The sequence below is a fragment of the Leucoraja erinacea genome, chromosome 33 (genome assembly GCF_028641065.1).
Source record: "Leucoraja erinacea ecotype New England chromosome 33, Leri_hhj_1, whole genome shotgun sequence".
In the NCBI taxonomy this organism is placed as follows: Eukaryota; Metazoa; Chordata; class Chondrichthyes; order Rajiformes; family Rajidae; genus Leucoraja; species Leucoraja erinaceus.
The window spans coordinates 4,588,134-4,710,029 of record NC_073409.1 but is presented as its reverse complement, the minus strand read 5'-3'; the positions used below and the strand labels follow the sequence as shown (position 1 = coordinate 4,710,029).

Below are 121,896 nucleotides of genomic sequence, written 5' to 3'. Positions count from 1 at the left end.
CCCCACTCCAATGTTGCAAATGTGCTTTGGTAATGCTGTGCCAACATTTTTTTAATTCAACATATTCTGCAACTAGTCAGTTTTAACATGTTGCTTTACATTAAAAAAAAAAGTACACATTGTAATGCAACTATAATTTTGCATTAGAGCAGTCCACATGAGATCCAAGTCTGGTTACTGAAAATCACATTTCGTTTTGAATCTTAAGGATTTTAACTTGGTCATGTTGCTTGACATTTTGTGCCAAGGTATATCACAAATGTCTTTGTTAATCATTTTTAACTATACTATTGTATTCAGTATAACTCCTTGGTTTTATAATCACTCAGCAAAGGAATTTAAAATTCCCAAGTAGTTTAAGTTTTGGTACAGCAATATTAAATTTTTGAATGAAATTCTGGAGAGTTGCAAAATGCTTTAAAGTTCTTCTGAAACAAATGTATTATTTGGCAAGGTTTTTTTCTTATGCTGAGGTTGCCACCGATCTGATTCAAGACAAGCTGAATATGGAGCATTGATCACGAGAGGAGTCCAAATCAATGCCTCCCAGCTTTCCCCAAGCACAGTTGACATTAAAGTTTACCTGAAACTATGTATCGAATGATTTCTTGCAAGGATGTAATGATTTGAGCTGGGCATCAGAAATAGATGTGAAGGCTGAGCTACATCTCACTTTGTAACCAGCCAATTTCATATTCATCCCTTTAGTCATCTGGAAAATGTTTAATTAGCCCAACATTTTGCAGTCAAATGCCCACAACTGTACTTGATTCCCATCTGAAATAATCCAGTATTGTTAGGCCCTGTCAGTTAGTAGCTTTATCTGCTCTGCATCCAGACTGGCAATTGGATAATGGTAGGTTAACATCAGAGACCTAACTCAATCATCTAAACTCAAATCTGACTTCCACAGAATATTCAGGTGAATCCTTAAATTGTGCCTCCACCCCCTCCTACTCTGTTCCAGAATTACAGGTTATTTGTGCCAGTTATCTTGAGACGGTCTACTCCTCCCAAAGCCAAGTCCTGCTCTAACTATACACACAAATCTCCCCCAACCCATTTGATTAGAGATGGGTGGAGACTAAGGATCAACCTTAGAGGGAATCTTTGAATTAATCTTTTTAGTTTCACACAGAAATAACGTTTTCTTGCTAGGGCCAAATAAGTGATCCATGAAAGATCAACGTTGTAGTTAAATGCGTCAGCTGCTGAGATTGAGGGCCGTGTTCTCTTATTCATGGCTAAACTCAAGGATCATCAGTGGGTAGCAATCAGACTGAATGGGGCAAAGCCAACTAATTCCTCATGTTCTGACTGCTGTCTTCAGGACAAATGTCAGCCTTGTGAAGGTAAAAATGATTCATTCGGTCAAATTTGCAACAATGACTGACTGGCACAAACAGTCTACAAGAACCAATTCTACCCCAATTCAGAAGATGAACAGTCAAAGGCCGAGACGTTATTAAAATGTAAAGGGATGTGTTCCGGTCATGCTATGGCTACAATTCCAACCCCCTCCCTGCACAGTCATGAGTAACCACTACTACCCGGTCGGGACAATGTGCTTGTTTATTTATAGATCATCCACAAAATAAACCAGAAGAGAAAAATGGAAAATCTGAAATTAGGACTGTTTTCTGCAGCCATCGGTACATTCAATTATTCAACCATTCGACAATTTAGGCAAGGAGGAGAAATTAGAACATAGGGTGTCTGTGACTTTCAGGAATGCTGTTACTCAAGATTGTTTGACCTCTAACATCAGACAGTTTAAGTCAGCTCCTGGTAATGGCAAATACCAGCTCAAATTAATTATTTGAAGCATGAAGGGCTGTACTTGCACTAGTTCACCAGAAAAGTTCAACATACTGCATTTGAAATTAAAACCCCATCTGATGAGATGAAACAAAATGTGTAACCTGCTACAACGTTACTCTGCAATATAGGGCATGGCCAGCAGTTTGGTTTAAAGGGGTTTATTGTTCAAAATGTACAAAAACATTCACCAGTACAAAATAAGACCAAAACAAAACCTGAATTTCTGCCCCCTTTTGATTCAGTAACTCATTGATAGTGCATCGTAAAATTGATACAGAAATGGTATGGCAGACTGTTAATCTTCTTAAAAAGTGACTATACCACCACCAAATCTCTAACCCAACCCCTGGTTCCAATTACTCCTTGCATAACAACGCCAACATCTGAGCTGCTTCCAATCATTTACAGGTCTTCCCGGTCCTTCTTCTTGGCTTTCTTTTCTTCTTCAACTGCAGTCAGAGGATGCGTGCATTCCTTCTTCAAGTACCTCATGAAGTCATTAACTTCACGGCCTCCCTGTATGGAGAACACATTTGTTGATGCGTCATAGATTCGCGTTTTAAACCAGTCTTTTGCATTGCTTAAAATTCCTTCAACGGTCTAGAGTTTAAAGCAGACACCTGCTCTTTCCAAATCTCACTTTGTCCTTAAAATGAACTAAGTATCTCAGCCATGCAAGGAAAATATGAATGCTGAAGTCTTGTAAACAAAAGTTAACAATGAAAATACTGTTGCCACAGATAAATGATCTCATTAACATCTTTCTTTTGCACTAGTATCACTGTTACTAATTCATCCATTCTTAAAATAAATTATATTGCATTAACAGACTTGTTAAGTTGCAAGCAAGAATTTCATGGTTCCATTGTCGATACATGTGACAAGTAAATACTCTTAACTAAAAATCAGGATACACAATAGAATGGATTTTCTAACTGAAGAAATCTCCTCGATGGAAGAAACATGCAGAAAAGAGATGATCAAGAAAAGTAGCCAAACATACCTCGTATTTCTTTGGACTCTTCTTTTTACCCATTGGTGCAAAATAAAGTGTGGGGAACCTAAATATTAAAAATATTTAATATTTTTAAAAAGTTAATTTAATAGAAGTAGCTCCAAAAAGAAACTGTCAATCAAATGTCAAGACACTACTATTTTGTACACACTGAACAAAAATGGTCTCAATATAACACAATGCAGTAAAATATTGACCAAACATTAATTCTACCCAGTTCCAATAAAATAAAATCTGCCATGAACACAGGAACATACCCTTGAACTTGATACGGTGAAGGCACATCATTGGTTGTAGCATCCATTTTGGCGATGACAATATTGGAATCACTGCTCACCTGATTAAATAGAGAATATAATAAGACATTGAAAAAATACCATAAGGACCACCTTCACAATTAGACAGGACAAAAGAACAGATTCTAACCTTATCTGCAAGTTCCTTATATTTGGGTTCAAGGCTCTTGCAATGACCACACCAGGGTGCATAAAACTCAATCAAGACATCCTTTGTTTCATCATTTACAATGTCGTCAAAGTTCTCAGCTACCACAATCTGTTAAAAGAGGAACATTAACAGATTTATTTTGAGCATCTGCAGGAATGAACAATAAAACAACGTTAAACTGAGCTAAGTAAATAAAAAGCTAGCATGGATGAATGGTGCTCGGATCTTAAAAGTCCTCTTTATTCATTAACGTTCCGAGAAGCAAGCCTGATACAGATATATCTTATCGGGCTTTCAGGGCTCCAGATCAACTACCATGTGGCTCTCTTTACCTGCTGCAGGAGGCTAAGGGGTGATCTTATAGAAGTATATAAAATCACACGGGGAAGTAAAAAGGGTGAATGTAGTCTTTTACCCAGAGTTGGGGAAACAAGAACCCGAGGACAGAGGTTTAAGGGAAAAGGGGAAAGATTTAATAGGAAGCAGAGGCGTGACCTTTACACTTAGAAGGCGTGTGGGACTGTGGAATGAGCTGCCAGAGGAGTAAGTTGAGGCAAGTACAACATTTAAAAGACACTTGGATGGGTTCATGGATAGGAAAGGTTTAGAAGGATATGGGACTTGCTCAGGTAGGGCATCTTGGTCAGCAGACATGCAGCATGGAAACAGGTTCTATGACTAAGAGATGAATACACCAGCTCCAGAGAAAGTAGGTTGGATTTATACATACTGGCTTCACTTGCCACACCCACATTCTTTAAATGAATTGCAAACTAGACTGCCTGTCTTCTATAATCATTCAACAACTATATTCTTCTTGCTTCACCCAGCCACCAGATTGCAATTGGCTATATCTGTGGAAACAAAAGCCACCAATTCTATTCTCTCAGGAACCGTCTTTGTATCTAAAGAAACAAAGCAACTTAAACGTATTCCAGCAGCTAGTTCGCCTAGAAGGTTTAAAGATATGAAAAACAATATTCAGACATTTGTGTAATCTGCAGTAATGGATAATATAATTTTAGTGCTTAGAATTTTTGTATAATTTTAGATTTCCAATGCCTACTACACACGGTACAAATTAGTCTTCATGTAAATAATGAGTATGAATAGTTCAAGAAACCAACCTTCACAGGACCATCATTGGTCTCTGGTATTGGCTCTGACTTTAGGTAACGCTTCAGTTTACCATCAAAGTAATCCTCCAGAAAACGCTCCAACACTTTACCGTCACGCCTGGGGAATAAAAAACACTTCTCTAAAGATGATCTACTTACAAAATTACAGCTTTACTAATTTAAGGATGTCCACAGTGAAGCACTGCATAAACTAGTCAAGAGCCATGATTATAATTTGGGTCTCAGATACTTGACAAGCAATAAATCAGCAATCACAAAAACACGAGCGATTAATTTACCTGGAATGTACCAGCAATGTACTTTCAAAAAAGTTCCAATGCAGTTTAAAACACTATTACCGTAATTCATATTACAGAAAATTACATTATATCCATTTGTTCTCAGGTTGGAAGACAAGAATAGTAGCTGCAAATGTTGGCAACACTTTCAGTTACAGTACATGCAGTAACATCATGTAAACTGACTAGAATTGTGTGCAGATCTACAAGTCACATGAGAACCAAGAAGCAAATCTCATCCAGAGGGTAGAGTCCTACTGTGTTAAAGGTTAACACACAAACAGAGCACTTGCCAGCCAGAGGCATGCTTCTCTTCCCAGAGAAGAGCCATCTTAAACCTGTACATCAATAATAGTTTGCACCCACACTAACATTGCCAGAGTCCAATATCATCTGGTCCCTCTCCTTTAATTATCTGAGCAAACCTAATCTATCTCATTAATTTCCCAGCACCATTCGGTCCCTCCCTCCACAATTCACCCTCTTTATCACCACAATGCATCAGGCATGATACAACAATCCCGCAGGAATGCTCTCGTTCAGACTACCAGGCAGGCCTCCTGCATCCTGGTGGTGAACGGCCTAGGTTTCTACTGATGTTCCTTCAGCGCGATTACATGGGCAGCTCAAGTACTTTATTTGAACAATTCATCGCTTACATTTTTGATAAAGCCTAACTTTGGATTAACTTCATAAATTTGTATACTAAACCTATATAATAAGTTTCACAGAGCTGATAAAGAAAACCAAACTTGATTCCAAAATACACTTAAAACTGGTGACATTTCATGACCAAGGCAAATGGCAAAAGCTAAAACGGCTAACATTCACATCCAATTTACGATACTTACGAGAACTCCTCTTGCATCACATATTTTTCATCTTTAGCTGTTTTGACAGCAACAACAGGAATTTCACCATTGATAGAATCCAAACCAAATTCTGAAAGCTCATGGCCAAAGGTTTTATGACTGGCAACAGCAAAATGCAGCTTCTCACCAGCATCCAGGAACTTCTTAGCAACTTTCATCACTCTGTACAATTAGAATAGACAGAAGCATGAATTTAAATAGCAGAAATCAGGTGAAGAGTTAGAATAACATTGTACAAGACCATTTAAAACAAAAACAAAAAAACTGGAACTTGTATTTTTGAATGTTACTTCTCCCAAGAGGACATAGTTTTAGGGCAAGGTGAGAAAAATAAACTTTTTCACCCCAGAGGGTGATTGGAATCTGGAATGCACTGCCTGACTAGGCAGCAGAGTTGGGTACTCTCATAAGTATCATAAAGGTAGTTAATCTGTGGAACTCATGGCTATGGAGGATAAGTCAGTGGATATCTTTAGATTATTTTATGATCAGAACAGGTGTCCCTGGTTATGGGGAGAAGGCAGGAAAATGGGATTAGAAGGCAGAGATCAGCCATGATAGATTAGGACATTCGGCCCATCAAGTCTACTCCGCCATTCACTCATGGTTAATCTATCTGTTCCTCTCAATCCCTTTCTCCTGCCTTCTCTCCATAAAGGGGCTGTCCCACTGTGGCGACCTAATCCGCGAGTTCAGAAGAGTGTCTTCGACCTTCAAGCTCGAGGGCACTCGTCTGGAAAACCTCGAGCTGGATCGACCATCAGCGATGAAACCGCAAGTTGGAGCGACCGACCATACACAAACACATCGCAAAGGCGGGGACAGGGAAAGTGGGGGAGCGCTGTCTGAAATTCACACCCTCGATGAAGAGGAAGGTAAAAGAAGCTGTGGCGGCGCGCGGCTGCGACCCGACTTCGGAGCTTCGGAGGCTCCGGTTGCAGGCCCGGTGGACAGTGACATCGGGAGCTCGCGAGTCCCTGGTAGCAAACCGCTTTTCGGAGCACCCGCAACGGCAACTTCTCCCGCCCGAATCGCGGGGTGGAAAACAACCCAGAGTGGGGCCTTACCTCGTCCAGCACGGCTTTAACGGCCACGGGACTTGCCATCGCCCGCCGGTGGCTTTAACATCGGGAGAAAAATGGAAAACAGGGGAGAGAAAATGACTTTGCCTTCCATCATAGTGAGGAGGAGATTCACTGTGATGGATGTTTGTGTAAATTGTATTAATTGTGTGTCTTGGTTTTTTTCGTGTTGTAGGACTGCAGAAACCAAATTTCGTTTGAACTTGATTTGAGGTTCAAATGACAATAAACGGTATTGAATTGTATTGTATTGTAAGGGCACAAACCCTGATTGGATAGTACAATAAAATGTCTAAAACTAGATATTGTAATTATTAAACATGCTACAGTTCAAATACAAAGACAGAGAACAGTTAAATGTTTGAAGCAGTCAACAAGTACCTATTTCTCCAGTAGTTGGAACCCTTTGGATTCTTTTCATAATCCACATCATAGTATGCTACCAGCAGGTCCTTTCCCTTAAATTGGTCCTTATTATCTTCAGTCATATAGGGACAGAAACCAAAGCTGCAATTAAAAATTAAAGTATGGAATATGAATGCAATACCCATCAAAAAATGAATTAGGTAATCCAAAGCGGAAGTTATAATAGAACACTGCCGGTGTTCTAAATCAACAGTCCAACAGTGTAAATCCCCGCGGTGCCTCAGAACAGGATCTTTTTCAGTATAATACCCAGGATCAAATGGCAATTTCATTTCTTCCTTAATTATTTCTACAACCATGCCAGGATACATCAACAAAGAAAGAGCACCTGCATTCATATTACCAGTGTTAAAATCATTTACGTCGTGTCAAAATATTGGATTTAGTACAGATTTATTACCAAGTGTGCAAACAAGGAAAACAAGAGCCGTAGAATGGGTGATAAGAATGTCTGTTTGAAAGGGGTGGGTATAAGGCAAATAACTGCGGATCAGTTTGTCACTGAAATAAATAACAGCATATTCAGAGGCTATTTAAATGAAGTAGTAATAAGTTTACAAAAGAAAGGTACACTTGAAAAAGGTTCTGGGTTTCTCATATTTTTACATCTATGTGGCACAACAGATTTGAGAATCAAAAGCTTGGACTAAAATATAAAAAAGTGGCCGCATGCAAAAAAAAAAAAGGATACCTCAAAACATTAGGAATCCATGGGACCATTTCTGATTATTGCTGGCATCAACAGGTGAAACCAAAATAGAAAATGCCCATTTTTTTATACAATACATTGCCATGAAAATACAGAGATAATAATCACAAGCTCCTGCTGCTAATTTCCCCCTTTCAACAGCAGTTCTGAAGCCCCTTAGTGTAACCATAAACATCCCATTTTACTATTTACAACATTTACCTTTTTCTTCAGCAATAACACTAAAACTACCATAAAATCTGTAGAAATGTGTAGAACTTACATGTTGTCTTGAACAAATGTTTTAATTTTTGTATTTGAGAACTTTGCTTCTGTATATTGCACATTGCTGCTCTCAAACTTATTTGCTAGTCGCTGAGGTCGGAACAAGATAATGCCTCTGTTAAATAATGAAAGCAGGTAGTTAGATTCAATTCAGTGATTCCCATTTTAAAACATTTCATCCTTACAACCATTAACAAATCACTGACAATTAAACAACTTGTGTTTCGGATCCCTGCTCTTTGTGAAACACTTGCTCAATTTAATTAAAACATATTGGGATTTTAAATTATTTAGAATTCTATGCTGCTAATTGTGGCTTTAATCCAATTACAAAACATAGCAAACAGTTTCCTTTCCCCGATCACGATTTACTGCATATATTATCCAAGGCTTTGAAGAATACTTGACAAGGGTTCAAAAGTCATAGTGACCTCTAGGTTACTTTTCAGCCAAAGCTGGCGAGCACACCCATACTGCAGTTTACCGTTTCCCATTTCCAGTCGTGGCATGAACACGTGGGCCGGATTGCTGTCCCAATAGATACTCTTCGAATACAGGACATGGCCAATGAACCCAAATTAATCATGAGGAATTAAGATGTTCCAGCCGGTATGACATGATGACCCTTTCCTCTTCAAAGGAGCTTTGTATACAGATGTCTGAAGAAGGGTCTCGCCCCAATTCCTTCTCTCCAGAAATGCTGCCTTTCCCACTGAGTTACTCCAGCATTTTGTGACTACCTTTGCATACAGATTCTGTGTAATGTCTATCTAAAACTCCAGACATGATATTCTAGTAGTCAGTGATGCACGGAGCACCAGGAAATTACTTAAGAGTAAAAAAAGTTAAAAATAAAAAATAGAAGTGAGGAAAAATGTTCACAACATAATTTAAAAGAGTTCCAACTTTGTTAATGTTTAGAAATTCAACAAAGTAATAGCAAGTGCTCAAATGTTAATACATCAGAATTTAACTCAGGAAAATCAAACAATTTACACGGGGCTCAACACTCCTTCAAGTGGTAAAACTGTTGCATGTATTGCATCTTTTTGGATGCAAGACTTAACATTTTTCTTCAGTCATAATTTTTTTTTTGCATGCAAGGCAGTTAAGCATTATGAAAAAAAAGGCTCCACTGCCTTTTGGGTTAAAATTGGATGATTCCAAATATATGTCAGTACATACTCATTTTTAATTTCATATTTCTTAATTAGCTCTTCATTATTGGTGTGAGCAAAACGGTAGTTCTCCCTCATTGCACTTGCGGCTTTAAGGAAATCTGCCTGGGGTGTACTGGCAGGGTCCTCGAAGAAACCTGCAAAATAAGCATGTACACATTAACACCAATCACACCTAATCGGCCATGAGAAAGCTGCATTAGTAGAGTAGCAGATTGCACGTAACGCATGCTTACAGCCATTCTTTCCACTTCATTCATCCACCAACATACCAAGTTTTAAATTAAGGACTAAGGATTTATGAAAAATACCACCGGGGGACACCACACGATGGCTGCCTCGCCAACGGTCTGTCTTTGTCTTTTCCTTCTCTGTGTTTTTAGCTTGTTGCAAAATGTATGTTTTAGTTTATCTTTAGTTTTGTATTATGTGGGGGGGGGGGGGGGAATGTTTTTTCTTATCTCTTTCCTCGACGGAGATGCGACTTTTTCCGTGTTGTATCTCCGTCTGCACTGCTGCTTAACATTGTGGAGTTGGCGACCTCTTGTTTGGGACTTCTAGAGCTCCAAAACCGCGGAGCCTGCTGACTTTAACACCTCGGAGCGGGCGATTCCTTTGCAAAGGGGTCGGCCTTTGGCGCTGCTACCTGCGGGAGCTACGGACTTTAACGTTGTGACGCTCGCAGGCTGGGGGGGGGGGGGGGGGCAATTTCGGGAACTTCAAGTCGCAGTGGTTCGACTGCCCCAATGCAGCTCGATCGCCGGTTGCAGATGGTTCGACTCCCCCGACCGTGGGAGGGAAGATGATAAGACTTTATTGTCTTCCATCACAGTGGTGAATGTGGAGGAGCCGCTGTGGTGGATGTTTGTGTCAATTTTTATGTAGTTGTGTGTCTTGTTCCTTTTTTTCCCATCATGACTATGGCAAACCAAATTCCTCGTAAGTTGCAAAACATGCTTGGCTAACAAATTATGATTATGATAATTTACAATCAGCTATGGTCGAACATACAAGGCATGCTACATACCAGTTACAGCACAGAATAATAAAAGAAATTCCCGTGTCTCAGTGTACTACTGCTATACACTTTTATTGTATCCGAGTTGCTTATCTAAGATGTATCTGTGCTTATGTATACAAAAGGGAATTTCACTGTACCCCAGTACATGTGACATTGACCATTATTTTTCCAATGGGACTAAAGCTACATATGCCCAATTCCCTTGCTTCTTCTAAATTCTAGCATTTCAAGTCCAAATACCAAAATCCAAACATGAGTGCCCGTTTTATTCAAACAGTTGACACCAAACTCGTAGGGTAATCCCGTAAAACATGTGCCATTTATCACAAGCATTTTGAAACATAACTCTTAAAATTAAAATTGAATTTCACTGGCGACTACTTACCAATAACTGAAGCATCTACATCGTTAATGAAGCTCCCCAGTTCTTCCGGTGTTTTAACTTCTATAGAGCTGGGTCCTGCCTGTTTCTTCAGATGGCTGACAATTCCATCTGTGCAAATGTATCAGATAGATAAGTCACTAGAGATAAGGTAGCCTTATAACCAAGTCAGCAAGTGTGATAATCCCAAAGAACCACCCAAACAAAAACTGCTAACATGATGCACAGACCCACTGTTGATCATTCACTGAATTAATGATATTTCCATGAAGAGCCATAGCAACAAAGAGCCAAAGGAATGTAAAACATTACATTGGACTGTCTGTTGTTGCAGTGGAGGAAAAAAATAGTTTTAAATGGTGACATTGGGAGACCAGGGGCTGACAACAAGGATGGGAGTGGTGAGTGCCGATCAGGATCCGTGTTTGGATGATCTTGCTTCAGACTCAGGGCAAGGATGGAGAAGGGTAAAAAAATGGCAGAGATATTGGCCCGAGGCACCGACTGGAATTGGCAGCAACTTATATGGTAAGATAAGGTACGAGTCTGATCCAAGATTTAGCGGACAAATAGGTAATGGAAGATTTGCACTGGATGTAGTCAAATGTGTGTGGAATTTGATTGCATGACTCTCCATGATGGCTGGAAGGATTGCACAAGGTGGCCCAAGAACCATCTTCTGAACAACAGGCAAGCTTAGCAAACAAAATTGAGAAGCATTAATTAGAATTGGTTGAACCACAATAACACAGCAAGGGTGGTTCCGCTCTCCTGGAGTGGAACTCTGCCTCAGAGTTGAGGGAAACAAATGCGGTGCGTTGTGGTAATGGAATCAACGCAACAGAAAGAGGATTGCGCAGGTAAAATAACATTAGGGATCAGATGTGAGAAGAATGCGAGAACAGGCACCTGCCCTTGAAACTGATTAGAATTTAAATAGCAACCTGTAGCTCAGGATTTTAACCAGAGTATTGATAGTGGTCAAAACTACCTATTCAGCAGCATCGCACAGGCATCACAGAATGTTACCTGCTGTTCTGGGACCATCGTAAGACCCTGAATCTTCACCATCACGGAATATCTTCAAAGTTGGATACCCACTAACTCCATACTTGGTACATGTGTTTGAATTTGCAGTGCAGTCAACCTTGTTAGAATCAAAATAATGGACACAAGAATCCCAATTATATGAGCTGCTTGAAAATAAACATTTGACTGTGCAAGTAAATACAATTTAAGTGACAGTTATCTGCATTAAAACTATATAGAAACATAGAAATTAGGTGCAGGAGTAGGCCATTCGGCCCTTCGAGCCTGCACCGCCATTCAATATGATCATGGCTGATCATCCAAATCTGTATATCTGTATCTGTACCTGATATCTGTATTAGTATGAACAAGAGCTTTAAAATTTAATGACTACGCTCCACATTACATCAGTATTGACAGTTCAATAAATATACAAATATGTAAGAAATATATTTTAAGGAGCTGTGAAAAAAATGTAGATTGTTTGAACATTTTCTTAATTATGACGCTGCCACATATATTTTGCTAACTGCATTATCCTTCCTCTCAAAACCCAGTTGTCTGTATTGTACTTTCACTTTAGTGAAAAACAGAATATTACAAAAATCGAAACTCAGCCACCCACATTGTACATATGCTGTCAGACATAAGTCTCACCGTGCGAACATCCAAAGACAGAGATCATTGGTACTCAAAATGTTCCTTTATAAACTCGCCACCCTACCAGACAAAACACTTAATTCTTCAATTAATGTTATTCACAAGGAACCTTCACGTCCCGGTCAGAACTTAAATTAGAGCACTTATGTTTTTGTCACCTCACACCCAAATGTAAGCTCTATTTTGCCAGAGAAAAACAGTTCTCCAGCAGGTTGAGCCATGATCCCAAACCCTAATGAGCCATGAAATAACACCATGGCTTGAAGCGAGACTCTGTTGGACATGCCAGGCAGAGAATCTCACCTCCTAGATCCCCAATCTGCATTTTTGTGAATTAATTTTAACTTTAACATACTGTTAGAATAAAATTTAAGGGAATTAAGGGAAGTTAAAATGTAACATACAAACTGTAAAATCAAGTTAACACCCATAAATGTGTGCAGGTTTCAGGTATTACTGTATCGACATATTACATTTATTGGACATATTTTTCTAGAACATGGCATAATTCTTTAATGTTTCAGGACATGTTACATTGTTTAATGCAGTATCTTTACACAAGTGTGAATAGATGCAATCGCTTATTCATTTCATTGACCACATACAGTGAAACTGACAAGACTCTTCCTAACAGATAATGGTGTCTGATCAATGTAGGGATGTAACAGAAAACAGACACCACCCTACTCCCTCCCATATTGGTTAAATTAAAGAGTCTTTTCTGCTTCGCAATTTCTAAAGTAAATTCCAAGAGGTTCGTCAGTTCCCGATGTAAATCATGTTATAACCAATTTGGCCCGTGTAACGCAAATAGCGTTTCCCAATTCACCACTCACCTCATATCCAAATCATGGTGTGGAAATAATGCTATAGCAGAGCTACTTGTACAGTTAGCAACACCAATACTACAGTAATCAGTTCATGCATAAATCTTCAATAACTCACTTTAATTAGAGGAACTTTTCCTTTTAACTTTGTGGCGGCAGTTTCATATTCTGGGGCCAACTGTTTGCAATGGCCACACCTGCAAAGAATGAAGACAAATCGCCATTAAATACGTTATAACAAGAGATGTATCATTTAAAATGCTAGGTTGAATTCTTGCCTGGGATAAGGAAATAGTTATGAAGCACAAACTGAAAAACTAGAATGTTTTGTTGAAAAAACATAGACCTGAAATGTTACTTCAGATACTGCGTGGCGCGAGAAATTCATATTTCAAAGAAATGACAAAGAAAGCCATTCGACCCATCACTTGGCAATACCATTTCTCCACTAATTTTCTGTATGACTCATGGGCCCCCCACATTTCCATCACTTTCACTATTCACCTACACTAACTGCAGTATCTAACTGATGTACCAATATCACAATAAAGGATCAGCTGCTCAAAATAATATAAAAATTAATAGGGAGAATATTAAACATTGACAACACATGGCGAGGAAATTAGCAGGACACACTTGATCTGCTAGTTTTGCACCAAGGTACCCATGCAGAACACAGAAACCCACTACTGTGAATCGGCCAGTCGCTTTACCACAATTTCTCGCTGGGGAAACTGCATAAGAAAAGGGATAACCCTATTATTCACGGGTCAGCAGAATGCAAGTAGCTCGGCAAGAACAAATCATGGTCTGTTAATTATTTTAAAACGTCTACACCACACAAACCACATGTATACCTATATTGGAGAACAAACTCTGAACAAGTAAATCAATAGAGAAGCAGGGATCAAGGAAAGAGCGTTCACATCGCGGCCCTTTTTCCACCACCACACACAAGCGCTAGACACCATTGTATGCAGATGCCGAGAAGTATGTTCAGCTCTGGCTGAACAACAATTTCTAATCTTGTGATGTGGACTCGATAAGAAGGACAGAGAAGCACATGGGATGGTACTGGAAGCTTTGGAACCCTGCGTAATCAAATGGAAGGATATGGATCACATGCAAGCAGAGAAGTTTAGTTAACTTGGCATCATGCTCGACACATGCATTGTGGACCAAAGGGCCAGTTGCTGTTCCTTACTGTTTTGCTCTATGTATTGTCACATTGTGCTGTTTCACAATAGTCACCCTTTCCAATTACACGACACAATCACAGAATAAAGCAATCGCATCCCGCCTGCTGCGGGAGTGCGAACAAGATGAAAAAGTAAATACATTAGCCTAATCTTTATATTATTTAACATTTACTGCAATATGTAATAGATCATGAATTTTCCAATTAATGGGGGGAGGGGAAGAAGAGTACCACCAGTTGCCAGAAAGAATTGGTGGTAACTCTGTATTTGAAAGCACAATATAAATTTACATCCACTAGCTACCCAATATCCATAATATATCCTGGGTTATGCCTCAGATTAACATTTACAATATGAAGTCTCTTACTAACTAGTATAAAATGGATATGATACCAGCACTCCTCTATCCTTTTTTGTTTTTGTTTTGTTACTTGACAGTATACGCCATCAGCTTCTCATTTATAGTTATTCATTCCAACGTTACAATAAGATGTATAGCTTAAACATGGTTTAGAGCGATATGGGGGCAGGCATGGGAAAATGGGACCCGTTTGGATTTGATTAAATCAATTCTTTCTTCATACACTATTTTACTGCGGAGTCATCTTGTTCGCCATCGATGCGTTGGGCTGAATGGGCCCGTTTCAGTGCTGCATGATTGTGACTCTAAGCCTCTCTTTGTATTGGAATAGGTCGCTTATTTGTAAATTATCCCATTATTATTTTAAATTGAAGACTAATTCACATCATAATCAAAAGTCATACTTTAGTAATTCAAAATTCCAGCCATACAGGGAAACTCGGTAATTTAACTCAACAGAACGTGGTTTCACTTTTATAAATTATTATTCAGCAATTTAATATATAATTGCATTATATCAAATTCTCACCCTACTCTACGTCTCAAACACAAATCGAGTCCAATATTCAGTGACATGTACTTTGATCAAAATACTATCTCAAATGAAATCAAGACATCTCATTACAATGTTGTTGAACGGGTCTTGTCATTTACATTTCACAGTATATCATTTGCATATATTTTGCATTGGTCAAATTATAAAATACTGCCTGTATTTGTAAGCCATCAGTTGTCCTGGTTATCTACTCCTACATCAGCCGATGGTGCAGACATTTGCACCAATTACATTTAAAAGACTATTGGGACAGGTAAATTGATAGGAAAGATTTAGAGGAATAATAGGCCAAACACAGGCAAATGGGACTAGTTTAGATGGGACATCTTGACTGGCATATACAGGCCGAGGAGCCCGTTTCCATGCTGGATGACTAATCATATAATAATTCCTACAACATCACAGGAGTGTGGTGTATAGTTAATGGCATACAATTATTTCATATAACTAGTTGCCCTGGTGCATTATGATTAACAGGCTGCTGCCATTAATTCAGGGTCAGGTCAAAGCCCCTATAGTTGCACTCAGTGATGAACAGTATATTTACTGTATATTTACTGACTGATTGCACTACAGCCTGGTTCAACAGCTCGAACGTCCAGGAACAAAGTGTGTAATTCTACCCAGTCTATCATGTCTACTGACCTCCCCACCTTCAAAGTGATCTACAGGAGGCACTCCTACCATCAGGGACAGATACAGCAGCCTAAAAACCATGACCAGCAGGTTCAACAGCTGTGGCAATGAATTCCACTCTCTTGAATCTCTCATTCTTGCTAACATTTTAAAGATCACGACCCAGAAATTGCTCTGCCACTTTTTTTGTGCTGGAAACAGGCCCTTCAAGCCCAATTTGCCCATACAGGCCAAAATGCCCCATCTACACTGGTCCCAACCAACCTGCATTTTGCCCATATCCCTCTAAACCTGTCCTATCCATGTACTTGTCTAAATGTCTCTTAAACATTGCGATAATACCTGCCTCACCTACCTCCTCTGGCAGCTCGTTCGTTACACACACCACCCTTTGTGCAAAAAAGTTACCCCTCGCGGGTTTCGATTAAATACCCCTTTGCCTTAAGGGTCCTCTGGTCCTTTCACATTATTACTTTATATGAAGATGATAAAACCTTCTATACAGAATCACATTTGCACAGAAGTTCCTAGGGCACCTCAAATACAATTTGTGCACTATTTAAAACCTTCCAACATATACTTCGAAAAAGCACACACAAAGTTCTGGAGTAACTCACAATGTTGCAGCCTCCCTGGAGATCATCTAAAGGGTCACGACCCAAAACATCGCCTGTCCATGTCCTCCAACGATTTAGGCTGACCCACTGAGTTTCTCCTGCACTGATTTACCGATTACATGGAAACAGGCTCCTCAGACCGTATATGCCAGTCAAGATGTCCCATCTCAGCTAGGTCCATTTGCCCGACCAGAGGGTCTGAGCTATAGGGAGAGGTTGAGTAGGCTGGGACTCTACTCCTTGGAACGCAGGAGGATGAGGGATGATCTTATGGAAATGCATAAAATCATGAGAGGAATAGATTGGGTAGATGCACAGAGTCTCTTGCCCAGAGTAGGTGAATCGAGGACATAGGTTCATGGTGAAGTGGCAAAGATTTAATAGGTATCTGTGGGATCACTTTTTCACACAGAGGGTGGTGGATGTACAGAACAAGCTGCCAGTGGAGGTGGTTGGGGCAGGGACAATCCCAATGTTTAAGAAACAATTAGACAGGCATTTAAGAAGGAACTGCAGATGCTGGAATGTCGAAGATACACAAAAATGTGGGAGAAACTCAGCGGGTGCAGCAGCATCTATGGAGCGAAGGAGATAGGCAACGTTTCCGGCCGAAACCCTACTTCAGGCGGGTATGTGGATAGAACAGGTTTGGAGGGATATGGACCAAACGCAGGCAGATGGGACTAGTGTAGCTGGGACATATGCAGATGGTGGGCCAAAGGGCCCCATTTCCACACTGTATCACCCTATCTGAAGTTTCTTGTGATCCCTAAATATAACTCACTAACCCACCATGCTTTGTCCTACCCCTCCACTCTTCTAACCTTCTTTTCCCTCACCCCTGCAATCAGTCTGAAGAAGGGCTCCGACCTGAAATGTCAGGTACCTGTCTAAATGTCTCTTAAAAAGTTCATTGTTCTGAAAAAGAGCAAAACATTTTTTTTTTACCAACTTTGACCATTGAACCACTTTGACCATGGCGTCTCTGCATCCAATTCAAGCCACGAGCCAATGAGAGTTGGCCACCGACTCCCCGGCAACCAATCCGGAGCAGCCACGAGCAGCGATGGTGTCACTTCCGCCGTCTCTGCGGCGGCAGGTGACGCGCGGGGCAGGCTGGGAGTTGTAGTCCGAGAGCCGCGGGTCAGCGAGGAGGAGGCGGGGCAAGGGACTACAGCTCCCGGGGTGCGCCGCGCGGCCGCAGCCCTCCATCACACCCGGGCTCTCGCCCGCACAGGAACGTGTGGGGAAGCAACGGCCGTTTCTTGTGATCCCATAATAAACTAATTTTTAAAAAAACACACATCTTCTAACTCTCTTCCCACCACCCCTGTTGCAAAACATACTTGGCTTATAGTTGCCTATTTCCTTCGCTCCATAGATGCTGCTGCACCCGCTGAGTTTCTCCAGCATTTTTGTGTACCTTCGATTTTCCAGCATCTGCAGTTCCTTCCATGAACATGAACATACATGGCTAATAGATGACTATTATGATAATAGTCTGAAGAAGGGTTCTGATCTGAAGTGTTTAGACACAGCACGGAAACAGACCCTTCGGTCCCCGCACATTGACATTAATTAACTGATTAACACACACACACACCACAATTTTACAGATTTAAAAAAAACACAATTAACCTACAAACCTGCATGTCTTTGGAGTGTGGGAGGAAACCGAAACTAACTCCGGGAGAACCCCCCATTACTGGGGTGGTAAAGGTGAGGCCCGGCACAAATTGGAGAATGAATACCTCATACTTCGTTTGGGCAGCTTACACCCCGGCGGTGTGAATATTGACTCCTCTCACTTCAACCCTTGCTTCCATCCAACCCCCTCTCTCTCCTCCCTCCTCCCCCCTCCTCCCCCCTCTCTCTTCCCTCCATCTCTCTCTCTCTGTCTTACCTCCTCCTACCTCCCTCTTCCCTCCATCTCCCCTCTCTCCCTGTCTTACATCTCCTACCTCTCTCTTCCCTCCATCTCCCCCCTCTCTCTTCCCTCCATCTCCCCCCTCTCTCTTCCCTCCATCTCCCCCCTCTCTCTTCCCTCCCCCCCCCCCCCCCTAAACTTAGTCGTTGTACTAGGATCGAAATTCACTCTCTTTATATCACAATGGGGCTTCATTAGTGTTGAGCTTCTTCCCAGATTCCTATGTAGACATTATTTTCTCTCAGGCTAGGTTAGTACTTTGTGCTAAATAAACTGTAGGAGATGGGCAGCTTACGACCCAGCTGTATGAATATTGATTTCTGTAACTTCAACTTTTGTTTTCCCTTTCTCTCTGTCCCTCCCCCACCCTAGATCCCCAACCAGTTTCACTTTCCTCTTGATTCGATATTACTGATTTTATGCCTCCTTGTCACCCTCCCCTCAACTAACAATTCTACATTTCCTTGTGCAACGTTTGTTTGGATCTGTCCTTTTCACACATTGCCCTTCCACATCTCTAGTCTCTCTCTCTCTCCCCTGACCCTCAGTCTAAAGAAGGGTCTCGACCCGAAATGTCGCCCATTCGTTCTCTCCAGAGACGCTGCGTGTCTCGCTGAGTTACTACAGCAATTTGTGTCTATCTTGCCTACAAGAGGCCGGCCTCACCCATCTTTTATTCCTCTCAGAATCAGTCATTGGGGATATGGCGAGGGGGTCTCAGGGCCACCTCATCATACCCCCCCCCCCCCCCCATCCCCATCATCATTTCCCCTCCAAAAGACTCACCAGGGAGCGAAGAATTCGACCAGCGCCAGGTCGTGGTCGTCGATCTGATCCTCGAAGTCGTCGTCCGTCAGTTCGACCACGTCGCTGGCCAGCGCGGCGCCAGCGATGGAGCAGACTAGGAGCAGGAGGCGGATCATGGCGGCTGAGCCCGGCCGGGGAGGTGGCGGTGATAGTGGTGGTGGCGACGACAGCGGCAGCGCTCTCTTCTCCCTCCTCACGGCCGCCCGCCTCCGGCCCAAGTGACGGCGCCGGGCGCCGGGCCCGCCCCGCCAGCCAGCCCAGCCCAGCCCCGCAGTGTGGCGCCTCGCCATTGGCCCGCCAACGCCCACGTGGACCCCCGGCAACCAATCGTCGGTGCCGTACCATTTCCTCATATCCGCTGATCTGGACCAATGGTAGCGGAGGCTGTGATTCTGCGCACTTGGATCTGCTCTGTCATTTCCCCCTTCATGTTCAACTGCCCCATTAACTAACATTACTAACAACACTGATGTTCTGCTGCAAACTGCCCCATTAACTAATATTAATATAACCAGCGTAACTAATTTTCGGCTGTAAACTGCTCCGTTAACTAACATTAACATAGCTAACTAACATAACTGATGTTCTGCTGCAAACTACCCATTAGATTAACTAATATTAATATAACCAGCGTAACTAATTTTCGGCTGTAAACTGCTGCCGTTAACTATGTTAGCTTTCATTGCAAAAGGATAGCTAAGGAGCAGAGAGGTTCTACTGATGTTGTGCTGCAAACTACCCACCTAGAGTATTGCTAACATTTTGGTAACTAACTGAGGAAGGACATATTGCCATAATGTTGCTGACTGCACCAAACTGCCTCAGGACTGTCTTATGAACAAAACTAACTAGACTTGGTTTATACTCTCTAGGATTTAGGAGATTGAGAGGGGATCTTATAGAAACTTACAAAATTCTTAAGGGGTTGGACAGACTAGATGCAGGAAGATTGTTCCCGATGTTGGGGAAGTCCAGGACAAGGGGTCACAGCTTAAGGATAAGGGGGAAATCCTTTAACACCGAGATGAGAAGAACTTTTTTCACGCAGAGAGTGGTGAATCTCTGGAACTCTCTGCCAGAGGGTAGTTGAGGCCACTTCATTGGCTATATTTAAGAGGGAGTTAGATGTGGCCCTTGTGGCTAAGGGGATCAGGGGATATGGAGAGAAGGCAGGTACGGGATACTGAGTCGGATGATCAGCCATGATCATATTGAATGGCGGTGCAGGCTCGAAGGGCCGAATGGCCTACTCCTGCACCTAATTTCTATGTTTCTATGTTTCTAAACTGCCTCAGGATTAACACAACTAACTAACAACTAAACGCAAGGCCTAACATTAACACGACTGACTCGCATAACTAAACTGACATTAACACTAACATTAACATAGCTAACTAACATACCTAATGTTTTGCTGCAAACTACCCATTAGATTAGCTAACATTAATATAACTAACTAATATAACTAATGTTCTGCTGCAAACTGCCTCAGGATTAACACAACTAACTAACATAACTAAACTCAGGACTAATATTAACATAAATAACATGAATCCTGCAAATTCAACAACCTCTGACTAAAGAAATTCTTCCTCATCTCCTTAAAGGTATGTCCTTTTATTCTATGGCCTCTGGTCCTAGACTCCCACCAATGGAAACATCCTCTCCACATCCACTCTATCCATGCCTCAGGACTAACATTAACATAACTAACTAACATAACTAAACTCAGGACTAACATTGCATCAGGAAAAATATTGAATTTGTTTCTTAAATAGCAGCAGAAAACAATCCATCTGCCTTTCAAAAAAATACATCAGATCCCTTTAAATGGGATCATATCATATGAATTCCATGTGTAGGAAGGAAATGCAGATGCTGGTTTCCACCGAAGATAGACAAAATGCTGGAGTAACTCTGCGAGACAGGCAGGAAAGGGTGACGATTCGGGTCAAGACCCTTCTTCAAACAGAGTCGGGGGAGAGGGAAACTTGAGGTATGGAAAGGTAAGGTGTGAAAATGACAGATCAAAGCAGACAACAGTCAAGGAAATGGTTCATTGTTGCCTGATGGAAAATAATTTTGTATCTCATTACTAATTTCTAGCACTATCCCCACATCCCTTAATTCTCCAAAAGTCTGGAAATATATCACTGCTTTGAACAAACATGACAGGTTCCACAGGGAACAAAATTCCATCTAAATGGTGAAACCACCTTGCTCACATCTAGTCTGTCAACCCCTATGAGTCTTCAAATAACCCCTGCATTCCCTCTCTCTCCATCCCTCCTTCACCCAAGTCATACCAGCTTTTTGTTCTCACCTAGCAAACAGCTAACCATGGCCCGTTTCCTTTGTCATTATTACTTTTTTGCATATCTTTCATCCATTTGTTCTATATTTCCCTACATCATCGTCCATATCTCTCGTTTCCCTCTCCCGTGACTTTCAGTCTGAAGAAGGGTCTCGACCCCAAACGTCACCCATTCCTTCTATCCAGAGCTGTTGCCTGCCCCGCTGAGTTACTCCAGCATTTTGTATCAACCCCTATGACCCTATGAGAGGTTTGTATATTTTGGTGCAATCTCCTATCATTCTACTTTTGAGAATACAATTCCTATCTGCTCAATCTCTCCTCCCTACCATTTCTGCAACCAGTCCGGTGAATATTTCTACATAATAGCAATGTCAATTATATATTTTCTTAGGTAAGGGCACCAATCCCAGTGATGCCCCACTTGTCAAAGCAAAACAACCTGAGAATGATCCATTTATCCCCACTCTTTGCTTTATTTCTGATAACCAGTTCTCAATCCACATCAGTAGTTTATCTCTTAATTCTATGCGCTCAAACATTGTTGACCGATCTCCTATCTTGGACTACATTGAACTTGTGTAAATCCGAATCAGGCAACAGTATTTGCATTGGAGAAAACTTTTTTTGCAGATTCAGGTGGACACCCATGTTATAGTTTTTGTTTTAATGGGCACGTCTCCTATTCAAAGCTGCTGGAAACTGAGATTCTCAAACATAATCGCACACAGGCCATAAACCCAAAGTTAAAACAGAAACAAAAGAAACTTATCAATTCATAACACTATTCCTTGTATCTACAATTAACGTGTTTCTTCAGGTGTCCGGATTATTACGCTAATCCGTAATATTTTCACTTCACGGATGGTTTCCTGTGCACCATGCACTCTCCTAACTGTTGGTGTAAGCATAAAAAGAAGCCAGGCAGCCAAAAGTGATAACCCCTTGACTGAGTACGACAAACTGGAATGCTTAGATTCCACTGTCACTCTTTACCTCCATTCTATCTCCTTTATCTAACATCAAGATTGGATGAGTAAAAACAAAAATGAGCGAACTAACTTCTAGGAAATTTAAGGGCAATGGTCTTGGACCCAGGCACAAACTCAGTCACTCTTGGCAACTGCCAGAGGCTGGCAACTTTGCCATTGTATTTAACCCTGAGACCTGCTTCTGATCACATATCCGTGCTTTCACTACTTTCACTTTAAGTTGTGATGCTTCCTCCTTGCTTACTTCCTGGTGCTGAAACCCTCATTTATTTCATTGTTAATCAAGAATTGACTGTTCAAATACTCCCTAAGGGTATTTTTCACTTTCCACCTAACATAAATCCAATTTTATCTTCATTTGTACCATGCCATTCACCCATTACATCTGGGTTCACTGATATACATTTTTTTTCCAACTAAGGATACCCCCATTTGAAGTTTCTTATCCTTATTCCCAGAGCTATAGCGGCTCTGAACCGGCCCTGCTGAGTGCTCCCATCCCCCCTGGACTGTCTCCCTCAGATGGTCACGTCACACCGTTTATTTATTTATTTATTTTTTTGACATCGGTTGGAAGCTGCATACTAAATCTCGTTGCACTGATGTGCAATGACTATAAAATATATTATTATTATTATTTTTATTATTGTTTAATTATATTTCTCTTTCTTTATCACATACTCCAGCCCGACAAGCCTTGAGTTATCTTTCTATTTCCAATTAGAGTCATCGAGCCATACAGCAGAGAAACAGGCCCTTCAGCCTAACTTGTCCGTGCCGATATCCCATCAACACTATCGAGACTAATCCCCCTAGCCCTCATTTGGCCCATATACCACAAAACCATTCCTATCCATGTACCTGTCCAAATGTCTCTTTAGATTCTTTTAATTCTGATCTCTTCTATTCCCACTCCATGGGTAAGGCAACATCTATGGAGAGCATGGACTGAGGACAATTTGGGTCAGGGCTCTTCTTCAGTCCCGACCCAAAACGTCACTTGTCAATTCCCTCCCCAGATGCTTCCTGATCTGCTGAGTTCCTTGAACACTTTGTGTCTCAATCATTTGCATGGTTGACTAAGGTCTGGAAGCCGACCAAGATATGCTATGCAAACTTCAATAGGCAAATCTGCAAGTCAGTCACAAAACATAGGCAGTTGTGTTATTGGCTGCAATGGCACAGCTTATTAAACTTTAATTCCAAGAAACCGTAGCAGATTTACATCAAATTTCATCTTAATGCACCATTGTATCACGTGGGTCACTGCTGTGTCATTTGCTAGATTCAGTAATTTCATCAATTCCTCTTCAAACAGAAATGTTCGTCATGTTGTGGGTTCATTCTGAGTGCAGTGCACAACTGACCAAATGTAGGAACAAACCCTTTGACTGAAGAAACCCTTAGACCCAACCTGAAATATTGTCTAAGCATTCCCTCCACAGATGCTGCCTGACCCATTGAGCTCCTCCAACAAATAGTTTTATGCCCAAAATTCCAACATCTGTAGTCTCTTGTGTCTCCATACTTAATGGATCTTATTTATACCTGTTTTGATGTTGAAAATAAGAGGTCACTCATGTCTTCGATGTTGTGGATGATCAGCCATGATCCAAATGAATGGCGATGCTGGCTCAAAGGGCCGAATGGCCTACTCCTGCACTTATTGTCTATTGTCTTAAAATTCAACATCAGCAAATTATTAATTTAACTGCTATCTCCAAAAGATAGAAATGTCCAAACCAGTCATCAACATGATGTTGCTTTGGTACGGACAAAGTGGCTTTTGGGCTGTAGTGCAGGAGTTCAGGAAGAGTGGAGCCCATAATGGCCCATTGTTAGCAGGGGAAGGGGTGATAAGTATAACGAGTATTACACAAACTAAAAAAAACAGCACCTCATGTTCCACCTGGGTAGCCTACAACCCGATGGCATGAGTATTGAGTTCTCCAATTTCAAGTCACATTCTTCCCCACTATCTCTCTCTCGGTCTCTCTCCTTCTGATCGGCCCTAGTCCTCTCACACACACATACTTCTTCCCAAACCCTCTGCCACAGCCCCCTATCATCTAGTTTATTTTCCTTGTCCCACCCTCTCTGTCTGCCCATCATCCACAAAATCCAGAAATAGATCCCCTCCCCTAAAGATTCCCATCTGATCACCCTCTCTTCCTTATTTATTTCCATGCTGGGCGGCACGGTGGAGCAGCAGTAGAATTGCTGCCTTACGGCGAATACAGCACCGGAGACCTGGGCTCGATCACGACTATGGGTGCTGTCTGTACGGAGTTTGTACGTTCTCCCTGTGACCTGCGTGGGTTTTCTCTGAGATCTCTGGTTTCCTCCCATGCTTCAAAGACGTACAGGTATGTAGGTTAATTGGCTTGGTAAATGTAAAAATTGTCCTTAGTGGGTGTAGGATAGTGTTAGTGTGCGCGGATCGCTGGTCAGCGTGGATCTGGTGGGCTGAAAGGGCCTGTTTCTGCGCTGTATCTCTAAACTAAACTAAAACCTTCCTTTCCATTATCTGCAGCCCTTTGTTGCTGCACATATCAACTCCCACTGTCACCATCCCATTTACACCAATCCCTCTCCCATCTGATCCATTTGCTAATCAATCCTTCCTCAACTGGACTCACCTAATGCTTGCCAGCTCTTACCCCTCTCCCTCACTTCTTTCTGTCCAGTTGGAGTGTCCTGACCTGAACGTCGACTGTCTAGTTCCCTCCACAGATGCTGCCTGATCATTGACCTCCTCCAGACAATTTGTTCTCTGCTCTGTATACTGGTTAGTAGATTTGTATACATGCTGTTGCATAACGTAGCCAAGATCAACGAGATTACCGCTTCCTGCTTGCATCCTGTACAGTTTGTTTTTGAGATAACCAGAGAAAAGAGAAAGATGGTAAAAAAGAAATGTTCACAAAATGATTAAATAAATGTCTCAGGTGGTGTAAGTGAGGACAGAAGCCCAAACATTAAATTAAATACATTGCATTTCCAAAACAAATATGTTATAAGATACAACATGGAAATAGGTGCTTCAACCCACTGAATCCAAGCCAACCATCAATCACACATTCACACTAGTTCCATGTTATCCCACTTTCCCAGTCACTGCTTACACATTAGAGGCAATTAACAGAGGCCAATTCACTTACAAATTCACACGTTTTTGGGATGTGGGAGGAAATTGGAGCACCCAGAAGAAACCCCCACGTGGTCACGGAGAACATGCAACCTCCACTCAGAAAGCACCCGTGGCCAGGGTCCCTGGCGTTGTGAGGCAGCTGCTCTACCAGCTGCCCCACAGTACTGCCCCGATGCTACAGGGGTTATTTCCACAAACGCCTTAAACCCTTGGCACATGAGTCCTTGATTCTATTGCGTCCTCATCAAATATATCTGCATCATTTCTTCCCATACAATAGGCTAGTTTGGAGCTTAAATTAATATAAATCATATTGAGCAGTGCAACATAAGGAACAAGTATACACAGTGTCTTCTACCCTGATCGAAGAGGATTCTCCTACAGGTGCACGGTAGAGAACATTCTGACTGGTTGCATCAATAGACAATAGGTGCAGGAGTAGGCCATTCGGCCCTTCGAGCCAGCACCGCCATTCAATTTGATCATGGCTGATCATCCCCAATCAGTACCTCGTTCCTGCCTTCTCCCCATATCCCCTGACTCCACTATCTTTAAGAGCCCTGTCTATCTCGCTCTCTCTTGAAAGCATCCAGAGAACCTGCCTCCACCGCCCTCTGAGGCAGAGAATTCCACATCGTGGCCTGATTCGACAACTTGAACTTCCAGGAGTGAAAAAGATTACAAAAAGTTGTGACCTCTGCCCAGTCCATCACCAGCTTTGACCTCCCCATTGTCGAAGGGATCTATCGTAGTCGCTGCCTCAAAAAGGCAGCCAAAATCATCAAAGACCCATATCATCCTGGCCACACACTCATTTCACTATTGCCATCAGGAAGAAGCTAGAGGAGCCTGAAAACTGCAACATCTAGGTTCAGGAACAGCTTCTTCCTATAGCCATCAGGCTATTAAACACAACAATGAATAAGCTCTGAGCTCTGAACTGCACAAGACTATTTTATTATTGCACTATATTTGTTATTTATTGAACTTTTTCTTTTTTTTTCTCTTCCCCCGTTATGTACAATGTTTACATATTCACATATTCTGTTGTGCTGCGGCAAGTACGAATTTCATTGTCCCATCCGGGACATATGACAATAAAACACTTTTGACTTGACTCTTGACACAACTCTGAAAGTTGAAAAGCAAAATAGAACAGATGCTGGAAACCTGACATTAAAAATGAAAGTGCAATGGATGCGCAGAAGGTCCGGCAACATCTGTGTGGGAAGAATCAATCAACAATTTAGGTTGATGAAATATCATTAATCTGAAGCATTATCCCTTACTTCTCTGGTTCCCGCCACACATGATGAGTACAGAATTTCTTGCTTCTATTTCCCCTGAAGCTTAGTGCCTTTTGAAATGTGATCTTACACCCGCAAGTGTTTGACTAGTGGGTGGAGGATTTGTGCAGGATGTCAGTGAGCGTTTGTAAGGATGGTGTTTGTTCAGTGTGTCAAAAAAGATCAGAAAATGATTTAAAGTTACACTGACTCACAGGGTTTTCTTGTTGAGATTACATCTACAATGATTTGAATCACGACGCCTGGTAGCTTGATTTTCCTGGGGGAAAATCCGATTCCTCTTGTGCCAAATATCTGTTGCTGAAATTAATTCCTGTGTAATTGCGGGCACAACGTGCATATGCAGGTTTGGCCACGTAAGCTTCAATAGATTGCATGTGATGGATGATAGGCCCCAGCTATTGCATTTATCAAAGCAGAATGACCCTCGGGCCGTGGCTATCCCCCACACAACCGAACCTGAAGGGGAAAGCCGCCGAGTCCGGCCCCTGCTCGTGCACCAGGACTGGAGAGTGGAGGGAGTTGTCGACGGCAGACCCAAGGACAAAGGGCTGGGAAATGGATCCGGGGTCTTACCTTACGTGCCCTTAAGCTAGGCCGCGGGAAGCGCCCCCAGGGTACAAAGGCAGAAGGTGGACTGGGGGGGGGGGGGGGGGGGGGGGGGGGGGGGGGGGGGAGAAGAAGGTTCGCAGGACGATCCAGATTGAGGTGCAGGCCGGAGGCCCTGCAGACAGGTCTGCGGCCCTTTATGGCCAACTTCAGTTTGGACTTTGAAAATGGCAGCAAAACCTGGCGACTCCTATACATGGTCTCAGTGGGCTATTTCTGTAAACTTTGTACTTAAACTGGAATTGTTCTTATGTATGGTAATAATTTACTGAATTTGCAGAAAACAGAATGACACTGTACCTTGGTACATGCGATAATAAAGAACCATTGAAATGACTAGTGGGAAGTTTGTAGGAACAACTCCTGGAATGAGCATGGTTTCCATTTTGTCTCCAACTCAACTAAGATTGTTTCCAATGAAGGTAAAGAGCCCAGTCGAGACTCTTCTTCAGACTGAGAGTCAGGGGAGTCTCGACCCGGAACATCACCTATTCCTTGTCTCCAGAATATCGCTATCTTTGGTTTAAACCAGCATCTGCAGTTCCTTCCTACACAAGTGGCAGGTGGATACGGTTATGATTGGTAGACGAGTGGATAAAGGCCAAAGATGGGAAGAAGACGAAAGTTTGGTTATATATGTAAATGCTGCATAATCTACCTTGGATAAAGAGAGGGGAGAAAATGAAAAGCAAGTATACCTGAAGCAGTGAAGGCTTCTGCTTTCAATGTTTCTGCAATCATTTCTTTGCCTCCATATTCATAACCTTTTGTGCTCTCTTCTCATTACAGGTCTACAATGGTAACATTGAGGACCACACCTTACCTGCCCTGTTATGTGAAGACTTTGGAAAATAATTAAGGAAGAATTTCATGCTGAAAATGAGAGGAGAGATATGCACTCAAGAGTGCAGGATGCTATCCAACTTCTGTGACTGTACAGATATGAAGCTATATCTTTATCCAGATGATGTGTTTGCCAAATGTAATGGAAGATGCACTCAGCAGCTTGATATGGTTAAATTACATGGTTGAACAAGTTCTGAATTTAGAAAGGTGAGCAGTTATTTGATATCAATGCATTCTTTGGTGGCAATGCAATTTGTTTCATTGTATTATATCATCACGTCAGCCTTTTTATTCTGTAAATATATCGTTATAACTTACTCAAAAACTGATAGGCAAATCAATGTGTTCAGCAATCAGAACAGTGATAAAACAAATCTAGTAACAAGGTGGGAGGATCAACTTTTTCTCTCAGAGAGTATCCATATCTCAAATGAGCTGCCACAGGATACAACTATGACTTTCAAAATACATTTGAACAATTATTTGGATAGCATCTATGGAGCGAAGGAATAGGTGACGTTTCAGGTCGAGACCCGAAATGTCACCTATTCCTTCGCTCCATAGATACTGCCTAACCCGCTGAGTTTCTTCAGCATTTTTGTCTACCTCCGATTTTTCCAGCATCTGCAGTTCTTTCTTAAATAAATGGATAGGATGAGTTGAGAGGCCTGTGGGCCAAATGCAGGCAAATATGCCAATTTGGTCAGCATGGACAAGAAGGGTCTGTTTCTATGTACAGCTGTTATCACTCTATGAGTCCATAACTCAGCTAATTGATGAACACAATGTGAATATGTGTGGGAAGGAACTGCAGATGTTGGTTTAAACCAAAGATAGACACAAAAAGCTGGAGTAACTCTGGATCTCTGGAGAGAAGGAATGGGTGACGTTTCGGGTTGATCCGGAATGTCACCTATTCCTTTTCTCCACAATATGAATCTGGTCAGAAGATAAATATGTATGCCCGTGAAGAGACTGGAATGGTGTTGGGGTGGTGGCTAAATAAGGTTGAATACCCTGGTAAGTGAAATACATTTCAACTGGGCGTAATGAATGGCTTGTGAAACAGCTAATAGTCTTCAATGTTCTAGAGTTCTAAATACGATTCTAAATACTGTTCTCCTTCTTGTTCGTGTGTGATATCATAATATAGTGAAGTCACTATGGGAAGGACAGTATTTTTTGATATGAATTATTCGAAAACATATTCACCCAACATGGATAACATTTGCTGAAGGTGTGATATTTTAGAGGTACAATAACTCCTCTGCTTTTCTTGTCAGGATCTTAACTATCAAGGTAAGACCGAAAAATAAATGAGCTAAGATCCCAAAATCAAAAAAAATCTAACATCTTGAAAAGTATATGATTAATCAGTAACAATAGATTGTAATAGTCATGGAATGATACAGCATGGAAACAGAAGAGCCCCGAGTACCGACGAGTGGCCATTACCGTAAATCTCCGAGTTTGAATCAGGGCAAACTCGGGAGAGCTCTTGGAATGAACTCATACCGTGGGACAGGGCTATAACTATATTTACATATTACAAGCAGGATCTTACTGGCATTTAGTTATTATTTATACTTTATAAACAAGTTTAACAGGAAAGGAAATAGTCTGCAGGGTTGGATTATAAGACATTTGGTTTATATTTAGGTTGTGAGAATGACTAATTAATTATTATTATAATGCAGCTTCTGAATAGTTCCAATCAGTGCTTTTTTGTGATGGTATGCCCCAATAGGAGGTACTGGCACCTTCAAGATGATAAATGTAATTATTTTGTTTATTAATTGTGCATACACGAACTGTTTTGTCTAAAAACAACACTGGTTACATGTTTGTTAATGCCACGTATTATCATGATCAATTGTATATTGCAAATTCTGAGAAATAATGTTCCACCTCGTACAGACTAAGATTTATTAATAATTAATAGTCTCAGCAACCGATGGTTGATCGTCTACAAGTGGTCAGGGTTGGAAAATGAAGGTAGAAACAAGGAATTGCAAATGCTGGCTTACACAAAAGGAAAAAGTGCTGGAGTCACTTAGTGGGTCAGGCAGCATCTATGGAGGAACATGGACAGGTGGCGTTTCGGGTCGGGACCTTCCTTCGGAATGATCAGTGCTGAAGAAGGGTCCCGGCCCAAAACATCACCTACTCATGTTATTCCAGAGATGCTGACTGATCTGTTAAGTTACTCCAGCACTTTGTGTCCTTTTTGGAAAACGAATGGATCTTTATAGTTTGTAGATGTGGAGAAGGCTGACAGTTGGACATTTGTATAAAGGGTGCATTTATACGCTTTTTTCTCCGTTGAATAGATTCTGAAAAATGGACTCATCGAAATACCTCTTGGAACCTAAAGGAGTTTCTCAGATACATTCAAAGGAGAATCCTCTGGCACAAGTTATCCGATCAAAGCTCATTCAGGACTTCAATTTGTTGGATCATTTACAAGGATTAATCATCAATGATCCAAAATATAATATGAATGATATTAAAGGTATGTTTTGAACCATTACATTGACAAAATTGATCTTGGTTGTTCACACAATAATGAAAGAAAAAAAAGTATCGGAAAGGTATGCTGTGGGCAAAACACAGTAAAATGGGAAATTGTATTTAAAAGTGTCTCTTCGCCACAACCAAAGTCCATGTGGACAAAGTGCAAGACCAAATGTTTACATATGCAGTGGAAACATTATATTACACAATAATGGTAAATACTGCTGAAAAAGACATTACCTTTATGCTATCTTTCTAATCTTTAATATTCTGAACTTAGAAATTATACTGTATGCACCTTAATTTTTCCAGCAAACATTTTTTTGAAAGCATATTTACATACTTCCTTACAATGCTAGAGATCCTGACTACGGGTGCAGTATGTACGGAGTTTGTACGTTCTACCCATGACCAGTCGGTTTTCTCCAGGTGCTCCATTTCCCTCCACAGATGCCGCTTTAATTCAATTCAAATTATTACATAGACTATATTATTCAAAAACGAGGTTGAATAAATTTTATCCAAACGTCTCTCCCAGATGCGATAAATGTTTGTTTCAAAACGCTAATATAACACACTCATTTGTAGGATGTACAAAGTTGAATAAATTTTGGAGTGATATATTTGATATATTCACAAAGATTTTCAAGTCAAGAATAGAACCCAAAACGGAATGGATTATATTTGGAATAATAGGAGAAGATACCAATTTAAATAAAGATCAAAATGTTTTTTTAAATTATGGGTTAATAATTGGAAAGAAATTGATACTTAAATTTTGGAAAAATACAACCACACCAACTGTTAAAATGTGGATTAGGAATATGATGGACATAGCACGCCTTGAAGAAATGAGACTCCGACTAGTAGATAAATATGACCAATTCTTAAGGAGTTGGTCTCCTTTCATCGACTTTTTGGAATCATGTGATGCAGCGGTACCGTAAGGATTGCTGATTTCAGTTCATGACGCGGATAGATCTACATCTCCGAATACAGATTTGAAAAATTCTCTTTTAAGGGGCCTTCTCTTCTATTTCTACTTTCCACTTTCTCTCTTTCTTTTTTATTTTTTATATACACACTTCACGTTTTTCTACTCTCTACCATCTATTTTTCCACTTTTTCCCCTTTCTATTGTTTTCTTTTTCTTGTCCTGCTTACTTCCTTCTTATAACATAAAACTAGAGGTTGTACATAGAATGGATTATGGTATTACATAGTTGGCACCTAAAATTAGGTGCCACTGTACTGTTTTGTGCTGTATTAACTTCTAATAAAATAAACAAAAAAAAAAAAAAAAAAAGAAATTATACAGTATGCACCTTAATTTTTCCAGCAAACAGTTTTTTGAAAGCATATTTACATACTTCCTTACAATGCTAGAGATCCTGACTACGGGTGCAGTATGTACGGAGTTTGTACGTTCTACCCATGACCAGTCGCTTTTCTCCAGGTGCTCCATTTCCCTCCACAGATGCCGCCTGATTGAAGAGTTCCTTACGCATTTTGTTAATACTGGAAATACCCAGCTGTTTGGCCACATGTTTTCTAAAAAATCTTAATCAAGAATATTTATCTTATTCAAAACACTAAGTGCTAGAGGAACCCAGTGGGTCAGGCAGCATCTATGGAGGCAATGGTCAGCCAGCGATTCAGGTTGGAACCGTTCTTCAGTCCCGATCTGAATAACTGAAATGTTGCCTGTCAAATTCTTTCCACAGATCCTACATGACCAGTTGAACTCCTCCGGCACTTTGTGTTTTGCTCAAGATTCCAGCATCTGGAGTTCCTTTTATCTCCATATTTATAGTAGGAAAGAACTGCAGATGCTGGTGTACACCGAAGATAGACACAAAATGGTGGAGTAGCTCAACAAGTCAGGCAGCATCTCTGGAGAGAAGGCATGGGTGACGTTGCGGGTCGAGACCCTTCTTCAGACCGAGAGTCAGGGGAGAGGAAGATGAGATAAGGAGGGATAAGGTGTGAAAATGACAGATAAAAGCAGATGATGATAAGGAAATGTATCTCTATCATTGTTCATTCCGCTCTATCTATTGCTAGGCGGCGCGACTCTCGACAGCAGCGGCCTCTGCAGCCCGTCTGCGTTTTTATTATTTTTTGTCTATGTTTCTATGTAGTTTTTGTTATTTTTTGTTGGGGGGTGTGGTGTGTGTGTGGGAGGGAGGGGGTAACTTTTAAATCTCTCCCTGCATGGTAGACCCGACCTTTTCTTGTCGGGTCTCCGTTGTCGTTGGGGCTGCAACGAGGAGCGGCCTCCAACAGGAGAAGACCGGGGACTCTGGTGCCGACGACTCACCTCACCGTCGTGGAGCTGGCCGAGTCCAGAGTGGGTGGGGCGGTGGTGGAGCGTTGCTGCTGCTGCGGCCCGACCTCCGGAGATTCGGAGGCTGCAACTGCTAGTCTGGCGGACGGCGGCACCGGGAGCCCGCGGGTCCCTGGAGGGAGACCTCTTATCAGGGCTCTCGCAACGGCGACTTCTCCCGCCCGAGTTGCGGGGTCGAAGAGCTCCTGGAGCGGGGCCTCACATCACCGCCCCGCGCAGCTTGGAATGGCTGCAGGACTCTGCGAGCGCACGCCGGGGGCTCTAACACCAAGACCCGGTGTGCGACCTCGCACCACCCGGCGTGGCTTTAATGGCCGCGGGACAATCGCCATCGCCAGCCGGGGCTTTGACTTTGACTCTGACATCGGGGGGGGGGAGAGTGCAGTGGAGAGATAAGTTTTTTTGGCCTTCCATCACAGCAATGTGATGGATGTTTATGTAAATTATGTTGTGTCTTGGGTCTATTTGGTTGTAATGTATGTATGGCTGCAGAAACGGCATTTCGTTTGGACCTCAAGGGGTCCAAATGACAATTAAATTGAATCTTGAATCTTGTTAGCTGTGGGGAAGATGACAAGGATGCGTATAATCAGTAAAATTAATCAGAAGGACAGTGAAACTAGTCGGAGAACTAGGGTCTTGTCCCGAAACGTCACCCATTCCTTCTCTCCATAGATGCTGCCTGTTCCACTCAGTTACTCCAGCATTTTGTCCATATCTCCATATTCATCTTATTTCCTTCCTGCCTGCCCTTTTCCCCTACTGAAATGACTGGGAAGTTGCCTTTGAGCCATGTTCAACCTGGCATAGATGTTAAAGTGTGATTCACAGATTTATGATTTTCATAACTTTATGCTGCTTCACTGGATTCCTTGAACAGTCCAGCATTGGAGCCTATTTGTGAAAACCATCACCAATAATTGATCACGACTTTGAGACTTACACATTTGACCAAATTCCCAAAGTTCAGACAATTGTATTAGAAAATAATGGGTAGATACTGCGAAACTTGGCCTTTTTGTAAGTAGCTTGGAAAATAAACTACTGATTTTAAATTTGAGTCTTTTATAACAATTGTAGAAATTAAAATTGCGTAAAAGGCATTTGTCGTAAAATATGCAAGCATTATAGAAAGTAACGGTTTGGATCTAAAAAAAGAAGGTTTGTAACAATAGGTCCCTATTTTTTCACAGACCCAAAAAAGTTGACTAGGTTGATGATTGAAGATCCACTGCAGCTGGTGCGTTTTGATTTCAATCCAGTCCGGAATATAAATGTTTCCTCAAATGACCGAGAGAGAAATTGTCTAAAAAATCGCTATGTCAAATACCCACCACTCAACATGTGGGCACAGTGGATTTTAGAGAGTATCCTTTATTAAATCTGTGACACTTTGAATTTAACATTCATTTAGAAAATAGTTTTGTTTACTGTAGTGTGCATCAAGGTACAGTGAAAAGCTTTTGTTGCGTGCTGTCCAGTCAGCGGAAAGACAATACGTGATTACAATCGAGCCATTTACAATGTGTATAGATACATATTAAGTCCGAGGGTCACCAAAGTGATAGATAGTAGTTCAGCACTGCTCTCGGATTGTGGTAAGATGATTCACTTGCCTTATAACAGTTGAGAACTATCCCTGAATCTGGAGGTGTGCATATTCACACTCCTATACCTTTTGCCTGTTCAATGCTCAATAAGTAGTCATAGGTTCTCTGCACAGCCAAGTTTGAAAAGTAATTGAGGGAATTTTCCCGGGGTAGGGTAATCAAGAACAAGAGGGCATGGGTTTAAGGTGAGAGAGGAAAGATTTATATTAATAGTAACCTGAGGGGCAACCTTTCTCATTCAGAGGTTGGTAGGTATATGAAACGGCAGAAGTAGTGGTTAAGGTAGCTGCAATAATATAATTTACAAGAAATTTGGACAGGTGCATGGATGGGAAGCAATTAGAGAGATAAGGGCCAAACATGGGCAAATAGGACTAGATTAGTTGGGGCATCTTGGCCACCATGGACAAGTTGGGATGAAGGGCCCGTTGCCGTGCTATATAACTCTATGTGGTTTAAATGGAACGCCTAGCTCCTTATCTGACCTCATCACAGAGGTGAATGAAAAGAGCTTGAAATAATGTTTTATTTCAGAGAATATCTCAGACAGTGCAGCCTCAAAATGCATTGTTAGTTAGTTACTTTAGTTTATTGTCATGTGTAACAAAGTACAGTGAAAAGTTTTTTGTTGTTTGCTATCCAGTCAACAGAAAGACTGTACATGATTACAATCAAGCTGCCGACAGTGTACATAGAATATAAAGGGAATAATGTTTAGTGCAAGATAAAGTCCAGTAAAATCTGATTGATGATAGTCCGAGGGTCTCCAATGAGGTAGATGGGAGCTCAGGACCGCTCTGTAGTTGGTGATAGGGTTATTCAGTGGCATGATAACAGCTGGGAGGAAAGTGTCCCTGAATCTGGATTGTCGTATCCCCCTGGTGTTCTTGTTCATGGTGTCGGGCTTGGACTTACCGTCTTTGGAGATTAGCCCTCTGCCAGTCACAGAGTTTGGCTGGACATTATGAAATACCAAATCTTGCCATGGCTACTTAGCACAGCCAATATCACCCGGTACTCATATAGCGATCGAGAAGTGAAGCATGGCTTAAAATATTGTCATCTTGCTAAATCCAGGAACGCAACATGCGGCGTGATGAAACACGTGGTTCTGCTTCTTAGTTCAAGCTCTGCTGCCAGTCAGTGAACAGTTATAAGAATTCAGTTCATGTTTCCTCTTTGATAATATATCAAGCTTACGTTTGATATGCTATCACAGTTTACATGGTGAAGTGAGATTGTGAAAAGCAAACTCATTGATGAGTATTGCGATTGTGGTAAGCTTTTAAAAACAGGCAGCGTACTTCCCCAGTCTATTTACTCCCTCTGACAGCCCTGTTCACGCTTGGGACAGGTAAGAAGACTCCCTCCAATGCACCATGTTCACCCATCTTCCCATTTCGCCGGGCAAAATAGTGGCTCAGCTGGTAAAGCTACTGCTGCACAGTGTCAGAGACCTGGTCGTTTCGATCTTGATCTTGGGTGCTATCGGTATAGAGTGACCATGCAGGTTACCTCCATGTGCTCAAGTTTGATCCCAAAGACGGGGTTGTAGCTCAACTGGCCTCAGTAAATTGCCCCTATTGTGTAGGAGTGGATGCGAAAGTGGGATAATATATAAGGTGATCAATGGTATGAACTCGATGTGCCAAAGAGCTGTTGTATCTTTCAGTCATTCATTAATTCAATCAATCAATCAATCGATATCAATCCATCAAATGAACGAATAAATAGACAAATAAATAAATAAGACCACTTTTCTATGAAGCATATTTTGTATCATGAGATTTGAAAATGCAATTCCAAAAATGAATAACACCTTTCTGGAGCTGGTAGATCCATTTCAAACCCTGGCCAATCCACTCTGCTCCGCTACTCTTTTAGTCTCTGTCTGGTCTGATCTCTCACTCTGCCCCACTTTGTCGTGCTCCGTAGCCACACTGATTTCATTCACTTGCATCATGACTGTATACATGGAGTGTGCAAAGTCTGTTTTATCTACTTGAGCTTTTTTTTTTCAACACCAAATAATATTTATGCAGGGAGTCTTGGACATAATTGTTGCAGGCTCCCCACACAGGAGGTCCATGTTAATGTTTTCCTTCAGGCTAGCCTGGTACCTTTGCTGCCCTAGTACCTAATTCCACCATGCTGTGCACCCATTTTCCCACCATCTCCCACCTCCCCAGTCAACCTACTCCTCTACCTCCTCCCACATACTCATCTCCCATTCCTGAATCCCATATCTTCTCATTCCTGTCTCCTCCCACCCATATCTCACTCCTCCTCTTCTTTCCTTATATGACACCATTTTATTTCCATTTCACCTATAGCCATCGTTAGAATCTCCACCCATCTGCCAATCACCACCCCTCCCCTCCCCCACCTGTATCCACCTATCACTTGCTAAGCTTTGTCCCGTTGCCACCTCTCTTGTCCAGAGGGAGTTAGATGTGGCCCTTGTGGCTAAGGGGATCAGGGGGTATGGAGAGAAGGCAGGTACGGGATACTGAGTTGGATGATCAGCCATGATCATATTGAATGGCGGTGCAGGCTCGAAGGGCCGAATGGCCTACTCCTGCACCTAATTTCTATGTTTCTATGTTTCTATATCCCCCCCCCCCCCCCCCCCAACAGCATCAGTCTGTGTCCGAATTGTCATCCGTCCATTCCATCCATAGATGCTGCTTGACTCGCTGAATTCCCCCTGCATTTTGTTTGTAGCTCAATATTCCAGCATCTGTTGTCTCTTGTGTTTCCATATCACCTTTGAATATTTGCTTGATAAGCACTTTAATAAATGCTAATACTGAAAAATATAATTCTCCGGGGCCAAAGGTAAAATGCTGGCTAATATTAATTCAACTACTAAATGATAAGATAGTAATATATATTATTTAGTCAACACCATTATTTAAACATGTCCTTGAATATGATATTGATACCTTGAATAATTCATTGATTGAGAAAAATATAGTGTACATTTTCCTGATCAGATTCATGCAGGTTTATTTTACAAAAATCTGATTCTGTATCTCATTATCATCAATATAATTGTGTTCGGCGTGTTAGCAGGTACAAAATTGCAATGTTTTTCACTATCTTAAAAATGTGAATAATTTAACAGCTCTGTTTATAGCTACAATTACTGTATTTTCCAAATGGTGATATACACAAAAAATAAAGCCAATCTTCCTAATTTAAAAAACATTCCATATGCATAGAAGCCACTGCTTACACCTGTATACAAAATTAAGGTATTAATTCAGAAATTCACGCCAACAGTTTTCAGGTCAAGTACATTTTCTATCATTTGGCTACATTTATTCTTTATGGTATGAAAATGAAAAAAAGTGCATCCCCCTCACAAACCATTAGAAACGTTTCACTCGACTAAAATTCTATTTCTCCTCAAGCTATCTTGAGGGATATTTGTTGGTTACTTTTATGCAACTTCAGGACACGGATGATACAGGTCGTTCTGTTATAATGAGATAGCTACGTTCCTAAGAGAACACATGTTATAGACATTTGTGTTATAAAAAACAATTGTGTCAATGGGAAACCATTGGGATGAGGAGTTTCAGATTTTTAATAATAAAGTTACTTTTCATGCAAGATTTTCAAACATAACTTTGTTTTCATTGCTGCAAGTTTAAAAATATTGAAAAGTGTATTTTTACATTGTTTTATGATACATATGTCAATTGCTCATCAATTTCTAATGGTCTCCCACTGGGAAAGTAGCAGCAGTGTTCTGACGAGATAATGGTGTCTGATTACTGCAGTGTGGTTACATGAAAACAGTTTTTCTCCTAGAATTTGTGTTCCCCACTGCAGCATTTTTTCAGCTTGTCAATTTCCAAAGTAACTTCCAAGTTCTTCTCCAGTCACATTATAACTAATTCGTGTCACGTATATAGTGTTCCCCAATGCATCAATCATGTTATGTCCAATTGGGAAACATGGTCTCAATGGCGGTTAAATAGTTTTTAATTGTCACATGTGCAAATCCACAGTAGAGGGTTTCTCTGCTTTAGAAACATAGAAAATAGGTGCCTGAGTAGGCCATTCGGCCCTTCGAGCCAGCACCACCAATCAATATGATCATAGCTGAATCAGTTCCCCGTTCCTGCTTTCTCCCCATATCCCTTGATTCCGTTAGCCCTAAGAGCTATATCTAACTCTCTCTTGAATACTTTATCTGTTCATCAGTCACAAATGCATCAAGAGCTGTTAAGGTTTAAAAACACCAGCTTTCAAAAACATAACCCTTGACTTGCGGCAAAGAAACAAACCTTGAAACATTTTACAGATGCACTGAGTACAGAGAAGTAAATGAAATATGTTGATGGTAACTTATTTTTTGTGTCAAATATACATTGTTTGCATTCATTAAATTACAATGTGTGATTCTGATACATCCTTAGATGTGTCTTCCCAGCCTGGAATTAAATACACTATTTTAACGATCATGTTAGTCATCATCGACTGGTCCATCCTTTCAGTTTTAGTGTGCGAAATCATCCTCCGGTGGCTTCAAGACTTTGTCAAATTTTGGAGCAGCGGCTGGAATGTCTTTGACTTGATAATACTAATCATTGTAAGAAATCCATTATGTTTAGAAGTAGAAGTGACTCCTTGCACTAAACACAAAGTGCTGGAGTAATATCGGGTCAGGCAGAGGGAGGGGGGGGGGGGGGGGGGGGGGCAGGTGGTGATTGAATTAGTCTGAAGACGGGTCCCAACGCAAAATGTCGCCTATTCATTCATTTAGAGATGCTGCCTGACTCTCTGAATTACTTCAGCAATTTGTGCCTTTTTTAAATATACAGAAGACTGTTTTAATTATTGTTGTTGTCTTCCTCTTTCATTTAAATAGATATTACGTTTACTTAAAAACGTTTGCTAGCTTCTTGGAGTGAGTATCGTTTGAGTGCCAGAGTCTTGCAGTGCATAGATTAGAATCTACTGGTGTGGTGATACCTTAGACTGTGTTAGTGCCTCCCCCCGTAACTGCAATTTCAGCATTAATGCCAGTTCATGTCCAGCGAAATTGATATAAACAAAGAGAGAAAAGTAAAAGTAATTATTGGACACACCAGGAACTGGTTAAACACATCGCGTTCAGTTTTGGTCACCCTGCCATGGGAACGATGGCTACTGTGAATATCAGCAGAATCAATCAGTGGATCATGTGTTGGAAGGAACTGCAGATGCTGATTCAAACCGAAGGGAGACTCAAAAAGCTGGAGTAACTCGGCTCGACCCGACATGTCACCTATTCCATTTCTCCGAAGATGCTGTCTGACCCGCAGAGTTACTCCAGCTTTTTGTGTCAAACTATGGATCATATGCTCTGAGGACCGGCAGCACCATAATTCAGCACATGAGCAGATGCCTGTGCAGTATTGGGAGCAAACTTTCTAGAAAGGTTGGGCTGGAATAAAATAATGAAGAATGGCACTCTGGACAATATTATCCTTTCTTACGTACTGACTATCCCCTTATCTACTGCCTCTAGAATTCAGTTGTCTCCTTTTGGGTCCTGACAACTCCCCCCCCTCCAATTAATTTAGTAAGCTTATCAAAACTAATGGCTTCAATAGACCAATCTGAAGACTATAGTTTTTACTCTTTTAATTGTCATATCTACTTCAATGGCAACCCTCCCATTGAAACAGAAGGATCTCCAGGGATACTTGCAAGTAAAAAAAACATTAGGATTGGAAATGGGATGAGGGAAATAGGATACTAGAACCAGAAAGCTGAATCATTGAACAGTCTGAAGAAAGGTCTCGAGCCGAAACATCACCCATCCCTTTTCTCCAGAGGTGCTGCCTGTCCCGCTGAGTTACACCAACATATTGTGTCTCTCTAAGCTCAATCATTGGGTGGGTTTGGTGAAAGGAGAGCAAAGGCTGTAAAAAGATGGGAATTTTCGACTTGGAAATAGAAACATTCTATCGTGCAAAAAATTTGTATAGGCTTTGTCATGCGCAGAAATCGTGTTAATAGAAGTTTGCTCATCTAAAGCTAAATTACGGAAAAAAATTTGTGACATTCTTCATGTTCATATTTTTTTATTCTCCGATATAATCAGTCTATTATTCCGGAGATCATCAATCAAACTCATCTCAAAATCAGCATCGAACTCCACTTTTTAAAAGTTTTTCGAATCCTCAGGGTTTTACGTTCTTTGAAGAGAATGAGAAAATTCCATCAAGTGCGACTGCTTATATTGGCAATGACAAAAGCATTAAAGGTAAAATTACATCAATTGCCTCCATTTTGCCAGCATCTATCTGAACTACTTTACAGAAATAAATTGAATGAGTACATAAAATACGCTCCACAAAGGAATTCAAAGTAATTACGGTATGTGACTGAACGCAATGATGATTTACTTTAGTTTAGTTTACTTTATTGTCATGCGTACCGAGGTACAGGGAAAAGCTTTTGTTGCGTGCTAACCAGTCAGCAGAAAGACAATACATAATTATAATCGATTGATAAGAAACGATACGATACAAGAGAATTTTATTTATCCCAGGAGGGAAATTGATCTGCCAACAGTCATAAAAACACAAAATACATGAAACATGAAATTAAAATGACGAGTGGAATCTAGGGAGATGTGCAAGGATTAGGAAGGGGGGTGGGGGGTAAGGAGAGTCAGTCTCAGTCTACCCCACGACAAAAGGGGATCCATTTACAGTGTATAGATACAAGATAAGGGAATAACATTTACTGCAAGGTAAAACCAGAAAGGTCCGATCAAGGAAAGTCTGAGGGTCACCAATGAGGAAGATAGTAGTTCAGGACTGCTCTCTGGTCGTGGTAGGATGATTCAGTTGCCTGATAACAGCTGGGAAGAAACTGTCTCTGAATCTGGTGGTGTGAACTCCTCATATAATAATAAACAGTACTATAATTTTGTCAAGTACTCCATGTTTTATTTACTTTAATAATTAATATAGAACTGAGAGAATAGGCACTGCTATCTTATCACCGTGTGCAGTAAATTAACATTTTGATTTTTATCGATCCCAGGCAATGACTTTCATCTTGATGTTAGTGCTGTTATTTGCCTATGTGTTTGCAATAGTTGGAGTGTCACTTTTTCGGATCTACACAGAATCTGGCAACCCAGGACGTGAATATAAGTTAGCTTTTGTGTAAGTGCATTATAAAACTTCTCCAAAAATGTCAACTTAGTTAACTTTAAAAAAATTTAGCACTTCCGAATGCAAGATGTGTGTGTGTCAATTTCTGACAGTAATTTTACTAGGGTTAAGATTCTACTAATTAAATCTAGTTAAGTCTACTCTTGAAATGTACGATTTCTTCAAAAATAGGTTGCACTGCAAAAGCCAATATAAGTTGTATTGAGGAGTATAATCTTATTGAGGTGTACAAAATCATGAGAGGAATAAATCGGGTAGATGCACAGTCACTTGCACAGACTAGGCGAATTCTGCTGCTTTTGCACTGACAATTTAATAACCGGCACTGAGTAATAACTCTGGCACTGGCTCTGGCCACTTAAATCAGCTGTCCTGGACATTTTATGACTGTTTTTACTTGTATTTTAATGTTGCTGTTTTTTTTACCTGCACTTTTTTAAACTATTCGTACTGTTTTATCAGGAACTGGATTGTTTTTTTAGTGTTTTTATTTTATGCGTGAAATGTTTAAGTTTAATGTGCGATGCTCCGGTATTCCCTGGGAAACGTCTTCTCATTTTACACTGTACAACTGTTGCCTTGCAAGATGACAATAAAGGATGATGATGATGATGATGATGACCAGAGGACATAATAACCTGAGGGGTAACTTTTTCACACAAAGGGTGGTGGGTGTATGGAACAAGCTGCCAGCGGAGGTAGTTGAGGCTGGGATTAACCCACCGTTTAAGAAACAGTTAGACATGTACATGGATAGGAGAGGTTTGGAGGGATATGGACCAAACGCAGGCAGGTGGGAGTGGAGTAGCTGGGACATGTTGGCCGGTGTGGGCAAGTTGGGTCAAAGGGCCTGTATCCACACTAGATCACTCTATGACTCTATGACTCTAAGTCGGTATCATTATCAGCATTCCACATCAGACATTACATGAATTAGTTTAGTGTAGTTTCAGTAATAATCTCATACAATTCCATAACCCTGAGCATGGGCGGGTTCTTAATGTTGTACTTACAAGACATCCCCTACATAGGTACAATTGCAGGCATCATAAAAAAACACAACCGTGAACTAATTATTAGAAGTTTCCACTGTTGGAATTTCTGCTAGTAATGGTTTCAGGCAGGTCCGTGCAGTAAGTAAAATGGACAGGAATTAATAGCATACACACCCTTTTTAAAAAACTTATTATTTGAACAGATATTCTGAATTTTCGTGTTGGTTTTGCAACTAGCTGCATAGAAGTGTAACGTAATTATTATATTTTTTTTTTACAAGTAATATCGTGCACACATTGCAGACCCTATTTCAGTTGTTTACTCTGGACCATTGGCACGCATTGCTCATCGACATATGGAAAGTAGATGAGGTTGACAAAATTGCAAGTGGTATCTACATAATATTCTGGATCCTGATCGGCTCTTTCATATTCAGAAATATCATTGTAGGAATAATGGGTAAGCAAAAATATAGTTTTGTTTGCCACGTTAAATAGCAAGTGCAAATTACATCCGCTGGTACATGGCGAGGATAGGTTTGGAGGCCACACAGAATTCAGTCTGAAAATGTAGTTTGTGTTAGCAGTGGTTCTAAATCAATAGGAAAAGTAAAAAGCCTACGGATTTTATTTATGATCATTCATTGGAACTGAGTATTGCTGAGATGGAAGTTGTTTATTGTTCATTCCCAACGACAACGGGCAACTACATTGCTCAGAGATTGGAGTAACGCTAGTCCTAAATGGGCAAGGATGGCCGATTTCCTTCCCTAAAAGGCATTTGTGAATCAGATGGGCACTGAAGGCAAGCGTTGGATGCATCCTCACTATTACTGATATAAAAAATATATTTTACATTTATTAAGTTAATTGAATTTAATACCCCCACTGCTGTGACGCCATTCAAACTCATAATCCTGGTGATGTTTCCGGTCAGGACCCTTTTTCATATTGAAGATGGTCCCGATCTGAAATGTCACCTGCCCTTTCCATCCTCAGATGTTACCTGACCCACTGAGTTTCTCCAGCACTTTGTGGTTTACTCAAGATTCCAGCATCTGCAGTGTCTTGTTTGGATATTGACAATAATCTTGTCAATAATACCGATTTGTGACTAAACAGTCGAGTGAGCCTTTTTCTGTTCTACTCGTCAGATCCTGGGACCTGCTCCCTTGTAACACTGTATTTTTAGTTTAGTTTAGAGATACAGTGCGGGAACAGGCCCTTCAGCCCAACGAGTCCGCACTGACCAGCGATCCCCGCACACTAACACTGAGGAAAATGTTCACATTTTTATACCATACCAATTAACCTACCAACCTGTATGCCTTTGAAGTGTGGGAAGTGTTGTAAGCATTGTAAGTCAGCAACTCTACCGCTGCGCCATCGTGCTGCCCTTTCAGTAACAACACCAGTGTGTTACTGTGCAGGAAAGAATTTAACAGAAGAGAAATTCTTCAAAGTCGACATACCTTGAGGTTAAGAGAGAACTTCTTCAAATAAGAGAGGAAGAGAACTTCTTCAATGTCTGAAGAAGGGTCTCGACCCAAAACGTCACCTATGAATCTGAAGAAGGGTCTTGACCTGAGATGTCACCTATTCCTTCTTTTGTGTCTACCACTGTGTCTCATAAACATGATACAATGGAAATTTAGTTTTTAGAATTTCATTTCAAGGTTAATATGCAAAATCTTATTGTAGCTGCTAAATGTTTGAAATATTTTATCCGCAGTGAGCAATTTTCAGACCATAAGAAATGATCTATCAGCACAAATTCAGCAGCTTGAAGACCAACGAAAGGCAGAACAATTTAAAATACAGATTATGCAGAGGTAGGAGTCAAGATTTTGTTATAATCTGCAAAAGAACATAGAACAGTCCAGCACAGGAACAGGCCCTCTGCCCACAATGTCTGTGCCAAACATGGCTCCAAGGTAAACTAATATCCTCTGCCTGCACGTGATTCATGTCCGTCCATCCCCTGTATATCCATGTGCCTTTCTAAAAGCCGGCTTAATGCCACTATCATAACTGCCGCCACCACCATGTCTGGCACAGGCACCCACCACTCTCTGTGTAAGAACATTTCCCTACACCTTGTGCCCTCACCTTCACGTGTACTCATTCCTTCCTTCTCCCTTTCCCCTTGCCCTGTCCCCTTCCACCTATATTCCTTCCACATGCTTCACCACATTTTACACCTCTTCTATCTTTACCTCCTCATCTCACACTTCTTGTCTTTTCTTCTCTGGCCTTTGTCCAACCTGGTTTGGCCCATATCACTGTAAACCTTTCCTGTCCATCTACCTGTCCAAATATACTGTAAATATTGTCATAGTATGTGCCTCAACTACCTCCTCTAGCAGCTCGTTCCATATACCCACCACCCTCTGTGAAAATGTTGACCCTCAGGTTCCTATTAAATCTATCCCCCCTCACCTTAAACCTATGTCCTTTGGTTCTTGATTCCGCTATTCTAGGTAAAAAATACTTGCATTTACTCTATTTCACTCATGATCTTTTATACCTCTTTAAGATCACTGTGACGGAAGGAATTGCAGATGTTAGTTTACACTGAAGATAGACACAAAATGCCGGAGTAACTCAGCGGGATATGCAGCATCTCTGTAGTCTTATTCTGAATTTGAATTTCACTGTACCTTAATTGGTATATGTGACAATAAGCTGACCTTGAGATATTGAAACCTTGAAGAAGGGTCTCGACCCGAATTGTCACCCATTCCTTCTCTCCAGAGATGCTGCATGTCCTGTGGAGTTACTCCAGCATTTAGTGTCTAACTATAAGATAACTAAAATAAATAATAATATGATCAGAGGGATAAATATTGACCCTGGGATGGACCTCAGTAATCTTATATTGCCTGAAACTTAACAGGAAACTAAAGGGCATCCTTTAGTTTAGTTTGGAGACCCCCGCACACTAACACTATCCGACACACATGACATTAGAGACAATTTACAATTATGCTAAACCAATTAACCTATAAAACTGTATGTCTTTGAAGTGTGGGAGGAAATCGGAGCACCTGGAGAAAACCCATGCACGTCACGGGGAGAATATACTAACAATGTTCAGACAAGCACCCATAGTCAGGATCGAACCCGTGTCTCTGGTGCTGTAAGGCAGCAACTCTACCATTGTGCCACCGTGCCGCATTTATGTTTGGAAGTTTCAGGAAAAACAAAAGTTACCTATTGTTTTTGTTTCTTATTTTACAGGAGAATGAGTCAGTCATTAACTTTCACCAAAGTGTAAGTGATTTGTAATTTTGATTTATCTAAAGTAATGCTTTATGTCAAATATTTAAAAATGGATTTGCACAGCTATGAGAATGACAGTGTTACAACTGAGAATTTTATAAGAGCATCAGGAATGTTAGATTAAAAAGGATGGAGAAATCAAATAGTAGAGGGCAAAGCCCAAAGATGAGAGGGACAGGCTTAAAGATGATGTGAGGGGCAGGTTTTTTGATGCAAGGAGTGGTGGGTGAGTGCCTGGAATGTGCTGCTGGGGGTGGTGGTTGAAGCACATATGGTAACGGCATTTACAAGGTGATCCACCTACTACGCAGCCCCTGGCAGATCGTTCCAGTTGTCAGAATTTATGGGGAAAAGGCAGGTGAATGGGGTGAGGAGGGAGAGATAGATCAGCCATGATTGAATGCAGAGTAGACTTGATGGGCCAAATGGCCTAATTCTACTCCTATCACTTATGACCTTATGATCCAGGCACACCCCACTCTCTGTAGAAATCATGCCCTTTTCACTTTATAACTTTGTCTTCCAGTCTTTCATATTTCCACCCTAGAAGGAAGGTTTCTGCTAATATTATCAGTAGAAAGAATTGTATTCTAATATTGGGAGAGATTTGCACAGGATTGCTTTGGGAGTTTTGTGCCCAATTTAGTTTAGTATAGTTTAGTTTAGTTTGGTTTAGGTTAGCTTATTGTCACGTGTACCAAAGTACAGTGAAAAGCTTTTGTTGCGTGTTAACCAGTCAGCGGAAAGACAATGCATGATTACAATCGAGCCATCTGCAGTGTACGGATACATGATAGAGGGAATAAAGTGAATAACGTTTAGTGCAAGATAAAGTTCAGTAAAGTCCGATCAAATATAGTCCGAGGGTCTCCAATGAGGCAGATGGTAGCTCAGGATCGCTATCTAGTTTGTTGGGAGCTTAAATTGCCTGATAACAGCGGGGTAGAAACTCTCCCTAAATCTGCTGGTATGTATTTTCACACTTCTATGCCTCTGGCCTGATGGTAGATGGGAGAAGAGGGATTCAAGAAAGTTTATTGTCACGTGTCCCAGATAGGACAATGAAATTCTTGCTTTGCTTCAGCACAACAGAATATAGTAGGCATAAATACAGAACAGATCAGTGTGTCCATATACCATTATATAAATATATACACACATGAATAAATAAAGAGATAAAGTGCAAATAAATAGATAATGGTCTATTAATGTTCAGAGTTTTGTTTCTGATGAGTTTAATAGCCTGATGGCTGTGGGGAAGTAGCTATTCCTGAACCTGGACGTTGCAGTCCTCGGGCTCCTGTACCTTTTACCTGAAGGTAGCGGGGAGATTAGTGTGTGGCCAGGATGGTGTGGGTCCTTGATGATGCTGCCAGCCCTTTTGAAGCAGCGACTGCGATAGATCCCCTCGATGGTAGTGGAGGTCAGAGCCGATGATGGACTGGGCAGTGTTGACTACTTTTTGTAGTCTTTTCCACTCCTGGGCGCTCAAATTGCCAAACCAAGCCATGATACAACCGGTCAGCATGCTCTCTACTGTGCACCTGTAAAAGTTTGAGAGAGTCCTCCTTGACATACTGACTCTCCATAATCTTCCTCAGGAAGTAGAGGCGCTGATGTGCTTTTATTATAATTGCATCAGTGTTCTCGGACCAGGAGAGATTTTCAGAAAAATGCACGCCCAGGAATTTGAAGCTCTTGACCCTTTCCACCATCGACCCGTTGATATAAACAGGACTGTGAGTCCACGTCCTACCACTTCCAAAGTCCACAATCAGTTCCTTGGTTTTGTTGGTGTTGAGGGCCAGGTTATTGTGCTGGCACCATTTGGTCAGTCGGTCGATCACTTTTCTATACTCTGATTCGTCCCCATCAGTGATACATCCCACAACAGTGGTGTCATCAGCGAACTTGATGATGGAGTTCGCACTATGACCGGCTACACAGCCATGAGTATAGAGTGAGTACAGCAGGGGGCTGAGCACGCAGCCTTGAGGTGCTCCCGTGCTGATTGTTATCGAGGCTGACACATTTCCACCAATATGAACAGTCTGTTGTCTGTGGATGAGGAAGTCGAGGATCCAATTGCAGAGGGATGCGCAGAGACCCAGATCTGAGAGCTTGGTACCCAGCTTGGAGTGGATGATTGTATTAAATGCTGAGCTGTAATCAACAATGACCGGGGTGCGATTATTATTACAGAACAAATGACAGATGATGAGGATATTTATAGGCAACGACGCATGCTGTATGTACAGGCGAATATTCTTTCGCGTAAATTTGGTGCGTGTGCAGATGAAGATAGATAAAAGATAGAATCTTTATTTGCCACACGACCAGGGTTGGTGGTATTTGGGTTCGGTACATAATGGTACACTGCTTTAGTCACATTAACACTAATAACAACACAGATCACAGTAATAAAGTGCATCCATGCCACATCACAAATCACAAATCTCACCAACAATACATAGTGCAAAAGAACAGACAAAGACCATAGACAAGACGCTGTATACATCAAAAGATGTGGTGAAGATGTCACTATTTAGAGCATACTGCACACCTCTCTACACTGCGCACCTGTGGTCGAACTATGGAAAGCCAAGTTTGCAGAGACTAAAGGTGGCATATAACGATGCCATGAGAACACTGCTAAGGAAACCTAGATGGTGTAGTGCCAGTAATATGTTTGTGGCTGCAGGAGTCAGTACTTTAGAAGCTATCCTAAGAAATCACATGTATAAATTCATTTGCAGGATAAATGACTGTAAAAATGTAATTATTGTGGCCTTGTCAAACATAAGGGTTAGCACTACATGCTACGAATCCCAGCTGTGGAGACACTGGTATCGTTGTCTCGTTGTAGGACATTGATCATTCTTTTAATCTGGATTTTTAACTTATGTATTGTGTTTTAAAAAATATATAATTTATGATGCTTTTATAAGATATACTAAGATTTTATATGTACTTTATATTTAATATGCAATGCATTTTTTTAATGTAATGTTGCCCCTTGTCTGGACCTCGAGTCCGTAATAAAGTTTAATTATTATTATAAGGGAATCTTCGGTGACTTGAGTGTAGTTCTGGAGAGTGTCTCTGCAAATGAATAAGTGGCCTGAGTTGTGAGACAAAGGTAGGGAGGAGTTAATTTGTAATTTGCTATTCTTTTCTCTCTACTGTGTGCAGAGATGGAGTTTTGGAGCCTGAATTCGCTGCACCCAGTGAAATTAATTTAAAGGGGAGCAGTCACAATAGCTATTCAAGTGATATCTCCTTCAAGCCCACGGGTAAAGGTAAGCAGAAACATTCATCTTAATGAAAACAAGATTTCAAGATGCACTAACATAATCTGTAAAAGTTTTTAGTGATTGTTTTTTTCCATTTATAGAAACATAGAAACATAGAAATTAGGTGCAGGAGTAGGCCATTCAGCCCTTCGAGCCTGCACCGCCATTCAATATGATCATGGCTGATCATCCAACTCAGTATCCCGTACCTGCCTTCTCTCCATACCCTCTGATCCCCTTGGCCACAAGGGCCACATCTAACTCCCTCTTAAATATAGCACTCCAAAGATGTACAGGTTTGCAGATTAATTGGCTTTGATAAAAAAAAGGGGTGATCGCTGGTTGGCACGTACTCGGTGGGCCGAAGGGCCTGTTTACGCGCTGTATCTCTAAACTAAACTAAAAAATTAAGCCAAACTTAAATAGAATAGCTAAAGCAAAGGGAAAGATACAGTGCAGAATATTATAGCGCATCAGTTTCATAGCCAAAGTGCAGTGTCTGCAATGGGGTGGAGGTAAATCAGACAGTACCTTGTTTACGGAAGGACCGTTCAGATTGTTATTTTTAACCACAGGACATTTGGGCTTGGATATTAAACTGTAAAATAGGCAGTGGTAATCTTTATTGGTAAATATTAGTTTTCAAAATTATACTGTTGAATGCTTAACCAGGCAAGTTTATATTTCCACTTGATATGTATTCACATTTGAATGTGTCTCAATGGTGATATTGTGGAATTGTGAGTGATTGCTGCACTTAGCAACATGCAATTAATACGTATTCTTGATAATGATGCTTTTAATGTTATTATTTTGTACAAATCTAATTAGCAATTTGAAGCTCTTTAAGATAAATCCATTGAAACCACATGTCATACAATTGTCACTGCTGAATCTTTATCTCAGAACCCCTCCAAACGATGTGTCCTCACAAACAGTGACTTACAAGTGCATGCAATGAAATAATTGGCTTTTTTGCTCTTTTAACAGCTAGAATGCTATCTAACAAAGGCTGAAAAGAAGCAGAAATTAAAACCATATCGATTTCATTTCTATATAGATTGGGAGAGCTATGTCCGTATCAACATCAAACTGATGAAGTTTAACCCAACAAGAGAGAAGGTTATTTGGCCAAGGGACTCCTTGTTTCGCTATTATGAACTGTTGGAGCAGCTTCAATATAATCTGGAGGAACGGAAGACCCTGCAATTTCTTGCAGGTTGGTATGTTATAAGATGTAGGAGCAGAATTAGGTCATTCAGCCCATCAAGTCTACTTGCCATTCAATCATGTCTGATCTATCTTTTCCTCTTAACCACCTTCTTCTGCATTTGCCCCATAACCCCTGACACATGTACTAATCAATAATCTGTCAATTTCTGCCTTAAAAATATCCATTGACTTGGCCTCCACAGCCGTCTGTGGCAATGAATTCCACCCTTAAAGAATAGGTAGTTTCCAGCTGTTTCTCCCTGGTACTTAAAGAAATGAAGTGTTAATCACAAACAATCCTATTAGATTGTGTAGTCATGAATGATAAAATTCACATTATTGATCATCTTAAAAATTACATAACATTTTAGATTTGTAACATGGAGTAAGAAAAAGGTCACTTTTTTTCCATCATTGTGTTGCAAATCTTTGAAATACTCTGTTGAACTGCACTGTGAATACTTCATCTTTGTCACTTTGAACACAGAAATAAGCAATAGGAGTAGAATGATGCCACTCGGCCCATCAAGTCTACTCTACATTTCAATCGTAGCTGATCTATCTCTCTCTCTCTCTCAACCCCGTTCTCCTGCGTTCTCCCCATAACTAAATAAATAGTGGACTAGGCATGAAGGATATCACGAGACAATGTTCCTAATTCTACTTTAGTTTATAGGTTAAAGACAATGTTTCCCCCCCTTTGTGTTTTTCCCTGTAGCTATCAAACTGTATGCCGGGCGAGCTGTTTCCCCCCCTTTGTGTTTTTCCCTGTAGCTATCAAACTGTACTCCTCCCCCTTCTGTAGTGGGGCAGACTGACTCCCCCCCCACCTCCAATTCTATGCATGTCCCCATTCCTGCAGTTTCCACTTGTCACATTAATTTCATGGTTCATGTGTTTTGTTATGACTGTTGGCAGACCAATTTCCCTCCTGGGATAAATAAAGTTCTATGGTATTGTGTCGTATTTTATGTTCCATGATAGTTTCAGATTATGAACTGTAAGAAAGATAAAGGCTTATCTACAAACTGTATCAGTCTACCAACTGTAATTAACACTTTCTTTCTGTTTCTTGCAGCTCAAGCCCTCATGAATATACATGATACATAAAATGACTTCATGTTCACGGAAATTAAATTTGTTATTGATAAAACCTGTAGTACTAATATTTGTTAAATATCTTTTCACCTTCTATTGTTGCATTACATTTTCAATTCCACTTAGTTTGCCATATATTTGAATGAGACACTTATACAAGCAGGAGTGGATTTGCAACATTATCCCCATGTAAAGATCATATGTTCAAAAGAAAGTCTTGACAACTCCATCCTCTACATTCTAAAAAATGCGGAGGTTAAAGGCGACAAATAGATTGATAAACGCCCATAGATTACTTATTCTCTTAAAAGATGGGAAGTAAGATTCAATGGTCCTTTCACTTGTCACCAAATACTTTGAGGAAAGTACAGGCAGAGGAGATCAGTGTAACTTGGCATCAAGTTCAGCATGGAATAGGTGGGCCAAAGGGCCTGTTCCTGTGCTGAAGATAGACACAAAAAGCTGGAGTAACTCAGCGGGACAGGCAGCATATCTGGAGAGAAGGAATGGGCGACTGTTCGGGTCGAGACCCTTCTTCTTGAGTCTGAAGAGGGGTCTCGACCCGAAACGTCACCCATCCCTTCTCTCCAGAGCTGCTACCTGTCCTGCTGAGTTACTCCAGCTTTTTGTGTCTATCTTCAGTTTAAACCAACATCTGCAGTTCCTTCTTACACTGGTCCTGTGCTGCACTGTTCTATCTTGAAAGAAAGACCGCAATGCCACACAGGAGTTTAAAAGTGGAAATGTGAGGCAAAATTGAGAAAACCAAGACTTGAAGAAGTCCTTATAGACTGGATGAAAGAAAGAAAATGGAAGAAGGTGTGAAAGTGAGTTTTTTGAGGGATAAGATATATATGTATTTGGATAGAGAGGGACTGATTAAGGATAGTCAGCATGGAATAAGTAATCTATGAGAGAAGGAATGGGTGACTTCAGGTGGAGACCCTTCTATCAGACTGGGAGTACATTGGGCACAGGGACATTGGCTCAGGACTACAATTCCCACAATGCCCCGCGGCCTCCACCAATCAGAGCGTGCCGTGCTGGTGTCGTCAGAGCTCCCGGCGGACCATTGGCGACGGAGGGCGAATCAGGAGCGGCGTTGGGACGATGCGCGGCTGTGTTATGGTTCGGTGAGGCTAACGTTGTTTTAAAATGTCTCCCGTAGTCTTTGTGTGTTGGTCTGTGTGAGGGTGAAGGGGCTGCGGGCCCGAGTGATGAATGTGGCTGGGGCAGCCCCTTACACCGTGACCCGCCCCCCTGCAGCCAGCTGTGCGTCCACCAGTGCAGCCAGCTGTGTGTCCACCAATGCAGAAAGCTGTGAGTCCACCAATGCAGCCAGCTGTGCGTCCACCAATGCAGCCAGCTGTGCATCCACCAGTGCAGCCAGCTGTACATCCACCAATGCAGCCAGCTGCCCGTCCACCAATGCAGCCAGCTGTGCATCCACCAGTGCAGCCAGCTGTCCACCAATGCAGCGAGTTGTGAGTCCACCAATGCAGCGAGTTGTGAGTCCACCAATGCAGCCAGCTGCCCATCCACCAATGCAGCCAGCTGTGTGTCCACCAGTGCAGCCAGCTGTGAGTCCACCAATGCAGACAGCTGTGAGTCCACCAATGCAGCCAGCTGCCCGTCCACCAATGCAGCCAGCTGTGCGTCCACCAGTGCAGCCAGCTGTCAGTTCACCAGAGACTGACACAAAATGTTGGAGTAACTCACTCTGAGCCACTGCTGCTGTCTGTTCACCAATGCATTAGGTCATAAGTGATAAGAGCAGAATTAGGCCGTTTGGCCCATCTGGTCTACTCTGCCATTCAATCATGGCTGATCCTCCTAACCCCATTCTCCTGTCTTCTCCCCATAACACCTGACCCGTATTAATCAAGAATCTATCTATTTCTGCTTTAAAAATATCCACCGACTTGGCCTCCACAGCCGTCTGTGGCAATGAATTCTACAGATTCACCACCCTCTGACTAAAGAAATTCTTTCTCATCTCCTTCCAAACGGAACGTCCTTTAATTCTGAGCTATTACCTCGACTCTCCCACTAGTGGATACATCCTCTCCGCATCCATTCTATCCAAGCCAGCTGTGGGTTCACCAATGCAGCCAGCTGGTTCTCCCACTAGGTTCACTGTCCTCATTAACTTTATTGATTGTGTACCTCCTTGTCACCTAACCCCTCAGATAACAATGAACCATAGAAAGACACAAAAAGCTGGAGTAACTCAGTGAGACAGGTGGCAAGGAATGGGTGACGTTTTGGGACGAGACCATTCTTCAATGAATCATTCAAAATTCCTTATGTCTGCTTTGTTCTGATGTTTTCACACCTTTCACTCCCTCTCTCCTGACTCTGAAGAAGGATCTCGACTCGAAAAGTCACTAATTTCTTTTCTCCTGAGATGCTGCCTGTCCCGCTGAGTTACTCCAGCATTTTCTGTCGATCTTTTTTGTCTGTTTATCAATGCAGACAGTGCACTTTGTACAAAGCAAGGAACTGCAGATGGACACAAAATGCTGGAGTAGCTCCATGGGTCAGGCAGCATCTCTGGAGAACGTGGAGATGTGAAGTTTCAATTCAAGACCCTTTTCCAAATAATGCACCGTATTCTCTCAGCAGATTATAGCAGCAGTCTTTTCTCAACTCGTCCATGCCGACCACCTAAGCCAGTCGCATTTGCTTACATTTGCACCATATCTCTCTAAAATGGTCCTATCCATGTACCTGTTAAAACATCTTTTACATTCTCCTTATTGGGGACCTTTGTGCCATCTTCATTTGGACTTCAATGGTATATCTTTGCACTACATCTTATATCCTTTATATGTGTACTGTTTTAAAGGCTTGACTGTATTCATGTATAGTCTTTTCTGGGTAGCACACAAAATCTTTTCACGGTACCCACGGTACACATGACAATAATAAACGGAACTAAATGTTATTTTACATACCTTAAATATCTCTGGCACCTCGTCAAAAGTACATCACTGACTACACGTGCTCTGTCCGAATGCAAATTTGAAATGCTAACATAACAGCAGGATTTATTTCTAAATATATATAATTCTACAATAGTTGCATTAAACATTTCCCACCGTGGGGTTTCATTCTTCTCCATGCTCCTGTTTGGCAGAAGGCACAGGAGCTTGAACGCACACACAGCGACTTTGGAATAGCATCTTCCCTACCGTTATCAGGCTCCTTAAAGGTCTTTCCATAAGCCAGGGTACTGCCCGATTCACCTCTACCTCATTGAGAACATTGGACTTTGTCTATGGATCTGATATGCTACAATGCTGAGAACTATGGGCAGGGTGAGAATAGGAGGGGGTGAATGGTATCCATTATTACCGATTTCCGCTAATGACCGAGTAAGGGATTCGCTCCAACCGACCCAACAATAAACAATTGTAATTGTTTATTGCAACTACACAATTTATTTCCATTATTGTGTTTGGTTAATATTGGAGAATTGCAAAAGGTTTTCTTCGAATGACCTAAGGCTGAATTTCTTTTTCTAAAGAAACCATGGATGTATGATGTAGTGACCTCTGTTTAAAACAACTCCATCATGAACATGGACCTTTGGAAAACAATCTCAGTAGCCAAGAAGGAGAAGCACAGAAATCTGTACCTAAATTACAAGAACCTTCGCAAATTCCCACACGAATTATTGAAAGATGGTGGCTCACATCACTTAGAACATCTCTATATGAAGATGAATTCATTAACAACACTGGTATATTTAACAATTATTTTGCTTGGCTGTTTTTTGTTTATGACATTACCAGCTTCTTTGAAAAGTTTATTAGCGCGATTCAGTTGCTTTTTGTGATATCATCTTTATTAAACTTAGTTTAGAGATACAGCATGGGAACAAGCCTTTCAGCCCACTGAGTCTATAACCTGTTCACACTAGTTCTATGTTTTCCCATGTTTTCATCCTGAGTTTTTCATTCAACTTTGTTCCTGACCTCGGATGTTGTGTGTGTGGAGTTTGTACATTCTCCCTATGCCCACTGTGGGTTTTCTCCGGGTGTTCCAGTTTCCTCCCACATTCCAAAGACGTGCAGGTTTGTAAGTTAATTGGCCCTCTGTAAATCGCCCCAAATGTGTAGGATAGAAGTAGTGTACGGATAATGATCGTTGGTTGACGTGGTGGGCCGAAGGGCCTGTTTCCATGCTGTATCCCTAAACTAAACTACTAGTCCATTCTGTTTGTAGTTTGTTTGGTTGTTTGTTTGTTGTCTTTTTGCACAAAGTCCGCGAGCTTTGCCACTTTTCATTTCACTGCACATCTCGTATGTGTATGTGATGAATAAACTTGACTTGACTACATGCAGATTGCCATTCAGTTGGGTGAGAGCTGTTAACTTCAATACCTCAACCTACGGGGAGGGGTTGAGTGTAATTTATATTTGGACTTTAGCATTTTGGTCTCTTTGACAGATGAAATTGCTGCATAACAGTAATTTTATTTATACCAGGTAACATAAGGGAGCACATTGTTGCAGAAACCTTTTTAGCCAGCAACAAGCATGTTGTATTGTAGTGTGTAATCTGTTGTCTTGCAAATATGGGAATGATTTTAGTATATTCAATTTTACATTCCCTAAAAGTCATCTACAAACAGAAAGCATGAAAAATATAAGTGCCGTATTTTATTATTTTTAGCCTGAAAACCTTGGACAGAAACTTCCAAACCTTATTGAACTGTAAGTATCATTTATTTGTTCACTTACTATTTTGTTTACATGGTTTTCACGTTATTTCAGCATCATTTATTTGGCACCATTAAGAATGCAAGCTATGCTTTTAAACTGCTTGATATAAAATATAAGGTACACAAAAATGCTGGAGAAACTCAGCAGGTGCAGCAGCATCTATGGAGCGAAGGATTTAAAATATATAATATATAAATATAAATGATATAAAATATAATTTGCTTACAACTAATGCCGTTTTAGACATCGATATACTTTTAAAGCTGAATAATAGTTCCATTAGAATTTGTTTTGCATTGAGTGTAATGCTGCATTTGAGGGCTTTTGTCATGCGATCTTTTCAGAATGGATGGTGTATTTTAACATCTCAGGAGGGGGAAATAATTTTGGCAAGAAAATTACATTAATGAACCATTTGGAGCATATTTTGGGCAGATTTATTTTTGAACATGTCAAGCCACACATTATGGAATCTGGAACAAAATTGCAATTAGAATGAGTTTCCTTATGTTAAACAATTAATTTTATGCACTTAGCTTTTGTTTCTTAACTGAATTTTGAAAACCTGTGTAATCTAAGAAAACCTTTATTATATTCAATGATAGTGAATGAATAGTGAGCAGTCCAAATTAATAATAATAGTTAGATAATGTATCACATAGAAGCTTCAGCAGGATGCATGCATTATATAAATAATCAGAATAAATGAACATTCTTTAAACTAAGATGCAACTCATTTCCTTTTCTAGATACTTGCATTCCAATAACATAGAAGTCATTCCAGGAGGTGAGCATAATTTGTACAGAAAATATTTGATGTTTCAGTAACTAAACACTTTCAAATTGCTGCTTTATTTGCCTAGCCAGTATTTGATTGGTTTTAAATTGCAGCAGACCTTACGGTGAATGCACTTCTGGAGTGCTGTTGGGAATAGAGTTTCAAGATATAGATCATCAATGAAGGGATAGCACTATATTTTCAATTCAATTCATGCTTATGTTAGAAAACCCCATTGTTGTCTTTACAATTTAAAAAAAAAGAGGGCAAAAGTGGTTGCTGCAAGGGGAAAATCAATCAGGGTTATGTGTAAATGATTCCTTCAGGTGAATGAGGATTAGTTTGACTTTTTGCTTCCCCTTTTTTTTTAGCGTTCATTTGTTCCTCTTAGCTATTGCAAGTAAGCTCGAGGAATTTTAAGCCCTGGGTGCTTGTTGCTCTTTTTCTGCCAGGGTAGTAAAGATGGTAGTGCGTAGAAAGGAACTGTAGATGCTGGTTTATACCAAAGGTTAGTACAGATGGTAGGTTCGACTAGAGAATTAATGCTAGAGAAACCATGGCGAGTTGCTGCAGTGCAATTTGTTGCTGATCATTGCAGGGTCCAAGGTTATCGCTGTAGTGGAGCGAGCAAGTAGTTACACGAGTTATAGAGTCATGCAGCACAGAAACAGGCCATTCGCCTCAATATCAGCTTGTCCAACCTGCCTGTGTCTGGACCAGATCCCTCTAAACCTTTTTAATGCTGTTATAGCACCTGCCTCAACTACATCCTCCAGCAGATCATTCCATATACCCACCACCCTCAATGAAAAAGTTGCCTCTCAGGTTCGTATTAAATCTTTCTCCTCTCACCTTAAACCTATATCTTCTTGTTCTTAATTCTTTAAACCTGAGTAAAAGACTCTGTGCACTCACTCTATCTATTCCCCTCATGATTTTATCAGATCTCCCCTCAACCTGCGCTGCAAGGAATAAAGTCCCAGCCTGCCCAGATATGTGTGCTAAGTAATTGCATAGTTTTTACTTGAACGTTGCTGAATGTCTTGAGTGTTTTATTTGGAGCTCCTCTTATCCAGGTAAATGGGGAGGAGCATTCATTTGCACTCACTGCATGCCATGCAGTGGACGAAAGCATTTGGGGAAGGAACAGCATCCCCAGTTATGGGCCTGCTCTTGTAGTCTCTGTGTTTATGTGGCTAATTCCATTATGCTTCTAGTTGCAATGTTCAGGTGGATTTTTAATTGTGATTGAGATTATTTTCTTTCTGGAACAGATTGCAAATTATATTAAATAAACTATCATGCTTAAAAGAGATTCATGGTTAAACCACTGAGATAAGATGCTGTGAAGAGCAATCTCAAAACTTGTTTGAATTGAGGTCCACAGGACAAGAAGCGACTCAATGCATGCACTTTTTAAAAAGAGCAATGGATCAGTTCTATGAAGCTGTGGTTTATTTTTAGTTAATTTTCATTGTCAAATAAAATAGATTTTTTTCTGAGAGGTAACCTGAAGAGGTACCTAGGAAATAGTACCATCTTCAAAGTCATGATTGATGATACTTATTCTGTCTCTGGCAGTGTGAGGCAGCAGCTCTACTAGCTGCACCACTATACTGCCTTTACGGAAAGTCTTTTGAATATCCAAACACACCACATTCACTGGTCCGCCGTTATCAAGAGTCAAGAGTGTTTTATTGCCATATGTCTCTGATAGAACAATGACATTCTTGCACTAGTGCACTAAAATATGTAAACATAGTACACTATAAACAATATAATAAACGAGAAAAAAAGTACAGTGTGTGTGTGTGTGTACATATATATATATACACACACACACATACAATAATGGTGCAAAAAGACAAAATTAATGCACCCCAGGTCTGTAGTTCAGAGCTCATTTGGAGGTTGTGGTGTTCAATAGCCCAATGGCTGTAGGAAAGAGGCAGTTACTGAACCTGCACGTTACAGTTTTCAGGCTCCTATATCTTCTACCCGATGGCAGTAGTGAAATAAATGTGAATAAATATAAATTAAAAAAAAAAATAAACACCATTTATTGTCATTTAAACCGACATGGTTCGTATGATATTTCGTTCCTGCAATCATAACATCGAAAAAAAAACAAGAAACACAATTTACATAAACATCCATCACAGTGAGTCTCCAAACACCTCCTCACTGTGATGGAAGGCAAAAGTTTTGTCTCTCTTGTCTCTTCCCAGTTCTTTATTCTTCTCCCGAGGCGACCGGGGCTCCCGATGTTAAAGCCCCCGGCGGGGGGTGTGCGGGGCGATGTAAGGCCTCGCTCCGGGTCGTTTTGACCCTGCGATTTCGGGCGGGAGAAGTTGGCGTTGCAGGAGCTCCGAAAAGCAGTCTTCCACCAGGGACCTGCGAGCTCCCGATGTTACCATCAACCGGGCCTGCAGCTGGAGCCTCCGAAGCTCCAAAGTCGGGTCGCGGCCGCACGCCACCACAGCTCTCCACGCTCCGAAGTCGGCCAGCTCCGCGATGGTGAGTCCGCAGGCTCCACGATTGGAGCCCTCAGGTCGGTTCCAGTTGGAGGCCGCCGGCTCCACGATATTAGGCCCAACGACAATGGAGACCCAACAGGGAAAAGGTCAGGTTCCCGTACAGGGAAGAGATTAAAAAGTTAAAAAAGTTTCCCCCACTCCCACCCACACCCTCCCACATATACACATCTAAAAAATAAAACCAAAAACATACAACTAACGGGACAAAAAGAAAGAAAAGACGGACGGACTGCAGTCAAGCCGCTACCACAAGGCGCCTCCACACCGAATGATGTGGCTATTGTATATGTGAATTTATTGCACTAGCCGTATCATATACATACAGAATATGTTTTCGTTTTGAATTCCAAAGCATGTAAAACATTGTTGTGATAGTAATGTAAACTTGTACTGTTTTTTCTCCATAATAGCAATTGGCACGTTGGTTAAACTTCAATCATTGGATCTTAGTAATAACGCGTTGGCAATCATTTGCCCTGAGATTGGTCAGCTGAAAGCTTTGAAGCATCTGCGGCTCACAAACAACCAATTGCGATTTCTTCCATCAGGTGAGGAAGTAGTACTAAGTTCTAACCGTGAAAGATATTGGGACTGTTGTCTGTCTACCTTTGGACAAGCAACGCCATCTCCTGTCCTCTTTAGGTCTCTGAATCTGATATAACTGAATCTGATGTAAGTTATATTTTCATTATCTTCAGTATTATTATTGCGTTCTTTTAATTTTGCACAACAAAATAATGAATGAATGAATAAGTTTATTGGCCAAGTATTCACATACAAGGAATTTGCTTTGGTGCTCCGCCCGCAGGTAAGGAGCAGTACACCGTGGCAGCCATCGTCGGCGCCAGCAGCTGCAAGCAGCAGCAGCAACACTGGAAGCAGCTACCTATATAAGCACATATAATCAAATCATGAAAGATGGCCAAATATTAATACGTTTGTCAGAAAAATATTTTACATTTTATAGAGGAAATTGGTTTCAAATCTGTTGCTGTTCTTGAAGTTGTTGAATTTGCGAAGTTCATTGCATTTTGGTGATACAAGGAACTGCAGATGCTGGCATCTTGCGCAAAAACCAAAATGCTGGAGGAACTCAGTGGGTCAGGCAGCATTTGGGGAGGGAATGAATTGACGACGTTTTGGGTCTTCACCAGTTCTTCAGATTGATTGGAATATTGGAAAGCTGCAAAAGAGAGATGGGGATGAGACAAAGTCTGGCAAGGGATAACTCAAACCTGATGAGGGGGGGTGGGGTGATTGGTAGATGGGTTTGGCAAGTGCCAAAGGCTAGAGGTGAAAAGGATTCTAATGTGTTTCAGGGTGGGCCTGTTTCCGCGCTCTTTCTCTAAACTAAATGAAACTTAGCTATTTAAGTGTCTGGCCATTCTCTAGTCTATTTTTCTTTAAAAATGTTTATGTGAGATATCTGGGGAAGTTTGCTGTGTTGAAGGCACTATATAAATGAATTAATCAAACAGGGAGGCAAATTTAGACAATCATGCCTATTAAGTGGCCTCTTCTATAAAAAAAAAGCAACTTCAGGCCACCAGATGGCAGATGTATCACAGAATAAGAATTGAAAGGTTCCTTAATAGAATGTCATGGCGCAGCAATTATTGATATCTGCGATGTTACATACCAAAAATATTGCATAAGTCCCGAAACAATGTCTATTTCCTTCACTCCATAGATGCTGCCTCACCTGCTGAGTTTCTCTGGCATTTTTGTCTACCAAAAATATTGCATAGCTATTTGAAATTTTAGTGAAGGATATTCTAAACATTTGCTTTTGACCTGAACAATTGTAAGCAAAATGTTGAACACTTAGTTTAGAAATGATTTAGATTTTGCTTTACAACGAGCTGGGTCACGTTGCTCTTCAGCTGATGGGTCCACTAATTGCTTTGTCGTGACACTTGCTCCTGCATATTGCAGTGCAGCAGAAAGGTTTGAGCAGGAAGTTAGGTGCAGATCTCCTGATCTAGACGTAACACACACATACAGAGCTGAAGGACCTGAAGCAACTTGCCTTCGACCCTTCAGTTTCACATTAGGTATAGCTGACATGTGTGGCACCACCTTTGTTTGAAAAGGTATGTATTTTTAATTAGATCAGAAAGTTTTAAATTATTAATTATGTGAATCCTTTAAAACAGTTGTTTTGCAGTCACTAATAGAACACAGAAGTATCCAACACAGGAACAGGCCCTATGGTCAACAATGTCCATGCCCAACATGATGTCAGGTTAAACTAATCCTCTGTGCCTGCACATGATCGATATCCCTCTATTCCTCGTATCCATGTGCCTTTCTTGAAAACCTCTTAAATACCACAATTGTATCTGCCTCTACATCCACCTCTGGTAGTTCATTCCAGGCACCCACCACTCACTGTGTTTAAAAAAACAACTTGCTCTGCTCCCCACCTTTAAACTTTCCTCTTCATATCTAAAAGTTATGCCCGTTACCTTTTGATATTTCCAGCTTGGGCAAAAGGCTCTGAGTGTCCAATCATCATTATAAGCATTGGTTTAGAGGCTTTTGACAGAGTGAACTGGAAAGAGCGTTCACGTCACGACCCTGTTTTCTCCAATCTTTCCACCACCACGCACAAGAAGCGCAAGACAGACAGATGTGTGCAGATGCCGAGATGTGTGTCCAGCTCTGGCTGAACAACTTCTAATCTTGTGTGTGGACTCGACAAGAAGAAGACAGAGTGAACTGTCAAAAGACCATGTGGTTGATCCAAGGGTGGGGCTGAGGTGTCGAATGCCCAGTTGCGGGTTGTGGACCACTCTGTTTCATGGGTGGTAGAGGCAGCTTGGCCACAATTGGACATTTGGGGCTGCATAAAGTTAGTGGGACTAGAGGAACAGTGTTCACATCTCTGGCCAGAGCAAGCATTCAATGTTGCTGTAAGCGATGCTACACAACTGCAAGTTTTTCTTGCACAATTCTTAAATATTTTTCGTCTTGGAACAATGCATTAAAAAAAACATGGTACGTTTTAGGTCAGTTCCACGAGAACTTTATTCTGTGTTACAATTCTGTGTTTGTAATTATGAAATAAGAGGGGCTGATGTAAACATGTGAGAAAGAAAGAATAGAAAGATAAGTTGTTTAAATGAGAAGAAATGAAGTGGAAGGAGCCTTGTAAATGCTTAAATATTCGCAAAGGCGTGGAAGGGGAAATTATTTATTTCTGTGTTATAAAGACTGGTTGTGCATATTAATGTGCTATTACCAGTGTGAGCTGCAACCTGCCGACATGTACTGAATCCAAAAAGTTGAAGGAGGAAGTAATATGTTTTACTTTAAGATTCCTGGGTGAATTTGGTGATCTGCCATCCGGTATATAATTAATAGAGGTAAACCAGCTTTTTCTAATTGGCATTAGTTTGTCTAACTCATTTTTGAAATATCAGAAGGCTATTATGTGTTTATATAAATTAAAATATATCACACTTGGTTATTTCTTGTAATATGCTATGGAAAGTGCTTGCTCTTGAGAATAAATAACAGTGAATATATTAGTGAAAATGCAGGAATCCGATGAGAGATTATTACTTGGATGAATAATCGCATTAGAAGTTGATACTGGCAGGTTTTCAACTGTAATACGTAGGTGTATTTGTTTACACAAATGGCTTTGCACGCCTAGGCAAGTAGTGAAAAGTCTCTCTCTCTCTCACACACACACAGACACACGCGCACACACACGCGCACACGCGCACACACGCGCGCACACACACACACACACACACACACACACACACACACACACACACACACACACACACACACACACACACACACACACACACACACACACACGGCGAGCATAAAATGTGTGCAAGAGTATAATTTAAGAAGTGCTTTCATTCATTTTTACTATCTACTGATCTTGAGCAAGAGTTAAGTCTGCAAATTTCCTGGAACTAAAATATATCAGTGTCCACAACAGTGAAACGCTTGAAAGGTATGCTGATTTTTTTTTAAATTTTGGCTGGGATACAAAAGCCAATTTCCTAAATTTTTCAGGACTTGTCTGGAAATAAAATTACTCTGTCTCCCACATTACTGTGAATTTCTAAGAAAACTTCTTGTGCTTTTAGTTAATGACCTTTATGTTCAACATACAACATTACTACATACTGCAATACTACATACCACAATAATAAGCCAAATTATATTGTTGCATATTCTTGCCAGTATTATAGACACTAAATGCATTGCAGCCAGACGAGAAAGTACGACTGAATTTTTTCCTTTTGTTTTCATTTTGTTAGAAGTTCCTATGACAACACTGGTCAAAGCCAGAAGTTAAAAGAGTAGGTGCATTTACTTCTTCAAGAGTGCTGCAGAGTTTATTTGAAAAAATGCTTGTCATTTGCCTATCAACTCTTACATTTTTGTTTCATATCTCAGATGCAAATACTAATTATGCAGCATGTCCCTTCCCAGAGTCATTCTGTCTCAGCCTCATTGAGGAGACTGAATAACCACCCTTTCACAAGGGTAGTGAAAAAGGCACAAAAGCAGGAGTAACTCAGCGGGTCAGACAGCATCGTTGGGGAACATGGATAGGTGACGTTTTGGGTCAGGAATCTTCTTCAGACTGATTGTGGGGAGGGGGAGGTGTGTGTGTGTGGGGGTGGGGGGGGGAGTAAGAAGGTTGTAGCTGCCTTTCACAAGCTGTTAATTCCCTCCAATGTTAACATTTAATGCTAACACTTCTCTTGTTTCTAAATATAACTTTTCTCATCTTCCAACCCCACAACTTGGCTCAGCCCCTGGTTATCCTTCTACACCTGCCTTTAATTTAGCATTACTTTTTTTTTCTCTGGCATCCTCACTTCAAACTTGTACATTTACTGCAGAGCATTTTACCACCCCTCCTCCCTTTCCCGAAATGGTTGAGTCATCCACTTCTGTGCACCCTTGCAGTTTATGCTGGTAATTTTCATGCCCCTATTTCAAAGCACTGATTCTTAGATGGGCGTTACTTCCGTTTTTTCTTCCATCATTCCCCATTCACCCAATTCCTAGCCTTCCCTCTTTGTTTTACCTCCTCCCCATGGCACCACATTGCTGCTAATGGAAATGGTTCCATTACCAATGGAACTGGTCTGAAGAAGGGACCCGACCCAAAATGTTTCATAACTGACTCTAAAAGCTTCTTTCGATATGTAAAAAGGAAAAGATTAGTGAAGACAAATCTCTTACAATCAGAGACAGGTGATATTTTTAATGGGAAACGAAGAAATGGCAGAACAGTTAAACGAGTACTTTGGATCTGTCTTCACTAAGGAAGACGTAAACAATCTACCAGAAATACTGGGGGACCGAGGATCTAGTGGGAAGGAGTAACTGAAGGGAATCCACATCAGTCAGGAAATGGTGTTAGGTAAACTGCTGGGACTGAAGGCAGATACATCCCCAGGGCCTGATGGTTTGCATGACAGATTACTGAACGAGGTGGCCCTAGAAATCGTGGATGCATTGGTGATCATTTTCCAATGTTCTCTCGACTCTGGATCAGTTCCTGTGGACTGGAGAGTAGCCAATACGACCCACTTTTTAAGAAAGGAGGGAGAGAGAAAACGGGGAATGATAGGACCAGTTAGCCTTACATTGGTAGTGGGGAAGCTGCTTGAGTTGATTGTTAAAGATGTTATACCAGCGCATTTGAAAAGCAGTGACAGGATCGGTCAAAGTCAGCGTGGACTTATGAAAGGGAAATCATGCTTGACTAATCTTCTGGAATTTTTTGAGAATGTAACAAGTAGAATGGACAAGGGAGAGCCAGTGGAAGTGGTGTATCTGTACTTTCAAAAATCCTTTAACAGGGTCCCACACAAGAGATTAGTGTGCAAAATTAGAGCACATGGTATTAGGGGTAGGGCCTGCAGCTCATTTTATAAAATTTATATCTACCTATTTTCTTGTAAAGTATTTACTTTTGGCCTTTTGCACATAAATGCTTACAAGCTATTCAAAAATGTTGTATTGTTTCCAAACTGAAGTCAAAGCCAACATGACATTTACATTTTTAGCCATTGTCCTTTCCTAAGTTAGTGCTTTGCTGTGGATAGGTTATTGTTTCTTCAAACAAAAAATATAGATTTTAAAATGTTCGAGTTAATATGAGAATGGCCCATAAACCAATGATGCATGTAATTCATTTTAAATGTGGTTACTTTTACATTTATGTTTCTGAGGTCCAGGAAGATTGTCCTATCCTGAAATAAATTTTGAAATTTGGAAAGATGTTCAATTGTCTGGTAATAGAGAATGGCGTGTTTCATTTTAGTTGCAAAATATACCGAGGCAGATTGCTGTGATGCAAACTGACCTTGTTATCCACTTGAGTTTCATATGATGCATTTATCCTGTTCTGGAGTTCTTCTACACAATCAGACTTCCTGAGAATCATAAACAGACTTCCACTTATTTTGCCTGCAGATCATTAAGTGAATAGAATAACATCCTTTCAGCAGAGGTGCATCTGATAGCAAAGGAAATGGGGCCTGAATGTAGTGTTGGTGCCTTTGTTTCTAACACACATACAATCATTTTAATGAATCTGTTTTTTCCCATTTTCAATGTGTTACGTTTTTCATATTCCCTGAACTGTAATGTTTCATCTGCCCATGTAAGTGAAACAAATGGTGTAATTATTTGTCAAGCATATTGTTTATTGAATGGGAGCTTGGAATTGAATATTATTTAGATTTACTTATCGTGTAAAAATGCAGCACCCTACTGGTGATCTTAATAGCTAAACTCTCAATGCTCAAAGAAATGTTGAAAGCAAAAAAGTAAATGTTTTGTACGTATAATCTTTCATCTGACTGGATAGCAGGTAACAAAAAAGCTTTTCATTGTACCTCGGTATACGTGACAGAAGACTAAATTAAACGAACAAATTCCTCTTTGAATTCCTTCCAGTCCGAATCCCTCAATGCGTTTTTTTTGTTTCTAGTTAGATTACTCGTGTATTCTACCTCCCCTTTCCCCAATAATGCCTTGCTCCACCTCACTGAATTCTGAAAAGGCTGTAGAAACCAAATGTCATTCATCGAGTTTGTTGGTTGATTCTAAAATAAATGGGTTGTGAGTGTGGAGGAGGATTTTAAAAGGATTCAAGAGGATAAGGAAGGGTCCCAACCTGAAACGTCACCTATCCATGTTCTTGGAGATTTTACCTGACTTGCTGAGTTACTTCAGCACTTTGTGTTGTGTTTTTTTTTGTCATAGTTAAGATTGTTATTTTTCTCCGAAACAGAAATTGGAGATCTAAGGGAACTGCAGACCCTCGATGTCTCAGCCAACTGCTTGACTGTGTTGCCAGAAAGTCTACACTTATGCGTTTCTCTTGAGTATTTGGCTGCTGATCGGAACCAGCTTAAAGATTTACCTCGGCAACTTTGCACGCTTCCAAACTTGAAAGAACTCTCCGTAACTAGCAACAAGTTAAAATGTTTACCACAAGGTGAGTTTCATGCATCGTTTTGTTAATGAGTAATACATAATTTTTTTAATCCAAATGTGGAAAAATTCAGTTAACTTGTATTCCGGATCAGTTTACTATTAGTTAAAGATTCACAAATAGTGAATGAAAATCAAAAAAATCTGCAAATGTTGGAAATAGTTTGTCGGCATCTCAATTCCTAAACGAAAATTGACACTTTAAAAAACATTTATTTCCCAAAACTTTAGTGTATCCAAATGGATGCCACTGAACTGATGCAGTATATTATTTTCTTTGAGGGTTTAGGGTGAGATCACCTGGAAGGATCAAAAGGCTAATCTATGTATGGAACCAGGGGATGAGCAAGGTCCTAAATGAATAGTTTTTATCTGTATTCATCAAGGAGAAGAAAATAGCAAGTTCAGGGTAAATTGATAGTCACGGAGTATGCCAATATTAAGAATAAGCTGGAATAATATGCAACAAGCTGCCAGTGGAGGTAGTTGAGGCTGGGACTATCCCAACATTTAAGAAACAGTTAGACAGGTACATGGAGAGGACAGGTTTGGAGGGATATGGACCAAATGCAGGCCGGTGGGACTAGTGTAGCTGGGACATGTTGGTCGGTGTGGGCAAGTTGGTCCGAAGGGCCTGTTTCCACTCTGTGTGGCTCTATGACTATAAGAAGGGGAAGGGTTGATAATTCTCCAAGACTGGATGAGGTTTAATCCAGGATGCTCTGGGAAAGAGGGGAGAAGGTACTTGGAGCCCTGACAGAGATTTTAACATCTTCATTAGCTACATGCCTGAGCTAGCAAACTGGAGGATAGCTAATGGTGTTTCTTTAAGATGTTGGACAGAATACTGAGGAGATTCAGCAGAATACTGCCTGAATTTAGTTTAGTTTTAGAACTTTTGTTAGGAGGAAAGATTGTGTAGGGTGGGTTTGTTTTCCTTGATGTTCTGGTGGTTGAACAGTGACTTGATAAAGGGTCATAAAAAATATGAAAGGCATAGAAAGAATAGATGATCAGAATCCATTTCTCTTGGTAGAGCTATAAAAAAATGTAGGTAGTATTTTATGGTAAGACCAAGTTTTAAAGGGGAAATGAGAGGAATGATTTTTAATGTGTAGAATGGTTAATATCTGGAGTATGTTGACAGAGTAGATGGTGAAATCAGACACGATTACTACGTTTAGGAGACATTTAGACAGGCACTCAAATAACTAGGACAGAAGGATACGGATCTGAAGTGGGCAGATAGGATAATTGCGTAGGAAGGAACTGCAGACGCCGGTTTAAACCAAAGATAGACACAAAATGCTAGAGTAAGTCAGCGGGACAGGCAGCATCTCTGGAGAGTAGGATTGGGTGACATTTCAGGTGGAGACCCTTCTTCAGACTGAAGATAGGATTAGTTGATGGACAAAAAGGTTGGAATGGACATGATGGGCTGAAAGGTCCATTTCTGTGCTGTATAAGTCTGTGATCCTGAGACTGAGCGTACAGCAGTCCCAGTACAACACATTGTTAGTAAAAGATGGCTGTTCCCAACAGCAACCAAGGCTGGTCAGTCCTGAGTTAATCTGGTCTGAATTCCCTTGGAGTGCTGCTTCTTGTCGTGTTGCGGCACTTAGGCTCTGGCACGTGGGTTGAAGACCTTGGGATCTTCTGGTTTGCAGGGCTCTGGGAACTTGATTGTCATCACAGGGATGTGACATGTGTGGCACTATTGTCTAGCTTTGATTCTGATCTGAGTAGGTTTTAATTCCAAATTTCCACCACCTATTTCCACCACATTGAGGGAAGCAGAAATTGCTTAAGAGTCAGTTACAGTGTCATAAGAGTTGAAATAATGACTGTATTTCAGTATTTGCTCCATTTTAATTGAACTTCTCATGGTGCACTTTAAAGACTTGTACCTCATGAAAAGTGCACAATGAATTTTGTATTAAAATGCAATTGAAATTCCCGATTTTATTAATTTATCCAATACTATAAATGTATCAGTATATGATACTGATCATTTTATTTTCATACTAATTTACAGGGATTAGCAGAAATAAATTATCCATTGCAAAGGAATGAGTGTCTAAAAGTGGAAATCTGTCTCATTACTGTATTTCAGCCTGTGAATTTGTGACCATTTTAATTGAAATTATTATGGTGCACTCCTTAAAGACTTGTACCTCATGTACAAGCAAATATTTCAAGTTGTCATATTTTGTACAAAATGCCTTATACCCTCCACTATGAAATGGTAAGGAAGGTGTCATTTTGTTCTTTAGTACAAAAAAGGTGAATATCACTTACTATCTCAACTGTTATTGTGTTCCCTCGAGAAATGTTGCATGTCTGCTAATTGATTGTTATTTAATTTTATCAAGTGTAAAGATTGAAAATCAAATATGAAGAATTATCTTGTTTCTAAAGGTTGGGAAATGCTTTTTTTGATTTTCAAGACTTCATGCTTCAGATCTAGAGGCCAAGTGAACTGTTATTTTTTACACAAAAAAAGCTGTGAAAACTCAGCGGGTGCAGCAGCATCTATGAAGCGAAGGAAATAGGCAACGTTTCGGGCCGAAACCCTTCTTCAGACTGATCGGGGGCGGGGGTGGGTGGGGACAAGAAAGGGAAAAGGAGGAGTAGCCCGAAGGCTGGGGGATGGGAGGAGACAGCACCCTCCACTGATGGAGGGGTAAGACAGCAAGGTGTCATTTTGTTCTTTAGTACAAAAAAGGTGAATATCACTTACTATCTCAACTGTTATTGTGTTCCCTCGAGAAATGTTGCATGTCTGCTAATTGGTTATTATTTAATTTTATCAAGTGTAAAGATTGAAAATCAAATATGAAGAATTCATCTTGTTTCTAAAGGTTGGGAAATTGCTTTTTTTGATTTTCAAGACTTCACTGCTTCAGATCTAGAGGCCAAAGTGAACTGTTCAAGAATCTGAATGATATTTGAACTGTACAGTGTAAACTTTCTGCCTTTAGGGTTTATGATTTATCCATTATTACATTGCCACAGCCACATAACCCTATCATGCTTGAAATCACCAAAAGGATAAGAAATTTTCATTGGGATTTCTAGTGCATGTGGCCGACAAGTAACGATGGCTTCCTCTGCTACGACCACAAGATGTGAAATCTTTATTGTATAGTGAGCCAAATAGCCAAATTTACAGTTACAAATCGATCCAATTGAAAAAAATCTGGATGAAATGTTCTTCAACGAAGTTGAAATGGCCTCATTTTGCTTCCCAAAGTTGTCTGGAACTAATTAACCTAAATAGCACTTAAAGTTGGCCCATCTAATTCCTTAAATACACAGTCAACCAAGAAAGAAGGTTAATATGCATTGTTAATAAACCTGTCCCTACTGGGTGACTAAGTGTGAATGATTTTGAGCAGATTTTTTTGTGTTGTGAAGCAATTCTCAATCATGTGTATCCAATGCTTGCTTTGCAATATGCTCCTGAATACATTGGCAAAATAGTGGTAATTTGCTGTTAACACATATTTCCTTAGTGAAGCGCTGCTCTTGGTGTTGGATAAATGTGATGAAAAAGCAGTTGGACATGATAATATGGCATTGCGCAAATTTATTTACATTTAATTTTTTCTATGTGAAAAAAAATCCAGAAAATCTGTATTTTGTGGTTCATAATATATTTTTCTTAATCTAAAAATGCTAGGTATTGATTATTACAACATGCTTTCATAGACTCGCACAACTAGAAACGGGCCCTTTGGCCCAATTCATCTATACTGAGCTCGTCCCGTTTGTCTGCATTTGGCCCATACCCCTATAAACCTTTCCTATCCATGTACCACATCCATCTTGCAAACAAGAAAGATGAGGTATTAAAAGTAAGGTCCTCACTTCACTTTCCACATTTGCCAACATTTTCAGCATTTGCTTGACCCATTTGATCTGGCAATTAATTCCTACATTTTTGGAAATTTAAGGAGCCTTGGCTGAACAGGGGAAGTTGATCGGTTTTAGTTGCCTCATGATAGTGGATTGGTTGTGCTGATGTGATGATTTGGGGCTTTTGGGGGGTTTGGTAAATCAGATGAGGACAAACTTGTGGTGCCAGACCTTGAGATAAAATACATCAAATGAAGGAAGGAGGGGTGAATTGGGGGAAAAAATAGTAATGCTCCCCAGAATTATTGAGGCACATATATTTATGATCTTTTCTGACAGAACAGATGGTCTTTCAGATCTCAATGATAATTAGATTTTTGACTTTTGTGCTAGGAAATATTGGGGGTTTCTAAGGGAAATTCTCTGGAAATTCAGCAGAAATCCTGGACATATGGTGGACATAACTGCTAATTTATGCCTTCACATTGGTGTTTACAGTAGAGTTTGAGTAGAAATTGCAAAACCCACTTTTAATGAGAAAATTTTATTTTATGTTTGCTTAATAAATTGTCATGCCTGTGTAGACAGCTTTAGTCAGAACTGATCTATGTTTCATGATTCCAATCAGTGTGTTGCTCCTGACTGGACTGCAGTCTGTTCCAACACACACTGAACAGTCTCGATGTTAACGTTTAGAATTTTACACAAACACAAGTCTGATATTAGATTTTAGTCAAGAACAAAAGTCCTTATAGATCTTTGCTTTCCTCCAAAGAGGCACAACTTTTAGACTATTTGGAACAAGAATTGAATTTAAATACCCATTACAAAGTCATGAAGCGGTCTCTATACATTGCATGAATAATCTTATTCCAGCTAGAAAATGTAGCAGCTTGCCCTTGGTCAGATTGTAGAGACAGACTGTTACCTGTGAGGAAAAATATCAAGTTAAGTTTCCATGCTTCAGTGACAGCTTTTAAGTGCAACCCTTTTCACAGATACTCCAAAGGTGCAAATAAAATGTTTGACCTAAATCATGAGGTGATGTATCTAAATGTTTAATGCTATTATTTAAAAAAATCTTAATTTGAGGTCTTTGTCAACAAGCTGAGGTAATAAATGAAAAATTAAAGAATGAAAAATTAAAGAACACTGCTATGATTCGCTGTTTCAGATCTGATTTTAGACTACGTGTAATTTTCATTTCAACCATTCAAAAATGAAAAAAATAATATATAATATATATTGATTTGCACGTTTAATTTAGTTAAATGTCCCAGATATGTTCACTTCAGAGTAAGCACAACGAGATGGAACGACAGCAGGTTCACTCCCCGTAAATTTTTTTCCTCCTGTGAGGATGCACCTGCCATTTACTCCATACGCACAGCAGCATGGAAAGCAGCACGTGGAGAACAAGGGAACAAATTCACATCCTGTCTCAAATGAAACAGAATGTTAGAGTTCCAACACGCTGTGCCACTGCACCTGCTGATGTCGAGAAACATTTTGGTCGTTAATCTTCCATTGAAGTTATTTCATAATATGAAAAATGAGAGCGATTCCATAGTTGATCCCTTGGTTGTTCCAGTGATCCAATCACTTGTTAACTCTTCGGGTGATTTTAGTTTTGTTTGCTTGAGGTTGGCCTTTGTTTCCCTTCTATCAATCATTTCATGGCCTTTCATCTTCTCATTTGGTTTAAGAAAGGTCTTTTTTTGGTAACGTGTTCGCTAAATACATTTCTTTTGTCTGCGGTTATCAGGAGAAGGCAGGATAATGGGGTTGAGGGGGCGAGTTAGATATGCCATGATTAATGGCAGAGTAGTTATCGGAGCAGACCTAGGCCATTCAGCCCATTAATGAACATGAATTTTGTAGGATCATAACCTAGTCCATGTCTCCACGAGTTGTCAGTAACACAAGCACTGTTACTGTCTTGGGAAATACTGAGCATAACAATGTGGAGTTTTCTAGATGCACAACAGAATTCCAGACTTTATAGAAACATAGAAACATAGAAAGTAGGTGCGAGAGCAGACCACCAGGTCCATCGAGCCCGCACCGCCATTCGCTCATGGCTGAACACTAAACAGACACACTTACCCACAAACAGTAGACACAAGACACAGAACACAAGACACTACCCTCCCCTTTATACCGCTATCACCCCTCTCCACCCCAAGAACCTCGTGATCTCCTGGGGGAGGCAAAAAACCGGATAAAAACCCCTCCAATTCATCCGGGAAATTCCTCTCCTCCCCAATCTAGGCGATCGACACTTGTCCAGGAGATCACTCAGGTCTTACTATTAAGAAAGGTCTGCCCTCTTTCTTTTGCCCCTTATCCCCTTGGCAGCTAAAAAAACCATCTATTTTAGTCTTAAATATATTTAAAGTTTCTGGTTCCATCAGTGAATTCCATAAATTAACCACCCTCTGGGTGAAGAAGTTCTTCCTCATCTCAGTTTTAAAAGAGCCCCCCCTTATTCTGCAACTATGTCCCCTGTTCTAGTTTCCCCGATCATTGGGAACATCCTCGGTGCAGAGTCACGATCTTATATGTTTCAATGAGATCGCCTCTCATTCTTCTAGACCTAGAGTTCCAGCCATTTAACCTTTCCTCATATTCAATCCCCTCATTGCAGGAATTAATCTTGTAAACCTTCGCTGCACTGCCTCCAGGGCTAGTACAACTTAAATATGAACTGTACACACAAATGTGTCTCACTAATACTGTGTACAGCTGCAGCAAGACAAGACCTCCGTGTTTTTATACTCAATCCCCCTAGTTCATTGGCCTTCCTGATTGCTTGCTGCACCTCCATACTAACTTTCAGTGATTCATGTAAACCCCACAATCCCTTTGCGTTGCATTACAACGCAGCTCCTCCTCATTTAGAAAATAACTTGCCCTATCATTTTTTTTCCCAAAGTGAATGACTTCACATTTATTAGTATTAAATTTCATCTGCCAAGTTGTTGCCCACTCACCTAGCTTATCTATATCCTTTTGCAGACTCTTCCTATCCTCCTCATCCCCTACTTTTCCTCCCATTTTTGTATCGTCCGCAAATTTTGATATATACTTTAGTTACTAGTTTGCAGATGCTGGTAAAATCGAAGGTAGACACAAGATGCTGGAGTAACTCAGCGGGTGAGGCAGCATCTATGGAGAGAAGGAATATGCGACGTTTCGGGTCGAGACCGGAAACGTCGCCCATTTCCTTCTCTCCATAGATGCTGCCTCACCCGCTGAATTACTCCAGCATCTTGTGTCTACCTTTAGTTACTAGGTTAATCTATTGGAAGTCTGGATTGGCCATTGTTCTTGAATAGCATCCGCTTGAGATTCTTGAGCGATTGCTTCAGACAATTTCAGGCAGTGTTGGCTCGAAGGGCTGAATGGCCTACTCCTGCACCAAGTGTCTATTGTCAATCCATAGTATAAATAAGATCACTCATCTTATTCAATTCATTGAACAGGTCTTCTGGATCAATTGTTTCTCCCCTACCATACCATACGTTAGTGTGTTTTACTATCACTATCCTCTTGTTTGGGGAATTTGCCAATGAATGTGGAAGATCTCATCTCTAAGTGAACATCGTGTACCATGATCATTTTGTTCCTGTAAATGAAAAATGGTCTTCTCTCTCCCTTTAGTTTTGCTGTCATTAACTGGATCCTACAATACTGGAGCAATTACAATTCATTTTCTAACGCTACTAATGAAGTGTGGTCAGTAATGTTATCACAATGTTTCTTTCCGGATGTGTACAAGATAAGAATCCAGACGACCCCCATATTACATTGAATTAATTTAATTCACATTTTAATAATATCTAAAATAAAGCATTCGCTGAGAGCCACTATTATTTTGTGATTTTTCTTTTTGTTTTAGACATCTAATAGTTTCTACAAAGTTGAGGCGCGCGAGATTGCAGGTGCTGGAATCTGTGCATAAAAAGGAGAGCAGCTGGAGGAACTCAACGGGCCAGGCTGCATCTGTGGAGAAAAATGAACAGTCAACGTTTCTCCACAGATGCTGCTTGACACATTTTGCCCTTTATTCAGAACAGACTATCGCATATTAGTCCTTGGGAACCGTCAAACAGCATGTAATTTACATCACACGTTGAACTGGTGTTAATTTTTCATTTTGATGCCATCATAATGTATGTAGAATCTTTCATCCGTATTGCGACTCAAATTGCTATTTAATATTTGGTTTTGACAAGATATTAGTGAAGCACTTTGGTCCAATTTTATTCTCTGATATTATGAAATAATGTTTACTCCCTAATGTCTACTCTTCCATTCAATATAATCTTGACTGATCTTTTCCCTCCCTCTAATTCCCTGCACTAACCTAAAAATACCAGTTTTGATGTTAATAGTTAGACACAATAGTTTATTTATAGTCAGAAGGGTGGTGTTATGCATATCAAATAAAAAATAGCTATTTATCAACAATCGTTTTCTATCAATATGCTAATATGTGGCAAATGCAGGAAACTTATTAGCGTGGATAGTAGTTTATCAAGATGAAAATGGCTGAAAAGCGTGTTTCTGTGCTGTGTGACTCTCTATGAAGAGTATCAAGTCTTTGAAGTTGGCTTCAGTACTTTCAAAAGAGTAACCATTTCACCAGTAGGCAATTCAATTGGAAAGATTCTTTCAGCAAGTTCCCAAACAAGGTATCTCTGGCACAGCTGGTTGAGCTGCTTTCTCACAGCACCAGAGACCAGGCTTTCATCCTGACCTTGGGTGCTAAGTGCATGGAGTTTGTATGCTCTCCTGTGACCATGTGGGTTTCCTCCAGGTAGTCCTGTTTCCTCCCACACCCTCAAAACTTGTGAGTTTGTAAACCAATTGGCCTCTGTAAATTGTCCCTCATGTGTAGGCATTGGATACAAAAGTAGGATAAAGAACTAGTGTGAATGAGTGATCGCTGGTTGGATGGTCGTTGGTATGCTGGAGGGCCTGTTTCCAGCTGTATCTTTCAATCAATTCAATTCAATCAATTTGATTTAAGCTACCAATAATCATTTTAATTCAGGTTTACTATAGGAATTTAATGATTGAATACATTTATTTGATTCCTTTGTGTTTGACCATATGCTTGTCTATTTTATTTGTTTCATTAAGATCTGGGGCGATATGCAGAACTGCAGTATGTATATGTAGACAACAACTTTCAACTATATGGACTACCTTCTTATCTCTATACCAAGGTTGTTGGACATAGTGGGTGAGAATATATATTTTTTCATAATAAATTATTAATCTATATTGAACAAACTTTAATGCTATGAAGTGTGTAAAACATATTCGAGCAGATTAACTTGGAAAGTAAAGGGTCTGTCCCATTGCGGCAACCTAATTCGCGAGTTTCGAAGAGTTTGCCCTCGTCTCAAACTCGCAGCATGGTCGACACGTCGTCCTAGGAGGTCCTATGAGGTCACTGGAACTCTCCTTCATGCTCAAGGGAAGTTCCCGCTTACTCGCGGCCTCAGTTTGGTCGAGGAAAACTTTTCAGCATGTTGAAAATTTTTCTGTGAGTAAAAATTGGTCGGAATGGTTCTTTTGAACTCATAGTGCAGTGGAGTGGGGTCACTATGTAGTTATACGCAGTTGAGGGCAGCCGTGGGCAATCTCCTTCGCTGACTGGGCATGTTAATTGGCTCATTTGGAGTTTTCAGGACCAAGGAAAACCGACCGGTAATGTAAAATGCCTGCTAAACTTTATTATAAGTTGTCTGGCTTCTTAAAAGTGTCTCCCCCCCCCCTTCTCCTCCCCTCATCTCGCCCTCTCTCCTCTTCTCTCCCCTTCTCTCCATGGCAGTGAAATACATACCATTGTGAAGTTGCTGTACTTGCAAGATACACAAGACATTTGGACAGGTACATGGATAGGAAAGGTTTAGAGGGATATGGGCCAAATGTAGGAGGGTGAGACTAGTGTGGTTGGGGCATCATCTTGACTAGTACAGATGTCGGAGGTTATGGGGAGAAGGCAAGAGAATGGGGTTAGGATGGAGAGATAGATCAGCCACGATTGAATGGCGTAGACTTAATGGGCCAAATGGCCTAATTCTACTATACCTTATGATCTTGGCCGGCATGTACAAAATTGGGCCGAAGGGCCTGTTTCCACGCTGTATGATTCTAGGCCTACCATTAAAAACATTGGATCTTGTCCATTGTAGAGTAAATCTAAAGTTTTTGCCAATTGACCTTCTAGGATTAAAATTAGCTTTCAAAATTTGTTCAAAAATGTTAATTATGACTGGAGATTAAAAAAAAATGAAATTGCTTAAATCAAAACTTTTGAACTTTTGTTTTTGCCTCCCCATAATCATGTCAGTCTTCTCTTTTCATCTGTAATCTGACATTGAATAAAATATTCTCGCTGTACGTTCCTGATTCAGACTTCCTCTCACTTATAACAGTTCTTCAAACTGCTTAAAGGTGGTGCAGACTCGTCTTTTAACTCACATAAGCCTTAGGTTGCCTGTAACACGCATTGTTTTTTATTCTCAATCTTCAGCCAGTCCCAGTACAAAATCCCACAGAAAATGTGTTGGTCAGTGTAGAAAATAGCTGGAATTGCTCAAAGGTAAGGGACGTAAATCGTAATGGAGATAAAATTGGACTGCTGTCAAATAAAACATAGCAAAAATCAATATGTGATGCACAAGATATTGGGAAATGCAGTATAGGTATTAGAAAAGTCTTCACTCCATAATGCAGAGGTATAAATGGGACAGGACATAGTCTAGCAAGTGATGGTGGATATAGGTGGATGGATTGGATTGGCAAATGGGTGGAGTAAGTGACAAAGGCTAGAGGGATATAACTGGAAGGGAGTGGGGGGCAAGGGTTTGGGGAAATTGGGGCTGCATAATGGGGGCAATAATGCACAACAGGGTAGGTGAGGGGGCAAAGGAAAAAGAGAGGGGGTGTGGGAATGTTGATTAAAAATGGAGAATTCAATATTTATACTGCTGGGTTGCACACTACCCAAGTACATAGAAACATAGAAAATAGGTGCAGAAGTAGGCCATTCGGCCCTTCGAGCCTGCAATGCCATTCAATATAATCATGGCTGATCATCCAACTCAGTATCCTGTACCTGCCTTCTCTCCATACATATGAAATGCCGTTCCTCCACAACAATGAAGGAGGTCCAGGACTGATCCAAGATTACAGAAGCTTCAAAAAACAAAGGTGACTCAAACATAACTTTGACTTATGGATGCATTTTTTATTTCCTATTTTATCACAGTTGTGGATCCTCAACACATGATGAAGAAGTGAAGCTCTTGTTCACTTATAGGCAGATGTCCATCCCTCTGCCGGATGAAATCCTTCGAATAGGAACAGAAAACGACCCTGTGCCAACCCTCCAGGAAATGGTCATGAGAACTATCTATAGGTTTTTCAGAATATCTGAGAAAGGCATGTGTAATCAGTATTCCCTTATACTGAGTGTGTCTGAGACTGAATTCATGGCTGCTTTTATAGTTTTAATATTAAAAACGCATTATTATAAGGATGGAAACCATTTCATCCGTTTTGGCAGAAGACAAGTAGTTTAGATGGGAGGTCATTTGTGCTTTCAAAGTTGCTCAGCATTTCCATCGGGTAATAGTTGATTTGTCTCAGCTCCACAATGACATTATTGGGTTGGCACGGTGAGGTTGCGGTAGAGTTGCTGCCTTACAGCGCCACATACCCCAGTTCGATCCTGACCACACCCTGACCTGCTCTGTATGGAAGGTAGACAAATGCTGGAGAAACTCAGCGGGTGAGGCAGCATCTATGGAGAGAAGGAATAGGCGACGTTTCATGTCGAGACCCTTCTTCAGGTCTGATGTTGTGTTCCTTCAAGCACTCACCCTGTGATTTTTAGTTGTCTTTTAAATATTCAGCAAGATTGCATCTTGTGCTGCAACAGATGATCGATCAGAGGGTAAAACACATAGCACATATTGGATGGGGAGGAAAAACATTTCAATTGTTGTGTCCAAAAAAAAATAACTGGAAGAAACTTTGCGATAGCGATACAAGTTCAGTTAATATACTTGACTGATGTTGGTCACATTTGCTTTTTGGCCAAATGGGTAGAAGGTTTAAAATTGGAATTGCAGGTATTTGGTGTTGCAGACATCTGACTCTTTACAAGTGATGTAGGATGGAACTGCAGATGCTGGTTTATACCAAAGATATGCACAAGTGCTGGAGTAACCTAGCATCTAGTTCAGACAGCATCTATGGAGAAAAATAATAGGCGACGTTTCAGGTTGGAACCCTTCTTCAGACACTTTTGGGTCGGAACGCTTCTTCAGACTGAAGAAGGATACCGACCTGAAACATCGCCTATTCCTTTTCTCCAGAGATGCTGCCTGATCCACTGAGTTACTCCAGCATTTTGTGTCTATCTACTATGTATAAATGATGTCTGAAATGTGTTAAATTGCCAAGTACATACCCAAGTACATATCATATCTCTATGATTACTTGTGGCAAGTCACGATGCACTTCTTTCCAAGGGCACTGTTGCCAAATCATAAAAGATGGAAATTAAATTGTTAAATTGTGGGGGGGTTTCCAGTTAAGGCATTAGGCCATGATGAATAATTGTTATGGATTAATTGAAAGGTTAATTGATTTTACAATTGGATATTAGAAGCGTTCATTTTGTAAGATTTGCAAAAATCTAGATGTAGTTATATTATTCGATATTTATGCAAGAGTTTCTCTATGCCCTTACTCATTTTGCGTGGGAAGCAGAAGTTTGCATTAAATTATGTGACAAATGAAATGTGATGGATTGGAATGAATTGTTACCGATTAGATATATATTTAATACACTAATCATTCTATGCATATGCAATCCATACATTGTCTGTCACATTGATTTGTCGATTACTGTGTATGAGCAGCGCATTTATTTATTCATTAACAAGATGTGGTGCTGATGGCAAAGCCAGCATTATTGTCTAAAGGGTTTAGAAACATGGAAAATAGGTGCAGGAGTAGGCCATTCAGCCCTTTGAGCCAACACTGCCATTCAATATGATCATGACTAATCATTCAGAATCAGTACCCCGTTCCTGCTTTCTCCCCATATCACTTGATTCCGTTAGATCTAAGAGCTATATCTAACTCCCTCTTGAATAATTGAAGTTTTGCTCTTGAAAAGTTAATGGTGAGCCATCCTTTGTGTGACTGGTGCTGGGAGTTCCAGGATTTATATCTTATGATAAAGAGTTTAAATAAAACAGGATGGTGAGTGACTTGGAGGGCACTGATAGGTGATGCTGTTCCCATGCCACTACTATTCTTGTCCTCTGTTGGCAGATGTTGTGCGTTTGGGAGCCTCTGCAGGAGTTTCCTCGGTTGATAACTGCAATGCATTTCGATGATATACATAAAATGCTGGATTAACTCAGCCAGTCAGGGAGCATCCCTGGAGGACATGGATCCTTGTTTCAGATCGGGATCCTTCTTCAGACCTCTCTTGTTTCTACCACTTGATGCTGTATAGTGCAGCCAGGCTAATCCAGTGATTGAGGGAGTGAATATTTAGGGCGGAAAATGGGTACCAATTGCCAATCAACGAGGTGGTTCTGTTCAAGTTGATGTTAAGTTTCTAATCAAAAGACATGCGGAAAATGTTGAAATGGGCTACAGATTTTATTCAAGCTGTAGAGGAAGAGGATCATATTTTATTCATGAACATTTTTGTTACCTATAAGCAGTGACTTGGTTGGTTGTATTCATTGGTTGGTGCGGTGTAAAAGGTACCTAATGCAATTTCAATTTTCAAATTGACTGCTATAAATACATAACTTCAAATAGATTATTTATTGCTTAAGAGTAAGTCAAGGTAGAAGGAAAATGCATATATGTTGTTTTTTAACAACCTTTGAGTACATAGTGATTTGGCACATTTTAACGCACTTTCATCCAACAGCTGAATATCAGAAAAAATGCTCAGTGTCCTTGCTTTTTAATTTGAGAATGAGTTACGGAGTGGTTGGATATCAGGATACAGATCCCCATGCATAGCATTTCTTGTCCCTATTTTTATTAAGGATAGACTCAGATATTAAATCCTTTGCCACAATGGGAAAAGAAAATTGGAGGGAAGAACTGCAATAAATGGCATCTGATTAGCCCAATATTGTTTTAATGTCAGGGAGCAGGTATTCTACTTATCCTCTGATCTAGTAGAGTTGTTTGTGCTATGGTCACATCTGTTCAAGAGAGAACAAATGCATAGAAAATCACAATGTTTTTTAGTACCAATATTGGTTATCTTCCAGTAACATTGCTATCTGTGACTTAATGTTTAAAACCCTAATGTTTGTACAGCTGTTGTGAAGCTTTACTAAGATTAAACTGCATTAAATAGGAAGATAACTGCATAGAAACTGACAGTGTTATATCTTTCTGAAGGTCTGGATCTCTTGTCCCCAATCTCATTACCAAGAAATCTGTACAAGTTACTATTCTACCCACTGGGACATTGCCATCACTGCAGCAGGCCAATGTTTACCATTGTCTACCCAAAGTGTTATCCTCTGATGGAGACTCCGATGGCTGCCTTGTATAATGGGTAAATATCGACTATTTTTTTCTGTATCCAGATATCCATTGTTTATCCTAACAGCGATTATCTCATCATCACCTAAAGGGGAAGCACAGGCTTTGATTGAGAAGCTGGTGTATTTAGATTAAAACAAAGGCCAAAACAATTGAATATTTTCATATAGATGGCAGAAATGTTACTGCATCAAATTTTACACATTCTTGCTACTGAGGAATACTTTATTTTTTTGTTGCTTTAATTAGGTGTAAAATCCATTTTGTCTGAAGATGGGTCCCGGCCCAAAACCTATCCATTTTCTGTAGAGATGCTGCCTGACCTGCCGAGTTACTCCAGCATTTTGTGTCTATTAACTTCTAAGATACCAAGTTTGCAGACTGAAAGATAAATTTTAATGCCAGGCTTGACATTTATTCCCCATTTCTATTTATTTGTTGGGAAAATACAGCCCTGTTAAATATTATTGAATGCAAAACTTCTCATAATAATTTTGAAATGTCGTGATGATTTATATTTGGTAGGAAAAAAATGGTCAAAAATGTAACTTCTGTAAATAAAGCCTCACTAGGATAATATGAGGAGCAATTTAGTTTAGTTTAGAACTACAACTTGGAAACAGGCCCTTCAGCCCACCGAGTTCGGGCCGACCAGCGATCCTTGCACACTAATGCTAACCTATAACGCACTAGGGACAATTTACAATTATACCAAGCCAATTAACCTATCAACCTGTATGTCTTTGGAGTGTGGGAGGTAACTGGTGATTGCGGAGAAAACCCACATGGGTCACAGGGAGAACGTACAAACTTCGTACAGACAGCACCCGTAGTCAGGTTTGAACCCGGGTGTCCGGCGCTGTAAGGCATCAATTCTACCGCTGTGTCACCGTGTCGACTTTTTTTTTTAAGTAAAAACAATCTTGGATGGTAACCATAGCTGTTCTCATAAATGAGAACATTAAACCTCAATTGATACATCAAAATATATCTGCTGAATGCTGTTATGAATTATCTGTTTTCACAGGAGGACAAAAATCAGCTTTGTAGCATACTGTTGTTCTATCAAATGTCTACAGCTTTTTGACTTGCTCAGCTGATATATCTCATGATGATCAATGAATCCGTGCCAGCACTTGGAAGAGACATTTGAAGGTGGAAACTCCCTCTGACTTGCACAGCTCCTCAGTGAGACCTTTATGATTTTCAAAAATTGTGCCAAGTTTTGAGAAAACTTTGTGATCCCTTTCAATTTGTACTAAAAACGATTCCACCAAGTAATGTGAAATCTTAATTTTAATGAAAATTACTGTCTCAGTTAAAAATCAAGATGGTTTGAGAATCTGCTACCCGTAAACTGATCAATAACGCAAGCACCAGGGAAAATCTGAAACTATCAAGTGAAACCCATTTTGGTTTAATTACTTCAAGACCATAGCAAAGTTTGTGTGAAGTGTTTAATTGCAGAATTTGGATGGACATAATACTTTGCGCTTTCTTTCGTTCTCAAAACCTAGAGATTACTTTTGATTTGCTGATAATCTGCAATTTTATTCTCAAATTAAATACATAGTGAAATAGTTACAAGCAAATTGTAACCAACTACCACTGCATTGGATGGGTGGTGGGGAGGGGGGGGGTGTGGTTGTTAGTATTTCTATGACACAGTCTATATGGAAACACAAATAGCTGTAACCTGGGGGACGAATGTAATAATTCTGCAACGATTCAGGTTGGAAGGTCAGTTATAAATAGTATTATTTATTTCTGGTTGAATAACCAGTTCCAAAAATTACAATTAACAAATAAATTGTCAACTATTCAAGTTTTGGTTTTGAGTATCGCCGTTTTACAGGAACAGTTAGCATTTTGCAAGGTTGCTGAAGTGTAGTAATGGGGTCGTGTGCCAGTTGCTACTTGTTCATTAAAATCATGTGGAATTGGAGGTCGGAATGACACTCTCGGGGTGTTATAAAACTGTTCAGACTATTGCTTGTTGGCTTTGATCCCTCGTGTAGACAAATTAAACTGATTGTGTCCATTGTATCAATAGAAAGCATAAAACGTTTCACTCCTGAAGAGAGTGTGTAAAATAAATCACGAGTGGTGATTGTTAGCTGCAGTTGAAAAAAAATAATGACCGAAATGCACAGATTTTGAAGCAGGATTAAACTGCATCTGCTTACTCCTGGGTTTATTATGTGCAGTGTAAGAACGGATTTAGGATTGGTTTTAAGGGAGGATTACAAACTAACCTGGGCATTTCTCAATCAGAGCAGAATAAATTTACTTTTCTTCAAAATACGAAGGAGTCATTGTTCTTCGAGATTCCGGAGGCAGAGCCAGCCAGGGTTTACCAACGCACGGCTGGCCGACTCGGGGCTGAGGCGGTGTTCCGGCAGCGGCGACACGACTTCAGAGGTTCGGCCGCGGGCCCAGTGGACGACATCGTCGGGAGCTCGCAGGTCACAGGTTGGTGACCTGTTTTTCCAGAGCTCCCGCGGCAACAGCTTCGTCCGCTGGACTGGAGAGCGCAGCTTCGACCGCCTCGGGCCGCGGAGTTTGAACCGGCCCGTTCGCGAAGCACGGTTGAGCCGCGGGACTTACCATCACCCAGTGGGGTCACAACATCGGAGGCCTGGATTGCCTCAGCGCAGAGGTAGAACAAGGAGGGAAGAGACAAAAACTTAAGACTTTTGCCTTCCATCACAGTGAGGAGGTGGCTGGTGGACTCACTGTGGTGGATGTTAAATTTGTGTTTATTGTGTGTTTTGTTATTTTACTATATGTATGACTGCAAGGCAACAAAATTTCGTTCAGACCGAAAGGTTTGAATGACAATAAAGGATACTTTGACTTTGTTAAGTATATAGTTCTGTATCCACTTTTTCTCTCACACTTTTCTCCAAAGAATAGTTCAAATCACATTTTTATTTAAAGTATGGAACAGTCTATTGATGAGATGAGACCAGTGTGGTATCATGGAATAAATAGTTGGACAAAAGTCTGTTTCTGACCAAATAAATGTGACCACCAACTATTTGAAGCAAAACATGGAACAATTTACTGATGAGACCACCAGGTTAAGTGCGCTTTTCTAAATTTTAAGCTTTTTTTTTTTCATCAGCCTCCATGATTATGAGTCGCTTTCAACCTCATCTCCATGCTATGACTTTAGTTTAGAGATACAGCGTGGAAATAGGCCCTTCGGCCCAACGAGTCCAACCGACCAGCGATACCCACACACTAAAACTGCCCTACACACACTAGGGACAATTTACACTTATACCAAGCCAATTAACCTACACACCTAGATACGTCTTTGAAGTGTGGAAGGAAACCGAAGATCTCGGAGAAAACCCACGCGGTCACGGGGAGAACGTACAGACAGCACCCATAGTCGGGATAGCCGGATCTCCAGCGCCGCAAGCTTTGTAAGGCAGCAACTCTACCACTGCGCCACCATACCACCCTTGGGCTTACCTGAATAGCACACAAAGTTATCCATTATAGCTCAGTATGCATAGAGTTCTTAAGTCAAACGGCACAGGCACAACATGCACATGCTGACCAAGATGCCCCATTTACGGTGGTCTCAACTGCCCGCGTTTAGCCCATATCCCTCTCAACCTTTCCTATCTATGTACCATATTTCTACACATGACATTAATAAATCAATAATACCAATTTTGGTATAGCAAGCCAGTTTTATTTTGTCCAGTGAGTCTCCCCTCTCCTTTTGTTTCAGATTGTCACCATTTTAACTTTTACTTAACCTTAACTTTTAGTTTAGAGATGCAGGATGAAAACATGCAATTCAGCCCACCAAGTCCATGCTGACCATCAATCACCCATTCATGCTAGTTCTATGTTATCTATGTCTATGGACGCAGCTCCCATCCTGCGTTTGGACTGTTCGACCTGCTGCCCTCTGGAAGGCGCTATAGGTGCATCAAATCCAGGACAAACAGACTCAGGAATAGTTGCTTTCCGAGAATTATATCTACTATAAATTCAAATTCACACATGCACTGACTACACCGCCCAACACGGACTTCCATCTGTATATATGTATATATGTATGTAGCGCCGCAGAATTTGTGCACCTATCCCCCCCCCCCCCCCCATCTCCCTTCTGTTTTTTTGTTTTTTTCTGTTTCTTGTTTTTTGTGCTAAATTGTATGTATGCACTGAGTACGAGCAGCTTTCAGTTTCACTGTACATGTATAGTGACAATAAATGGCATATCTCTATCTCTATCTCTATCCCACTTCATCATCCACTCCCTGCACACCACTTGCAATTTACAGAGACCAATTAACCTACAAATCCACACGTCTTTGGGATGTGGGAGGAAACCTGAGCACCCAGAGGAAACCCATGCAGCCGGAGGGAGAACGGACCAACTCTACACAGCCAGCGCCCGTGTAGGCTTGAACCCGGGTGTCTGTCTCTGTGAGGCAGCAGCTCTAACCACTGCACCACGGTGCCACCCTTTTGTCAATTATATTTCTGTGGCATTGCTCTTTTTGGTTGCAGTTGAGTAAAGACTCATGTGAGTCCCGAATAAGCTGAGAGTGATCTCTCGTTAAATACTTTTCTGGCAGGTTGCAAATAAACCTGTACCAAAAGAATACTATAAAAGCAAGACACGAGGAACTGCAGATGCTGGAATCTTCAGCAAAACTCAGCGAGTCTGGCAGCATCTGTGGAGGGAAAGGATAATGACAATCCTGGTGGGGCCCCTTCTCCAGACCCGTCTGAACAAGGGTCTGGACCTGAAACGTCACCCATTCCTTCTCTCCAAAGATGCTGCCTGTCCTGCTGAATTACTCCAGCTTTTTGTGTCTACAGTTTAAACCAGCATCTGCAGTTCCTTCCTACACTATAGAATACACTGTTATTCAGGTACATTGTGGACTTGTAGACATAAGGAACTGCATCTGTTTAAAAAAAATGACACAAAGTGTTGGAGTAATTCAGCGGTTTGGGCAGCATCTTTGGAGAACATGATAGGTGACATTTCGGGTCGGGACCCTCTACAGACTTCTTCAGAGTCTGAATTAGTGTCCCGACTCAAACCGTCACCAACCCATTATCTCCCCAATGCTGTCTGACCTGTTGAATTACTCCAACACTTTGTGTCTTTTTTTACATGCTGGACTTGGCAGGTGACAAAAAATTGAACACGCCGTGAACCTGATGTCATCTTGCGTGCTATCCCGGTTGGCCTCTGAATTCAAGCATACTTGTCAATGATGTTCTGAATATCTTTTGCTGTATCCGTTTAATAACATCGCTGACTTAAATATTGTCTGTCAGAATTCCAGCTGATCATTTACTGTGTGTTTGTTTCAGTTGGAGAAAAGGAATCGTAAGTGTAATGCATGCCACCCATTCCTCATGGATGAGACTCATTCATTTCTTAAAATTTCTTGGCCGAAGTGAGCCATTCTTTCAAGGAGAAAAGCGTCCCTAAATGCCCTCAGGTTTTACAGCCCAAAGTACACAATGAATACTGAAGGGATTGAAAGTTGTGATAGTTGTGAAGTACTCTATGAGGTAATCTGCCAAATGCATTTGACACCTTGTGTGTTTTGACCCAATTTTTATTTACCCATGAAAGCAGCTGTTCAGGCAGTTGCCTGAATTCAGCTCCTGACAGATCTATCTTGTTCACCACTTTATTGAGCTGGAGGTTAGTTCATCATCCATTAAGGACTTGTTCACAGTCGTTAAATAACACTATACATTGTTTTCCTTGGAAATTACATCTACACTTGGTGGATGTGAAGAATCTTAAGTGTGCATTAAGCCTCCGTTATCTCTTCTTGAATTCCGTAGAGCGAGCCAAGATGGGTGAGGTGAGATATTTTGAATGGAACCGGTGATCTGAATATTAGAAATATGGCTTGTGTACTCCTGGCACGTTGAGTGGAAAGTGCCAAACTGTCTCCTTCCAAACCGTCAGTGATGAAAAGAACCACAAAAGTTGAGGTGTTTCTCGTGAAAAGATTTCTAGCTGTGCGGCTCTCGTTGAAATAGACCTCACCTTAAGCCGAATCCCTCTCTGCTTGAAAAGAACAACAACCTACTTTTACCTAGTACTGTTATAACTAGAAGTCCCATGGCCATTATTTAGGTGCAGGATGAGATTTAATCTCTTCATACCTCATAGTCACAGATTTCTCTTGCCAAAATGATCTGAGAATTATAAACATCACTGTGGAATAACGTTGTTTGCAGTGACAGCGGCCGAGAAAGAAGCCGTTCCTCGAACTGCTGGTTCGGCAACAGAGAGACCTACTAGCGCATTTTGAAAAGAGGGTAAACTTGTTCCATGGTTACTTTGAGAGCATTTTGGCGATGCTGAATGGCCCCAATCCGCAGACAGCGCTTGCTTTGGACAGACACAATGGAATCCTCTTTTTGCATGATGCGTTGGGCAATTTTCTACCACCACCCTCTGCAGTGCCATCCGGTCAATATAGTAGCATTAGGGCACTTACCATACTGTGATGCATTTGGTAAAATGCTCTCGATGGGCATCGGTCGAAGTTCAGTTGATCTGATCAACAGATTGACCTTCTTCAGTCTCCTCTTACCTACAGACGCTGCCTGAGTTTTAGGATTCCAGATTCAATTGATCAGAGCAGTGTTTTAAAAGGTATTGTGGGTCCAATTACTGACAAGGGAGATGTTTAAGACTCCCAGGAAAAGGAAGCTAAAGTAGCAGTCCACCTCCGATTGTGAGGCAACAGTGGATGGGGTATGTGCGTGCCGCCTTAGTGACTTCCTGTACTTTTACCTCAACTGGGCTGAGAGAACTAGACAGTCCCATGGCCATTATTTAGGTGCAGGATGAACCATCTCTTCATACCTCCGAGTCCCAGATTTCTCATTTGAGAAAATGATCTGATATATTAATTTCTGGGAATAACGGATTTTATTTTGAGATATGGGCCCCCTTTATACATATCTGTACAGACTGTGGACTTGGCTTTTGAAAATCAATGTGTTCTTTCCTCTGATCGGCTAGCACGCAACAATAGTGAAATGGCCTCGGTACTTGTGACAACAGCAACTGTTGGGCACTAACCTAATCCTCTTTTTGCATGATTACAATAACTACTTTCATATGAGTAAAAATCTACACACATATAACCAGAAACATACCATCAATATAGTAGGATACTGTAGGGCACTTAATTTGTTGTTTTTCATTTGACACAAAATCCTGTGGATATCTCGTTGTCCAGTTGAACTAATCAACTGATTGTTATTGAAAGGTGTCTCTTACCTACAGAGCTGCCTGGTTTTAGGATTCCAGATTACAATCAAAGGAGATGCAGTGTTTTAAAATGTTCTCTCGTGTATTACTGACAAGGGGAGGCTTTGTTTAAGGTTGCCTTTCAAAGGTATTAAAAGTAGCAGTCACCTGGATTGTGAGGCAACAGCCCAGTGGTATCTAGCAGTTAGTGTTCCTGCCTTACAGCTCAACTGGGCTGAGAGATTGAGAGACAGTTTCTTCCCAGCTGTCATCAGGCAACTGAACCATCCGATCAACGACTACCGAGCTCCCATCTACATCATTGGAGAATCTCAGACTATTATTTAATTGGGCTTTACTGGATTTTATTTTGCACCATATGTTATTCCCTTTATACTGTATCTGTACACTGTGGATGGCTCGATTGTAATCAATGTATGGTCTTTCCTCTGATCGGATAGCACACAACAAAAAGCTTTTCACTGTGCCTCGGTACTTGTGATAATCAACTAGACTAAACTACACCTCCTTTGAGACCATAACCCCCCATACCTTTCTCGTCCATAGAACTATCCAAAAAAAAATGATAAAGGGATCCTGCCTCCACCACCTCCCTGAAAGGGCAGCACAGTCCATAGAGTGGCCACGAAGGTGAAAAAGAAGTTCCCCCTCATATCGGCCCTAAACTGAATATGTCCCTTCATTCTCACGTGCAGCTCCCCTTGTTTGACTGGTTAGGCCCCTGCATCGGAAAAGCTTAGTCTAGACTAAAAACTTATCTGTCTCCCAGTCTTTTTAACGACCTCTATGAGTCCCCCCTATAACCTTCTGCGCTCCAAAGAATAAAGCCTATAACAAATGTAAAGCTTTCTTTGGCCAACTTAGTTGCTGAAACCCAGGCAACATTCTAGTAAATCTCCTCTGTGACTCTCTGGTTTGTTGACATCCCCCCTATAACTAGGACATGGAAGCTTTGTAGAGGGTACTCCAAAATTGGTTTGGCACCAATGCCTTGTACATGATTAGAGGGTACATCCCAACTTGACATTTAACATTACATCCCAATCTTTAAATATTTTCTCTGGAAGTTTTGGAAGTTGAGGGAAGCCCCTTATCACGAGGGGCATAAATAGGGCAGACAGTCAGAGCCTTATTCTCAGCAAAGTTTAACGGAAACATTCAAGACACATTTTTTTACACAGAGATTGGAGGGTGCCAAGGTTGATGGTGGAGGCAGATACAACAGTGACATTTAAAGGCTTTTAGATGGGTACATTATATGCAGGGAATGGAGGAAAATGGATAGAGCAGGTAGAGGAGATTAGTTCAACTTGGCAAAGATGACATAAAGTGATGGAGTAACTCAGCAGGCAAGGCAGCATCTTTGGAGAAAAAAGATTGGTGACATTTCAGGCCAGAACCCTTCTTCAGAATTGGCATCATGTTCGGCACAGACATTGTGGGCTGAAGGGTCTGTTTCTATGCTGTACTGTTCTATGTTCTATGTACAGTTTTTAAAAGTTGCCGTGCAGAGCATTCATTTTTTAAAAATTGTTGTTCTCTCAATTGAATACACATGCACAGCATATTGGAGTGAGTATAAGCTGTGCGGCAAGATCACAAATGCAAAGCAGGGAAGCAAATGTAATTTGTTTTTGGCTTCCTCTGTCCATGCCTCCAAGTTTGAAACCACAAGCAAGGTTTATGGAATGTACATTATTATGTGTAAATTCATCACAGCAGCGGAATACAGCGGTGTGAATTTGCCATTACCACGACTGATCATTTAAATAGCACGTATGTGTTAACTTTACATTGTCAGCTTGTAATCCTCAGCTCTGTGGTTGTCTTGCCATTCAGTGAAAAAAAACAGTTTACAGTTGGTCGGGTAATTGGTCCATAATTCCAAGTCCCTTTGTAAAGAGCAGCTGCTATATCATTCATGGCTGTTATTACAGCTAACCCCAATGATCATCGAGCTAGCTGTTTTGATTCTTTTTAAAACTATACCTTGTGAGTAACCTTATTTGTTATTTTTTTAAAATATATAAATGCTTAGTTTCTTCCACTGTCAGATTGAGGCCCAATGCAAATTGGAGGAACAGCACATCATATTCCGCTTGGGCAGCTTACAGCCCAGTGGTATGATTGTCGATTTCTAAAACCTCCAGTAACCCCTGCTTTCAATCTCTCCCCCCCCCCACCTAGTTCCCTGACTAGTTATACAGTTCTGATTAAATATTACTGATTGAATGCTTCGTTGTCAGCTTCCCCTCAGCTAACCATGAATGTTTCCTTCGCTCCATAGATGCTGCTGCACCCGCTGTGTTTCTCCAGCATTTTTGTGTACCAACTATTCTACATTAACTCAGCGGGTGCAGCAGCATCTATGGAGCGAAGGAAATAGGCTGCGTTTCGGGCCGAAACCCTTCTTCAGACTGATGGAGGATGGGGGGGTGGGGGGGGGGGGGGGGGTGGTGTCTGCCCCCCCCCCCCCCCCCCACCCCACCCTCAATCAGTCTGAATGCCTCCAGCTGTTCAGAGGAAAGTCAGGAGTTGAGAGGCCAGAAGAATGGATGTAGATGAATGGGGAAATGTGTGCATATCTAGATGGGGCACAAGGAAGGGGGAAGATAGGGGGAGTTGTTTGTTTATTTACCTAAAATTGGCAATTTAATGTCCATACCATTGCGTTGCCATAAGGAATAGGAACAGAATTAGGCCATGCGGCCCATCCATCAATCCTGGCTGATCTATCTTCCCCTCAACCCCATTCTCCTGCCTTCTCCCCATAACATCTAACATCTGTACTAATCAAGAATCTATCCATCTCTGCCTTGAAACTATCCACTGACTTGGCCTCCGCAGCCTTCTGTGGCAAAGAATCCCACAGATTCACCACCCTCCGACTAAAGAAATTAGCCCTCATCTCCTTTCTAAAATAACGTCCTTTAATTCTGAGGTTATGACCTCTAGTCCTAGACACTCCCACTGGTGGAAACATCCTCTCCACATCTACTGTATCCAGGCCTTTCACTATTCTGTATGTTTCATTGACCTTTTTGGTCACATCTTCAAAAAAACAAATCAGATTTGTGAGACAAGACCTCCCACGTACAAAACCATGCTGACTACCCTAGTCAGCCTGGTTGGAGAACTAAGATGGGGGAGGGATGGAGGGTTACTTGCTTATTCACTGTTCTTCACTAGCCTGTTAGTTTCCTCTCAACCACTTGAAATATGTTCGCACCCTCATCATTGCAAGTCATAGCACCAAACCCCCTGTGGTTAGAAGAGAGCCATTTGCCTTGTGGTCTGTCCTTTTGCAACTTCATAGATCTTATCTTTGCTGAAAGCTTGCAGAGCATCAGTCGGGATCATCACGCTGAAGAAAGCGATGAAACCACAGGGAAACTGTACAGACAGCCTCGCAACTGAGGTTCTCCAACTTCTGAGGAAGGTCAGAAGAAGGGTCTCGACCCGAAACGTCACCCATTTCTTCTCTCCAGAGATGCTGCCCGACCCGCTGAGTTACTCCAGCTTTTTGTGTCTATCTTCGGTTTAAACCAGCAGTTCCTTCTTACACACTTCTCCATCTTTATGACACCTTCACTAATGGCGTTAGGATGAACCAGGAGATAGTCTCAAGGTTGCAACAAGGCAGCATGGATCAATTCCTGGGCTGGGATCTATCATCTTGGATTTTTCTATATGGAGTTTTGTAGATTTTGGTTTTATTCATCGATGAGCTGTCCTGACGCTCTGTGTTAATAATCTCAATCCTTTGCTCTCTTCACCAGTTATCGAATGCTGCACCTCTTCTCTCAGTTCAGTTTACTCACACCATACTGTTATGTGCAATCGCTTATCACTAACATTACTTTGCCTTCACAACACAATGCAATGTAAATGTTTATGCACATCATTTGCTGCAGCCTCTTTAATATTCCTGCTATTACTGAAGTTAAAAAAGCTTATGTTTGGTTTCAATTTCAAGGTGATTCATGTAAATTAGAATAACCGACCCATGCACTGATCTTATAACCATATAACCATATAACAATTACAGCACGGAAACAGGCCATCTCAGCCCTACAAGTCCATGCCGAACAAATTTTTTTCCCCTTAGTCCCAAAAAGCTTATGTTTGGGAGCTCATTCCACACCGCCACCACTCTCTGCGTAAAGATTTTTCAATTTCAAGGTGATTCAGGAAAAGCTTGTCCAAATTCTGAATAACCGACCCATGCATCCCTGATCTTGTAAAGACCTCTACTGTCCCCCCTTAATATCTCCCTTTGGGTAGAGTGTACAAGTCTGATGAGTGTTGTCCAGGATATATATTTTTTAATTCATTCATCCTTCCTATAATTGCCTTGTATATAAAGTTGCCTAACAATCGAACTGCACAATTAGCTGGACTAGTGGCAGAGTTTAACGGGTTATTTCTGTTCCTACCCTACCAGTGTGAAGTAAATACAAAGCAAACACATCTGTTCTTCAACAGGGAACAATGGTTTTGACCTTCTTATCAACGTGCCGAGATCATGTGTCAAAAATACCTTAGCTTTTGCAGATTCTTGTGAAGTTTTACATTGCCCAAAGATCACATTGCAAAATGTAATGGATGGGATTGCAATTTTAATCCCTTGCCATGTGTCTGGTTGGGAAACAATTGTACAAGCAAACAAACGGAGACTATTAGACCCACTGTGCACCATAAATCAACATTTACCCAGTCGTCTTGTCTGCCTTAACCCATTTCACTGAACAGAAGGATTTTAGACGCACAGATTTAATTAATTTTTACATTTGGAATACAAAAGAAATGACACATTATAGCACCAAAATTATATTGAAGGATAAAATTGTAGCTGGGGAAGGTTGCATGCACAATTGTTTTTTGTTGACATGTTGGATGTACAAAAGCATTTAATTAGGATCTGAAAATGGAAAAAAAAGAGCTAGCATTCTAGAGTTTTTTTTTTGTTTTTACTTAAAAATCCTAGCGTTTGCATTTTTTATTTTTATCTTCTGAATCTTTCTTGGCTGAACGTGTAATTTACCTCAGCCCGAAGATTTGATTGTTCTGTGGAATTTTGCCAATTTGGTGTAAAATCCTCGATGCATTTAAAATAGAGTGAAACTTCAGGCTGATTACAGGTCTATGGTAACTGTCAGATTTTCCAGCAGATGCTTTAATTTAACTTTACATGTTAAAAAAAGTAAGTGTCTAATCTTGAAGTTGATTTCTGATTGTGGCAATTTAAATTAAGAGCACCAGGTAGTCACTTGCTTCATCAAAATGGGGGATTAGATGGGACTTTTGTGAAGACGTCAATCAGAATGTAACAGGTTCACTTCCACTAATGTTGTTTAGGATCATAATTATCATCAGTTTTATTTTTATCCGGGAAATGAAATGTGTTTATTCTGTTCAACTTATTAAAAACTGTGCGTTCCATTTTGTTTAGCTATGCACAAAAGTTGCTACACACATTTTTCTTTTGTATTTCAATGTAAAAAAAAATTAAATCAGTGCATCTAAAATCCTGTCAAGTGCAGCAAAGTGAAATGGGAAGAGGTGGACAAGAAAGCTGGGTATGAGAATGCAAGGAACTGCAGATGCTGGAGTCTTGAGCACAACGCACAAAGTGATGGAGTAACTCAGCAGGTCAGGCAGCATGTGTGGAGGGAATGTGCAGACCGCTGGACATGTGCTGGATATGACGGGTGAATTCATTAATTAATATGCCTATTAATTAAGGCCACTCCTTTAGTGTTTAGCTGCTTGCAAGCCCAGCTGTGTCCTTTGGACTATGACTAATGGGGTGCTTCAGGGATCGGTGCTGGGCCCATTGCTGTTTGCGGTTGATATGATTTGGATGAGAGTACAAGATTAATAAGTTGGCGGATGACACTAAAGTGTTTGGTATCGGAGTGAGCGAAGATAGGCACAAAATGCTGGAGTAAAGGGCCTGTCCCACTGTACGAGCTCATGAGCTCTCCCGAGTTAAAAAAAAAATTAAACTCGTGGTAAGTACGTAGTGGGTATGTCGGAGCTCGGGACATCTCTTAGCGGTTCGTAACGCTAACGGCAGGTACTCGGGAAACGCGGTAAGCTCGTGAAGACACGTGAAGATTTTTCAAAGTTGAAAAATGTCCACGAGAGCCCTGAGTACCTACGAGCGGCCATTACCGTAAATATCCGAGTTCGAATCAGGGGAAACTCGGGAGAACTCTTGAATTAGCTCGTACAGTGGGACAGGCCCTTTAGTCAGTGGGGGCAGGCAGCATCTATCGTTAAAAGGAATGGGTGACGTTTCGGGCGCGAGACTGTTCTTGATACAGCGAAGACTAGCTGGCTAAGTTAGCAGTGGAAGGGTTAATGGAGTTTAATGCAGACAAATGCAAGCTGGTGCATTTTGGGAAGTCAAACCAAGACAGGACCTTCACAGTGAATGGCAGGGCTCTGGTAAGTGTTGCAGAGCAGAGGGATCTGGGAGTGCAGGTACATGGAAAGTGATGTCAACAAATAAGCTCTGAACTACAGCAGACTATTATTATTAGTGCACTATAAATGTTTGTTTTGTGAGTATGTGTGTAATACACAGTGAACTGTTTATCTCCCATTATGTACTATGTTTACATATTCTGTTGTGCTGCAGCAAGTAAGAATTTCATTGTTCTATCTGGGACACATGACAATAAAACACTCTTGACTTGACTCTTGATTAAGTAGACTTTTGGTACATTGGCCTTCATCAGTCAGGGATTGAGTATGGAAGTTGGGATGTTATGTTGCAGTTTGACAAGACGTTGGTAAGGCCACATTTGGAGTATTGTTTAAGAAAGAACTGCGGATGCTGGAAAAATCGAAGGTAGACAAAAATGCTGGAGAAACTCAGCAGGTGAGGCAGCATCTATGGATCGACGGAATAGGTGACGTTTCAGGTCGAGACCCTTCTTCAGACGAGTTATGGAAAAGGGAAAACGAGAGATATAGACGATGTGGAGAGATACAGAACAATGAATTAAAGATATGTGAAAAAGTAACTATGATAAAGGAAACGGGCCATTGTTAGCTGTTTGTTGGGTGACATGATTCTAAGTTACCTCAGTAACAACACTGAAGGGAGACAAAAATGCTGAAGATTGCTAGAAATGCTTGGAGTATTGTGTTCAGTTTTGGCCATCCTGCTATTGGAAGGATGTTGTTAAGCTGGAAAGAGTGCAGAGAATATTTACAAGGATGTTGTTAGGACGAGCTGGAAAGAGTGCAGAGAATATTTACAAGGATGTTGCCAGGACGAGGGCCTGGACTTCATGTCAAACGACATAGGGTTAAAGATAAAGGGGGAAGATTAAACAGGGATCTTTTTCCACACAGAGGGTAGTGGGCTTTTGTAATGATTTGCCAGAGGAACTACATGAGCAGGGACTATAACAACATTTAAAAGACATCTGGACAGGTACTTGGATAAAAAAGGTTAGAGGGATATGGGCCAAATGCAGGCACGTGGGACGAGCATAAATGGGGAATCTTGGTCAGCAAGGGCAAGTTGGGCTGAAGGGCCTGTTTCTGTGCTGCCAGACTCTATGCTAGTCATTACATCATCGTGGATTATGCATAACTGCATAACCAAGACTTACTGAACGTTTAAATATGTGCCTTCTCGGTTCCTTGACCATCAGGTGAAGGAAATAATCCTTTCCTTACTGCATGTAGGCCCCTTATAGCTTTAGACTTAATTTACTTTCATAAATGCTTCCAATCCAAGGAAAACAACCCTAGGTTTTTCCTCATAACTAAGATTTTCCAGTCCCGACAACATCCCCATAAACCTTCTCCAGGATAATCAAATCTTTCCTGTGATGTGGTGATCAGAACTGTACTCATTACTCAATCTGTGGCATAACAAGGGTTGTTTGCATTTCCAACATTAACCCGCCCAGCCCGTTTTTACATCCTATGCCTCATCAAGTAAAAAAAAGCATCCAAGTATCTTGTTAACTTGTTAACATGTGGTTTGTGGATAGGACACTGTTGATCCCAGAGTTGCTGCCTAATGCCCCTGTCCCACTTAGGAAACCTGAACGGAAACCTCTGGAGACTTTGCGCCCCACCCAAGGTTTCTGTGCGGTTCCTGGACATTGCAGGTGGTTGCCGGAGGTGGTTGCAGGCAGTGGAAGCAGGTAGGGAGACTGACAAAAACCTCTGGGAACCGCACGGAAACCTTGGGTGGGGCGTAAAGTCTCCAGAGGTTTCCGTTCAGTTTTCCTAAGTGGGACAGGGGCATTACAGCGCTAGAGACCCGGGTGCTGTCTGTACGGAGTTTGTACGTTCTCCCCGTGGGTTTCCAAGCCAAGCCAAGACTGCTGTTGCTTACCAGACCCCGAGCTGCTAAAGGTTGTACCTTGCAGTCACCTCCACGGAAACTCTAGACAGAACGCCCACTACCACATCCACATCTGGGAGCAATTGGCTTGGGCAGAAGCTGAGGAAATTCCTTCCGCACCTGGCAACACACCCAGAATGTGGTCTTCAAAAAGTTGAAATAATTTTCAAAAGTTAAACTAGAATTACAATTAAAGTTGGCAGCAATCCGCCAGCAAGATATCTGGTAAGCAATTCAGTCCACAGTGATCCATCAGTGGTTTCAGGTCAGTTCCCACCAGTGGATCCTCAATCTAAGTCGGATAGCCACTGGAGTCGTTCTTGCAGGTGCAAACCCACCGTGGGACCCAGGATCGACCCTGCCTACGGGTGCTGTCTGTACAGAATTTGAACGTTTTTTCCCGTGACTGCGTGGGTTTTCTCCAGGTGCTCAGGTTTCCTCCCATGCTCCAATGACGCAGGGGTTTGTGGGTTAATTGGCTTTGGTAAAATTGCACATTGCCCCTAGTGTGCGGGATAGTGTTAGTGTACGGGGTGATCGCTGGCTGGCGTTGTCTCGGTGGGCCGAAGGGCTTGTTTCTGCACTGTATCTTTAAAGTATAAAGTCTGAAGATTGATGTTTATCTTGCAATTACACAATTAACATTGAGTTTGCAGGGAAAGTGGGATTTCCTTTATGTGGGAGATTCAGATTTTAAAAGATGCAAGACTAATGTGCTGCAAACACAGAGAGTCTCACCTTCTCCATCATGGTCTGGTTTGGCTCAGCCACCAAGCACGACATCTGGAGGCTGCAGCGAATCGGCTGATCAGCTGAGAAGGTTGTTGGCTGCAACCTTCCCTCCATTGATGAACTGTACACTGCAAGGGCCAGGAAGTGAGCGGGTAAGATCATCTCTGACCCCTCTCACCCTGGCCACAAGCTCTTTGAATCACTTCCCTCTGGAAAGCAACTCCGGACTGTCAAAGCTGCCACCGCCAGACATAAAAACATCTTTTTTCCACGAGTAGTAGCTCTACTCAATAACCAAAAATCTGTAGCCTCCTTTTGCCCTGGTATTTAATTTAATTCACATGTTTAATCAATAATGTTTTATTATTAATGTTCAATGTTTAATGTATCATTCCTAACTGTCACTGTATGTCATGTTGTCACTTGCGGGCGGAGCACTAAGGCAAATTCCTTGTATGTGAATACTTGGCCAATAAACTCATTCATTTATTGAAAAAATCACACACACTTCCATAGAAAAGTACAGCACAGGAACAGCCCATAATACTGAATATGATGCCAACAACCAACTCTTACCACCCTGCACATAATCCATGTTCCTCAATTTCCTGCATACCCGTGTGCCTATCCAAATGTCTCTTCAATGCCTTTATCGTATCTACCTCCACCACCCCTGGCAATACGTTTCAGGCACTCACCACCCACTGAGTCAAAAAAACTTCCCACGCACATCTCCTTGAAACTTTGCCCCTCTCACCGTAAAACTATGTCCTCTAGTAGTTTTTTTTTTCCACCCTGGGAAAAAGGTTCTGACTGTCTGCCCTATCTATACCTCTCATAATGTTCTTCTATCAGGTTTCCCCGCAACCTCTGGCATTCCAGAGCTGCAACCATGATGTCGATTTGCTTTGGGCTTGGAGCCAATATTAAACCTGCCGACCTGCAGGCGGGGAAGCGTTGCACCAGTAATCTATCAAAGAAAACAGCTGCCCCTGTCGGGATTCATCAATGAGGATTTCAAGCCAAGTGTCCAAAATGCCACACAGGCAGCCGAAGCAGGCTCAACCAGCTGACACCTTGAAGTTTAAATCGACAATGTGTGATATGGTATGCAAAGGATTAAGGGCGATGTATTGTTTCAGTCTCATTATTGGCTTAGTCTCCGAACATTATTTGCGAGTCTGTGCAAATGCTTTGCTGCTCAAAAGCGAATAGACTCCTGCTTCAGCAAATGAAAAGTCATAAATTTGAGCATATCCATAAAATTAGGGCGGCAGGAATGCGCAGCGTAGAGCAACTGCCTTACAGCTCCAGAGATCCAGGTTCAATCCTGACAAGGGTGCTTGTTTGTACATTCTCCCCATGACCTGCGTGGGTTTTCATCAGGAGCTCCGGTTTCCTCCCACACTCCAAATACGTACAGGTTTGTAGGTAAATCAGCTTTGGTAAAATTGTTAAATTGGCCCTAGTCTGTGTAGGATAGTATTAGTGTGTGGTGTGTGTGTACGTGGAACGCTGGTTGGCGCGGACTCGGTGGGCTAAAGGGTCTGTTTCCGCGCTGTATCTCAAAAACTAAAACCATTCAAAATGTTATCAATTCATCACGTGATCCATTCTATTTAATGCTCCATTTGATGATCATTTCACATTGCCAGCTTGTTTTCAATTAAACAGGAAACTATTAAACCTTGTGTCGAAAGGAACTGCAGATGCTGGTTTATACTGAAGATAGACACTCACTAACCCAAAATGTCACCTATTCTTTTTCTCCAGAGATGCTGCCTGACCCGCTGAGTTACTCCAGCAATTTTGTGTCTAACTGTTTATTGCCTTCATTCCAAAGCATTGATTTATTGTAAGCAAATGATCTGTGCAAACTTGGCAATCAAGCATTAGTTTAATTTATTGTGACGTGTACCGAGGTACAGTGAAAAGCTTTTGTTGTGTGCTAACCAGTCAGAGGAAAGACAATACATGATTACAATCGAGCGATTTACAGTGTATGATAAGGGAATAATGTTTAGTGCGAGGTGAAGCCAGCAAATCCCGGACAAGGATAGTCCGAGGGTCACCCATGAGGTAGATTGGTAGAAGATCCGTCATCATGAGGAGATGGTGGATCTCGCATCAGACCTGCTCTTTCTGTGATATAGTCAATAACTCCTGTAGAGGGTTCAGTGGTTACTGTAGAACTGGAGTGAAAGCACGTCATCATTCACATTGAGGGACTGACTGCCTAAGAGAGGGATTATGCGCATCGCTATGTATAGTGGTGCCAACTATTACTTTCTTTGGTAAAAGATGCAGAAACTGTCCCCATGTTTCATGGGACCAGTGCCTTTCACATCATGATTAATTGACGATTGTGCAGGTATTGGACTATTTCTCATATTGGACTAATATTAATGGGGTTGCATTGTTTGTTAGCCAGTGGCAACTGCTCTTGCAACTTTTTAAATCCAGCTGTCCCTGTTAGTTTATTGACTGCTGATGCCCTCACCCACTCTTTTGTTGACTTTAGATTTGACTTCCAATATTTTCCTCTTGCTTCCCCTCATTCATCATGAAAATTAGTTCATCCAAATCTCAGTTACATTTAACTTGCACCTTTCTCCTCTATCTCTCTCTCTCTATCATTCTCTCTTTCCCTCTCCATATTTCTATTTCTCTAATCTCCTCTATCTCTCTCTATCATTCTCTCCCTCTCCATATCCCTCTCTCTCTCTCTCTCTCTCTCTCTCTCTCTCTCTATCTCTCTATCTCTCTCCTCTCTCCCTCCCACGCTCTCTCCTTCTCTCTCCCTCTCCTTTCTCCTTCCTCCTCCCTCCTCTCTTCCTGTCATAGAAACATAGAAAATAGGTGCAGAAGAGAACTGAAATGGTGGACAGAAGAGGACTGAAATGTCAATTTTTGTCCCCCCTACTACAATTGGTCTGAAGAAGAGACCCAACGTGCTGGAGCAACTCCGTGGGCAAGGTAGCAACTCTGTAGAACATGGACAAGTAAAGTTTCGGATCGGAACCCTTCTTAAGACTGATACTCAGAATCAGTCAAGGGAATGGTCCTGACCTGAAACGCCATCTGTCCTTCCTCAGAGATGTTGCCTGGCCCGCTGAGTTGCTCCAACACTTTGTCATTTTGTATAGACCAACATCTGCAGTTCTTTGTTTCTACAGTCTGAACAAGGATCCTGACCCAAAACGTCATCTGTCCGTGTCAGTCAAAAGATGCTGCCTGACCCGCCAAGTTACTCCAGCACTTTGTGTTTTACACAGGATTCCAGCATCTGCAATTCTTTGTGTGTCTCCATTTTATATGTAGTGGTTAGTTGGTGCAGTGGCAATTTCTTGCCACCTGATGTCTTTAGCACACTGCTGTCTGTCCTGGTAAAAGGATGAAGGTCTATGTTTACATGTAATGTCCCTCATTACATGTTTATCCGACACTATTAAATCTGCACCAGCAATGCACCATTGAACAGCAGAGCAGCACAAACTTGTGCAGACTCATTAGTAAATATATCATAAGGGGTAAGCTATTTAGAAAGGAGACGAGGGAAAAAATATTCACACAGAGGGTTGTGAATCTGTGGAATTCTCTGCCTCAGAAGGCAGTGGAGGCCCAATTCTCTGGATGTTTTCAAGAGTTAGATAGAGCTCTTAAAGATAGCGGAGTCAGGGGAAATAGAATAGAATGCCTTTTATTGTCATTCAAACAGCTTGGTTTGAACGAAATTGCATTTTCTACAGTTTTACATTACAAATAAACCCAAGAGGTATGGGGAGAAGGCAGGAATGGGGTACTGATTGTGGATGATCGGCCATGATCACTGTGAGTGAAACATTAAATAGCACAGGCTCGAAGGGCTGAATGGCCTACTCCTGCACATTGTCTATTGTATATTGTCTATAGTCCATTGTCTATAATGTATTATCTGTGGGAGGATCTGCAATTAAGTCTTACGAAAGACCAAATATATAGCATGATAATTTATTCTTTGTAATTGGTCCTTCAATGATGTTTATAACAAGTTCACAACCTGTTTTCTTCTTTAAAACCAACCCGATGATCATTAATTAATTACATGTTCATAAAAACATAGAAACATAGAAATTAGGTGCAGGAGTAGGCCATTCGGCCCTTCGAGCCTGCACCGCCATTCAATATGATCATGGTTGATCATCCAACTCAGTATCCCGTACCTGCCTTCTCTCCATACCCCCTGATCCCCTTAGCCACAAGGGCCACATCTAACTCCCTCTTAAATATAGCCAATGAACTGGCCTCAACTACCCTCTGTGGCAGAGAGTTCCAGAGATTCACCACTCTCTGTGTGAAAAAAGTTCTTCTCATCTCGGTTTTAAAGGATTTCCCCCTTATCCTTAAGTTCATGTTCATTTAGTTTAGTTTAGTTGAGAGATACAGTATGGAAATAGGCCCTTCAGCCCACTGAGTCTGCGCCGACCAACGTTCCCCGCACATTAACATTATGCTAAACACACTAAGGACAATTTACATTTACACCAAGCCAATTAACTACAAACCTGCACGTCTTTGGAGTGTGGGTGGAAACCGAAGATCTCGGAGAAAATCCACGCGGTCATGGGGAGAACATGCAAACTCCGTACAGACAGCACCTGTAGACGGGATCGAACCTGAGGTCCCCCCTCATTCTTCTAAACTCCAGCGAGTACAGGTCCAGTGGCGACAAATGCTCATCATAGGTCAACCTACTCATTCCTGGGATCATTCTTGTAAATGCCCTTGCCCTTGGCAAGATAACAGCGAGCAAGCTGCCTTGCACTGTTGCAATTAATTCTGGTCTAGGTGTGGCCACGCCAGCATTTTCGTTATTTTCAAAGAATAAGGTCAGGAATTTCCCAAGCAATATTGGATCTGTTATTTTTCCAAACTTTTAATATTTACCATATGGTTTCTGGAACTATCCAAATAATCCAACTCTGCATTTATTCTGCAATAAAGTACAGGGTAAATATCTTCCACCTACGAAGGGTATCTACTACCTGAGAAGGGGCCTGACCTGAAATGTCACCTATCCATGTCCTCCAGCCTGCCTACATCGCAGAAACAGGCCCTGCTTTACACTGAGTCTGCACCGACCAATGATCACCCTTACACTAGTTTAAACTACTTTAAAGCATAGGACGAGGAGGCTGGCTGGAGTTGGGCAAGTTCTCACTAGCTGCCCGAGCGTTAATGTGAAACCTGAGGCAATTACCCTATGAGAGTGTTTGGCTGGACAATAATATGTATCATAATAATAATAATAATAATATTTATTTATATAGCAGTTTTAAACAAAATCACTTTGAACCAAAGTGCTTTACAGAGATTGAACTAATTGAATAGATTAAATGTCAATAAATCCATACAAAATAAAAAAGAAAAAGAAAAAAAGGCACAGAACAGTACACTAAAGAAATCAACAAGAAACGTCCCCCCACAGCAGAATTCACTGTGAGGGAAGGCACTAAAAATATCCAGTTCTCCCCCTCATAGTCCACCCGAGGTCGGGGTCTATATGTGGCCTCCTCAGCCAACCCGATGTTTTCAGGCCCTCTGCCGCGAAGCTGGATCATCGGCGTCAGAAGTCGTATGCATTTGCTGTGATTTTCTTTGGTGGGTTTTTCCCACTTCAGGAAGTCAACTTGCCTTTGCCAAGCTGGCTGACCTTGCATCAGTTACTCCCCCCCCCCCCCCCCCCCCCCCCCCCCCCCCCCCCTTCTCCAGAGATGCTGCCTGACCCGTTGAGTTACTCCAACATTTTGTGCCTATCTTCAGTGTAGTGTATTCTACCTAAAATATTAATTCTCTTTCAACAGATACTGTCTGATCCCCCAGGGAATTTCCGACATTTTCTATTTTTGTTGCAGATTTCCAGCATCTGCAATCTTTTCATTTTTTTGTGCATTGGACTAACAGCGGACCAGGCAGTATCTCTCTGGAGAACATGGATAGGCCATGAGGATCAAGACCGTTTAAACCATTCTAATTGAAGGAAAAGGGAAGCATAAATTAAATAAATATTACTAGTTCACCAGCAAATATTTGATTCGATCAAGCATGGAATATTTGGTGTGGGGGTGGGTATGGCAGCTTTTGGATTTAGTGGGGGAGTTTGACCGGCACGGTGGTGCAGCAGTAGAGTTGCCGCCTTACAGTGTCGGAGACCTGGGTTCGACCCTGAGCACGGGTGGTGTCTGTATGCAGTTTGTACTTTCTCCCTGTGACTGCGTGGGTTATCTCTTGATGCTCTGGCTTCCTCCCACATTGCAAAGACGAGCAGGTTTGTAGGTTTGTGTCCTCTGTAAATTGCCTGTAGAGTGTAGGATAAAACTCGTGTACGGGGTGATTGTTGGTCGGCGCGGATCCGGTGGACCATACGGGCTGTTTCCATGCTGTATCTCCAAAGTAAACTGAACATACTTGGAAGAAAAGCAACATGAGCAAAAGGAATTTGCTGGGATGGTGCTAAATATTTAGCCCACTGATTCCATGCCAACCATCAAGTATCCATTTACACAAATCGACTTCTAACCAATGTTATTCTCCCCACATTTCTGTCAACCCCCCCTCCCCCCAGATTCTACCACACACCTACACACTAGGGGCTATTTACAGCAGCCAATTAACCGGTTAACCTGCACGTCTTAGAGACATGAGAGGAAACTGGAGCACCCGGAGAAAAGCCACATGGTCACAGGGAGAACATGCAAGCTCCACATGGGCAGCACCAGAGCTCGGGATTGAACTTGGGTTGCAGGAACGATGAGGCAGTGGCTCTACCAGCTGCACCGCTGGTCCGCCTGGTGTGATTTTATTATTTGCTGCGAATGGTGGCAGTTCATAATGACCACAATTAGTTAAACATATTAACTAACTTTCACAGACAGATAAACATCGCAGTGTAGTAAAGACGTGATCAGAACATTAACAAAGGGCGGCACGGTGGAGCAGCGGTAGAATTGCTGCCTTACAGCGCTCAGAGATCTCGGTTCGAACCTGACCACGGGTGCTGTCTGTGCAGTTTATACATTATTTCCTGTGACTGCGTGGTTTTTCTCCGGGTGCTCCGGTTTCCTCCCACATCACAAAGACATGCGGGATTGTAGGTTGATTGGCTTCTGTAAATTGCCCCAAGTGTGTAGGATTTGATAGTGGGATAACATAGAACTAGTGAAGAAGGGTCTCGACCCGAAACGTCACCCATTCCTTCTCTCCAGTGATTCTGCCTGTCCCGCTGAGTTACTCCAGCATTCTGTATCTATCACTGGTGTACGGGCGATCGCTGATGGTGAACGGTGGCAGAAGACTGATTTCCACACTGTATCTCTTCACTAAACTAAAGTAAACTAAACAAAACTAAGCCAGTGACAGGTAGAATTATTTATAGACTGGGGAAGCAGGAGGTTTTATTCAAGGAGTGATCCTTTCAGGAGGTTTTTGACTAAAACTTGTCGGCAGAATTATAAAATAGTTGTTTCCAAATCAGAATTAAGATTCATAATTGAATAAGAAATTGTCTCACTTTGCATAACATCACAATTATGTTGTTAGCTGGACACACCTCTAATTATACCTGATTAGACAGCGTTCACAACAGCTATTTCATTAAAACCATCATTTATTTACTCAACACTAAACTAACATTTAATTGTATGCAAAGAAGCTGATATCTCGGCAGTCACTTTGTGAGTCAGTCCACTGTAGTCAAGGAATAATCCCCATGGTGAGATTTTCCCCCTGCAGTAAGAGGAAAGCATTTGTCACATCTATATGTGTGCTCACTGCAATTGTCCAGTGACAGTTTCATTTCCAGCCGACCCATCTGGGATAACATTGGAGAGCTTGCTGATTATAACTGCCAATTATAATAGGATGCTTAGCAAAATATTGTCAATCAATTTATCATCTATCAGGCGGAGATTGAAAGTGGCAGAAGCTGGAAGTTGTGGATTGTGAGTCATAGAGGCATAGAGCAATACAGTGTGGAAACAGGCCCTTCGGCCCAACTTGCCCACACCGGCCAACTACACTAGTCCCACCTGCCTGCGTTTGGTCCATTTCCCTCCAAACCTGTCCTATCCATGTACCTGTCTAACTGTTTCTTAAACATTGGGATAGTCCCAGCCTCAACTGCCTCCTCTGGCAGCTTGTTCCGTACACCCACCGCCCTTTGTGTGAAAAAGTTACCCCTCAGATTCCTATTAAATCTTTTCCCCTTCACCTGAAACCAATGCCCTCTGGTCCTTGATTCACCTACTCTAGCCAAGAGACTCTGTGCTTCAACCCAATCTATAAGATCATCCCTCATCCTCCTGCGCTCCAAGGAATAGAGTCCCAGCCTACTCAACCCCTCCTTATAGCTCAGACCCTCTAGTCCTGGCAGCATCCTCGTAAATCTTCTCTGTACCCTTTCCAGCTTGACAACATCTTTCCTATAACACGGTGCCCAGAACTGAACACAATACTCTAAATGCGGCTTCACCAATTCTCATGTGTAAAAGTACCTGTTGTCTGGGCAACTTGCCATGGCATTGAGAGGTGTGATTCACAGCGGCAATTCTGGCCTGTTTGTGTCGCTGGGTGGGTTGAGGCAGACATCACTGTCTGTGATCCACAAAGTGTACAGCAAAGCTCACAATTCATTTTATTTTTTGACTTAATCACTCTTACTTATTTTTTTGATTGTGGCCACAAGGAACTGCAGATGCTTGTTTACTAAAATGCTGGAGTAACTCAGTGGGTCAGGCAGCATCTCTGGAGAGCATGAATCCCTAGCGTTTTGGGTCGGCACCTTTCTTCAGACAGATTGATTGAAAGTTACAGCATGGAAACAGGCCCTTCGGCCCACAGAGTCCATGCTGACCATCATTCACCCATTCGTACCTGTTCTATGTTATCCGACTTTTGCATCCTACACATTAGGGGAACTTTTACAGATCTTCATGTTGTTATCAAATGTTTTGGGTCAGGACCCTTTCATCAGACTGACAAGACACAAGGAACTGCAGATTCTGGAATCTTGAACAAACCACAAAGTGCTGGAGGAACTCAGCAGGTCCGGCAACATCCGAAGAGGGAATGGACTAATGACGTTTTGAGTTGGGATCCTTCATCAGTTTGAAGAAGGGTCCCAACCTGAAACGTTGTCTGTCCATCCCCTCCATAGATGCTGCCTGACCTGCTGAGTTCCTCCAGTACCTTTTGTTTTGGTTGACAATAATGTTGACTTGTAGAATATTGGGAAGCCTTTCTTTGAAGTTCTGGTCCATGTAAATTGTACATTTGCTAACAGTACCTGAATGTCACACTTCTCCATCCTGATATGTCCTGCTGACTTTTCATTCCAGGCATATTCCTGTTGAGTCATAAGATGGGCAGCATTCCGATAAGAACATTTGCAAAATATGCAGTTTTTCATGGTGAAGTTGGTTTGGGTTAGCTTCCTAAATACAAACTTGTTGTGAAAGCTTGTTTATTCCGTTTCTTCATATCACCCAGTGCAATATTTGATTTGACTTGACCAGTCCTGGTTCTGTACTCAGATGGTGTTGCTATGGCAATGCTATGTGATGGCCTCCAGAATCATTTCCAAATTCAACCTGGCTTAATCCAGATATATTTGGATGTCTACAAATTAGCTTTCTTCAGCATGATGATTGTTTACGTGACCAGTGTGGATCTTTTGAAGAGATCTGGTTCTGTAATGGAAATGCATTAAGGTCATAAATGATAGCAGCAGGTTAGGCCATTCGGCCCATCAAGTCTACTCCGCCATTCAATCATGGCTGATCTATCTCTCCCTCCTAACCCCATTCTCCTGCCTTCGCCCCACAACCCCTGACACCTGTACCAATCAAGAATCTATCTCTGCTTTAAAAATATCCACTGACTTGACCTCCACAGCCTTCTGCGGCAAAGAATTCCACAGATTCCCCACCCTCTGACTAAATAATTCCTCCTCATCTCCTTCCTAAAGGACCATCCTTTAATCCTGAGACTATGACCTCTGGCCCTGGACTCTTCCACTAGTGGAAACATCCTCTCCACATCCACTTTATCCAAGCATTTCACTTTTCTGTACGTTTCAATGAGGTCCCTCCTCATCCTCTTCTAAAGTCCAGCGAGTACTGGCCCAGTGCCGTCAAACGCTCATCGTATGTTAACCCACCCATTCCTGGGATCATTCTTGTAAACATCATCCTTGTAGAAAACGGAAAGACTTTTGTTCGATGTCACAACTTTTTCAACTGACTCCTCTTCCAAAACCTGGAATGACATGAGTTTTATTTTGGAGCAAAGCCATTTTCCTAATGTCCATTCCCAATCGCTGCAAATAGAGGCAAATGTCAGAATTTTCAGTATATTTAAACGTACTTGACTAATAGAAATAGGAATAGAAAGTTGCAATGAATGGAGCAATGGGGAATTAAGAGTATTAAGTGGTATCGTGTGTAAGGAGTCCGATTGGCATTTAGAGGCGTGCATTTTTTAATCGTTTAGTGGAAAGTATTGTTATGAGTAATCATTTGCAAGAATTGTAACAATGACAGGGACGGCCCCTTCTTCTTTACCAAGGTGCATCAATAAACTCCACAAAATGTTGTCTACTGCAGTTCCCAACCAGTAACCAAAACAGTTCATGTTCATAAGTTGTAGGAACAGAATTAGGGCCATTCGGCCCATCAAGTCTACTCTGCCATTCAATCATGGCTGATTTATCTTTCCCTCTCAACCACATTCTCCTGCCTTCTCCCCATAACCCCTGACACCCGTACTAATCAAGAATCTATCAATCTCCACCTTAAAAACATCCATTGGCCTCCACAGCCGTCTGTGGCAATGAATGCCACCGATTCACCACCCTCTGACTAAAGAAATTCCTTTCCATCTTTCTAAAGGTATGTCAATAGACAATAGATGCCAGAGTAGGCCATTCGGCCCTTCATGCCAGTCCTTTAATGCTGAGGCTATGATCTCCAGACCTAGACTTTCCCACCAATGGAAACATCCTCTCCACATTCACTCTCTCTGGGATTTTCTCCTGTTTGTCCATTCTATAAAAAGAGGGCCTATTGTAAGCTCCCCACGAAATAATGGAAGGAAAGGCTGGAACAGTGATTCCCAACCTGGGGTCAAATTTTGAGGATTTAGGGGGCCACAGGTTCAATGAAAGGGGTCACCTTTTTTCCTCTAATAATGTCATGGGGGGCCACAGAAAAATTAAAGAGCCCAAGGGGGCCATGAGCTAAAAAAGGTTGGGAACCACTGGGCTAGAACATTACAGATATTGCGGGCTGAAGGGCCATTGTACTATCCTTCCACAAATATTCGGGCTGATTACTTGATTTAAAAACAGAACGGGATCGAAGGCGATGAACAAAACTATTTCTGAGAACAAGCATGGACCCAATTGTTTGTACAACTACATGTGAGTTACATTGCATGTTTCTGTAATTGAAGAAGACAAATCACATTGATTCATTAGATAAATAATTAATGTGAATCCAACTGTGTACATTAATCCAAGTACAGGAATTTGGTAGGTTGATTAAAAGTGATGTGGGCTTTGTCAGCAAAGTATCAGCGATGTATAGGATCGCAAAGAAAATCTATCTGTTGCTCCTTGAAATCGGGTACAGTGTTTTCAAAAATTTAACAAGCACGCATTGTTTCAATTTAAACTTAAGACTTTAGAGATTCAGCACGGAAACAGGCCCTTCGGCCCACCGAGTCCGCGCCGACCAGCGATCACCCCGAACATCAACACTGTCCCACATACAAGGGACAATTTACAATTTTTACCGAAACCAATTAACCTACAAACCTGTACATCTTTGGAGTGTGGACGGAAACCGTAGTACCTGGAGAAATCCCACATGGTCACAGGGGGAACGTGCAAACTCCGTACAGATAGCACCTGTAGTCAGGATCGAACCCAAGTCTCTGGCACTGTAAGGCAGCAACTCTACACCTGCGCCACTATGCCGCCCACTACACCACGATTCATCGGTTGCCATGCAGCAGCATATTGCCTGGTTGTTCATCTTAACTGTTACACCCACAACTGACAAAAGAAAGATCAGAAATAGAACGCAGAAACACTGTGTGGAGATGACAAATATCGGTCTTTTCCTGCATTATTTGGTGTTGGCTAAAATTAGTCATTTAAATTCAGCACTCCCTCATTGCCCATGACACTAGGAAGATATGCAAGGAAATTTATCCTAACTCATGAATGTATCTGCCGGCTAGAGCCCATGCGAGTCCCCATGGATCCGCCTTTGCTTTGGAGAAAGTGGGAAGAGTGGAAGGAGAAGTTGTTGGGAGTAAGGACCAGTTCCGCTCGGCGGTGGAGAGCGTTTGTAGAAGGAGATTGGCTGGCTCTGCGGTCGAGGAAGAAATGGAGGGGTGGTGGAAGGAGGTGTAGAATGGCTGAATGTCCGAGTTGAGAGGGAGGGGTCTGGACCCAAAACGTCACCTATTCCTTTTCTCCAGAGGTGCTGCCTGACCAGCTGAGTTTCTCCAACTATTTGTGTCTATCGTTGACAGTGCTACAAACTCTTTAGAATTACTCTGAAGTGTCCATCCTGGACATTCCATCTTCTCCCCACTTCCGTCGGTCAGATGGTACAGAAGCTTCTGAACATGCCTTCCCTGTGAAGGTTCTGTCCAACTCACCTCTTCCCCCTTTGTGGAGTTTGGATGTTATCATAGAGTCATAGAGTCTCACAGCATGGAAACGGCCCTAGGCCCAACTTGCACACACCGACCATCACATCCACATTAGCCCCACCTATCTGCGTTTGGCCCATATTCCTCCAAACCTTTCCAATACATGTACCTGTCTGAATGTTTCGGAAATATTGCAATGGTATCTGCCTCAACTACCTTCTCTGGCAGCTCGTTCCATACACCCACCACCACCAATAGTGTGAAAAGGTTACCCCTTCAGATTCCGATTAACTCTTTCCCCCTTCACCTTAAACCTACGTCCTCCGGTTTTTGATTTCTCCCACTCTGGGCAAGAGACTCTGTGTATCTACCTGATCTATTCCTCTCATGATTTTATACACCTCTGCAAGATGACCTCTCACCCTCCTGCACTTCAAGGAATAGAGTCCCTGCCTGCTCAACATCTCCCAATAGCTCAGATCCTCGAGTCCTGGCCTTGTCTTTGGAACTGTTCTGCTACAATGTTGAGAACTATATTCTGCACTCTGTATCTTCCCCTTTGCTCTATCTAGTGTATTTGACTGTATTTATATGTAATATATCTGCTCTGTTTGGGTTGCATGCACCCAAACAGCATCTCACAGTACTTCAGTTCACGTAACAATAAACCAAGACCTCAGTCTCCTGCTTTATTTGTCCAAGACAGTGAACTGGACCTTGTTCTCAGATCACCCTCTCAGATTTCCACCACTGAGTCCTGGCTGAATAAAAATTGTGCGATTACTTTACAAAATAAGAGAAACTTAATTCCAGGAGTCTGTGAACCTACAGCATCAAATTGACCCAAATCTTCCATTAAATTTGCATGCTGAGGCCACAGATGTTTTTAAAAAGGGAAATAGAAGAAAAGTACAGATCATGAGTTGGAACCGATGCATGTTACTCTGTAGGACAGATAACTTTACCGTGTGTTAATTATACCTGTCTAGGAAAGCACAAATGATCAGAATAGGTCACAAAGTGTTGGAGTAACACAGCGGGTCAGGCAGCATCTCCGGAGAACACAGATAGGTGATGTTTCATAAGGTCATAAGCGATAGAAGCATAATTAGGCCATGCGGCCAATCAAGTCTACTCCGCCATTCAATCATGGCTGATCTATCTCTCCCTCCTGACCCCATTCTCCTAACTTCTCCCTGTAACCGCTGACAACGGATCTGTCTGTTTCGGGTCAAGACCCTTCCTCAGTTTCCTTTTGTGAATTAACCAGCATCTTCAGTTCTGTGTTTCTACAAACGATGAGATCGCTGGGCCAGTGCCATCGTAGCTTACGCCACATGGGCAGTCTGTTGAAGAATCCATAGTCTTCACATCAATTTCACATTTATTGTCGCATGTGGCCAGGTGCAGTGAAATTAATTTTGCAAAAAAATGCACAAAGTGTGTAAAAAGTCGCCATGTATCTGGCACCGACAATGTCACAAAGTACTCATTATGATCCCGGTTGTGGTCCCTCTGTGTTCTCCCCCCACCCCTATCATCTCTCCGCGGCTCGTCCTCGACCCGACCGCCTCTCCCTCCCCCCTCGCCCCTCTAGCGGGCCATCCCTCTCCGCTCCAGTCCTTCAGCCTCCGTGCCCCATCCACGCTCCATCAGCTTGTCATTACAATACAATACAATTTATTTCATTGAGGTTCAAATGAAGTTTGGTTTCTGCAGTCATACACACATTAAACCCCGACTCTCCCTCAAAGGCACCGGGAGTTATAAAAAAGCTTGCTTTGTGGTACCTTATGAATCTTTTGGTCGGCTTTCCAGCCATCAGGATCCGTGCCCCTGGCACAGAACTTGTATTGCAGCTCGAGAAATGTGATGGGTCCTCGATTTGCCAAATCCCTGCTTAATTCACACCACGTGTAACCTTGTTCTGTACAGCTGCAAATTATATAACTCTGGCAGCGTGCACTCGCTTTTCCTTAATTTGTGTGACTTTAGTTGCAAATGAATAATTTTAAACTTGCTGGTATTAAAATTGATAGCACCCCACCGTTCGATATCATCTGTGAAGGGTCAGAGTTGGGAGTTTGTTCAACAGAGGGAGACTTTTTCAATTTTAATTTCAATCGGCTTTTTCAATCTTAATTTCATTCGCCTTCTTCAATGAAGCAGTGTAAAAGTACAAATTGAATATGAAAAACCTTGATAAGCTAGTTCAGTTTAGTTTGCTTTATTGTCACATGTACTGAGGTACAGTGAAAAGCTTATTTTGTTGCGTGCTATCCAGTCAGCAGAAAGACTATACATGATTGACATGGGCCACAGTGTGGCACAGCGGTAGAGTTGCTGCCTCACAGCGCTAGAGACTCGGGTTCGATCCTGACTATGGTGCTGTCTGTACGGAGTTTGCACGTTCTCCCCGTGACCTGCGTGGGTTTTCTACGGGTGCTCCGGTTTCCTCCCACACTCCAAAGACGTACAGGTTTGTTGGTTAATTGGCTTTGGTAAAATTGTAAATTGTCCTAAGTGTGTTGGATCATGTTAGTGTACAGCAGGGGGTCCCAACCTTTTTCATCCCGTTTACCCCTGGCAACTTTAATAGCACATGACAATGTTATTTCACTTATTTATGAACAACTAATGATGAACAGATACCGGTATAGCAGAACCAAACACAGTCAGTCAATGAGACAATCCTTTAAAACCGAGATGAGAAGAACTTTTTTCACACAGAGTGGTGCATCTCTGGAACTCTCTGCCACAGAGGGTAGTTGAGGCCACTTCATTGGCTATATTTAAGAGGGAGTTAGATGTGGCCCTTGTGGCTAAGGGGATCAGGGGGTATGGAGAGAAGGCAGGTACGGGATACTGAGTTGGATGATCAGCCATGATCATACTGCTGCACCTAATTTCTATGTTTCTATGTACAAATCCAGAATCAACAAATTTACCCCCTGGGTAGGCAAAATTTAGCCCTTGGGGGTAAATTTACCCTGGTCGGGAACCCTTGATGTACAGGGTGATCGCTGGTTGGTGCGGACCCGAAGGACCTGTTTCCGCGTTAAATCTCTAGAATCTAAAATCTAAGGATTAAAATCGAGTCATCCACACTGTATAGATCAAGGTAAAGGGAATAACACTTAGTGCAAGATAAAGTCTAATATAGCCCAATTAAAGATAGTCCGAGAGTCTCCGATGAGGTGGACGAGTAGATCGGGAGCTCATATATATCTTTCCAAATGATCCAGTGTACATGTATAATCAAGAAGGACGGATGGTCTGGACATCAGGCATCTTTTAAGTTGAAGTAGATATATCGAGGTTTCAACTTGCTTACTGGGGTGGAAGATTGCAACCTTCACGTGGTCCGCCCTGTTTCGACTAATGCAATCAACTCGACATGCACAAACGGGAGATTAAATAGAACAAGTTGTCCAACAACTTTAGGCTGGGCACGCCACACGAAAGAAGAAGAAGAACTTGCTTACTCTAATGAAACATGTTTCCAATGGCCACGGCACAGGAGATACATGCACATGTTTGTAACGTGAACCAAGCTGGTCACCATCTGCAATGCCTTCAAATATTGGAAGTATGTGGAGCAAGCAGATTGTGACATTAATCAGTATCCAGCATTGATTTGGAGCCAGCACTGCTGAATGAAACGTCTGCAATGGAACTATTGCCAAAATAAACCAAAACTGCTGAACAAAATTATAAATTCCTTGCAGAAGTTTAGCTGATTGATTTATGGAACTGAAGCAAGGCTGGTTCGTCTTCACTTTAAACCCTTATTGCTCCCACATGTGTTGCTCTGGTTGTCATTTCCGTTGACTGCACGAGAGGGAGATTGTGGGGATGTTGCTTGTGGGATCTAACCTGCCAGGATAGAGCCCTGTTCAACATAGGCCTTCAGCATGCATGCCCCTTGTATGCAGCACTGCAATTAACAATGCCATGACAGACCCTGCTTCAGTAAGGACATCCAAATGTCCCCCCAAGAATTGTCCCCAGCTTCCGAGCAAGAACGGAACCATATTGCTGATGGTACTGTGATTCACTAGGGTGGCACATTGGCAGAGTTACTGCCTTGCAGTGCCAGAGATCTGGGTTAGATTATGACCACGTACAGATTGTACGCTCTCCCTGTGACCGCGTGGGTTTTCTCTGGGTGCTCCGGTTTCCACCCACATTCCAAAGATGTGCAGTTTTGTAGGTTGATTGGCTACTGGATTGTCCCTAGAATGTAGCGTAGAACTGGCGTGCGGTTGATCATTGGTCGGTGCCAACTCGGTTGGGCCGAAGGGCCTGTTTCCACACTGTGTCTCTAAACTAAACTAGACAATGACTGACAAGGTCACCAGGCCAGTCACAGCTCATATTGCTAGCTCTGGATTTGGATTTGGATTGGGGGAAATGTTTGGGTTGAGACTGAAGAAGGGTCTCGGCCAGAAATGCCACTTATCTGACCCAAAACGTCACCCACTCCTTCTCTCCAGACATGCTGTCTGACCCACTGAGTTACTCCAGCATTTTGTGTCTTCCTTCGATTTAAATCAGCATCTGCAGTTCTTTCCTGCACATTTTGCCACGTATCCATGTTCTCCAGAGAAGCTGCATGACCTACTGAGCTGCTTAGAGCTTTATAGACTGCTGCCTTCTTCCTTTGAGTGCTATCAATGCATGTCCAACAGCAGCATGACTTATAACATTGCTTGAAGGATTAAAAGGCAAGATGTCCAAATACAATGTGCTACTGGTTTGATTTACGTGCTTGAAGCAATCGGGAGGATTGATTTGAAACCCGAGTCCAGATTCTTAGGAGTGGAACTTCTAATTTACCTTTTCCAATTAAATGAATCACCAGACTTTAATTTGGTTTTATGCACTCCTTCTAATGAAGTTAGTGCGTTAATTAAATGAATCTGTCAAGTAAAATTTTTAATTATTTTTCAGTTTTACGCATGAAACACAAATTTTTGATAGGATGCCCTTATTTGAACTCAAATGGTGACATAATTTGTAAGAATACACATCGTGAATACATATCGTTCCTGATGGCAACAAGTTTAGATCTGATAGATAGATGATTCATTTAGAAACATGTATAGAAACATAGGTGCAGGAGTAGGCCGTTCGGCCCTTTGAGCCAGCACCACCATTCAATATGATCATGGCTGATCATACAAAACCAGTACCCCGTTCCGGCTTTTTCCCCATATTCCTTGATTCCTAAGAGCTAAACCTAACTCTCCCTTGGAAACATCCAGCGAATTGGCCTCCACTGCCTTCCATGGCAGAGAATTCCACAGATTCCCAACTCTTTGTCAAGTCAAGTCACTTTCATTTCTATAGCACATTTAAAAAAAACTCACGTTGGCCAAAGTGCTTTACATTGGTGGAGGTACTAACGTTATACAACATTGGTTCATAGATTTGGAGAATTGAATGTGAGCTACCCAAGTAGTAAACAAGGAATTGTTCCGCCAGTTTACATAAACCTAAAAGATCTGATACCCAGGGACGTCTATACAAACCTACATATAATATGCATTTAGTCCCAGCCAACAAATGTTGCATTCCATTTGAAGATGAGAGCAGCGTACTCGAGGCCTCAGCTAGGTCAAGGCACTTTTTTCAAAATGTTAAAAAATGCCCGCGAGTAAAAAAAGGTCGCCATGGAAAAAATCGATACTTTTTTTACTCGTAGGTTTAGTCGTAGTAGGTCGGCATGTTAGTCGAGGGTGGTCGAAGATAATCGAAGCTAGTCGTAGATAGTCTTCATCATAGTCGAAGGGAGATCGTGGGAGATCGAAGGAGGTCGTCTTCACTCTCCACTATTCGGTGTCCAATTTTCACGTAATTAGTCATAGCTAGTTGAAGCTGGTCTTCAACATAGTTGATGGAGGTCTTCAACATGACATTTTTATTCTAACTCTCCTAAGCTCTTCTAAACTCGCCAATTAGGTCGCCCAAGTGGGACAGGCCCTTTTAGTGTGTAGGTGAGTGGTAGAATCTGGAGTGAGTTGATGGGAATTTGAGAAGAATAAAATGGTTTTGGTGTAAATGGTTGCTTGATGGTCAGCAGGAGTCAGTAGGTTGAAGTCTGAACATAGATCATAGAACAGCACAGTACAAATGCTGGAGTAACTCAGCGGGACAGGCAGCATCTCTGGAGAGAAGGAATGGGTGACGTTTCAGGTCGAGACCCTTCGTCTTGACCCGAAACATCACCCATTCCTTCTCTCCAGAGATGGTGCCTGACCCGCTGAGTTCCTCCAGCACTTTCTGTTTTGCTCAGTGTTGCCGTATATCTGCAGCTCCTTGCGTCTCCAGTAGGTTGATGGGTATGATTCTGTCCTCCACAACTCTATGCCTGAATGATTGGAAGCTAAAACTATTAAAGAAGCAATAACATCTGAATAATGTCCAAAACACTAACATTTAATCAGTCACAGCTGTGAAGCTGCAGAGAAGAACTCTTTGATATTGACTCCTTGAACAGATTCCAAAATTAATTCAGTTTTGTCTATGGACTCCGATTTTAGTATCTAAATGCAACAGGGAAGTTACTGATGAATAGTGTTTGTTAGTTTGAGAAATGCATTCCAGCATTGAAATTCAGAAAACCTTATTAGCTGGCAATTACATGTGGAAGGCCCCACCATTCCATGCAGAACTTCCAGTACTTGTCTACACAATCTGGCCCATTGTTTCAGATCTGTAACCTTTCACCAGACTGCCGGTTTATTGAACGCCTGTTTCATCTTTCAACCATTTACTTGATCTGTTTGTTGACAGACATTTTTCTTTCACAGGGATTTCTTTCTGGATGAAGGTCACATGATAATTTTCTGACCAGCAAGAAAATGGGCGGCACGGTGGCACAGCAGTAGAGTTGCCGCCACACGGCGCCAGAGACCTGGTTTTGATCCTGACTTTGGGTGCTGCCCGTACGGAGTTTGCACGTTCTCCCCGTGACAGCGTGGGCTTTCTCCTGGTGTTGCGGTTTCCTCCCACATTCCATGTACATTAATTGGCTACTGCAAATTGCCCCTCGTGTGTAGGATGGAGCTAGTGTATGGGTTGTCGTTGGTCGGCGAGGACTCGGTGAGCCGAAGAGCCTGTTTCCACGCTGTATCTATAAACTGAAATACTTTAATCAAATTTTGTCATGAATGACACGAATGCAGCTTAAAACCCAGCGGTATGAATGTTGATTTTTGTAACTTCAAGTAACACTTGTATCCCCTCTCTCGCCATCCCTCTCCCACCCTGGTCGTTGTACTAGTTTCATCGTCGTCCTGCTGAGTTTCACTGTTTTTTATCACTCATTATCAACTACTCCACAGCCAACACTGGACCATTGTGGGCTCCACCTTTCCTTGATCATCGTTGCTGGCTTTGATTTGTCCTTTTGCATGCCTTTCATTCATTCTCTTTCTATGTACCTCTTCATATCTCTCGTTTCCCTCTCCCCTAACACTCAGTCTGAAGATGGGTCTCGACCCGAAATGTCACCTATTCTTGTTCTCCTGAGATGTTGCCTGTCCTGCTGAGTTACTCCAGCTTTATGTGTCTATCTTCGGTGTAAACCAGAATCTGCAGCTCCTTCCCACTCAAAGCAAGTGAATTCTTTGGTTGCCAGCAATGAGACTAGAGGTGATACTGAGTAGCAATAGTAAGGTAAAAAACAATTGGACAGGTACATGGATAGGAAAGGTTGAGAGGGATATGGATCAAATGGGACAAACTTAGATGGGGCATCTTGGTTGACTTGGAGAAGTTGGGCCAAAAGATCTGTTTCCATGCTTTATGACGATGACTAAAAAAATTAGAAGGAAAGGAATTGACTTTATTCACTGTGCTCTTGTCTCTGATTATATGTTCATAAGTTATAGGAGCAGAATTAGGCCATTCGACCCATCACGTCTACTCTGAAAGTCAATCATGGCTGATCCATCATTCCCTCTCAACCTCATTCTCCTGCCATTTCCCCATAACCCCTGACACCTTTACTAATCACGAACTTATCAATCTCCACCATAAAAATATCCCTTGACTCGTATGGCAGGAACTGCAGATACTGATTTAAACCAAAGATAGACAAAAGGTGGAGTAACTCAGTGGGTCAGGCAGCATCTCTGGAGAGAAGGAATGGGTGATGTTTTGAGTCGAGACCCTTCTTCAGATTTGTCAGAGGAATGAATCATCCAGCATTTGTTCTTCCTTAGACTCGCCCCTGGGAGTTGTGATGTTTGCATATTTATCTGTGGTCACTTCCTGAAAGTGCGGGCTTCTAGGGGGGAAAAAAAGCAGTTAAAACAGGGTATCAAGTGAATGGATCAAATCACCGCTGAGTTACTCCAGCATCTTGTGTCTATCTTGAGTGTAAACCAGCATCTGCAGTTCCTTCCTACACAAATCAATGCCTAAAGTTTATTTCAGATTCCTGGTCACTGCCGCAAGATAAAGTGGGGCGGGAGATTTGAATAAAGCCCGAGTCCGATATTACATTTAGAAAGGAGAGGATGAGGGTGGCCACGGGTGGTGAATTTGTGGAATTCATTGCCATAAAAGGCTGTGGAGGCGGGGTGTGTACAATTTGTTATTTTTCATCCATAACTTCTTGTTTCACATCTTTGTGGCTATTTTCCTTCCATATTTTCTCCACAAGGTTGAGGATAACTTGTCTTGGGTAAATCACCCTGACCTTGGTCACAAGGGCAACGGCTCTCTGGTATTTTTTACTCATTGACCTACATTCCTGGAATCCTGATGTGTTCTGGGTCGTGTAAAGCCTGCACTGACAGTACGTGGAGCGAAACTTGTCCCTGCGTACGTTAGTCAGGATTGCTTCACGTGAAGGGATAATAGAATAAACTCAGCAAGGATCCATCGCTAAATGAACTCTAGGTGTGGAATCCAAAGACACTTGCGATAAATGACTAAATTGGGGAGGAAGGGGGGGGGGGGGAATAAAATAACTACATTGTATATTGAAATGAGCTGTCAGCAAGCAGAAATGACAGAAAGCACAGTCATAATCAAACAGAATTCTTAACAATCTAAGCATTCCAACTAATCTCTAAAGTCAATTTGTAATAAATTTCCACGCAGGCAAGATTTCAGGTTTCTGATACACGTGGAGATTAAATAGGCAGCGACTATTTTGCCAGGGAATTCAAAGAAGATCGAGACACCACAAAGTAGGGCAGAAAAGCAGTGAAAGGCAGGACGATTATTTTCCCACTAGCAGTTGAATCTTTTTAAAACAAGGTTTTATAACACCACCAGAATGGTAAATGAGCATAATTTTGTACTGGACAATTTTGTGTGACAATAGAAAATAAACTTAATGTGATGCATCTGTAACGACGAGCCTTTCGTAAGCGTCTGAGAAGCCAATTATCTGGTAAATATTGTCCCGCAATTGCCAGGAATACCTTTTTCCTGAAACTGCAAATCCCCAATGCCTTCACGATAGATGTACCACTGAAAGAATTGTAAAAGACTCAGACCCAGGAGATCTTTATCTCCAACAATAAATTTCTCGAATGTCAACTGTTTGGGTTATCCAATTAAGGTTTATATTTTCACGAACTGTCGAGATGCATACTTGTCCTTATTGATTCCAGGTTTGCCCCGATGAAGTTTCTTCTCCGAAACCTGTCTCACTGTAATAAGAACTCTGTTGATTTGGTTCCCGACTTCACCCTGCCTGTCCTTTCCTTCATTCCTATCTATTGATTGACGTTATCATGGACTATGATGATTATTAATGACTATTAATGATGCTTCCAGTTGGCTCGGAGCTGGATATTACTCTCGATGAGAATCATTTGGGGCTTTTCCGCTGCTCGTTGTGATACAATGAGCAAAACACAAAGTGCTCGAGGAGCTCAGAAGGTCAGGCAGCATCTGTGGAGAGAATGGACAGTCATTTGTCACCGTGTTGGGGCCCTGATAAAGAATCAGCTTGTGCTCCCTATCCCATTCAAACTTGGACACCCTCAAAGTGACCGATGAACTAGAAAGCCTGCCTTCTACAGTAGTAAGTTGAAACGAGGATCTGCAGATGCTAGTGTTACCAGGGAAAGACGCAAAATGCTGAAGCAACTCAGCGGGTAAAGCACGGACATGGTGATGTTTTGGGTCGGACTCCTCCTCTTTCAGGTCCCGACATGAAACGTCACCTATCCATGTTCTCCATTGACACTGCCTGACCCACTGAGTTACTCCAGCGTTAAGTATCTTTCATTCTACGTTAGTAAATTGGTTGTTTTTCCAAGAACGAGTCTTCGACAATGGGTTTACATTTGAAATCCATCGCGGTGAAAGGTGATTGAAGTGGGTTATCATTGTTTTTGAAGACATGCTTCAATTAACTTAAAACTTAAGTTCTTTATTTGATTTTGATTTTCTTCACCCTCCCCACAGTCCAATTATTCATTCTCCATACCTTGCTTGTGGTCTATAGTTTTGTTCTAATTACCCCATAACCGACCCCATCATTGCTACTGCTTCTTTCTCTTTTGATTGCCATTGATGAAGGTGATAAACTCCTGACCCCATCACTCACTGAGGTCTCAGATGCCTCTTGACTCCATTTCAATGTCATCAATATAAAGAGCCGTAACATTGTTGTGGATGGAGGAGGCCATTTGATCCATCAGATTTATGCCAGCTCCATGTGAAGTAATCTTGTCAACCCCATTCCCACACTTCCAGTCCTATTCCCAAACTCAAATCTTCTGTTAGTCCAAAATCAATTTTGTAACA

At 41.5% G+C, this 121,896-nt stretch overlaps 3 protein-coding genes across 9 annotated transcripts; 2 read left to right on the top strand and 1 right to left on the bottom strand.

Annotated features, from left to right (window-relative positions):
- Nucleotides 1-1,963: 1,963 nt before the first annotated feature.
- On the bottom strand, nt 1,964-19,480 carry pdia3 (protein disulfide isomerase family A, member 3). Its single transcript, XM_055661062.1, has 13 exons — nt 19,233-19,480; nt 13,269-13,347; nt 11,664-11,781; nt 10,638-10,745; nt 9,239-9,368; nt 8,052-8,168; nt 7,036-7,161; nt 5,552-5,734; nt 4,411-4,519; nt 3,263-3,391; nt 3,094-3,173; nt 2,825-2,882; nt 1,964-2,337 (listed from the first exon to the last, which is right to left on the bottom strand). The coding sequence occupies exons 1-13, from the start codon at nt 19,367-19,369 to the stop codon at nt 2,224-2,226; spliced, it is 1,488 nt and encodes a 495-aa protein (XP_055517037.1). The 5' UTR covers nt 19,370-19,480; the 3' UTR covers nt 1,964-2,223.
- Nucleotides 19,481-20,109: 629 nt separating this feature from the next.
- Nucleotides 20,110-52,194, top strand: LOC129712561 (cation channel sperm-associated protein 2-like). Of its 6 annotated transcripts, XM_055661060.1 has the most exons (14): nt 20,110-21,259; nt 28,416-28,679; nt 30,803-30,984; nt 34,527-34,700; nt 37,950-38,018; nt 39,374-39,546; nt 41,047-41,208; nt 41,997-42,121; nt 43,407-43,585; nt 44,858-44,957; nt 46,366-46,398; nt 49,600-49,706; nt 50,761-50,919; nt 51,991-52,194. In XM_055661060.1, exons 3-14 carry the CDS (start codon nt 30,813-30,815, stop codon nt 52,020-52,022), a joined length of 1,485 nt encoding a protein of 494 aa, XP_055517035.1. In that variant the 5' UTR covers nt 20,110-21,259; nt 28,416-28,679; nt 30,803-30,812; the 3' UTR covers nt 52,023-52,194. The 6 variants fall into 6 exon arrangements, with proteins under 6 accessions (XP_055517035.1, XP_055517032.1, XP_055517031.1 ...); XM_055661057.1 differs by lacking the exon at nt 51,991-52,194 and having other exon boundaries at nt 20,110-20,860; nt 50,761-51,638; XM_055661056.1 differs by lacking the exon at nt 51,991-52,194 and having other exon boundaries at nt 50,761-51,638.
- A 774-nt stretch (nt 52,195-52,968) lies between these two features.
- On the top strand, nt 52,969-84,879 carry lrrc28 (leucine rich repeat containing 28). 2 transcript variants are annotated; one of them, XM_055661054.1, is made up of 10 exons: nt 52,969-53,143; nt 55,540-55,755; nt 56,691-56,731; nt 57,490-57,527; nt 60,466-60,603; nt 67,344-67,550; nt 76,553-76,655; nt 78,693-78,822; nt 81,872-82,031; nt 83,046-84,879. In XM_055661054.1, exons 2-9 carry the CDS (start codon nt 55,588-55,590, stop codon nt 81,998-82,000), a joined length of 954 nt encoding a protein of 317 aa, XP_055517029.1. In that variant the 5' UTR covers nt 52,969-53,143; nt 55,540-55,587; the 3' UTR covers nt 82,001-82,031; nt 83,046-84,879. The 2 variants fall into 2 exon arrangements, with proteins under 2 accessions (XP_055517029.1, XP_055517028.1); XM_055661053.1 differs by having other exon boundaries at nt 52,978-53,143; nt 78,693-78,865.
- The last annotated feature ends 37,017 nt before the right edge of the window (nt 84,880-121,896 follow it).

Bases quoted from the DNA above. Each gene is read 5' to 3' on its own strand.
- pdia3 (XM_055661062.1), bottom strand. From the start codon at position 19,369: ATGATCCGCCTCCTGCTCCTAGTCTGCTCCATCGCTGGCGCCGCGCTG. The intron at 5,735-7,035 runs GTACTTGTTGAC...CTAATTGTACAG, and splicing joins TCCAACTACTGGAGAAATAG to AGTGATGAAAGTTGCTAAGA. The intron at 2,883-3,093 runs GTATGTTCCTGT...TTTAATATTTAG, and splicing joins TCACCGTATCAAGTTCAAGG to GTTCCCCACACTTTATTTTG.
- LOC129712561 (XM_055661057.1), top strand. From the start codon at position 30,813: ATGGACTCATCGAAATACCTCTTGGAACCTAAAGGAGTTTCTCAGATA. The intron at 38,019-39,373 runs GTACAAAATTGC...ATACATCCTTAG, and splicing joins TGTGTTCGGCGTGTTAGCAG to ATGTGTCTTCCCAGCCTGGA. The intron at 42,122-43,406 runs GTAAGTGCATTA...TTTTTTTACAAG, and splicing joins GAATATAAGTTAGCTTTTGT to TAATATCGTGCACACATTGC.
- lrrc28 (XM_055661053.1), top strand. From the start codon at position 55,588: ATGAACATGGACCTTTGGAAAACAATCTCAGTAGCCAAGAAGGAGAAG. The intron at 55,756-56,690 runs GTATATTTAACA...TATTATTTTTAG, and splicing joins TGAATTCATTAACAACACTG to CCTGAAAACCTTGGACAGAA. The intron at 76,656-78,692 runs GTGAGAATATAT...ATTTTATCACAG, and splicing joins AAGGTTGTTGGACATAGTGG to TTGTGGATCCTCAACACATG.